Source organism: Myotis nattereri (genome assembly GCF_964212035.1).
Source record: "Myotis nattereri genome assembly, chromosome: 8".
Lineage (NCBI taxonomy): Eukaryota > Metazoa > Chordata > Mammalia > Chiroptera > Vespertilionidae > Myotis > Myotis nattereri.
The window spans coordinates 7,454,908-7,598,057 of record NC_138083.1 but is presented as its reverse complement, the minus strand read 5'-3'; the positions used below and the strand labels follow the sequence as shown (position 1 = coordinate 7,598,057).

Sequence of the window (143,150 nt, the reverse complement as noted above, 5' to 3'; positions counted from 1 at the left end):
GTTACCGGTAGAGAGGACTCTACACATCCACCAGGGGGTGACTGCTGTTGCTGGGCCCCGTCCTGGACTCTCACAGGCAGTCACACACACAGGCGTGCTCACACTCACACACATTCATACCCACACTCACACTTGCCCTCAGCTCACGCACGTATTCCCACACATTTACTCACACACTCACCCTCACACACGCTCCGTCCAGAACCAGCACCTCACTCAGGCCGACCCCACCAAGGCGGGCAGGTGTCTGCTCCCCTCCAGCCTGGCCTGGGCCCTGCCGCGGCGTCTGGCCCTGGCTTGACTGGTGACCACAGATCCTCAGACCTGCCACAAGGGCCAGGAGGGTGGATGAGGGCCAGGGACTGGTCAGTGTCTGTCACTCATTTAATCCTCACAGGACCCCCAGGAGAGAGGGAGGGACTGTTACAGTCCTCCTTTCAGGGAAGGAAACTGAGGCACATAGAAGTTACAGGACTTGCTCACTGATAAGAATCAGTGTCTCTGAGTCACAGCAACAACACAGCACAGAACACAGCACAGCACACAGCACACAGCACAGCACACAGCACAGAACACAGCACAGAACACAGCACAGAACACAGCACAGCACAGCACACCACACAGCACAGAACACAGCACAGAACACAGCACAGCACAGAACACAGCACAGCACAGCACACAGCACAGCACACCACACAGCACAGAACACAGCACAGCACAGCACACCACACAGCACAGCACACAGCACACAGCACAGCACAGCACACAGCACAGCACAGCACACAGCACAGCACACCACACAGCACACCACACAGCACACCACACAGCACAGCACACAGCACACAGCACAGCACAGAACACAGCACAGCACACCACACAGCACACCACACAGCACACCACACAGCACAGCACACAGCACACAGCACAGCACAGAACACAGCACAGCACACCACACAGCACACCACACAGCACACCACACAGCACACCACACAGCACACCACACAGCACACAGCACAGCACAGAACACAGCACAGCACACCACAAAGCACACCACACAGCACACCACACAGCACACCACACAGCACAGCACACAGCACACAGCACAGCACAGCACACAGCACAGCACACCACACAGCACACCACACAGCACAGCACACAGCACACAGCACAGAACACAGCACAGCACACCACACAGCACAGCACACAGCACACCGCACAGCACAGCACACCACACAGCACAGCACACCACACAGCACAGCACAGCACAGCACACAGCACAGCACACAGCACAGCACACAGCACAGCACACAGCACAGAACACAGCACAGCACAGCACACAGCACACAGCACACCACACAGCACAGAACACAGCACAGCACACAGCACAGCACACAGCACACCACACAGCACAGAACACAGCACAGAACACAGCACAGCACACAGCACACCACACAGCACACCACACAGCACAGAACACAGCACAGCACACAGCACACCACACAGCACACCACACAGCACAGCACAGCACACAGCACACCACACAGCACAGCACACAGCACAGCACACAGCACAGAACACAGCACAGCACACAGCACACCACACAGCACACCACACAGCACAGCACAGCACACAGCACAGCACACAGCACAGAACACAGCACAGCACACCACACAGCACACAGCACACAGCACAGCACACAGCACAGAACACAGCACAGCACACCACACAGCACACAGCACACCACACAGCACAGCACAGCACACAGCACAGAACACAGCACAGCACACCACACAGCACACAGCACAGAACACAGCACAGAACACAGCACAGCACACAGCACAGCACAGCACACAGCACAGAACACAGCACAGCACACCACACAGCACACAGCACACAGCACAGCACACAGCACAGCACACAGCACAGCACACAGCACACCACACAGCACAGCACAGCACACAGCACAGAACACAGCACACAGCACACAGCACAGCACAGCACACAGCACACCACACAGCACACAGCACACCACACAGCACACCACACAGCACACAGCACAGAACACAGCACAGCACACAGCACAGCACACAGCACACAGCACAGCACACAGCACAGAACACAGCACAGCACACAGCACAGCACACAGCACACAGCACAGCACACAGCACAGCACAGCACACAGCACACCACACAGCACACCACACAGCACAGCACACCACACAGCACAGCACAGCACACAGCACAGCACACAGCACAGCACAACACACCGCACAGAACACCACACAGCACAGCACACAGCACACAGCACAGAACACAGCACAGCACACAGCACACCACACAGCACAGCACACCACACCACACAGAACACCACACAGCACAGAACACCACACAGCACAGCACACAACACAGCACACCACACAGCACAGCACAGAACACCACACAGCACAACACACAGCACACCACACAGCACAGCACAGCACACAGCACAGAACACCACACAGCACAACACACCACACAGCACAGAACACCACACAGCACAACACACCACACAGCACAAAACACCACACAGCACAACACAGCACACCACACAGCACAACACAGCACACCACACAGCACAACACACAGCACACCACACAACACACCACACAGCACAGAACACCACACAGCACAAAACACCACACAGCACAACACACCACACAGCACAACACACCACACAGCACAACACACCACACAGCACAAAACACCACACAGCACAACACAACACACCACACAGCACAGCACACCACACAGCACAACACAGCACACCACACAACACACCACACAACACACCACACAGCACAGAAAACCACACAGCACAACACACCACACAGCACACCACACAGCACAACACACAACACACCACACAGCACAGCACACCACACAGCACAGAACACCACACAGCACAACACAGCACACCACACAACACACCACACAGCACAGAACACCACACAGCACAACACACCACACAGCACAGCACACCACACAGCACAGCACACAGCACAGCACACAGCACAGCACACCACACAGGGGAGCTGCCCAGCACCCAGTGCCCCGGCACCGAGCATGTGGCCGTATCCTCTCCCTCAGTCGCTGTGTCTGTGGAGTCGCTCAGGCTGCTGTCATGAATTCCCGGGAACTGGTGCCTTCAGCCCATGGACTGATTGTCCCAGTCAGCTCTGGAGGTGAGAATGGACTGGTGTCCCTGGGATCTGGAGGTGAGAATGGACTGGTGTCCCGGGTGGGGGATCTGGAGGTGAGAATGGACTGGTGTCCCGGGTGGGGGATCTGGAGGTGAGAATGGACTGGTGTCCCGGGTGGGGGATCTGGAGGTGAGAATGGACTGGTGTCCCGGGTGGGGGATCTGGCGGTGAGAATGGACTGGTGTCCCTGGGATCTAGAGATGAGAATGGACTGGTGTCCCGGGTGGGGTCTGGAGGTGAGAATGGACTGGTGTCCCGGGTGGGGGATCTGGAGGTGAGAATGGACTGGTGTCCCGGGTGGGGGATCTGGAGGTGAGAATGGACTGGTGTCCCGGGTGGGGGATCTGGAGGTGAGAATGGACTAGTGTCCCTGGGATCTGGAGGTGAGAATGGACTGGTGTCCCGGGTGGGGTCTGGAGGTGAGAATGGACTGGTGTCCCTGGGATCTGGAGGTGAGAATGGACTGGTGTCCCGGGTGGTGTCTGGAGGTGAGAATGGACTGGTGTCCCTGGGATCTGGAGGTGAGAATGGACTAGTGTCCCTGGGATCTGGAGGTGAGAATGGACTGGTGTCCCGGGTGGGGGATCTGGAGGTGAGAATGGACTGGTGTCCCTGGGATCTGGAGGTGAGAATGGACTGGTGTCCCGGGTGGGGGATCTGGCGGTGAGAATGGACTGGTGTCCCTGGGATCTAGAGATGAGAATGGACTGGTGTCCCGGGTGGGGTCTGGAGGTGAGAATGGACTGGTGTCCCGGGTGGGGGATCTGGAGGTGAGAATGGACTGGTGTCCCGGGTGGGGGATCTGGAGGTGAGAATGGACTGGTGTCCCTGGGATCTGGAGCTGAGAATGGACTGGTGTCCCGGATGGGGTCTGGAGGTGAGAATGGACTGGTGTCCCGGGTGGGGTCTGGAGCTGAGAATGGACTGGTGTCCCGGGTGGGGGGTCTGGAGCTGAGAATGGACTGGTGTCCCGGGTGGGGGGTCTGGAGCTGAGAATGGACTGGTGTCCCGGGTGGGGTCTGGAGGTGAGAATGGACTGGTGTCCCGGGTGGGGGATCTGGAGGTGAGAATGGACTGGTGTCCCGGGTGGGGGATCTGGAGGTGAGAATGGACTGGTGTCCCTGGGATCTGGAGCTGAGAATGGACTGGTGTCCCGGATGGGGTCTGGAGGTGAGAATGGACTGGTGTCCCGGGTGGGGTCTGGAGCTGAGAATGGACTGGTGTCCCGGGTGGGGGGTCTGGAGCTGAGAATGGACTGGTGTCCCGGGTGGGGGGTCTGGAGCTGAGAATGGACTGGTGTCCCGGGTGGGGTCTGGAGGTGAGAATGGACTGGTGTCCCGGGTGGGGATCTGGAGCTGAGAATGGACTGGTGTCCCGGGTGGGGTCTGGAGGTGAGAATGGACTGGTGTCCCGGGTGGGGTCTGGAGGTGAGAATGGACTGGTGTCCCGGGTGGGGTCTGGAGGTGAGAATGGACTGGTGTCCCGGGTGGGGGATCTGGAGGTGAGAATGGACTGGTGTCCCGGGTCGGGGGTCTGGAGCTGAGAATGGACTGGTGTCCCGGGTGGGGGATCTGGAGCTGAGAATGGACTGGTGTCCCGGGTGGGGTCTGGAGGTGAGAATGGACTGGTGTCCCGGGTGGGGGATCTGGAGCTGAGAATGGACTGGTGTCCCGGGTGGGGGGTCTGGAGCTGAGAATGGACTGGTGTCCCGGGTGGGGATCTGGAGCTGAGAATGGACTGGTGTCCCGGGTGGGGATCTGGAGCTGAGAATGGACTGGTGTCCCTGGGATCTGGAGGTGCTGAGCTCTCTGCCCCTGTGCCCCTTGCTCCCAGCCTCACTGTCTACTGTCTTCATCACCTTCCTCTCTCTGTCTCTGTTACCTCTGTGCCCCATCTCTGCTGTGGCATCTCTCCGTGTCTCTGTCCCTGTGCTGTCTGTCCTGGGCACTTCTCTGTCCCTTCGTCCCTGTCTATTCCTCCATGCATGTTGCTGTGTGCCTGAGTTGCCACCTCTCAGCGTCTCTCTGTCCCCGTGTCTGTCTGTCTCTGTGCCGTCTCCCACTTGGTCCCACCTTTCGCGTCTCCACGCGTGTTTCCGTGTCCCTGCAGCCAGGCTGCCGGCGCCAGCCAGTGCAGAGCAGGCAGCGCCGGGCGACCTGAAGTCCCTCGTGCCGTGGCCTCTCCGGTTTCCCTTCAATGTGGACCGCGTCCAGGGTCTCGGTGGAGGATGGAGGGGCCCATGGTGGTCCGAGGACACTGGCTGGAGTCACCTGACAGGACTCCCCACGGAAGGGCTCAGGCCTGACCCCTGAGGCAGCCCCGCCCCGCTTCCCTGCTTCCGCCTGCTCCTCACCGTCCACCCCCTGTGGCCCCGTGACCCCACCTTCTGTGGAAGTTCCCGCCCGTCCTTCCCTTCTGCTGATTTGGGGTAGGGGCATGGCGGCCTGGAAGCAGGGACTGTAAAATCATGCCCTGGAATTTGTTGGAAACAGAAAAGCCCCCCATAAAGTCTCCCTCATATTCGATTTCACGAGCCAGTCATCTGGGTAACTGCGGGGAGCATCCCCCGCATCCCCAGGCCCACGCTGCCAGGTGGCCGGAGGGGACACCAGGGCAGGAGGGCGCGTTTCCTCTGCTTGAGGACACCACGCGCTAAGTGAACACGCGTCACCCCGATGACTATCTGCAGGAGGGTGGCCCTCCCCACTGGGGCCCCGCGAGTGATCAGGGAGACAGGAGGCAGAGACCCCAGGTCTCTGTTGACTGTGAGCCTCCACCACAGACCCCATCAGCCCTCACAGAGCTCCATCCGCACCCTGATCTGGGCTGCAGCCCTCATTTTCCTCCACAAAACTTCCTCCTGCTCCAGGTTCCCTCACCAGAATAAAAGTCCCCATTGCTCAGATCAAGTGGCAGCTCCTGGTGGTGAGGGCCGGACCTCTGGGGGGTGAGCAGGAGCTGGAATTGAGCAAAACAAATTCATTCTTCAAAGTAGTGTTTCTGGAGTGTTGTCCGGGAGGCAAGGTGTGTAAGCCTGGGCCCAGCTCTCCTCACTGGGAAGGTGGAGAGGCTCCCTGTCTCCTGGGCAGCAGGTAGGATGAACTAATTATTCATGATGATCAAAATCAGCTGCCGGTCAGGCCGCGGTTCAGCCTCAGCTCCACCCCTTGCTGGATGGGGGTCTGATGGTCAATTTATGTGTCAACTCAGCGAAGGCCCCGCCGCCAGTTATCCAATCAACCACGCTTCTAGGTTCTGTGAGTGAGGGGGTGTTTTACAGAAGAGATTCAAGTCCCCAATCAGCAAAGGAGGGTCCAGAGGATCTGGTGGGCCTGGTCCCATCAGTTGAAAGGCCCGAAGAGCAGGGCTTTCCTGAAGAAATCCCACCTGTGGACAGGAGCTTCGGCCACTGCCCGAGTTCCAGCCCCTCCTGCCCTCCTGCCCCATGGATTCCGGGCTGCCCACCCCACCCCACGGCCGCCTAAGCCAAGCCCTTGCAATAAACCCTTATTAGGTGTCTCCTCCTGGTTCTGCTGCTCTGATTGGACCCTGACAGATACGGGGTTCTGGGCAAGTGTTTCAAGCTGCAAAATGGGACTAAGAACCTCTTATAAAATGATAAAGATGAGAGCCATGGAGAAGGACAGGCTAGAGACTGGGCTATGACCCCTCCCTCCCACCCACCCCCACCTCTACATCTCCCCTCCCCCCCGGCCTGCAGCACCTGCCTTTAAACCTCGAGCCAAGGACTTGACATTTCTCCAAAGAAGACCTACAGGTGTCCAACATGCACATGAAAAGGTGCTCCACATCATTAGGGAAATGCAAATCGAAGCCACAAAATCCTACCCAGTAGGATGGCTCTCGTTTTTTGAAAACTGGAAAATGACAAGGGTTGCAAGGATGTGGAGAACTGGGAACTTGTGCATTGCTGGTGGGGATGTAAAATGGTGCAGCTGAGACCCAGTCTGGTGGGTCTCAAAAAGTTAAACAGAGAACCGCCCATGACCTAGCCATTCCCCTTCAGGGCACACCCGGAAAGCATTGAAAACAGGTACGCGGGTGCAGAGCAGCACTGCTCACAGCAGCCAGCAGGTGGAGGAAGCAGCCAAATGTCCAAGAACCGGTGAGCGGATACACACCGGTGGTAAACGCCGGGAGAATTACTCAGCCGTGAACAGGAAGGCGCTCTGCCACCTGCTGCCACATGGGCCAGCCTCCAAAATATGCTGCTCAGTGGAAGGAACCAGGTGCACAATGTCCAGCAAAGGGGAAACCATGGAGACTGGAGGCAGATTGGTGGCTGCCAGGGCCTGGGAGGAGGGGGGGATGGGCAGTTACTGCTTCCCGGGCACAGTGTCCTTTTGGGGAGATGACATGTTTTGGAACGAGATGGGGAGGTGGTTGCACAATGTTGTGAATTTACTGTCACCGACTTGTCCGCTGTAAAATGTTTAATGTGATGTGATGTGAATTTCACCTCAGTACAAAAGTATTGTATCTTGTGACCTTCAGGAAAAGGCCAAGGGCATCACAGAGGCACCAGCATTGCCATCATTAGGCCGGCAACACCTTGAAGTCAGCCTTGAGCAGAGAACGGGGCCCCCTCCTCCTGCACGTCTGTCCTGCACAGGAGGCGCGAACAAACAGGCGTTGTTTGTGGCAATCTGTTACGCAGCGTTGCAAACAAATAAAAAAGGGGATTCTTTCATGTAGCCATTGAGCTGGGAGGGAGCTCACAGGAGACCCAGCAACCCCACTTTCCCCAGAAATCTCCCCTCTCCCCACCCCTCACCTCCGCCCGTCCCTGTATATCCAGAAGCCTCTCCCCGCTGCCCTGCCCTACCTCAACTCCTGGCCGCTGCTCTAATTCCCCTCCTTCCCCTACAATACCTGCTCAACAAATATGCCACGTGACCGGGAGCTCTCCCGGCAAGAGATGGAAAACAAGGCCAACCGAAGCTCTCCAGTGAAGGCCCGGTCAGAGCTGGAAATACCAGGCGGAGCTGGCACGGGGAACGGCAGCGCCTTGCCAACGCCGTTGAATGAGGTTCTTTAGCCTGGAACAAAGCCCTCCCTTTGAGGACTGACTGCCAACAGGGAGCGCTTTGTTGGGAGCGGAATTTGAGATGCCCGCTGGGATGGGCAGGGGAGAAAGGTGACACCTGCAGGAGCGCCCTGTGTAAATCCTGGACCACAAGAACCAGCATTTCCCCCCTTGTTGGCAAATATGGGCGCGTATCGCGCTGACACGCCGCAGCGTCCATCTGATGCGCGGCCCGGGCCCTGGTCTCGAGTTTCCGGCAGGCGATCCCTGCACAGATACGCTCAGACATCCGTGGTCCTGCCAGGGGAACGGCCCTTCTCACTCGTCAGCCCTTTATGTTGTTAGAAGAAGGAAAAGCAAATCCCAGTGTTGTTTCCTGAGGCGGAAAACTCAGAGGTGGGAAGGAAGCGTGGGTGACTCCAACGCGGGCGAGAGCTTGTTTATAACACGCCCTGTGCCTCTCACTCCCTCTTTAGGGCCCGGGTCCCATCTTACTCGGAATAAACTCCATCGTCCTACTCTTGGGCCCTCGTTGTCATGTTCCAACTTCCTGGCTGCGTCTCTGACCCACCTCCTGCCCTCTGGGCCCAGCCAGGCGGAGCCTAGAACACAGCAGGCACGTTCCCGCCCCAGGGCCTTTGCACAGCTGTTCTCTCCACCCGGGGTGTGTTTCTCCAAATATCCGCCTGACCGAGCCTATTCTTCTAGCTCGTGCTCAAGAATGTCATCTCCTCAGAGGGGCCTCCCTGGCACGTCTCGCTTCTCTATGTCACAGGTTGGATGCTTAATCTTCTCCCAGCCTTGGGAGTCGAAGCCCACACTTTGATTCCCACCACCCCTGGCTTCGCTGGAGGATCAGGCCAGCAGAGGGACAATGACAGAGCAGGGTGGGCCCAGCCACGGCCCCTGCCCTCCCGGGCTCCGGCTGGGCCTGTCCCGGACCCCGGGCTGCGAGGCAGGGTGTGAGGGTCAGCAGGCGAGGATGGGGAGCTGACTGTTCCTGCGTCTTCAGCCTGCGCTTGCCAAGAGGTCCAGGTGGTGTCGGGCGCTGGCAGGCGCCCCGTGGCTGACCTCCCTCGCTATGATTTTAGGGCCGCTCCGTTTGTCAGCTCGGCGGCGGCATTTCAAAGCTCCCAGGCGTGGGCTCTGAGCTGTGGTCCCTCCTCGGTGATCTCAGCCCAGGGAAGGGAGTCATGACACAGCTAATCCAAAACAGCTGGGACCCGAGGAGCCGCTGACAGCAACGGCCAGTGCGGGCGACTGTACTCAGTCCTGCGACTGCACTGGGTCCCCTCAACTGTACTGGGTCCCCGTGACTGTACTGGGTCCCCTCGGTTGTCCTGGGTCCCCTCAGTTGTACTGGGTCCCCGCAGCTGTACTGGGTCCCCTCCGCTGTACTGGGTCCCATGGCTGTACTGGGTCTTGAGTGCACAGCCAGGGGAGCACTTGACATCTGCTTTCTCCTCTTTTGTAAACTCATTTTTCATGGTAATGAGTCTATCTCTATCTTGTATGTAAAGTGCTTCTCCAAGGACTGTTGGAAGAGCTGGGAAGGATACTGATTCAGGTATGGCTTGATCCAGGGGCTCTGACAATGTCATCCTTTCTGTCTAGTGTATTTTCCTCCACCTGTCAGTGCTGCTTTCCTTTCACATTCTCATGCAGACTCTCCCCTGGAATGGCAGGGTGGCTGCCAGCACCCCAGGCTTCATGCTGTCCCCCCAAAGTCCCCAACAGGAAGAGTGCTTTTCTTTACCCCAGAGCTAATCCAGAAGGGCCCATCTTGGCTCTGATTGGATAAACCTGGGTTACATGCTCATCCCTGAACCAATCCCTGTAGCCAAAGGGGTGGATAGAATTCCCTGATTGGCTGAGCCTGTGTCATGGGACCACACCTGGATGTGGACTGAAGCTGGGGTAAGAGTTGTTTCCCAAAGAAAATCCCAGAGTTGTTTCCAGACGGAGGGGAACAGATGCTGGACAGGGAAACATCTTAAAATCCATGGCAGAGTCGGAATTACACTTTGTGCAATCAACCATCACAGAGGTTTGCCTTCTGCAAATGTGTGTTCCTATGCGGGACCAGAGATGCCCCACTGGGCACCAAAGCCAGCCAGGAATTGCCTGCAGGGACAATCCCACATGCTCAGATTTCTTCCATCTCTCTACTGCAATATTTTCATCTCAACAATCATCTCCCCGTTCCTCCCCAGCCCTCAGGGGAGCGTCCAGGCTTGCTTCCTCGGAGCAGGTGGTATACGAGGCCTTTCTAAGAGGCCCCTGAAAGCTGCACTCACCCTCAGAAGAACCTGGGAGGCACCTGAGTAACTTCTACTGAAGAAGATGGTTACAGGTTGTAGGTGCTTCCTCCGGCTGCTGTAACAAATTACCACAAACGAGTGGCTTAAAACATAACTTATTTCCATGCAGTCCTGGAGGTCAGAAAAGGGGTCTCCTTGGACTAAAATTAAGGTGTTAGCATTCTGTTTCTCTCTGGAGGCTCCAGGGAGCATGGGTTTCCTGCCTCCTCCAACCTCTAGGGACTGCCCACACTCCTTGGCTCATGGCCCCTTCCTCCGCTTTCAATGCCAGCTGCAGAGCATCTTCCAATTTCCATCCTGCCTCTGACCCTTCTGCCAGCCTCCTAGAAGACCCTGTGGTTGCATGGAGCCTGCCCAGGGAATCCAGGACAGCCTTGCCATCTCAAGGTCCTTAGTCACATCTGCAAAGATGTGAGGTCACACCTTCATGGGATTAGGCCGTTATTCCACCTACCCCAAGGGTCATTCCATGCACTCCCCTGCCGCCTGCTCCTTTATCCAGACCATCCAGTGAAAATTTGCTTTAGGTTACAAACTGGGGCTTGCAGTGGGTCGGAACATGCGCACACACACACACACACACACACACACACACACACTCCTTGCCTTCTCTAGCTTGCCTACAGTGTGGCACACACACAAATTCGTTCATTCATTCAATGAACACGTATGAAGCATCTACTATGTGCTAGGCACTGAACTTACCACGAGGGTGTGATGGAGACAAAGACACACAGGGCCCCCCCTGTGGAGGTTACCGTCCAATATGGGACATGAGCATCAAACCAAGTAAGTGCTCACCAGCTCGTTCATTAATCCACGCAGCCTGTACTTACTAAATGCCTGAAATACCCTGGCCCTGAAGGAGACAGGCCCCGTCCCTGTCCCCATGGAGGGTGCACTCTGAGGTGGCAGACAGACAAGTAAACAAGCAAGGACAAAGGCGGGTGGGATGGGAAGAGGGACCAGTCCAGATGGGGGTGTTGACCAAAGGAAAGGGGAGAGGGGCTGCCTGTCGGTTACACACTGCGGCGTGACAAACCACCCAACGCAGACACTTCTCGCAGCACCCTCATCATTCCCAGGGTGTGGAGGCCACTGCAGGGTGCTGCTGACTTGGGGTGGTCTCCACTGATGAGGCTGGGGATGCGAGGACCTGCCCAGGTCCCCCTCTTCTGTGGGACGCTTCTAGCATCACCCCACGTCTGACCATGGGGGAAACTCCCCCGCTGGCGAGGTCTTTGGGCAACAGCCCTGGGTTCCCCTCTCCTTCCAGCCCTGGTCACCTTTGCAGGGCAAACCTGCCTCCAGGAGCCGAGAACAGACAGCCACAGCCCCACCAGCTCCAGCCTCCCCTGCGCCCGAGGCTTCTGGCCCCTGGTGCCCGCTTGCTGCCAACTCAAAGGGACCAGAGGGCTCCTGGGCTCTCCTCTGACCTTCCACCCACAGCCGCCCCCCCTCGCAGAGCTGGGTCCTGAGCAGGCCGGCCAGGGAGGATCTCTCTAGATTTGCAGTAAAATCCGACCTTTGGTTCAACCCGGCTTAATGAGTACGTGAGCTGACAAGGCCCTGCGGTCAGTCCCCAGAGCTGCTTGGGGCGAGGCCTTTGGCCGACCGTGGGGCCAGCCCCTCCCCGTGATCTCAGTGTCCCTCCCAGTCCCCACAGAACCTCGGGGCCACTGGGGGGCGGCAGTTTGGGAAACAGACTTCGGGTCTCTGGCGCGGGAGGTGGAAATGCTGAGCTGGGAGAGGCCCAGGGCGGCGGGCGTCTGAGGGGCCCGAGGGCCATTCCGATGCACATGACACTGTGGCTCCTCACAGGCCGCTCCAGTGCCGCCACCTGGGCCCCACCTGCCACTCCCGGCTCTGGGATGTAAGTGCCTGCTGCTCACCCACGGAAAGGTGCTGGGGGCGGAAGGGCACACGAAGGAGGACCGGGAATATTCGCTGTAACTGACAGCAGGCTGGGCCACCCCGCAGGCTGGGAGAGCCTCGCCCGCAGCAGCGAGAAAGCTGTGTTCTGGTTCCAATTCTGGTTCCAGAAACTAGGGGACACGCCCTGGAAACGAGGACTCATCTCCTCTATCAGCAGCGGCCTCGACTGTGCCCGGGGCCACCCACCTCGAGGGCGGCGGGTGGCCGCACAGCACAGGCAGCACCCACCGCAGCCCCACGGGGCACCGGCCGGACCCTCCGCCCGTGTCATCTCCTCTCCTCGTCACCGCAGCCTCCCGGGCCCGCAGAGGAGGAGCTGGGCCCCGAAAGGCACGCCGCCGCCGGCTCCAAGGCTGCGACTCCCACCCTGGTGCTGCGCCTGGCACAAGGGGCAAGTGGGGGTGGGCTTTGAGGGGCGGGGGTCCTCCGCTCCCACAAACAGCCCCTCCCCCGACCGAGAAAAAAAACGTTCAGAAAACGGCAGCTTCCATTGAGGGGACCCTTGGGACCAAAGCAAGTCCCAGAAAGAACAGGACGGCCCCTGAGACAGCTTCCAGGTGGCCGCGCTCTGGGCCGGCGCCCTCCGCCCCACCGTGGTAACAATGTGCCAAGAGCTTGACTTCCTACGTGCCAGGCGTGGAGCATTCCAGCTGCGTGAGGCCACATTCCCTCCGCTCAACCGTGGCAGCGAGGCAGCGTTTTCAACTCCCATTTTACAGAAGGGGAAACTGAGGTCAGGAGAAAACAGGCCTGGCGGCAGCCCAGACACCCAGCCCTGGGCCCTCTGCGTGGCGGCGCCCATGAGAACTCTCCAGGTGCAGCTCGGCGTTTCGCCCGCCCACTTGGAGCTGCCGAGGTAGAGTCTCAGCTGGGCTCCGAGGAGCCTGGAGCCAGGCTGCCGGGTCCCTCCCACCAGCACTGGAGCCCTCGTTTCCTGAGATCCCCCCTGGACGTGATGGAGGCATTGTGAGGGCTTAACGGGACCATGAATGGGAAGCGCTCAGAACTGGGCTTGGCTCAGGTAACCGCTCGACAGGTGATGATGAGTCTCTGGCCTGGTCCAGGCTCCCTGCAGGGGACAGTGTGCGGGAAATCCTGGAGGCCAAACAGAACACAGCCTCCTCCCGAAGTGCAAGCTGCAGGGGGTGGGGAAGGAGGGGGGGCTGGGCAGGAGCTGGAAGGCAGGCCAGGCCCCCCACTCCCTGGGCCCTGCAGAGGACTGTATCTCAGGGGGACCATGGGTCCCTTGAAGGTTTGTTCAGGGGCCTGACGGGGACACATTTGCACCTGCTCATCTGGCGAGGCTGGAGGCAGGGAGGCTGAGGGAGATGGCTGGGGTCACCCAGGGGAGAGGGGTGGTGGCAGGAGCAGGCTGTGCAGGGGACTTGGAGATGGGCGGCCAGACCCCAGGTGTCTCTTGGAGGAGCCAGGAGCCCTGGCTGAGCCGGGAGTGAGGAGGGAAACGGGAGGCAGATGATGGAGTCTTTGACGGCAGGCATGGTGAGGGGTCCAGCGGCACCACCGCCCTGCCACCCCACCACCCTCGGCCTGCCCTGCGCCCCCTCCCGCCGCCTCCACGAATGCCCTGGTGAGGAGCTGCATGTGTTCAGTTAACGGCCTCCCAGAGCGGGAGCTCCTGAGCCAGGGCCTCTGCAGTGAAGGCCTGGACTCTGCTTCCTAAAAACCTGGGGGGGAGGCGGGCAGGGCTGGGGGATGCTCCCAGCTGCACCAGGGCCAGCGAAATGAGCTGGGGGAGTGCCTCAGCATCCTGTCTTCAAAATGGGGAGTTGGATGAAAGGCACTTGGTATCTGGGACATATAAGGGCTCTGAGCACCTGAACTCTACCGTTGTTGCTGTTGGCGGTGGTGCTGGCAGTGGCCGTCCCACAACCCAAATTATGGTTCAAAGCCACCACCTGACCACCTCTTCCCAGGCGGTGCAAGTTCCAGTTCTCAGGGAAGAGACTCTGATTGGCCAGCTTGGGTCAGTGCCCACCCTTGACCAATCAGCAGGCACCAGAGGTGGGAGGAGGTCCATGGTGTGAGCATAGCTCCTGGGAGCCAGCTGTGACCAGGAAGGCAGTGGAGGGAGGGGATCCCCAAACCCGGGGAGGGGGAGGGGGGTTGCTCAGAAGCCCCACAGGCTTCTGCTGTATCTTTGTTGCTAAATATAAAATATTCCTCTCTGATGGTAAGAATTATACACGTACACTGCAAAAACAGGCGAATCAAATACTAAAAGGTATAAACGCGATTTTAAATTGCTTCTATTGGCCACCTATTTGGTAGCTCTGTCTCTGCTTATCTACACTTTCTGTATTCTATGTGGACATATAAGTGCATTTGTTGTACAAAACTGACCTGCCTTCCCACTCACAGCATCGTGGACGACTGTGTAAACACAGACCTAAGACAGGCGCGACCTCCTGGACTCAGCAACGTCGTCCTGTCCCACCAAACGCGGCACCAGATTTCGGCGAGGCCGCTGTCCTGTGACTCAGCTGCTTTTTAAAGATGCTCCCGTTGTGGGTGCCTGTGGCGTCTCAGGTTGGATTACTCCGGGCCCCATATACTGAATGCTCCTTGTGCTGTTTTGGGAGCAGGACCTGCTGTTTGCAGGGCTCTTTAACCCTGCACCGGGGGGGGGGGTGACTCTGAAAGGCAAAGACCAGCCGAGGGGAGAAGCCATTCCAGCCTTTGACGAGGAGAGCCTGGGGTTTCGACCCCTTCGCTTCCAGCCAGAATCCCACCACGCAGGTGCCTCGGCGGGTCCCCGCTCCTGACATGGGAGCTCTGGGAAGCTGAATGGTCATCCCTTCTCCAGGACGGGACTGTGGAGGGAAGAGCAGGCACTAATTCTCCAGTTGGTGGCTCCCTCTCAGACTGCCTCCCATCGCTCCCTCGGTGTGCACAGGGCTCTCCCTGCGGAACCTCCCAGGCCTCTCCCTGCCTGCTGCCCTGAATGACTCCCCTGTGAGGGCGACCCGGCCTGTGGAGGCCCGAGGTCCAAGGTGCAGAGGCCGGCTGTGGGGACCAGGACGCGCAGGGAGGTGCCTCCCCTCCATCGGGGCTCCATCACTCCCGGGGAAGAGGTTCCCACGCCTGGGAGGGCACACCCTTCACCCTGAGCTGTGCGGGAGCTCGGAAGGCAAGGCGATGGGAACGAAAGCTGGCCAGGGGGAGCAGCGCCTGCGGACACCCGCTCTGGGCCCGGGCTGCTGCTGCCTTGGGTGCGGCCAGGAACTCCCTGGCTGCTGGAGGAGGCGGGGGGGGGGGGGGGGGGGGGGGCGGGGGGGGAGCCTCAATTAGATGGAGGGCTGTGTACTCTGGATGCCTTTGGAGCTTGGGGGAGAGGTGACTGTGGGACCTGAGCTGGGCAGGACTTGGGGAGAAGAATTTGGAGCTGGGAGTTGGGGAGCTGCCAGGGCGGAAGGGGTGGAGGCCAAGACGGGCAGGGCTGGGCCAGGAAAGGCGGGCTCTGGCCATCAAACTGCGGTACCGACCCCATTTCAACTTCAGACCCTGACATCGCTGGGCAACACCTGGGAGAGGGGGCACTGGGCGATCCCCAATTAAATAGAAACATGTACGTTTATTCAAAATGAGCAAAATTTGCATCCTGGCTGGAAACTCCTACAGTCCTGGACTAGCCCCACATGAACCGGAGACGAAGGTCACTCCCCAGGGGGTGCACATGTGCTGCACCTGCACTGCAGGGTCGGGTTGGAGCCCCTCATGCCAGCGAGGGCAGCACCTCTCTCCCGGGGTGCGGGACTCCCTCCCCCGCATGCTCCTCAGGGGTCCCGCGTCCACATTTCTGGAGGCCTGGCAAGCCGCGTGCTGGAGGTGGAGGCACGGGGGGCTGCAGGTCCCATCTGCAGGTCCCATCTGCAGGCAGGCTCCCCTCAGATGGATGACAGCCTGTCCTCCTCGGGCACAGCAGTGTCACCCCCACATCTTCCTCCCACAGGCCTAGGCTCCAGGCTCTCCGCGTCTGCCCTGATCTCAGGAACCTCTGAGCACCCACTGGAGACCCAGGAGGAGCCGGCCTCTCCTGCCCCTGCTCAGAGCCAGGGGCTCGCCAGGCAGAGGTGGCTCACCTGAGAAGCAGCCACTTCTTGACTCACATTTCACTAGGACTCACCCCGTGGGACATCTCCCCACCTGCCGCCTGGAAAATGCAGCTCAAGGCTCCTCTGCCCTTGAACCCCACCCCAGCCGTCTCCAGGCCTCTGATGTTCCTTTTCTAAACTGGGGGCTTCCTTGGAAGTCCTCCCCGAAGGCCACACCAAGCCCCTGCTGGGACCGCCTGCGGCCCACACCTCTCACGGCTCTTCCCCACCCTCGAGACCGCACTTTCCTCTCCTCCGGACAGGAGCAGGGCCCCGTTCACGCACAGCCTGCTCCTCACCCTCCACTCCTGCCAGGGTGAGAGATCTAAAGAAAGTAGGTTGCAGAAGAGCAACCTGAAATTCATTCCCTTGAAGCCTTTGTGTGCTTCTTGGAGAGGCGGAGTGTGGGCGGCTTCAGAGCTCAGTGCCCTGGCCTCCAGGCCAGCCCCCCTCTCCAAGTCAGGGGTCTGGCGTGAGGATTCACGGTGTATTCAATGGAACATACTAGGGTCAGCACCCGACACAAAGTATGTGCTTATTAAATGGTCGGACTTTTTAATCCTTACCCATGGCTATGTTTTTTATTGATTTGAGAAAGAGAGAAAGACAGAGAGAGAGAGAGAGAGAGAGAGAGAGAGAGAGAGAGAGAGAGAGAGATATGAGAAACATTGGTGGGTGGCCTCCTGTACATGCCCCAACCTGGGATTGAACCTGCAACCAGGTATGTGCCCTGACCAGGAATCGAATCGAAACCTTTTGGAGTGTGGGATGATGCGCCAGTCAACTGAGCCACCCGGCCAGAGCAAATGGTAGGTTGTTTTTTTTTAAAAAAAGTCCTCATTGTTGTGAGGGTAAGACTTATGGGTATGGAAATATTTGTGCCCCAGCTGCACCCTTACCTCCCACATTAATTCAAAATGATACATTTGCCAGATGTTTGGGAAAGTGGAAGAATGGGACAAGACTCATTTTCTCAGTGGATAGAGCATCAGCCTGCAGACTGAAGGGTCCTGGGTTTGATTTGGTCAAGGGCACATGCCTGGGTTGCGGGCTCAATCCCCAGTGTGGGGCATGGAGGAGGCAGCAGATCAATGATTCTCTCTCATCATTGATGTTTCTATCTCTTTCTCCCTCTCCCTCTCCCTTCCTCTCTGAAATCAATAAATTATATATATATAATTTATATAGTATATATAATTATATAGTATATATATAATTTATATAGTATATATATATATAATTTATTTGTATATATATATATATATATATATATATATATATATATATATATATACAAGAGACAGGACCGGAGAGGTGAGAAAAAAGAGTTACCACTTACCAGAAAGGCCAGCGACCGGCAGAATGAAGATCATGGGAGCGAGGGACTGTGACAGGTTGGGCGGTGGGTAGGTGAGGGGCTCCAGACCAGCCGAGGGCACCAGGGGATTGGGAGGCCGACAAGGGAAAGAACTGGAGAAATGAGGTCATGGCTGTGAAGTAAATGCTCACTGATGTTCCTTTTGAGATGCTGCTGAAGGTCGGAATTCCTTGAAGAACTTCTGGTCCCTGGACTGTGTTTCTTTACGGGAGACTCTGCTCTGAGGTGGCCTGTGGGACCCAGATGTCATTAGGGCTACAGCGCTGATTCCTTTTGGGGCACAGGGGCAGAGGGCCCTTTGAGGTGCCTCCAATGATGGGGTCTGTCTTGCGGATGTTCAGGGAAGCAAGATGCTCAGCGGTCACCTCCAGAGGCAGCCTCCCAGGAGGAATCCCTACTTGGGGGTTCCAGGTGAACCCCCAAGTGCTGGGTACAGTTTCCCACGTGGAACGGGGCTTTGCCCTGTCCCTGCTCTGCAGCGTCACCATTGCAGTCAGCCAAGGGCTTTCTCGTTTGCATGTTCCTTGTTGGAGCTTCCTGAGATAAGCTGGGTGCTTGGCCATCACCAGCAGCACTGCCTATCTCTGCTGGACACAGGTGTCCCGGCTGGGCCATCGGGCTTCTTTGAGAAAGTCACCTAGGCCTCAGGGGGTGCCATCATGTGCCACTGGGATCGCCCCTTCAGGGCCACCAGGTATTGATGGCTGATCGTCCTCAGTTGAGTCCCTCTCCAGGAAATGCCTTTGGCCTCCGACAGCTACAACCCCCACGGCCAGGCCCCTCCTTGGGTGGCCTGCTGCAATCGCTGGCCGGACAGAAGGTAGAAATCCAGGCCCATTGCCCTCATTCATGACCACTTTGTAGGGCAGCCCAGCTCAGACCTCCCAGGGGTCAGTGGAGGCCTCTGCTGTGACTGGCCCACGGCCCACCTCCCCCCACATACCTGTTCACCCCAAACACTCCCAGTGGGCTTCCTGTACAGTATTTCGTCCCAGGTCTGCTTCCTCAGGGCCTGCTCCCTGACAATCCCCACGCCAGTCAGTGAGAGAGGATGGGGTCTAGGGTTGCCAGACTTAGTGTGAATTTAACCAACATTAATCAACAACCAATAATGTCTTAGTGAAAATATGTTGCACGTAATAGTTGGGATATGTTCAGACTTTAACACGATTTGTTGTAGATCTGAAGGCCCAGTCTGACTGGCTGCGTTATGTGTTCTCTGGCAGCCAGTAGGGCCGTGGAGTATGGGATATGGGGCCCAGGTCCGATGGGTCGGGGGCCATGTCACACATCAGAGCGGCACAGACTGATGTCCTACAAGCGAGTCAGCTTGGGTTTCTCTCGGGAGAAATGTAATGACTCAATGTGATCTTACATTTGCTTAAAGGAATAATAAAAAGTAACACCCGCCTTACACTGAGGGCGACTCTGCCCTGGACCACTTACTACGCATTTTAAAGCTGTTAACCATCTCTCAACTCACTCAACCTTCACAACAATCTTTTGATCTTAATGTATCAGATCAAGTCCACTGTAAATGACAGAAAACAGAAGCTTTCAGTGGTTCAAAGAAAATTCAAAGATAAGCAGTGCAAGGCTGGGATTAGTGGGCCCCCACCCCTTCCCTCTTCTAACACGTGTGGCCTCCATTCCCAGGGCACCTCCATGGCCCAAGGTGGCTGCTGGAGCGCCAGCCAACACACAATATTCCACCAGCAAGAAGGAAGAAGAAACAGAAAAGGGCTCACTTCCTCCCTAAGGGCACTTTCTAGAAGTTGCACAAGCATATCCGTTTATGCCCCTTTTAACAGCACGTAGTCATGTGGCTTTGGTATTTTTGAAAAAGCTGCAAAATAGAGTTTTCATTCCAGCTGGGTACAGGTCCAGGTAAGAATCAAGATTCTTGCTAGGGGAGAAGGGGAGAAGCATAGGGAGAGATCATTAGCAGATTTTGCCACGAATAGGTACTATTATTATCCTTATTTATGGGTGAATTTGAGGCTCAGGAAGATTCAATAACTTATCCAAGGTCATTCAACTTACAGCCTGTCCCAGAGCTGTGCCTGAAATAACCACTATCATAAAATTCGATTTAGACTTCATAGATGTCCACTATGTCAGTAGGACCTGATCATGGGCAAACCCTGTTTTTAAAAATCTGACTCTTAAACAAACCATGGGCATTCACATATCAGAACTTTGTGAAACACTCTAAAGGTTGCAGCCAATGCAGAAAAAAAGTAGGCAAAAGATGTTTCAATGGCACACAGACGAGAGAGAGAGAGAGAGAGAGAGAGAGAGAGAGAGAGAGAGAGAGAGGGAGAGAGAGGAGACCAGCTTTCACACAAAGGAGAGAAAGCCAGTCCAGGACCCAGAATCCGTTTCATTGGGATGATCCAAAGAGGGAAACAAGGGATCAGGGAGCTGCAGTGGCTGTGGGGGTGGGGAGGGAACGCTCCCAACCAGGAAGAGTAAAAGGGGGAGCCCTCAGGCGCGAGTGAACGTTAAGTGGGCTCTGCGGGTTTAAGAAATACAATTCTTTGAAGTTGGATCTCAGGGAAATGGTCTTGGGAATGAGAAAATCCTCCAAGAGAAACATTATTCGTGTTCCACGGTTGTAAAAGTGACTAGTCCTCCCCCGTCCCCAAGTGGGGAAGGGAAATTTGAAACCTGTCATTTAGAAGCTGGCCTACAAGTGGGAGGGCCTGGCTCCCAGGCCCCTGCCTGGGGCCTGCTTCAGGCAGGTCTGCAAGCTGAGTAGCTCTCACTGTTGGGAGAACCTGTCTGACATCCCACCACCTGGGGGGCCTTCCTCCTGCTGGGATTAGGTAGCTTCCAAAATCGTGGTTTCATCGAAAGCAAAAAATAAAGTGTCAAATTAGCCGATGGGCTACAAAATGAAGCCGTGTTCAGAACTTCGTAGCCTGAGGGCATCCTCAGGGCTGCATGTGAGAAAGACCAGAGATGCTGAGGCGGGTCCTCGGAACCCGTTTGGCAGGCTCTGTTGGAAGGGAAAGTGGGGAAGGGGATTCCTGCTCTCCAGCAAAGACCCAACACCTTCCTGGCACTATCTTCCTGGCAGCACTCACATCCACATCAGCACACAGAGCCACACACAGTCACAGGGTGTGTGATCCCACTCATGTGAAGTGTCCAGATGAGGCCAGTCCGCACAGACAGGAAGCAGACCGGGGGCTGGGCAGGTGGAGGGGTTGGCCTGCCTGCTCCCGGGGCCGGTTTCCTTTGGGGGTGATGGAAATGTCTGGAACTTGATAGAGGTGATGTTTGCTCACCGTTGTTAATTTACTAAATGCCAACGAATCACACGCTTTAAAATGGTTCATTTATGTTACATGAATTTTGTCTCCATTTTTTGAAACCTCATCCAAGGACATGCTTAGAGAGAGGAAGGGAGAGAGAAACATTGATGTGAGAGAAACGTTAATCCATTACCTTCCCTGCCCCAACCAGGTGTCAAACCCAGAACCCAGGCATATGCCCTGACCAGGGATGGAACTGGTAACCTTTCAGTGACTGGATGACACTCCACCAGCTGAGTCACCACGGCCAGGCTCCACCCCCACTTTTATAAAGTACATCACCTCCCAGTGCAGAAACGTCAGGGCTATTTTGAGGCCGGGATGCTCCAAAGTAGCCCTGAGATGAAATGGGACGTCCCTGGTGCTTTGCTTGCATGCAAAAGACCTCCCTGTGCCAACCCAGGCGTCCATGGCACAGTCAGGGCCTAGACCAGTGATGGTGAACCTTTTGAGCTCGGCGTGTCAGCATTTTGAAAAACCCTAACTTAACTCTGGTGCCGTGTCACATATAGAAATTTTTTGATATTTGCAACCATAGTAAAACAAAGATTTATATTTTTGGTATTTATTTTATATATTTAAATGCCATTTAACAAAGAAAAATCAACCAAAAAAATGAGTTCGCGTGTCACCTCTGACACGCGTGTCATAGGTTCGCCATCACTGGCTTAGACAGTCGCTGTCCGATGCGGTGATGCTCACCCCCGCCCCCTCCGGCCCGCGCGGCCTTCGTTCCCCGGCTGCTGGAGGACTCAGTGGCCTCACCTCTCACAGAGCCTCTCTGGGACTTGCGCTTGGTTGAAGGCAGTCACAGCTCCATGCCCCCAGCTCAGGACGCTGCCGCGCGTGTCCCCTGCGCAGGTGGTGGGGCTCGCAGGCCAGCCCTTGCTCCGGGCAGGACCCTCCGCAGGAGCATCCCGGCTGCAGAGCCCCCTGGGCCCACCGGAGTCCCTGCTGCTCCACATCACCAGGGGGTCCGCATCCCATCTGCCGCCCTCGCTCCCTGTGCATGGTCTCCCAGGGCCTCCCCCAGGCAGATCGCCCGCTCAGAAACCTAAGACTTCCTGCAAGTTTGAGGGAGGCCATCACGGCCTAGAGCAGGTGCTCCTGGGGTGTTTGTACCTCACCCAGGGCACAGGTGGCGATGTCTGCGGACATTTTGGCTGTCACAGCCCGGAAGTGGATGCTGCGGTCACATCTGGTGGGTAGAGGCCAGGGATGCCACTAAACACCTCCAATGCATGGGACTGTCCCCCAGAGAACCACCGGCCCCCGAGTCGGAACCCCTGCTCTGGAAGAACAGCTCCACGCTGCACAGTCCTTGTCTGGGTGCGCCGTGCTCTGACCTCAGGGTGCCTGGCGGGGTGGCTGCTCAGGAAACACGTGGGGATGAGGAAGGCCATCGGAAGGGCGGTGCTCCCCGGCTCCTTCCCTGGCTGACCACCCTTCCCAAAATAAACCCGGCCCCTCCCACTGCCCTCGGACCCCACCGTTCTGTTTATTGGCTGCATCGCTTTGAATATTGTGCTGGAGGCAGATTCTGTGTGTCCTCTGCCCCCTGGCCCAGGAAGTCACGGCTACCGTGCAGTCGGCTCCACTCCTCTGCAGCCTGCAGCCTGCAGCCGCTGAGATGCACCCAGCACATACCAATCAATTACTGATCGACTGAATGAGTGAGCGGGCAGAACAACTTCTACCTTGGACTTGGGACACCCAGGGTCACCAGCGAATTTGGCATCGTGGAAATTTGGCATCATGGAAATTAGGGAATGGAGGAAGGGAGGGAGGGAGGGAGGGAGGGAGGAAGGAAGGAAGGAAGGAAGGAAGGAAGGAAGGAAGGAAGGAAGGGAGGAAGGAAAAAAGGAGGGAAGGAAGGAAGGAAGGAAGGAAGGAAGGAAGGAAGGAAGGAAGAAGGAAGGAAAGAAGGGAGGGAAGGAGGGAGAAAGGAGGGAGGGAAGGAAGGAAGGAAGGAAGGGAAGGAAGGAGGGAAGGGAGGAAGAAAGAAGGGAAGGGAGGAAGGGAGGAGGGCCGCCCAGCTGGGTGCTCATGGTCTTTGGGTAACAAGAGCTTGTGAGAGGAACTTCCAGGGGGCCCAGGGGCTCTTTCTCTGCAGTCCTGGGAAGCTGTGCCGAGCAGGCGGGAGCAGGAGGACCAGGATTTTGTCCTGGGAGGTTCAAGGCGGGGCACACACAGGGCACGCCCACAGGGAGATGTCAGCTCCACACCCATCAAGGACTCTTAATGACACCAGCACAAGGAAGACTGGTGCCAACCTTTACCCCAAAGGCGTTGTTATTCCCTCAAACACTCTCTCCTGGTCATCCCCCTAGAGCAGGACAAGGGCCATTGGGTACTTACGGCGTCATTCGCGGACCATACAAAATTATCAGCTTAGAAATGAGCCTGCTATATTTGGGCAAACATTGAACTAACTCACCCTCATGCCTTGGCAGGGCCAGACGGAACGATTTCTCGGCCCTATCCGCCCAGGGCCGGACATTCCCAGCCCTGCCTTAGGCCACACGTATTCCAGGCCTGAGGAGAGCTGTGAGCTTCGTGGGGTCACTTTCACTCCCACCTGGAAAAGCAAAGGCATTACACTGTGCTTGGCAAATCTCTGTGCACATGTCCCCTTCCGACCAGGGACGAGCAGTTCCCGGAGCCACGGGCCCTTCCCTGCAAGGACCTGCCGGCTGCTTCCTCCCCGTGAGTGCAGCCCCTCTCCCAGGGGCTGGGCTTGGAGCCATGCAGGCTGCACTCACAGGGGCAGAGGAGCAGGTGGGCGGGGCACACTCCCTCAGCTGGGGCGGGAGAGAACCTCCGTGGCATTCTGAGTGGCTAGGAACTTTCAGGAACCGGTAAGATACAGACATTGCAGGTCTCCCTGTGACGGAGGTGAGCAGGAGATGCACGTGGAACAGCACGGCTCAAGCCTTCAAGGGCCATGTCTGCACCGTGTAAACGGATGTTAATACCCTGTATTCACTGACCTGGAAAACTGTCTATGTCCAAAGGGAGGTGGTGGAGGGATTCATGAAGACCACTCCAGCAAGTGCTGCCAGGCCCCCCGAACCCCCTGGTCTTCACACTTCCTGGGAACGAAACCCCAGCAGCTCCCACGCCGGCACCTGCCTACACTCCCCAGGTGCGCCGAGGAGCAGCTGGCTTCAGTTTGGGGTGTCTGGGTTCCCGGTGGGCTGAACCAGGACTGGCACACGCAGGCCCAGGGCCCAATCTGACCCATTGTCTGTTTGTGTCAATGAAGTTTTATTGGAACGTAGCCACGCCTGTTTGTTTACACGCTGTCCACAGCTGCAAAGGCAGGAGGGAGGCAAACATATTCATAGCCTGGCCCCTGGCAGAGAACACGTGTCAACGCCTGCTCCTGCCCACCCTGACTTTCCTACCGGCTCCAGATTCTAACTCTCCACCCACCAGACTCACTGCCACTATCGTGAGGCTGCACGCGCACGAACAGGGATAAAGTGGGCTTTATGAGAGGAAACCAGACCCTAGAGTGGGCCAGCGAGCTGTTTCCCGCAAGCCACAGCATCCGTCAGAGGTCCCTTTAGGGTGCCGAGGGCTGTGTCGGCGCCCGGATCACACACCCTGAGCCCATTCATTCCTCTCAACTTTTCCTCTTCCTCCCACCAGCCCCGCCCCCCCCCAGGCACACACCCCCCCAGCACTTCTTACAACCCCTCACCCCGTGTCACCGAGAGGCCACCAGAAGAGAAGTCTCCGGGTTTGGGTTCCCCGTGGAAATGTGCTCTGACCGACCGCACCCAGCGCTGCGGCTGCAGCAGGAACCCCACGCTTGTCTATTAATCACAGGAGGAGGCTGCAACTTGAGCCCCACGCTCCAGAAATGAATGGAAAAAGTGCAACCTGACCACAAAAGTATTATTTTATAAATAAGGCCCTTCAGTAGTGGTTAATTGGATGCACATTTTGCAAGGTTTGGGGAACATTAAAACTGTCATACTCCAGTCGACTGGCTGGCTTCGCGTTACAGCCCTGGCCGTTTTCTGTGCAATGTCAGGCCCCAGGTTGCAAATTCGAGCTCAGAGACTTTATTTTTCCCCAAAGGATGTCACTTCTCCACCCCCACCCTTTAAAAAAAAAAAAGAGCGATATTGATTTAGGGTATGTTTAACAGCTCCATAAATCACTCAACATCCTTGAATCTCATCAAAATTCTGCCAGAAATGATTTCACTAAAGCAGATGGCCTGTTTGGGGAGCTCATTTGGCATGCTTTTATTCCCACCAAATTTCGATGAGCTCCTACTGTGTGTCAGCCTACACCTAGGCCTGGAAGGAGCCGAGGGAAGCTGTGGACGTACGCGTCTACATCCCAGAGGAAGCCAGAGCTGCAACAGCTGGAAACAGAAGATGCTCAGATACAGGAAACCAGCCACGGAGATTGCGAGACGCAGGACAAGCGCCCATTCGGTCTAAGGCAGTTTGAAATCACAAATTTCTCACGGAGACAGAAGAGCAAATCCAGGACAAGCTTTGAGTGGCATGTCCTGCTGTGCCTGTGGAGGGTAGGGGGCGACAGTGAAGGGACTGAGTGGCATCTTCAGAGAGAGGGTTGGAAGGAAGGGTGGCAGGTTGGAGAGACCAGAAACCTCATACTCATTAGCTCATCCATTCTTCAAAATGACCCCACAAGGTGGGTTCAATTATTATACCCATTTCACGGATGAGAAAATCAAGTCTCTTGGGTATCTCAACCTTTTCCACCAAAATGCTCCTGAGCATAGAATAAAAGGAGCATATGAAGTAGGGATTTGGGAAGTGGGAGCTTCCCAAATCCATCTGCTGCAAAAGCAAAATTTCTTTGAAGTTCCGGGATTTTTAATGTTGATATGTTTTTTACACTCTGCTCTATACCTCAGTTGGTTTTAATATAAACATGATGTTTTTAATGGTCTATCAGTGAAATTCCACCAACTTTCCCGCCCCCCCCCCAAAAAAAAACTTCTAATAAAATGAACATTCCCCAAGGATGTACCTCATTTCTTCTGGGGCTTGACTCCTTCACCCACTGATTTGTTCTAGAGGCTAAACATGATCTGGTTTAGGAGGCTCAGCCAGTGAGCACGGCTTTTAAACTGGTGACCTTTTGGCCTGTGTAGTATTTTTAAGTACACACACACACACACACACACACACACACACACACTCTTCCAGCTTCTATTGAAAATGGTCCCAAAGTAGCCATTGTGCGGCTCTGAGTAGTGGCGGCCCCTGCAGGCTAGGCATGGGTTCTGCAGTTTGCCACAGTCCCCACCACTCCTTACTGTCTTTTTAAAAAATGCCCTCACTCCAGGATATGTTTTTTCATTGATTCTACAGAGAGGGAGGGAGAGAGAGAAACCTCGATTGGATGACTCACACAAGCACCCCAACTGGATATTGAACCCGCCCTGACCGGGAATCGAACCTGCACCCCTTCAATGCACGGGACAATGCTCCAACCACTGAGCAACACCAGCCGGCGCTCCTCGTGTCTTCTACCTGACTGTGCCGCTGACTTATATTCCCATTTGGAGCCTGGGCACATGGAGCATGTGTCCTTGCCTGGAAGATTGCTGTCTGGCATACGGTGTGCTGAGAAGCCATGGGCTCCTCCCTGGAAAGGCAGGGGCCACAACCCAAAGAAAGAAAAGTCCATTCACAAAACAGCCTGCAGTCATGGCAACAGGCAGGGGAGGCAAAGCTCAGCGATGCTCAATGAAGCCTTTTTATTTTCCACTCTGCCTCTGATGCTGCTTGGAGTGATGGATGAGAGAGGCTCATTTCCTTTGGTTGAGAAAAAAAATAATCCACCAGAACACACAAGAAAAAGGCAGTGTTCCATAAAACGTATGACGCAATGGTGCGCGGACCCCTCGGTGTGGGGCTGTTAATTGCTTCCTTCCCCGGGATGCTGTGCGCCCCCCTCTCGTGGACTGGGATGTGTTTGTCAAAAAAAGTAGCAACCGCCCATAAGTCTCCCAAACGGTACAATACATCACTTGAAAGCAAGCTAGGATCAACACGTTGTTAACTGTTTGATCTCGCAAGTCAGAATTAATGATAGGTATTTTGCACAAAGAGAAAAAAATGAATGTTAAAAGCCTATTGACGTTAACGAGAGACATCCCCGCGGCATCGGGGTTGAGCTGGAGGCGATTTCCTGTGGCACAGCTGTTCCACGTTTGCTAGACTGTGGGTGGGTGGCAGCCACTCGTAATCACAGCCAGATTGAGGGTGCGGAGCCGAGCGATGGGGGACAGGAGCCTCAGAGAGAAGCCCCGCTGACCAGCTGGGACAGGGGCTCTCCCTGACTGAGTCCGGAGTGAACTCATTCGGAGCCTTGGGGAGAGTTGGGATCAGTTTGTTCACCTGAAAAATGGACTTTATTCATCAGAGGCATTGACGCCCAGCCATCCGGTTCCCAAGCCCGCCCTCTCTAACAGTATGTGGTCCGCGCTGTAGGATTCTCTATTTTCTACGGGACACACTTTAATGACTTGCATCATTAATGGGGGGAAATGCCGCGCGTGACTTTTATTTTCCCTGAGCTGGTCTTCATGAAGAAAGGAGGCGCAGGCTGCTCCAGACTCCCCCCTTTCCTGCAGGTCCTTCCCCTGCAGTGTCCCCGTTTGGCCCTCACTTCTCTTTAGTCCTCGGGTGCCGCGTAAAGCGGGCTGGGGGTTCAGGGGGGGGCTTCTGCGGCTTCCCAGCCCCACCTGTGGGCCGCAGCGCACTGGCTGGAGCGGGGAGTTCAGGCTCAGGCGAGGCGGCCGTTCTAGAACCGAGCAGGCCTCGGCACGCACTTCCCGTAAACACCGTTGGTTCTTGTTACATGCCAGGCCCGACTCCGCGGGGCAGGTATTGTTTGTTTTTTATTAAGATAAAATCCGTAGAACAAAATTCACCACTTAAGCCATTTAAAAGTGTGCAACGCAGTGGCTTTTAATGCATTCATGATGCCGCACAACCAGCACCCCTATCTCTCAGAAACACCTACCCGCATGCCCATTAGGGGCCACTCCCCGCCCCTCCCCAGCCCGGGCAGCACGCGTGTGTTTCCTGTCTCTCTGGATTTGCCAGTTCTGGACATTTCCTGTAAACGGAATCGCACAGCATGTGGCCTTTCGTGCCTGGCTTCCTTCCCTGGGCATCACGGTGTTGAGGTTCCTCACGTTGCAGCGAGTGTCAGACGCCCTTCGTGTTTCCGGCCGAATACTATTCCGTCACGTGGATGGGCCACGCTGTGCTGCCCATCTGTTTCGCTGTTCGGGCTGTTTCCGCTCTGTGGCTGTGGTGACAAGGCTGCCACGAGCGCTCGTGCACGCGCTTTTGTTTGAACACTGTCAGTTCTCTCGGGTGTATTTTCCAGGAGGGCCATCCCTGGGTCACAAGGTAACTGTGTCGGGGCTTCCAGCCCACTTCACAGATGAGAAAACTGAGTCTCTGGGTGAACTTGCCCACAACCGCATTCCTGTTATACGTCTTTCCTCGGCTTAATTTTATTTCATTACAGAAGTAATGTGTGCTCCTGGCAGCGTGCCAAGCTGTTTTGTAAAGCGAGCATATTAAAACACGCACACGCGGTCATGGCTCACATGCTTTAAGCAGCTCTTACCTCTGGGTTATTTTCATCAGTTCATGCAGGGGTGGCCCAACACACCAACCAAGCGACACGCAGGCTCCATCCGCCTGGAAAGGGGGGCTGGTCCTCGCGGCCTAGGGCTGCGCGGCTCCCCAGACAGCAGTGTGGGGCTCTGAGGGCGGGGCTGAGCATCCGGGGAGGCTAAGTGCCCTCGGCAGGTGCCGAGGCTTGGCCAGCGGTGATGGCGGCCCTGAGCCAAGGACATCAGCTTCCAGGCTAAGGCAACACCATCTGGCTTATGTTTAATTCTCAGGAAAACTGCCTTTTGCCTCTCATTTTTTATTTATTTTTATGTTGTTTATTTTACTGATTTCAGAGAGAAGCGGGGAAAGGGAGAGAAAATCGATTGGCTGCCTCCTGCACGCCCCCTACTGGGGATCAAGCCTGTAACCTGGGCATGTGCCTTCACTGGGAATTGAACCAGTGACCTCCTGAGGGTGCACAGGTGACCTGGACCACCGGAGCCACGCCGGCCAGGACTCTTCCCAGTTTTTAGATGAGGAAACTGCGGCCCAGAGGTGAGCTGACTTGCTGTCAGCAAGGAAGTGGCTGACTGGGGTGTCCACGCAGCTCTTTCCGGCCTCAGAGAGGTTTATTTACCACATACTCTTTGCTTCCATATCCATATCCATTTAATCCACAATAATCCTATGAGCAGATATTTTCCTTATCCCCATTTTGTAGATAGGGAGACTGAGGTTTAGGGACTTGGAGTGATGGAACTGAGATCATTTGGCTAAAAGTGGAGCTGGGCTAGAACTGATTTAATTCTCACAACAACCCTTTGATCTACGTACTGTTTGTATTCCCTTTTCATAGATGTGGAGACTGAGGCACAGAGAGGCTAAGTGACTTGCCCAAGGTCACACAGCTCCCAATTGCCAAGGCTGGAATTTGCAATCCAAGCCATTTATAAAACTCCAGTAGTTCAGTTTAAAAAGTAAGTCACAAATCAGCCCAGAGGCCCATGTTTGTTTTAAATTTATATATAATACTACATTTCCTGAGTGTTGACTATGTCTGGGTGCTTGCAACATAAGTTGAATTTAATCTTCAAGCAGCCCTGTGAGGCCACCAGTGCCCTAGACATATTCAGAGTGGAAGATCCTGAGGGGTATGGTCACGCAGCTGGGAGTGTGGGCTGGGCTCAAACCAGACAGTTGGGTGTCCAGAACGCACCCATGCGGACCACCCATGGTCGCCCAGCCCTCTTGTGGGATCTCTGGTGCTTCCACCACCGGCCCCATGAAATGGAGAGAGGGCCAGTGATCTGCGATCTGTGGATGCCTGGGTGTGAGCCTCGGTTGTCCCTAGAGACTCATGTCCCCCTTCCTGCCCCACATTTGCAGGGTGCTTTCCAAAATATGTAACACACAGTCCCGCTGTGGGGATGCTGCCCATTAGATGCTGGCTTGTGGGCAGTGAGGAGCGTGTGGGGCACTGGGTGGGGCACTGGGGGGTTCTCTGTTCTTCCCCTGGAGAGCAGGCTGGTGCCGGGACCTCAGGAGCTGCCTCCAAGCCCTGACTCCCAGCCCCTCTGAAGGCAGAGGCTGGAGCGGGAGGGCAGAACCTGGAAGATGTTGGGATCAGGGCGGCTGTGGAGGACAGCAGAGGGGACAGGGCGGGTGGGGGCAGGACGGCAGGGGGAGGAGGAGGAGGCTCTGATCCACCCTCCATGTGCAGGCCAGATGCAGGACGGGAAGCAGGAACCACATCAAAGTGGTGGGCTCCCAGGCCGGAGTGGGAGGGGACCCAGGGCATGTACAGCGCCGTGATAAAAACCCAGGCCCCAGAGCCACTGCCTTCGCAGGCACGGGGCCTGGGCCAGGGAGGGTGGTGGAGGCGGTGCTGAGCGGCCCAGGTCTGGGGTGGCACTAAGAACGTGTGTTCCCTGAGTCTCAGAGCAGAGAACTTGGGGCGTCAGCCAGCGGGGCCATGGCAGGGTCGCAGCTCCAGCGGCAGGCCCTGCGGTTGGAGCATGGGCTCTGGACCCAGTGGGCCTGGGTTCAAATCCCAGCTCAACCAGTCACAAGAGTTATAATCTTTTGCAAGTTCTTAAGCCTCCCCAGGCCTCAGCTTCCTCATCTATCATTAGAGTAATGGTGCCTACCTTCAGGTTGGAAGGATCGAATGTGTTTAGCAGGACGCATGGCACATAGTGAGCATCCTGGGAGTTTGCGCCCCAGAGCGCCCGCGCTGCTCTGGACAGAGCTGGTGGGTAAGGACCCTCGCCTCTCTGAAGTGCCAGCTCCACACTGTCCCCAGGGTCCCCACCAAGATGGGCTCAGAGCTGTCCCTCTGGGAGCTGCCTTGCTCCTGTCCCAGCACTGCTAGCCGTGCAGGTCCCGAGCCTCCATTTCTCACCTGTAAAGTGTGTGACGGCAGCCATGCCCGTGTTCCTTCTGCAGGGCCAGGGTCTAGCGCAGCCCTGCACATAGCAACCAGGAGCCAAATGTTAGCTGTTGCTACTACAGTCGATGAGACTGGGGTGACGTTCCGGGTGAGAGAGCGGGGTGTACACAGCGTCCTCACCTGTTGCATGCTTCCTGAACAAAGCCAACGCTTCCACTGTGCACGGGGCCGGCACATCGTCTGTAAGAGGGGCGGCTGGCCAGGCTCAGTGATGAGCAGCAGGGTGTGTGCTATGGAAGTGCTTTGCTAATAAAAAGACAAAGAACCCAATTAAAACACAGGCAGCCCAGGCCCTGAAGGGGTTGCAGGTTCGGTTCCCGGTCAAGGACATGTACCTGGGTTGCAGGTTCAATCCTTAGTCCTGGTCTGGGCGGGTGAAGGGTGCAACTAATCGATGTCTCTCTCACATCGATGTCTCTCTCTCTCTCTCTCTCTCTCTCTCTCTCTCTCTCTCTCTCTTCTACCTCCCCCCCCCCTCCTTTCCACTCTCTCTAAAAATCAATGGGAAAAAAAATCCTTTGGTGAGGATTAACAACAACAAAAACCACAGGCAAACATTCTGAATAGATCTTTCTCCAAAAAGATGTATGAGTGGCCAATAAGCACATGAGAAGATGCCTAACATCATTACTCATCGAAAAAATGCAAAATCAAATGAGACAGCACTCTGTACCCATTGCAATGGCCTGAATAAAAACGGGGGAGTATGACAAGTGTTGGTGAGGACGCGGAGAAATCAGAACCACGTAGGCTGCTGTGAGGAATGTAAAATGGTGCCCCCACTTGGAAAAGTCTGGCCAGTCCTCAAGAGCTAAAACATGCAGTTGCTATAGGACCCAGGGATTCTACTCAGTGTGTATCCAAGAGAAACGAAAAGCTATGTTTACACAAAACTTGTCCATGAATATTTAGAGCAGCATTACTCACAGTAGCCCAAAGCGGAAGCAACCCAATGCCCATCGACTGATGAATGAATAAACAGTCTATCCAGGCAGTGAAATATTATTCAGCCATGAAAAGGAGTGAAGTAGTGTCTCATGCTACAGCCTGGGTGGACCTCAAAAACACGATACTGAATGAAAGAAGCCAGACATAGACCACAGATTATATGATTCGACTTAGAGGCCCGATGCACGAAATTCATGCATGGGTAAGGGTCCCTAGGCCTGGCCTGCAATCAGGGCCGATCTGTGGGGCAACTGGCGGGCGACTGGGGGCCCAGGCTGGCACCTGCCTTGGCCGGCCTGGTGCCGCCCACTTGCCAGCCCCACCACCCCCACCCCCACCCCCACCACCTCCGGTCGCCTCCCTCTGCCAGCCTGGGGCCTGCAGGCTGGGGCAGCTCCTGCATTGAGCGTCTGCCCCTGGTGGTCGGTGCACATCATAGTGACCTGTCGTTCCACCAGCTGTTCCACTGTTTGGTTGATTTGCATATTAGGCTTTTATTATATAGGATGCCCAGAATGGTAAAACTCATGGACTCACAAAGTAGGTTGGTGGTTCCCAGGGGCTGGAGGTGGGTGGGGAATGCCTACTGATGAGGCCGAGTTTTCTTTGGGGGGTGATGGAAATGTTCTAAAAGTGGCTGTGGTGTCCTGGCTGGCGTGGCTCTGTTGGCGGAGCATCCTCCCATGCACCCAAAGGTCGCCGGTTCAATTCCCAATCAGGGCACCTGCCCGCGGTTGTGGGTTTGGACCCCAGTCAGGGTGTGTATGGGAGGCAACTGGTCAATGTTTCTCTCTCTCTCTCTCTCTCTCTCTCTCTCTCTCTCTCTCAACTCAGTGAAATATATGTTTTTAAAAATGGTTGCACAACTCTGGGAACATGCAGAACACACTGAATTGTATCCCTTAGGTGCTTGAGTTGTTATGGATGTTACCTTTTTGCAAAGGGGCTTTGCAAATTCCAAAGTGCTCAACAGAGGCTATGGTGATGGCCACAGCACAGTGCCCCACCACCACACACAGGCGTGCACACTCACGTGCTTACACTCACAGGCACATTCATGCACACACATGCTCACACTCATACTCATGAACGCACACGCTTACGCTCACAGGCACATTCATGCATGCTCAGGCTCACAGGCACAGGCACTTTCATGGACATGCTAATACACACACACACACACACACACACACACACACACACACACACATGGTCCTGCCCTGCTGGCTTCTCCCTGTTTATTCTTCATCTTTGGGAAAACACAACCTCTGCCAAGTCCTCTGGGGAGAGGCCCCGAGTAAACACACTGGCCGGGGAGCCCTCCCTCGTGCCGTGCACGCCGTCCTGCCTTCCACAGAACAGGTCAGAGCAGCCCTGGTGGGACAGCGTACGCCGTGGCCCCTCGGGCCCTCCCCCGACAGGGACAGCTTTCTGGCCTGGCCAGGAGCTGAAGGCGGCCGATGACCAAGGGCCCGGACAGCGGTGCCCTGATGGGGGCTTTTCAGAGCAGCCAACATTCAAACAAAGTTGTGGGACCAACGTGGGGCCATCTCTTCTCCCCGCTCTCGCTCCCTCTCGCTCCCTTTCTCTCTCCCCCTCAGTGTGTGTGTGTGTGTGTGTGTGTGTGTGTGTGTGTGTGTGTATCCCTCTCTGACCCTCTGGTCTCTCTGCACCTCTCCTCATTTCTCCCTTTATCTTCTTGTTTACCACTTCATGGCCGCAACACAGTGGCCGCACCTCCAGACATCACGCCCGCGTTCCAGACAGGGGGGCATGCAGAGGAACATTAACCAACACCCCAAAGTACTTTCCCAGGTATTTGTGACAGACACAAATCGATAAATGTTTGAACGCTCCTTCTCCTGCCCAACCACCCAGGATCACCGCCGCGGAAGGATGTGACAGTCGCCTGTTCTCCCTTTGTCCATGCTCTGAAAGCACCGGGTTGCTCCCGGGATTTTGTGAAATAGAAGTGGGAGGATTGATGGAGTAGAGGGATTGGTGAGCAGGAGGGAGAGAGGGGGGGACTGGCTCAGCCTGTAAGCTTCCACGGAACTTGCACTGACCCCCCCATATCAGTGTTTTAGTTCATTCATTCGTTCATCATTCATTCATTCTCTTGCTCCCCATTGATTTCCTCCCTCATTTCAACAAGAACAAGGGGCTCATCAGGGGCAGGACCGTGTGTGTGTGTGTGTGTGTGTGTGTGTGTGTGTGTGTGTGGTGACTGCTTGTACTTGTCTCCCCCCGAGATAGTGAGGTCCCCAAGTCCCTGGAGGACCGGGATCACGCAGGCGCTGCACCTGGAGACACCAGGGAAAGACCTGGCTGGGAAGAGCTGGGTTTATCTGGATCTCTGGACCAGAGCGAATAGAGATAAGGAACATTCCCGATCGCCTTCCTCCACGACCCCAGATGTGGGACTCTCTGTGAGACCATGTGACCCTGGTTGGGCTCCCCTCACGGTCAGGCCCACAGAACCTGACAGACTTCCCTTCAGCACCTGTGTCCCGCGGTGCTAGGAGCCTCGCCTGGAGGGATGGCGGCAGGTGGAGAAGCTGCCAGGAGGCGGCCACCCACGTGAGGGTGGGGATCCTTCCCCCTGATAGTCAGGTGGGTCCCTTGAAAAATGGCAAAACAAGCCTGATGATTAAATCAGCAGCACGAGCACAGCTGCGAGCTCATCCTGTTCCCTGTTATCACAACGCGCTGAGCACATGCTATTTCTTTTTATTCTTCGCAACAGCCCTGTGAAGTACGTGCTATCATTATACCCATTTTACTGATAAGGAAATTGAGGCTCAGGGAGGCCAAATGACACAGGCAACAAGTGAGTGGAGCTGGGACCTCCCTGCGGGGCCAGCATCCGGTCCAGCTCCTCCGGTGCTGCCCCCTCCCCCTGCCCTCCGGCGACTGCCTCGTCCTGGGCTCCCCTCCCTGTTGGTGTAGATTAATTTACTGACATGTGAGTGACTGCGGAGCTCAGTGCACCCTAAAAACAGGTGTCTTTTTATATTAGGGCTCGTTCATCCAGATGCCGCCTAATTGGTGGAACGTGGAGGAAGGTCACCCAAATCCAAGGGCACCTCCCTTATGCCCATTCCCGGGGCGGGCAGGGGTGCCGAGGGAGGCCTGCTGGCTCCCTCCCGCCCACAAACCCGGCTGCAGCAGAGGCGGTGAGAACATCACCTGCAGCCCCGCCCGGGCAGGGAGCAAGTCCTTCCAGGCTCTTCCATGAGGGCCGTTCATGTCCAGCCCTAACGAGCCGCCTGCTCCCTGCACGTCCAGGTCTTGTTTGGACTGGAACCATTTAAAATGCTTTCTTATAATTACAGAGGTTGTGCAGGCGGGGGCTGCGGCCGGGGAGGCCGTCGGCCACGCATGTCTCTGCTGCAGCCGGCAATTTCGGAAATGACAGTCATGCACACCGTTTATCCTCGGGGTTTCCAGAAATACGGGGCTTTCCAGACGCTCGGAACGCCTGTGCCCAGAGCGACTGGGTCTGCATCCTCGCGAGGCTGCGGGGACGCGCTCCCGGGCCATCCGCACTCAGATGGGTCAGACAGTCCATGGCGAAGGAGACAGAGTGGGCAGGACAGGGGTTTCCTGGGACGCAGGACTTCCGTTTTAAAACCGAGAAAGTCCTGGACAAACCAGGACGAGACGCGTCGGCCCCCTATTCCTGGGGACCTAGGGAGTGGAAGGTGGCGTTTTTCTTTGCTCCATCTGGACATGCCTGTGAAAAGGCAATGAACGAAGTTTTTAAAGGAAAAAGCCCCAGAACAATAGGAATAGAGGAGTGGACACCAGCAGGTGAAGGCGGGTGAAGGCCCCACAGGCGGGAGCCGGGAAACGAAGTGGATGGGACAATCGCTGAGCCCAGTGAAAGGGGGCCTTTGAGAAGCATGGATGTGGGGGCCACACAGGCCTGGAAAATAGGCTCCCTACCCCACCCCCTGAGGCCCCCAGAGCTGGGGATGCCAGTCGTGAGGACAGGACGCCTCCGTCCAAGGCCTCACCCTCCGTCCCTGGTAAACGCCTGCATGGCCAAGCCAGAAACCAGAGCAACAGGCAGTGAGGACAAGGCAGAGAGAAGACACACAGAAGGAAAAACAACAACAAAAGTGCGGTGAGTAGCCTCACAGCGATAAGAGACTACACTTGTGAAGTGAGAAGAAATGCGACGTTTTAAAATAAAGAGGAGCCTTCCAGAAGCAAGAATGTGCCCTTATAAAACTGTAACGAGAGAGTCAGTAGCATCGAGATAAAGGTGAAAAAATATCCCTAAACTTGGCATAAAAACCTGCAGATGAAAAACTAGAAGGGAGAGATAAGAAAATTAGAGGTTCCATCCTGGGTCACCTCTTCCAACTGGCAGGCTTTTTCGAAAGAGGAAATCGAACGGAAGGAGAAGTTAGCATAGCATTCAACAACTTACAGAAACTGGAGTTGAAAAAGACTCGCCAAGTGTTCAGAGAGAGAGAAGGGGGGAAGGTCGTACACTTGTGAGCAGGAATCAGAACTTCTTAACCGCAATAGTGGGACTACGGCAGCTCTGGGAGCCCGAGCCAAGCCTGGGGAGCCGCCAAGCCTTGGCAGGAGCATGACTCTCAACTCAGATTCTGTACTGGGCTGACCAGTGAAGGCTGGAGATAGAATCATGATGTTCTCGGGCATTAGAAGGTTCACACAGTTGCCTCCTGTGTAGCTCATCCCAGGCAGCTCCCGGAGACCTGCCACACAACCACATAACCCATGACAGAGGAAGGCGTGGGGTCCAGGAATGGTGACCCACAACCTCCAGGAGGGTGTGAGGGGACTGCCCAAGGCGCAGCAGGCCTGGAAGCCACTGAGAAGGAAGTGGGAGGAATAACTTAAACACCAAACCAAAACAAACCTAGAAAAGCATCCACGGGATTACCTAATATGTTTACGATGAGAAAAAATTTAGGGCTTTTTTGGAGAATTGAACAAAGACAATGGTGAATACGGGGAAAATGAAGCAGAGTATTTTCTAAAGGCAATCACAAACTCCAGGAAAAACGAAAGGTCAGACAAGAAAGGAAATGATGCCACAGTAGATACCGCCTGATGGAGAGGTGACTGGTCCTTCATGGGCATCATATCTAAACACTAAGCAATAATCCCAGCACAGATCAGGACCCGTGGATTCAGAGCTGCTGGGAGGACACGTCTGCATATGGAGGCAGGGTAAGGTTTCCAGCCCTCACTTCCTGTAGGAGAGGACCAGGAATAGTGTCTAAAATGGGGAATCAAGAAAGAATAATCGGGGCATGTGATTTTGAAATAGAAGAAAGAGCTAAAAAGGTAAAAGGAAAAGTGGTTTACTTCTAGACCAGTGGTTCTCAACCTTCTGGCCCTTTAAATACAGTTCCTCATGTTGTGACCCAATCATAAAATTATTTTTGTTGCTACTTCATAACTGTAATGTTGCTACTGTTATGAATCGTCATGTAAATATCTGATATGCAGGATGGTCTTAGGCGACCCCTGTGAAAGGGTCGTTCAACCGCCAAAGGGGTCGCGACCCACAGGTTGAGAACCGCTGTTCTAGAGGCACTAGTGCCCAGATTAAAGCGCCCATCAAGTGCCCAGTACAATACATTTCAAATGACAGAAACCGACCTGGACGTGGATGGAGGGTCGGCCCAGTGCTGGAGAGAAAGTGAGCACCTGCTTTCTACCATGAGTCTTGTATTACTTACTATTTGCCTCTGAACAATAAAGACGGAAGCTAAATCGTAACAAAAGGACAGTTTTCTATGGGGGTCGGGGGGATAATGAAAGGAATTCGTTAGTATAATAATAAAAGGGATCCATGGCCTGTGTTCATTACAGCTGGATTCAGCAGCTCAAGTGATGTCACCGAGGGCGAGGGCGGCCCAGGTGTCCCGGGACTTACTCAGCGTCTGCACAGAAATGTGCGCGTGCCGAGGAAACCCGTCGGTCTCGGGCAAACCAGACGGTTGGTCCCTAGCAAGGTGCCAGTTCTTTTCTCTCTGGCCCGCCCCCCAGAGTCAGCATCGTCCTCAGATCCCCACCAGCCCTGGAACATGTGCGTGGTGTCCCAGCCCAGGCGACCGCCACCACTCACCTCCCTGAGCCTCTGAAAAATCTCTCCCTCCAATTTTATTTTTAATCTTCCTCTTTTCCATGCATTTCAGTTTTTTGCTAAGTCTCCCACAAGACCTTTTTTGGGAAGCAGCCCATCTATATATAAATCCTAAATACATCCATACATCGCCGTCCTCTCCACAGCTGCCCCGGCGTTGGCGGCTTGGTGGAGAGCTGCCGGCCAGGTGAGCCAGGCCCCACTGAGCGGAGCGAGGGAATTCCTCACCTGAACCTTTAGGCGGCTCGGCCGGCTGGAGTGGCCAGTGAGCAAGGCAATTGCTACGTCCTCTCTCAGGCTGTGCTCGGTAGGTGACCAATGAGCTCACTTGATTTTGTTTTCATTCATCCACATACAGGTTTGGGCAAGAGGCTGTTTGCCTGGTTCCCATTCAGGTTCTCAAGTGGTGGGCGCCCCCTGGGTGGTGTTCAAAGCCTGGGGCAGAGGCCAAGACACAGGAGACGATCGCCGGTCTGTGGCAGTGGAGTCATTCTGGTCTCCCCTAACTTGGGGAGGGGGAGCACCCTCGTGGGCGAAATAGCGCCAGGGATAGGAGCAAGGGTGGAGTGGGGGGAACCGGGGCCCTGCTCCTAACCAGTCACCCTCTCTGGCCAAATTCCCGTCCCCTGGGCCCTCGCTACGCCTGCCGGAGCCTCTGTGTGGGTGGGGAGAGGTGGCCTCTGGGTACACGTGGCCCTCACAGAGCTTAGGTGCCGATCACACCATCTCCCTTCCAGGATGATGGAAACTCCCAGAGCTACACCCAGCCCTCGGGGCAGCCATGCAGGGACCAGCAACAGGCCAAGAGCTTTCCTCTTGTCTGTCTGGTCCTGACCTTGTCCCCAGATACTTTTGTGTGGTTGTGGATCCTCCTCAAAAAAAATTAAATTAAATTACAAAATGGAATAACTCCTCAGAATACACAAGAGAAAAAATAGACAGACAGTATCAAGGCTGGGAGGACGCAGGGCAAATGACCTTTCTCAGAAGGTGAGGATATAGGTTGGACCGCCTCACAGAACAGTTCGGCAGCTCACCAATCCTGTGCCCTGGGCCATGCTGCCCGGCCCACGGAGTGGAGCCCACAGGGCCACCTTCGTGTGTCCACCAGGACACGTGCATGGACGTGCATGGCAGCGTTTCCTCATAGACAGGAAGTGGAAACCACCGAATGCCCGTCGACGGAGAATGGACTAACACAGTTGCTACATTTACATAATGGAGTGTTTACAACAATGAAAACGAGTGAAGTACAATGAAACCCATGAGGAGGGAACCTCACAAACATAATGCGAGGAATAGTGGCCACACCCACAAGAACTGTCATACTGTTTTGGTTGCATAACTTTCTAAAACAGACAACAATCTACAGCAAGCATGTCAAACTCAAAGGCTAACACGGGCCAAATAAATAAGGTTTCAGTTTATGTGGGCCGAAAAAAACAAAAGCTTCGATTTTCATAGAAATGTAGGTTTATTTCAATAGAGACATGCTGAATCCAAAGGGCTGAAATAAACGAGTAATCATTAACATAAAATAATAGAACATTTTAACAAAATTAATATTTTTTCTTGAACATTAACTTACCAGACACTGAATAACTGCACAAATTAATAAGCGTCACTCAAATAAACCTATTTTTCTTGTTCTCCGAAAGCGAACTGTTTCCTCTTGTGCACACCAAACAAGTCAGTCCAAGACTAATGACGTAGCCATCGGCTGCTAAAATATTTGCTGCTGGTATTAGTGGAGAGAAATGGTGCGCCTGCACGTCAGGCGCGTAAGGGAAATGAATGCAACACGATTATAGTCATCAGTCATTAGTGAACGTAGTTCGTTATTAATAACTAGAGGCCCGGTGCACAAAATTCATGCACTGGGGCGGGGGTGTCCCCTCAACCTGGCCTGTGCCCTCTCACAGTCAGACATCCTTAGTGTTGCATGGAGGCAGGAGAGGCTCCCACCACTGCCGCTGTGCTTGCCAGCATGAGCCCGGATTCTGGCTGAGCAGCACTCCCCCTGTGGAAATGCACTGGCCACCAGGGGGCAGCTCCTGCGTCGAGCGTCTGCCCCCTGGTGGTCAGTGCACATCATAGGGACTGGTCGTTCTGCTGTTTGGTCGATTTGCATATTATCCTTTTATTATATAGGATTATGTATAATAGGATATTGTGAAGATTAAGTTACAAAATTTTTATTAAAACGTTTCTTACATACTGTTATATTGGCTGGGCCGAGAGTTTGACATGCTTACTCTACAGAGTGAGGCTTCCAGGCCAAGGTCACCCTGGGGCAGGGTGATGGCTGGAAAGGGGCGCAGGGGACTGTGATGCTGTTTGTGGATTTGTCCAGGTGCAGAGACCATCACTCTGAATGGCCACTTGCCGAGTGTGCGCCTTCCTGCCACCGCTCAGAGCTCAATAGAAAATGGGGAAGGGCCACACAGTCCTGATCCTGTTTCCCTGGTTCTGGGGGCCTTGGGGGCTGGGCTGACGGTGATTCCCCTTGTCGTCCTGTCCCAGCTGAAACGTCACCTTCTCGGAGGTGCCATGTCTGGAGAGCCATCCTTAAGCAGCCCTGGCAGCGCTATGCCCTCGGCGACTCCCCCATGTCCCTGGCTGCTGTCGCTGCTACTGCCATGTTCTCTGCTTCGCGCATGTCGCTTGCCTGCTTGGTTCCACAGCTGGTTGTGTCCTCCCTGTCTGGCGGGAGGCGAGAGGCGGGAGACGGGAGAGCGGGACTCATCCGTCTTTTTTCCTGCCCGTGTCCTGCTTCCAGCACAGCACCGGGCACAGACGGAGAGTGAGTCCGAGTGTGGAGAGGCCCAGGCAGACATTTACCTGCAGGACACGGGAGGGTGCACGTGTGTGGTGTTTCCATCAGGGAGGCCCAGGTGGGGCTTCTGGGCAGTTCGTCACCTTTCCCTGTTGGCGTTCCTAATTTCCAAATCCGGGAGGAGGAATAATCAATGTCACAGCCAGGGCGGCATTGGGATGGTGAGCCATAGGCAGGTGACAAAGGCTTGGGCAGGACATTCAAGGTGAGCGCCTCATAGCCCGCGGCAGGGATGAGAGGTCTCGGCTGGCAAAGCCGGAAAGCCATATGTGGTGAGTCCGCCGGCTGTGCACACAGTGTCAGGGGGTGTCCAGGACCAGGCACGCCAGCTCCGCCCCCGACACCACACCTGCCCATCGGCCTCGAGCCGAGTGACTATTTATACCCGGAGGTCACCAGGCTGATGGGAAGCAAAGACCCTGTGGTGGCCACCCCGTCTGGCCCAGGCTTTGCGAGTACCACCAGCGTTATCAGCAGGCCCGCTGCAAAGATAAGGACCCTCCGCTGGGCCCCACTAATGGTGTTTTTTTAGGGACCACTCAGAAGGACCGGATGGGATGGGCCCCGGCCATCTGTCAGCCTTTCCCTCATCGACGCACTCAACAAGGGGCGAACGAAAGCCAGGGCTTGCTTGGGGGGCTGGAGAGGCGCCATTGAGCCGGAAAACCGCCCTCCCCAAGGGCGGCTGGGAAGGAGGGTGCTCAGAGCAATGACTATTTCCAGCCCCTCAGGGCACCTCTGGGTGACCACCCACCACAGGCGAGCTGTGGTGCCAGGTAAGGGGCCAGGCCGTGGCGCTGCAACTCTGGGCTGGGCTGAGTGGGCAAGACAACTTCTGCTAAAACCTCCTAAAATGGAGAGATCCTGGGTCTGGATCCGCTCAGAAAGGGTCAGGGCTAAAGTATGCCATTTCTCTGCTGGCCTTAGCAACTGAAACCATTTTATTCAGCATTTCTATAACTTAATTAGGACGTGCACCATCGAGGGGCACCTACGAGGGCCTGGGCCTCTGGGCAAAGGGCAGCCAGCGTCTGCAGCATCGCCCGCCGCCACCTTCACCCCCACCCAACGCACAGCCTTCTCCTGGGAATCAGCATGTTGCTAGGTGGCGTGCTTGTGGCATCGAATGATGACATGAGTTTGGGAAAGAGAGCAGGATGCAAGGCCAGCTCCTCGTTCCCATCTCCCCCAGCCGCCCCTTCCCCAGAGTGGAGGGCGTAGAGCTGCCGGGCTCGGTGAGAGGCAGCAGCCACGCACTGCTGCGCTGGAGGCGTCCTGGGCACCTAGGAAAACGTGGTCTGGTGACCCCGACCCCCCACTGCTGCCCAGCTGCCAAGGCTCTGCCCAGAGGAGCCAACAGAGCCCGCTCTGCCCTTGACTGAAGGGGGGAGGCACAGGGGTGAAGCCTCTCCAAGGTCGTCAGCTACTGGGGCCGGGCCTGTTAATAACAGTAATGACCCTTATTCATCAAACTCGTCCAGGAAGCTCTGCCGTGTGCCAGGCCCTGGGCTGGGCACTGGGGACACCCACAGTGACCCACGCAGACCAAACCCCTGCTCCCCGGAGGGTGAGAAGACAACAGCCACACCATTAAGTAAAACATTCCGCTTTTTGGGTGGCAATGAGCATCATGGAGAGAGAAGCAGAGGGACGAGGATAGGAAGGGCCAGGTGGAGACCGCCGTGGCCAACAGGGGCCCGGGGTGTGGGGACAGGACCTGACGTGGCTGAGGGAGGGCTCTCTTGGCCGGGGCAGAGCAGAGGCGCTGAGGAAGGAGGCCCCGGCGGGGGGGGGGGGGGGGGGGCGACGGTGTGAACCGCGAGGAGGGGTGCCGCTGGAGCAGCGTGTGGGGGAGGAGAGGGCTGGGGTGCAGGAGGATGGGTGAGAGCGCCTGCCCCGTTGGCTTGAGCTCAGTCCAATTTGGGGGTTCTCTACTGAGAGCAATGTGCCCCCAGGGGACACGTGGCAAGGTCTGGGGACACAGGTGGTTCGAGGGGCGCTACTGGCATCGAGTGGGTAGAGGCTGGGGGGCTATACGCCCTACATGGCATAGGGCACCTCTCGCATGGAGATGTATCTGGCCCCAAATGTCAGTGTCCTGTCTGAGAAACCCTCTGGCTGAGCAGCCTTTGCTGGTCCCAGGTCTCCTGCTGGCCCTGACTGGGGTACCTTCGTCTCCTCCTGGGCCCTGACTGGGGTACCTCCATCTCCTCCTGAGCCCTGACTGGGGTACCTCCGTCTCCTCCTGGGCCCTGTGCCACCTCCTCCCAGCTCCACGTGGTCCCACTTCCCTGACTCCTCACCTGCTCACCTGCTCTGCCTGTGGTTGGATGTGCACCCAAGGTCACGGCGTGTGTTCCGCGCCCAGAACCCATCTGCAGAGCGCAGGTGCCCACAGTGCATGTGTTGAAGGGTGACTGTGGCACAGGCCCACTCGGACCCTGGGCCTGGCACAAAAGTCCTTGCTCTGTCCACTGGGCACAGGCCCCAGTGGACTTGAGGGGCTCAGAGCAAAATGAAGTCATGGGGCTTGTTTGAAAGGTTCAGAATCTGGGGCTGCAGCAGCAGGCGTTCACCCAGACCCAGGCTGCTCAGAGCCGGGCCCTGAGTGGTACTCGGCCGCCTGGGAAGCTGGCCACACCCGGGGCTTGTCTGCTTAGTCCTGCAGCCTCGTCCTGGTGCTGGTGTTGTGACGTGACCCGAAACCATGCCTCAGGGCTCAGGCACTTAGCATAGGCTGAGCTCCCAGCCTTGTATGGTGGAGTGGTGCATGAGACGGGGTGGGGACTTGCTTGGTGGGGTGGGTGTCTGAGACGGGGGCGGGGCTTTGCATGGTGGGGTGGGTGCATGAGACGGGGACAGGTGGCAAGACCCAGAGCCAGTGGAGGAAGCGCTGTGTTCTCAGCCCAGGTGCACTTTGCCTCTGTCCAAACAGCTGTCACAACTCCAAAGGCTTGGGAGAGGTCTGTGTTTTCCCTCTTCTATTTTTATTTCCTCACATCTAAGACCAAGAGAGGCTGGTGCCAGAGTCCTGAAGGGGTCTGAGCCAGGAGGAACCGGTCCACAGGCGAGGAGAAGATGTCTGCACGAGGTAACCCTGAGGATCCTCAGAGGATGGGTGTGTTCCTGCCTGCGCACAGGGCTGGGGCCGGGACACAGGGTCCGCTCTCCCTCAGGTACCCCCCACTGTGTAGTGCAGCTTAGCTACTATGCAAGCAGAATCCGAAGATGACCCCAAGACTCCTGCCCAATATACAATCTTCACTCCCACAGGGGAAGGGATCTCACAGATGCAATGAAGGCCCCCAATCAATGGACTTTGAGCTCATCCAAGGGAGATTAGCCTGGGTGGGCCTGCCCTAATCAGGTGAGCCTTAAAAGGAGGAGGCGAGTCTCCTGGCTCTGAAGAATCAAGCTGCCATGTGTGAGAGGACCACGTGGAAAGGATGTGAGCATGTCCTCTAGAAGCTGACAGAGCCCGGGGCTGACAGCCAGCAAGGAAGTGGGGACCTCAGTCCTACATCTGCGAGGAATGAGATTTGGCCAACAACCTGAATGGGCTTGAAAGACAATGCAGTTGCTGACACCTTGATGTCAGCCCTCTGAGCTCATGAGCAGAGAACCGAGCTACACCTTACCCCTACTGCTGACCCGCATGGGTGAAGGGTAATGAATAGCTGGTGATTCAAGCCAGCCAGTTCGTGGTGATTGTTATGCAGTCATAGAAAACTAATACACATAGCTAATTGCTAACCTCTTCCCTTTCACAAATTCCACAAAGCAATAGGACCCTGGCTGCTGATTTTTGGCTACGTACATGGCCACCCAGAATAAAGACTGCTGTTCCCAGGCTCCCCTGCATCTAGGTGTGGCCATATGACTGTGTTTGCTAGTGAGGCGTGGATATTGTGTGGCTACCCTTTGGGATGGCTGCTTAAAGGGCACATACAGGGTGGACTATAGATATGATGGCTGGGGCTCCAGCAGCCACGTTGGATCATGAGGCGAAGGTGGGAAGGGACTAGATCCCAAATGGCACCGCTGAGCTGCCACCCTGATCTTGGATGGCTGACCTTCAGACTTCTTTTAAGGGAGAGAAAATAAACTTTTATTCTGTGTAAGCGCAGGCTTCGGGTTCAAATGTCAAATCCCAGGATCCAGCAGTGATTAGCTGGGGGTGTTGAGTAATTTCTTTACCTCTTTGTCCCTCTCAGCATGACAGGCAGTGACGTCAGGCCCTGTGGTGGGAGCAGCATTACCTGATGCAGGTGCTCTGTGAGCAGGATTGGGAGCAGCAGCAACGGAAAATGCCCTAAGATGGAAATGAGCAGGAGAGATAGAAACCAGGAGAAGGGAAGGGGAGGGCAAAAGATGAGGCCCTCTGTGGCGCTGCAGCCACACACACACAACAGCCTGTGGGAGCCTGACTGGGTGTAAAATGGGGGAAATGAGCCAGGGATGAACGAAAGGTTTGTCATCAGCTCTTCCTGAAGTGTGTGGCTCTCTCAACCTCTTACTTTCCTACTCTTCATAGAGACCAATAAATAGGTATCTACAATTTTTAACACAGCAACTGACATGTGCATCTTTGGGAGAGGGGTAATAGGGAGTAGTGGAGACTGTGGCAACAACTGCTCTTTGCCTCCAGCCAAGAGCTTCAACACAGGGAGGAGAAAGGCCAGACCTGCCAATTTCTCAAGGAGAAGCCAGAATTCGGGATTTTTTTTCCTCACCCCAATTTTCTGATTTCCTAAAACATGTTGGAAATGAACTCACTTAAAAAAAAAAAAAAGTATAAACACCATGCAGGGAATGAGACACGTCTGCAGGCCACATCTGGCCCCTGGTCTGCAACTTTGGTCTTGAGCCTGGAAACAGACCAAGAGCTCAAATGAGCATCAGGACAATGACAGGGGTTGGGCAATCACAGGGCCTGGAACTTGTTAAAAGCTGCCGCTTGTTTGCGGCACCAGGGAAGAGACAGCAGCCTGGCCGAGTGATGGCCGGGAGTCCAGTACCCATCGGGCGACCTGAGCGTGCACTTCAAAGCGAAAAGGAACCCAGGAGGCTGTCCCACGCGTGTGGCTGCTCTGCGGGCTGGGGCAGTGGCCCCTGGCCGCTTCACAGGCCTGAGGTGGGCCGCCCACAGCTGGGGCCTGGAGCCCCCAAACCACCGGACCATGCGGGCTCTGCAGCCTGTGCTGCTCAAAACTTTTGGGTGTACGCGCCCCTCCCACCTTTTTTTTCCCTTTCTTTCTTGTGCCTCTATTTTATTGGGATGACTAAACCTTTCAACTATGTTAGCAGTAAACACAGCTAATTTACCCCCTGCCTCTTTGAAACAGCTGCTGACAGCTGTGCTACATGTAACTCAGGGAAGGATCTTTGTAGTCGAGCCTACCAAGTTCACATTTGTTGTTGGGCTCCATCTCTCCTGCCCAGCGCCCCACACAGCTGCACCAAATATTGGGGAGTGCCCCTTCCTCCCCGGGCCTGGAGGATAAACAGTGTGTGAATGGCGGAGGCCAGGCAGAGAGCTCCTAGCAGACCAAGGGGACGCCAGTGACCAGAGTTGAGAGAAAAAAAACCAACACACACAGACATACACAGGCCCAGGAACCAGAACCGAAGGTCTCCTTTTATTGCAAAGTCAAAACGCTTTTTATTTTGCCTATTTACACAGAATTTTCGCTGAGGACTGCTCTACGCAACAGCTGAAGGTACATTGGTCCGACCGTTAATAAATAGTCTTAAATAAGAAAACAAGTAGGTTGGAGGGAAGCAAGCTCATCGTCCCAAACAAGCGGCTGGAAGAGGGTCTGAAAGGAGCTTCTGATGGACATAAATAATTTGTTCTGTAACAACTATTTACACGTTTCAATGTACAAACGATGCGAACCAGAGGTGAGAAAACTTGCACCAAGAGGGGGTCACACAAAACCCCCCATATCTGCCAACAGATGAAATAAATGTAACAGGAACAGCGACTCTTCCCTGTGGACCAGCCAGAGTGAAGGCTGCAGCCCAAGCTACTGAAGAAGAAAAAGCAAAAGAAAGTGAAAAACAAAAGTTTTCCCCAAGTTTCCAGAAACAAACTTAATCACGACAGAGGAACAGTCCCACCAGAGCCTGTCCCAGGGCCTTCTGGGTAACGCTGGTCTTTGTGCACAGAGAGCCTGTGCTCCCCAGCCCTGGGCTGCAGCGGGAGGCGGTGCACACTGTTTAGGGGGCCCCCCTGGCCAAGGCGAGAAAGGCTCTCACCAGGAGCCATCCCAATCAGGACACTCGGTGAGGACGTCACTCTCCGAGGCTCTAGGTCCTTCCCCTGGAGATCTGGCCCTGCTCACCCTACGCCCAGCAGAGCTTCCGCTGGGCTTCCAGGAGCCCTCAGCAGGGGTCTGCCCATGAGAAGAGGGGCCCATGGCCCAGACTGAACCCGGGCTTCAAAAGCGGCGGTCATTGCACGACAGACAAGCCTACTTGGGGGATGGGGAGTAGCCTTATGGAGGGCTAGGCTTCCTGGGGGCTTCTTTAAACAGGGCCACGCTGGCCAGCGTTCAGGGTCAAGCCGCCGGCTCTGTGCTCACGCTGCCGTCCTCCACGCTGCGCCACACGGATGTCCCAGCCGGGGAACTGGACGAGCACTTGCGAACATCTGGCAGGGCCATCGCAGGGCCACCACACGCCCAGCTGAATGACGACACGCATTTTTCCTTCGAGATCAGCACGCCCTTTCCTCTGAGCAGAATTTGCGCTTCCCCCTCCCAGCCAAATCTTGGGTTTGGGCAAGTCTACGTAAGGCTGGGTCTCTGGAAACCTCAGATGAAATCCAAGCGGAATGGAGAGGGGCCTCCCCGCCCTCCGCCAGCCACAGCCTCTGTTTATGAAATCAGGGGAAACCAAGAAATGCGGACAGAGTGTTTAGGAAAATATATCTGTAACATCCTAACCATTTTCATTCATTCGTTTTATTGGGACATGTATTACAGGCACTTCCGCGTCATTCCTTCAGCACAGACACGACACGCCCACCCTTCCCTGCGCCCCTTCCTCCCACCCTGGGTCCTGGGTGAGGGGCGCTCCTAACTGCCCCGGGAACGAGTCAGTGCAGGGCCGTGGCCGGGCAGTTTTTCTTTATAGAATTTTTTTCCTGTTAGGTTTTACTTGCAGCAGCTTATAGGATCTTGTCCATAGGATGACAACGAAAAACTGATCAAAAGCCATTTGCCTCTCAAATCCTTAACGCTCCTACGCCATTAACGTTGGGGAGGGGGACGGGAAGGCCTCGCACAAGGCGGCCGGCCCCCTGGCTCCTTGTCACGGTGGGCCGGGGACCTGGTGGTGAGTCGCAGGATCCAGAAAAGGTGGCCCCAGAGGGCCTGCCTTCCAGGAGGCTAGTGGCAGCCACAGGCCCGGACAACCATGTTCCTATATTTCTTCAGGATGACGTTGGAGCTGTCGTCGAAGTAGAGCACCGAGATGGCGTTCAGCTGGGTGGGGGCGCAGCAGGGCTTGGGCACTGTGTCCGGGTTGATGAAGTGGACCTGCAACGCACAGCGAGACGTGGGCCGTGGTGAGAAGGGGCCGGGCCCTGCTCTCTGGCCTCCTATGTGTGTCAGGGGCACGCGCCGCCTGGGCAAAATGACTCACTGAGCATGCCCGGTTCTGAGCACATTCTGCGTCACTAACTTGGTTCTGTAATCATCCCGGCTTCACAGATGAGGGACCCACGTGCCCGAACAGAGGCTTGCGCAGCACACGAGGGAAGTCAGTGGCCAGGTCGGACACGTGGGGCCAGATCGCCCTCTCTTGCAGGGCTATCCTGTGCACTGTGGGCCTTTAGCAGCACCCCTGGGCTCGAAGGTCAGCGGCACCCACATGTCGCTAGACATTAAATATCCCTGGGGGGCAAAACCGCCCCAAGTTGAGAACCACTGAGCTGGACCAGGCTCAGCCCACAGGCCAAATCCTGCCCAGCCGACTGGTTTTGTGACTAAAGTTTTATTGGCACCCATCCCCGCCCATTCATTTATGTAGCCCCACTCTCAGATGAGGGCAGAGTGGAGCAATGGCAACTATGACTCTCAAAGTAAAAAACATTTACCATCTGGCACTTTTCAGGAAAAGGTTGCTGACCTCTGAGCTAGATCTGTCCTATTCAAGAGTCACACCTGTCATTTTAAAAGTTCTCGCAGCCACATTTAAAAAGACGGGAAAGAGCCGAAACCGGTTTGGCTCAGTGGATAGAGCCTTGGCCTGCGGACTGAAGGGTCCCGGGTTTGATTCCGGTCAAGGGCATGTACCTGGGTTGTGGGTACTTCCCCAGTGGGGGATGTGCAGGAGGCAGCTGATCGATGTTTCTCTCTCATCGATGTTTCTAACTCTCTATCTCTCTCCCTTCCTCTCTGTAAAAAATCAATAAAATATATAAAAAAAAATAAATAAAAAATAAATAAAAAGACGGGAAAGAAACAGGTAAAGTTAATTTAAATGACATATTTAATTTAACCTGGTATTTCAAAAATATTATTACTTCAAGATATACTTAACATTAAAAAGTCACTAATGAGATGTTTTACTTTTTTTTGTACCAAGTCTTCAAAACCCCCTGCCCTAACCGGTTTGGCTCAGCGGATAGAGCGTCGGCCTGTGGACTCAAGGGTCTCAGGTTCGATTCCGGTCAAGAGCATGTACCTTGGTTGCGGGCACATACCCAGTGGGGCGTGTGCAGGAGGCAGCTGATCGGTGTTTCTCTCTCATCGATGTTTCCAACTCTCTATCCCTCTCCCTTCCTCTCTGTAAAAAATCAATAAAATATATTAAAAAAAAAAAAGAAAAAGAAAAAAAAAAAAACCCTGACTGGGCGCATGTCAAGTGCTCAAGAGCTGCATGTAAAATAGGACTGCACTGCGTGGTGCAGGGCTAGGCCACACTGGACTATTTTGCTTCTTGAGCAATAAAAGTAAGAGGCAAGGAATTTGGGCAAACACTTGGGTGGACGGACATCAACAAGAAAGCAGGCCATCCAGAAGGTGGGACTGACGAGGCCGGCCAGTCACTCAGGCTTACGGCCCCTCGCACTCAGGGCTTCTGTGTCCTTACACAGGACAAGGTCAGGGGGTAAACAAACTCAAACGCCTACATTTCCACAGGAGTGTCACTGATGAGTGAATGAGGCCAGGAGTGAGACAATACGGAGTAGTGAGGACTGGGGAAAACTGAACACCTCTCTTCTCAGGCCACAAACTGACTGCAGCAACCAAAGCAGCGCAGTCAGATATGCCAACAGTCGGGACAGGCTGGAGATTCGGTTCTGTTTGTTTTTAGGGGAAATTCCAGGTTTCCGACACACCACGAGTGCCCAGTGCCAGCACTGTGGATGACTGCTCACAGCCTTAAAATCTGAACCTTCCCCCATCTTTTCCACCCGGGAATCACTTTAAAGCAAATCCCCGATGTCAGCTCGCTCCCTCTGTTTCTCCCTAGGGTTCCTGGATGACAAGGATTCGCCCCCTTTGAAAACATGACCCTCATTTCAGAATAATCGGAGGGTCCATCTGAGCCTGAGGTCTCTGATGAAGCGAGGGCTGAGTGGGTGGTCACAGGCCATAAAGGCAGGGCCGGAGGGGAGCGGTGTGGCCCCTGCCAGCCTGGGACACTCCCATCACCTCTGGGTCCTCGGAGCAGGACCTCTGGGAACGGGGGAGCAGGTCCAGGCCACAGAGTAGGCTGGGGGCCTGTTCATCTCCAGCGCAGGGACTTTCAATCCTAAACGGGAGCTGGATTTTGCTGTTGGGGGAGGGGTCCTGGGCAAGCAATGCTGGACAAAGAGGCTGTCCCCCTAAGGACAGAGCCTGGTCCCAGCGAAAGGGGTGGGACAAGGGAAGAGGGAGGCCAACACTAAACAAAAGAGGCACAAAGCCCCATAACAGACAGAGCTGTGGGAGAGGGATGGGCCTGGGTAGTGAGCTGCCTGTCATCAGGAGCATTCAAGCCAGGGAGGGGGAGCAGTTGTCAGGAAAGGCCCAGACAATGTTCAGGGCAGGGAGCTAGACAACCAAGGTCCTTGAGCCCCTGATTCCAAGCTAACGAACAGTCCCTAACTCATTGCGATTGCTGTTGGTTTGGTAGCAAAAGTAACGTGTAATCTGTGTCATCGGTGCTGGGCGCCTTGTTAAGAATCTCATTATCACTGCATCCTCCATGACCCCATGGAAGGTCAGCCTGAAAGCAGCCTTGGCTCCCCAGCCCATCTCATTATCCTAATCTCCTGGTGGGCCATCTTCCTGCCACGTCCGCCCTCTGGCCTTTGCTCATTTGCTTCCTGGTTGTTCCCCCCCCTGGAGAACGAGGCCCTGCTGGCCCCGCGGGGTCCCCAGCTCCCCCTGCAGGGGCCACAGATAGTAGACCCTCAACAATAGTAAATTCCCTGAGTGACTGCGAAGTTCAAGGCCAGGAGGTGGATGTGAGCTGTGGGAGGGGACAAACTCTCAGCCATGACCCAGGGGAAGAGGCACTGTGGGGGGACCAGGCACTGTGGGGGGACTGGGCACTGTGGGGAAGACCGGGCACTGTGGGGGGACTGGGCATTGTGGGGGGGACCGGGCACTGTGGGGGGACCGGGCACTGTGGGGGGGATCGGGCACTGTGGGAGGACAGGGCACTATGGGGGGACCGGGCACTGTGGGGGGACCGGGAATTGTGGGGGGGATCGGGCACTGTGGGAGGACCGGGCACTGTGGGGGGACCGGGCATTGTGGGGGGACCGGGCACTGTGGGGGGACCGGGCACTGTGGGGGGACCGGGCACTGTGGGGGGGATCGGGCACTGTGGGGGGACCGGGCACTGTGGGGGGACCGGGCATTGTGGGGGGGATCGGGCACTGTGGTAGGACTGGGCACTGTGGGGGGACCGGGCACTGTGGGAGGACCGGGCACTATGGGGGGGACCGGGCACTATGGGGGGACCGGGCACTGTGGGAGGACCGGGCACTATGGGGGGGACCGGGCACTATGGGGGGACCGGGCACTGTGGGGGGACCGGGCACTATGGGGGGACCGGGCACTGTGGGGGGGACCAGGCACTGTGGGGGACCGGGCACTGTGGGGTACCGGGCACTATGGGGGGACCGGGCACTATGGGGGGGACCGGGCACTATGGGGGGGACCGGGCACTGTGGGGGGACCAGGCACTATGGGGGGGACCGGGCACTATGGGGGGGACCGGGCACTGTGGGGGGACCGGGCACTATGGGGGGGACCGGGCACTGTGGGGGGACCGGGCACTATGGGGGGGACCGGGCACTGTGGGGGGACCGGGCACTATGGGGGGACCGGGCACTGTGGGAGGACCGGGCACTATGGGGGGGACCGGGCACTGTGGGGGACCGGGCACTATGGGGGGACCGGGCACTATTGGGGGGACTAGGGACTGTGGAGCACCAGGACAGCAGCCCCCAGACAGAGGTGGGGCCACAGCCACCTCTCCACCAGGCACAGGGACTGTTGCCCACTGTACCTTTAGGAACTCACAAAACTGTTCTAATTTCTTTTGAAATTAGGAGAAGTAAGTCAACGTGAGGGTCAAAGATTAAACATATCTTTATGTCAACACAGAATTCTTAACCTTGTTTTACAGGGAACGGGGCCCTTGAAAGTCATGGTGTGGCCTTGGGCAGAGACCTGCTCGCGCCCCAGCCTAGCGCAGCCCAGGAGGACCTGGCGCCCCGCTGCCCCCGCCCACCCGCTGGGGTGCAGGCCACTCACCAGGGTCTGCACGATGGCATGGTTGGTGGCGTTCATGTAGGAGTTCAGAGGGAAGGCGCACTCCCCCTCGCAGTAGTAGGCGGCGTAGCCCTCGGGCGCGATGATCCAGTCCTGCGGGGAGAGGAGAGCGTGGGGCCACGAGGGCCGTGTCCAGGGCCCGTGGAAACGTGGGCAGGTCAAAACCCTCCCCCTGTGGGCCAGACTGCGGGGCTCCCAAGTCAAAGACACCCTGAGCAGCTGTGACTCATCCCCTGCCCTTCACCTCCCTCCATCCGCCTGGCTCCGGGGGGTGGGGGGGTGGGGGGGTGGGGCAGCCATGTTCCTATAGCACAACCCCACCCCTGGCAGAGCTCGCTGGGTCAGGGACAGGTGCTGGACCCGGGCGGGGCCCATCGGTCTCTGCCTGGGAATGTGAGTCTCGGGAGGGGAGGGAGGGCAGCTGGGTCTGGCACCCTGAGCAGCCAGCACAGGAGGAAATGGGCAGAATGGGGGGGGGGGGGTCCAGCGTCCAAAGTGCTAGGGCTGCCGTTCCAGCTTGAGTCATAGCCACGTTTCCACTCTTGGGTTTCCTGAGGCCCCCCATACCCTCCCCTAAATCCTCTGCCCTGGTTGGACACTTGAAACCAGGGCCTTACTCGATGCAGAAGAGAAACACGATCGGGGAGCCCGGGGCCACCCCTTACCTGCCAGCCCAGGTCGCGGAAGCTGACGTACAGCTCGTGCTTCTTGCAGGCCTGCCTCTGGTCGGTGCTGCTGTTCTCTGCGGGCGAGCAGAACGCGGGGGGAACGGCAGCGCACGCGTTAGGCGGGTGTGGCGCTGGAGGGGGGCTTTTCTGACATAAACGCAGCTGGAGGACCCATGGCCTGCAAACTCACTCCCACCCCCGGCCAACAGTCCCGCACGGAGGTGCCAAGCTCTCCTGCTCTCACAGTCCAAGCTCACAGCACCCTCTGGATCCTTCCGACAACTCTGGTGTCTTGTATACCCAGGTGGGGTTTAGATGCTCACATCTGCCCGGGTTCCATAAAGGAGTCAAAGCCCATCCATGCCCGACAGGAGGCTGCTGCAGGAGGCTGCCCGAGGGCCCTGCTTCCACCAGCCTCGCCACGGAGGCCAGCCAGAGGGTAAAGACAGGGCCTGGGACAAAGCCCCCATCACCACCCCCACCAGGAAGAAACAAGAGGCAGGAAGTCAAACCACACTGATCTTCCAGCAAAAGCCTCTGAGGTTTCTCTGAGGATGGAATGATGCACTGGGGCTTTCCAGGAGTGCGTGAGCTTTGCAGGCATGTGGGTACGGATTCAGGACTGGTAAACACATCGAGATCCGTCTCTCTGTCTGATCCACACTCTCTCGCTCACACACGTGCACACACAGCTGCCTGTCCACACTAGCTCCATGAGCTGCTCGTGGCCTTGGTCTGTCGGGCCTTGGGTTTCAACATGAAGCCAAATATCACTGCTTTGCTTTAAGACGGGGTTGGAAAGTGGCACCCAGGCTGCTACTTGTCCTTCCTCTGCTCACGGCAGACATGGCTCATCAGTCGTGGCACTTTCTTCTCCTGGAGCCCTCCTATGGCTTCACACCCAAGCAGCTGGCAATGTTGGTGCAGAAAGGGAAGAAAAGGGACGCTCAAGAAGTAGGCCCCAGCCCCCCTGCCCTTCCAGTCCTGCCCCTCCCACCCCAACAGCCAGCAGGAGCAGGAGGCAGGCTGCTTCTTCCACCGCCAGGAGCCCCCGCCTGAGCAGCTAACGAGTTAGAACTGGTGCTGGGGCTCAGCTCCCACCCCCGCGGGTCAGCTGCCGAAAGGGGCTAATTACCAGGGAGCTGGGTCCAAACGTGGGTGGGGAGAAGGGTGTGGAGGGAAGGGAGCGACCCCAGTCTCTCATCCCCAAACCATAGCCTGTGAAGAGCAGCGCAAGGCCTGGGGGCGGGCTAGCCTGCAGGAAAGAGCTTCCGGCCGGCCGGCAGGGCAGCAGGCAGCACGCTGGAGCACGTCTCCTTCCAGCGCACAGGGGGCTGCCTGCCGGGAGAGGCCAACTTGCGTGGCCCTGCAGGAGGACTCCCAGCAGGCACAAGAGGCGAAGCACCCCAGGACATGTGCACACACACTCACACACTCGCACACCCACACACAGATTCTGGTTTACTAAGCCTGCGGTGGGGCCCAGGTCTCAGTATTTCTTTTCTTATCAAACTTCCAGGCAGAGTTTAGCTGAACTTCCGACAGGGCCAAGAAATCCACAGGAAGGAGACAGGTTCCAGGCAAGAAAGAATAGCTGCATGTGAGGTAGTGAGAGCCCCGTCCTGGGGGTTATGTAAGTAGAGACCTGACGGGGATGTGGTGGGGGAAACGGAGTATGGAGGACTTTGAGGTACCAGAGTCCCTGGGGCAGACCATGGTTGGCTTTCACCGTGGACCCCGAGCCCCCAAGAGCATGGCCTGGGGGTTTCCAACACAAATTCAGGGGGTCCGCTGGCTTTTAATGTGGGGGATCACAGACTCCTTTGAGAAGAGGATGGATGCACCTAGCAGAACACAAGCCCTGCAAAGCCCTGTGCACAAACTCGGGAGCCACCACACCCAGCACGGTCCATCTGGGCCTGTGGGCTCAGAAAGCCTGTGCCTAAAACCTTCGCCAGCCACAGCACCCGTACTGCCCTTCGCCCTCGAAAAGGAAACTGAACAGAAAGTCCAAAATCAGCTGGGTGAGGCAAAACCAGCTGTTGACGAGATAAGGCTGACTTGGGGATGTGGCTGCTTTGTGTATTCTGAACACCCATGTGCCCCTGTGCTTCCTGGGACCAACCCCAGGCCCAGGAGCAGGACCGCTGAGCTCAGCTAGGAGCTCCGTTCCGACAGGGCCGCCCACAGACACCAGAGGGGAGACCTGCACTTAACAAATACACAAATTCGTTAGGAGTTTCAAATATTTTTCACTTTAAGAAATAGCCCTAACCGGTTTGGCTCAGTGAATAGAGCGTTGGCCTGCGGACTGAAGGGTCCCAGGTTCAATTCCGGTCACGGGCATGTACCTTGGTTGCAGGCACATCCCCAGTAGGGGGTGTGCAGGAGGCGGCTGATCAATGTTTCTCTCTCATGGATGTTTCTAGCTCTCTATCCCTCTCCTTCCTCTCTGTAAAAAAGAATCAATAAAATATATATTTTTTTAAAAAGAAATAAAATTAAAGATGCAGCAAAGTCCTCCACTGTTCATCCTCCCGGCTCCCCGGGCAGCAGCCTCCCTGGGAAGAGGGTGTGGCATCTCCCCACAGGTTTCAGAGCTTCCCTTCACGCACTGTTACCACTGTTTTGTCTGTTTGGGAACGTGCACGGCTGGCCTCTTGTTATACTCGAGTCTGGCACTTGCATTTGAGTGCCACCGTGAGGTGGACAGCCAAGGGGTGAGCTGTCAGGAGGGCTGGGGGCTGTTTCCTGCAGCACTGGCTCCACAACCACCGGTGGAACACGTGGCTCCCGAGTGGCTCCTCGCTGGGCCCCGTGTGTGGGTCCCGGGGTCTGTGCGGGCCCTCCCGCCCCCGGCGTACCTGCGACGTTGGCCATCCGCAGGGCCTCCTGGTTCTTGGGCGTCTTGGAGCGGTTCTGGCCGCGCTGCCGGCTCCCCGTGGAGCGGGCGCTGCGAAGGTGGACCTCGGTGGCCTTGAAGAAGGCCACCATGAAGGGCTGCTTGTTCTGGGGCCCGTGCCGCCCGATCAGGCCCGCCAACTTGGGGTTGATGCTCTGCCCTAGATCGGAAGCAGCCAAACGCATAGGAGACGGTTACAGGAGAGGTGGTTGGGGGGCTGCATGCATGCCTCACAGTTCACTCACGCATTTGCATCGTCCACCGGCCTCTGTTATTCAGCGCTGGCTCTGTGCCAGGCTGTGTTGGGAGCGGAGAGCACAGGGAGGAACCACGCCGAGAAAACTGTCCCCTGGGCAGGCAACCTGGTGGGGCAGGTGGGCAGGTATCCCAGGGTAAAAGCTGAAGCGGGAGGGGGCACAGCCGGGCGAGAGGAAGCTCCACTCACATTTCCTTGGGCACAGCAGGTTACGTGATCCATCTAATCTCAAGAGGTGGGGCAATCCTGCTCAGGGCCAGGGAAGGTGGGGATGGTTGCAAGCCGCCCTCATGTCTACCACCCTGTGCACGGAGGGGCCATCTGAGCACAGACCGGGTAGCAGGGAGGAGGAGAGCCATGAGGATATTTGGGGAGAGGACATTCCAGGCAGAGGGCACTGCCAAGGCAAATGCCCGGAGGCGGGAGCCAGGTGGATGTGTTCAGGAGACTGGCCGCCGGGCTGGAGCAGAGCCTGGGGGTGAGGGGGCAGTCAGGAGGAAAGTGGTGGGGACCGTAAGGCACCAGCGAGCACTCTGCCTTACTCTGTTTACTGTGTTGAATAGTGTCCCCCCAAGTTCATGTCCCAGAACCTCAGGAGGTGACCTTTGGAAATAGCGTCTGTGCCTATGAAATCGGTTAAGATAAGGTCATACTGGATTAGGAAGGGCTCTAAGCCGATGACTGGTGTCCTGAGAAGGCCACGTGGAGGCACACACACACACACACACACACACACACGATGGCCTAAGGACACTGAGCAGCGCCGGAGCCACCAGGAGCGGGGGGCACGGTAGGACCCTTCCCTGGGCCTGGGGAGGGAGCACAGCCCTGGGCACCTTGACTTTGGACTTTGAGCTCCGGCTGGAGAGACTAAAGTCCTGTTGTCCTAAGCCCCCAGTTTGTGGTGTTTTGTTACTGAAGCCCCAGGAGCCTCATGATCTGCATGAAGCGGAAACCACAGGGATGGACAGCTGAGCAGTGGACAACTTGAGTTGTTTGCAAAAGACGGCCCGGGCTGCCCCTGGAGATTGCACTGTGGGGCCGAGGACAGAAGCCAGAGACCAGGGGGAGGTGGGCCGGGGCAGGTCTTCAGGAGTGCATTTTTAAATCCACTTTTAGAATTTATTTTATTTGTAATGTCTTGTTTAGAAATAATTACTGACTCACAGGAAGTTGCACAAAAAAAAAAAAAAAAGACTTCAGGGAAACCCCATGTACCTTTCACCCAGTTCACCAAAGGGTCACGTCACTAGAATAAAACGCCTCGACCGGGAACGGCCCAGCCTGGTCTGCCCGGAGAGGGAAACCGAGGGAAGTGCTGAGGGAGCGGATATAAAAGGTCAGAAGACACGGGCCTTCCTCGCTCTGGGCCTGAGCACCTGGGAGAAGGGAGGGGCCATTTACTGAGGGGGGGAAAACAAGGTGGGGCAGGGGAGACAGAGAACAGGGAGGGTGGAAGGTGGCGGCAGAACATCACAGCTTGGGTTTGGCTCCTGATCTGGGGGAGACACAGACTGGGGACCAAGACCCGCCCCGGCCTAGTGCCAGCCTCCCTGAGTTCAAGCCCCGGCCCTGGCACTCCACACAGCCGCTCCTCAGAGCAGAGCTCTGCACCTCGAAGGCGCCTGGTAAACGCTGACTCGGGGCTGCGGCCAGGCGGCGGGGAGACTGGACGAGCTCCCTGGGGAGAGCGTGTAGCTGGACACGCCATGTGCGGGCTGCGTCCAGGTGCCCATCTCCGCCACTGAGAGATCAGGGCCCGGGGCAGAGGCTGCGCGGGAGTGCCGGGAGGAAGAATCTGGGAGCACATGGACAGGAGGAAAGGCACCAGGAGGGTATGGGATCCCGGGGACCAGCGGGAGGAAGCGGATGGAGCAGTCGCCATGTCCTGTGCTCTGCCGGTGGGTGGGGGTGATGGGAAAACGGGCGCTCTCTCGGCTCTGGCAACCATGAAGCCACTGGCCAACATGTATATAGTGTCATGCCGGTGGTGATGGCGTTCCAAAGAAAGAAAACGCAAGAGGCGGACAAAGAGAGCCGAACCCAGAGACCGAACGCCCCATCGAGGACCCCGGCATGGAAGCGAGGGGCAAACCCTGACCAGCTCTGGCTGCGCAACCACAACAGACATGACACCGCGTTGGGTGCGGGGTCCGAGGCCAGAGCAACCCTTGCTCTGGGAATCCTGGCCCATCCGCATCTGGAATTAACTTCACCTGGAGCCCTCCAGACTGCGAAGGCAGGAAACCGCCTCCCAAGGACCAGGCCAGCACCAGGGGTTTGCTTTGGTTTTTTAACAACGAGGGCGTTTCAAAGACCAAGCTCCCCATCCGCCACTATTTCCCCCTAAATTAACCCCTTTAACGTTCACTCTCCTGCATTCTTTAGCGGGGTTTCTCGGAGTTCACCATCTATAATTGGAGCAGTTCTGTAAAAGGAGCCATTAAAGCCAAGCTCCTAGGATTTGCGTTCCCCCCTGGAAGGTTTTTAAGGGCAAAATAAAAATGCCTGGAAACACGACGTGGCCCCTACATTTCCCGCGATGGCGGACGGTGGGCTGGCCTCCTCCTGGGCCCTCAGGACAGCCAGGGCCAGGGAAATGGGCGATGGAGCAGAAAGAGGAGGGTCTCTGGGGGCTCTGCACCCGCACCTGCCGCGGACCGGCCTGCGTGGGCCATGCTGGCCTGTATGCTGGGCCCAGATATGGTCACCAAACGGGCCACTGGGGACACAGGGGCTTCTCCACCCGGCACGAGGGTTGGAGCTGAATGTGCCCTTTGGGGACTGCGTGGGTATTGTAGGGTGTATAGGAGCATCACCGGCTGCTCCCAAAACACATTCCAGTGCCCTTGGGAGGCAAAACGTCCCAGGTAGAGAGCCGGGGCCATGCATACACCCTCCCCGACCGTCATGCCGACAAGTCACTGCAGTCGAGCCTTTAGCTGCAAACCGGAGAGGCCCTGGGGGGCATTATCAGACAAGATAATTAAATTCAGGGGTGGCATGGAGTAGCGACCAGCCACCGATACAAGGCATGCATCTCTTTACAAGTATTCCTGCGTGGTGTCCGGGCCAGCGATGCTATGCGCCCTGGGGTCCCACTGGGAAGGAGACCCACGGAGGAAGGGCCCCACAGATCAGTCCTGAGGGGGAGGCCCAACGTGAGCCAGCGTGACTATAGTGGGAGGGAAGACGGAACATGAGGTTAGGTTCATCCGTAAAGTTCATTTTATGTCAATGCCCGCGGGAGGGGCAGGAGAGCATGTCAGGGGCGAAGACCTGTGGGTCGGCTGGGAAGGAGCTCATTTTCATTTCATGAAGTTACATACACAGGCTCCACTTCGCATGTGCAAGTGTTCGGTTCGAGTATTTGTATTTAAATGCCTGGGGCAAGTCAAACTGCATAGGGAGCCAAGCTGAATGAATCGGCAGAGAGACTGAGGTCGCTGAATAAATGAAAAAAAAGAAAAGAAAAAAAAAGACATACATTTTATTTTAGCATAGGTGTGTATCTTTAGGAAAGTTGAAAGAGGCTTATATTGTAACCAATGGTTAATAGATTAAAAACAACAAACAAACAAAAACTGCCCGGCTGGTGTGCCCAGTGGTTGAGCGTTGACCCATGACCCATGAACCAGGTGGTCAAGGTTTGATTCCTGGCCAGGGCGCATGCCTGTTGTTGTTGGGGACGTGCAGGAGGCAGCCCATCAATGATTCTCTCTCATCATTGATGTTTTTATCTCTCTCTCCCTCTTCCCTTTTCTCAGAAAATCATTAACATCTCTTTTTAAAACCCTGGAGATTTCTCCAAGAATAGAGTTGTCAGATTTTGCAAATAACAATACAGATGCCCTGCTAATTTTGAATCTCAGATAAGTGAATCACGCCTGCAATATGGGGGACATACTTATATGAAGCAGTTATCAGTTGTTTACCTGGCATTCGAGTTTAACGGGGCTTTTATCTGCCAAGAGGACGGAAAGGTTTACCAGCTGTATGACTAGAGCTGACCTCCTGCACGAGGAGGAAAGTGATGGAGAGCTGTCTGGCCCACTGACTGGCCGGTAAGAGGGCCCAGAGCAATGAATTAGCTGGTTTCTTCTTTGGTAGATGGTTTGCCTCTCTCTGGTGTTTTGCTTGGTGTGTGTGTGTGTGTGTGTGTGTGTGTGTGTTTTAAATTTTAGTTTTAACTTATAGTAGTATTGACCCTTTTTATACACAGGTCTGTCAGGGTTTTTTCTTTTAATGCTCACCCAAAGATATGTTTTTATTGATTATTTAGAGAGAGGAAGGAGAGAGAGGGAGAAACTTTGATTAGTTCCCTCTGACATGCACCCTGACCTGGAATTGAACCTTTTTTTACTCCAACCAACTAACCCACCCGGCCAGGGCCAGACGACACACCAACCCATGTATGGATCCCTGCAATCACCACTTCTATCGGGGTACAGAGTAGCCCAGCAGCCCCCAAAGTACTCCCTCCTGCTGCCTCTATCTCAGTGTGAGGAACCGGAGGTCGAGATCGCTCTGCTCCCCAGGGCATCTGTTTTCCGCAGCCTGGGGCAGGTGCTTCTGGCACTGCGGGGTGGAGGGGGGGGTGCTGCTCTCTGCCCTGCAGTGCACAGGACGGCACCACGACAGAGAAAGACGATCCAAAATGTCAGCAGTGCCGAGGCGGACAAACTGCCTGTCACGCCCTCCCCCCACTCCGGCCTGACCTGCTCTCTCCCCCTAGCTCTGCGTCTCCCAGGCTTTTCATGCACCTGGACTCCCGGTTTTTTGCGTTGGTTTCCTTCCGTCTGGGTGTCCTTGAGGTTCCCCCGCGAGGTTGCAGGTGTCGGCGCTCACGCCTTCGCTGCCGAGCGGATCCCCCCGCGTGGACGCTGAGGTTGCTGGTCCCTCCCGGGAGCGGGACAGCAGGGCGCTCCACGCATGTCGGGAGGAGCATCCAGCACAGGATTGCTCGTGGCCTACGTTTCCATTTCTGCGACGGAAGCAGAGTGACGTCTGTTGTGGGGTCCACGTCCCAGTCTGCACACTCAGGTGCCCATCTGCTCCGGGACCATCACACCTGCTGCCTGGAGAGCCAGGGGGGCTGTCTGCACAGGCTCTGCTCCCACTCGGAGCTGCGTGGAGAGGACCCAGCCTGGGAGCCCCAGTGAGGCAGAGGCCGTGGGTGCAGCCCCACGCGCTACTCAGCCCTTGGCCCTGGTCCTCCTCCACCCCAGGAGGTGGCCCATCAGCCCCTTCCCAGCCTCACTGGCAGCCCCGTCTAGGATGGCTGCTGCAGACTCCTTGGAAATGTCTTCCGCCCTAAACAGAAGAGAGCGCCCTTTATCCAGCCACCTGCTTCCTTCCTGCATGCTCAGGCGTGGAGGCAGCCGTCTTGCCAACTGTGATGTGATGAGACTCCGGCCCCAACGCCAGCACACGCAACATGCGAGATCAAGAAGAAAGTCTTCCCTGCCGTTGATGCTCTGGCCCAGGGTCCAGACACTGCAGCCCCGGGCCCATCGGCCCACCGGCTGTTCTCTGGACTGCAGCCGGTCTCACTGGACCGCAGCCGGGCATCCATCCACTCTTGTCTGTCTGCGTTCACACGGCATCGCAGGGCTGAGGATCCGCGACAGAAAAGGTCTGACCTGCCGAGCCCAGCACGCTGACTAGCTGGTACGGACAGTGTTTGCTGACCCCCTGCTCCACTTGCTTCCAGACTTGTCAAGAAAACCCGCATGTCCCCACAAGGGGAGCCACCCCACTGCCTATGCATCACCATGACAGTATTCCTGGTGGAGCTGCTTCCCTCCGTCACCGGTTCCCAACAGATAAGAAACAACCATTTGAGAGCATTTGCTCTGAGCCCGGCGCTGTGCTGAGCCCATCCCGTGGGCAGGACTCTTGATCCCGTATTTACAGATGAGTCAAGTGAGGTCACAGCACGAAGCCATCTACCCTGGATCCGCCACCAAGGAGGCAGAGACAGGGTCCACACCCTGGTCCAGCTGACCGGAGCCTGAGCACTTAATCTCAACCTGCCGCCGAGGCCAGCAGGTGTCTCGGGAAACACAGAGGAAGGATCAGCTGGGCCTGGATGGGCACCTGCGGGGCCTCCGGGGTAGGAAGGCTCTGAGGCACCGGAAGTAAGGCCTCCCAAGAGGTGAGCCAGGTGGGAGGGGGCGCAGGGACGCAGGCCTGTGAGCTGGGAACAGGGACCAGTGGCAAGAGCAGAATCAGCAGGCCTAACCCAGCAGGCTCCAGGCACAAATGGGGCCTCTCGGGAACGGAGGGGACACAACCGCCCACAGACAGGGCGGCATCTTGGTTTTCTTGTGGCATCTTGGTTTTCCAGGCCCAAGGCCATCAGCTGCCCTGAGGAGGCCCACAGCGTAAGAATGTTCCTCGTTAATGGTGCAAAACACATTAATTCCAGCCACTTCTCCTGATGGACCAAGGCCCTACTGACAAGCAAGTTCATCGTTAACACTTGTGACATCTGCTTGGCCTCGATTGCCCAATCCCGTCCCCACCACCGCTGCCCGCTCCGCCCAAACCCATCCCAGCCTCTGGGCCATCAGGCCTCGTCTTTCCTCTCTCGCTCCAGCTGCTGGACAAACAGGATGTGAGGCAATCTCCAGGGAACAGGCACCACGGAGGCAGCTGCGCTGGGGGCGGGTTGCTCGCCAACCTGGCTTTGCAGGGCTTATCCTCCGCGGCCGCTGCGGGCAAATGGCTCGCCTCCCAGGCCGTCCGCAGCCGCTGCGGCTTGAGCATCAAGCATATGCCCTCAGTCCCTTAAATGACTGGCAATCCCATCCGATGCCATCTGGGAGGATCAGAGAGAGGCACATGTGCCCCACGCCTGGAGCGAGGAGCCAAAGGCTCTTTGCACACGGACACCGGGACACCCACATAGCTGATGCCAGGAGGCAGGGGTGGGCAGGGCGGGACCAAAAGTGGCCTCCTGGCCCTGGAGCTCAGGGCGGGGCGGGCAGCAGCTGGAGGACCACCAGGAGGAAGTGTGAGTCCGGGCAACAAGGCTATCAGATCATCCTCCGGGATCAGAGAGGTAAGGCTAGCCCACACTGCCCTCCTGAGCCCCCAAGTTATTTCTTCTGTGGCTGAGGGAGGAGGGGAACCCCACAAACTAGGAGAGGATGCTGGAGTCCTCCTCTTGGCTGCCAATGACCAGATGCTTCCACATCTGTAAGGAGGAAGAGACCCAGCCCACGGCGGTCTTCATCTCCCGGTGGGTTTGGGACGGAAGGCAGCCGGGGAAGCCCAGTGTCCTGACCTGGCAAGCAGCCAGAAGCCCTCCTGCAGCGTCCTCAGACTCCGGGCTGGTCTTCACGGCCTGGGCCCCGACCTCCAGCAGACGGTGCCTTCACACTCGGCTTCTTCCTATCAGGACGCGAGCCACACGACAGCGCAAGGCTTGCTCTGTCCCCCGCAGCCCGTGCCGGTCACAGTCCCTGACACAGCCTCCTTCCTGTGCAGGCGAGGAGCTGCTGACTGCAGGAGGCTGGTGTGCACGGGCAGGTGCTGGGCAGGGAAGCTCAGCAGGGATGCGGGGCCCAGGGCCAGTGTGTCCTTCAGGCGCAGTGCCCGGGCCCACGGCACTTTTAGGGGCCCTGAAAATGTTTTAATGTCTCTTAAAAATCAGAAGACAAAACATGAGCCGTTTAGGGTCAGAGAGAATGTTTTCGTTTTTAATCCAGCCAGGATTGTGTTTGTCTTTATACCAACATGGTCATAAAACATGATTTTTAATATTTTTTGTGGAAGGGGGAGCCCACGAAAGTCAGGTGCAGCCCCGGCCACCTCTGTGTCGTGGGCGCCTTCAGTCTGTCCTACAGGGAGCCCACTGTCGCCTGGGCTCTCTTTCCAACTCCCTTCTCCCAGGAGAGGGGAGGTGCCGAGAACAGCCGGGCGGAGGCCAGGATGCTGCAGGGTCCTGGGTTCTGTCTGCTCAGCCCAGCGTGTGCCCAGCGAGGGCACACTGACCACACAGGCCCCCTAGTCCGGTCCCCGGTGACTACATTCCTCAGAAGGCTCTTCAGCAAAGAGCGAGTCAGATGCCACGGTGACATACAGGCGTACCTAGAGCTGAGTGACTTTGGTCAAGCTGCTCGGCCTTCTTGGCCTTGGTTTCTCCTCTGTCAGATGCCGGCAATAACGTGGGCAGGGTCACTGTGAGAATTAAACATACCACCACCAACAGTAGTATCTAGGTCGAGGAGGGCAATGGGGGAAAAGGGGACACCTACCATCATTTCAACAATAAAGACAAATTTAAAAAATAATAATACCTAACACGAGCACAGACAGGGTGCCAGGCCCAGGGCTCAGCACGCAGCATGAATTCACTCTTGTCTTCCTCCCAACCGTTAGGAAGCCCCTGGAACCGATGGAGGAACCAGGCGCCGAGAGGCTGTGCCGCCGCTGGTCCTGCGAGGAGCGGGGCCTGGGGCCTGGCCTGCGTTGAGGGCTCGGCTGCCCCAGCCCCGCCTGAACGTCCTCTTCGCAGGGCCCAGCTGCCCACCCCAGTGGGGCCACATGTGTCAGAGCCCCTCCACTCAGCGTGCCCCTCCTCCTCTCCTCTCCCACCCACCCGTTTGGGGGGCGCAGCCTGTGTGCTGGGAATGGGCATTACCCTCTCCCCCCTCCCCATCCCCCCATAAAAGGGGAAGACAAGCAGACACAGCCTCCTTCCTGCAGGGTCCCATCCTGGAGGTGAGCGGACGCTCCGAGTTGGCTCTCCATGAGCCACAGGTGCCCGGGAGTTTGTGGGCTTCTTCCCCCCCCACACGTGTCTCCCCCCACCCCCACGCCCACTGCCAGAGCGGGGCCCAGCTGCACCGTTCCTAGGGGTGACTAACAAGACGGCCATGGCTGGAGGAAGAGGGAACAGGCACAGGCTGCCTGGGTGGTCCGAGGCCGCATGTGGTGGCCATGGGCTCACCTCGTGCCAAACATGAGGCTTCTGAGAAAAGGTTTGTGATGTTGGGCCTCCTTAGGATGGAAACAAGCTCGCCCGCCTCATGGTCACTAACATGCCCATTGTACGGGTGGGGAAACTGAGGCCCTGATAGGTGGTGGGGCTCTATTCTAGCCGCTGCCTAGTGGCTGCAGGATGCTGTCAAGGTCTGGACAAGGATTAGATGCTATCCCCCTGACTCAGTGCCCCGTCTCCTCCGGTCCCTGATGGGGGACTGGGAGCTGGGCATGGGTGCCACCACCCAGGGACTCAGCCTGTCCAGGTGCTGTCCCAGGCAGCGGTGCTCTTGGAGTTATGTTAATGCTGGTGAGAGGTCCCAGGGCAGGGACCAGGCTGTCTCTACAGGCCATTCAGGCTGGCACACAGTAGGTGGGCACCAGGCTGCCCAACAAATGAACTCCAGAATCCACAGTCTCCCGAGAAGACCCTGCTGGTCTGACCCAGTGTAGACATCTAACAGGAAAAGGCTTAGACCCACATTGTAAAGGAAGCCAATCGGCCGGGTAGCATCTTATTAATGAGGGAACCCCAAAACACAGGGCACAACTTTCCCACAGTGTTATTGCCGACCCAGGCCCCAAGTTACCCAAGGAGCTTGTGAGAAAAGGCAGATTCCCACCCTCGGGGATTGGCCACCGGGGGGCCTGGGGGGAGCCCAGGAATCTGTATATTCATGGTGCCCGCCTAGTGCTGGGCAAAGTCCATGCCGGGGGTAAAAGAACCTCCCAGCCAGGCGCCTGTGGTCTTTGAAATGCTGGGCTCACGTGCTTCTTATCTCACTCCCAAAAGATCCAGAAATTCACATGTCTAATTGGCCAAACTGGCCCATTGGTAAACTCTGCCCCTTCCCTGACCCAGGCAACCACACTAAGCGGCCAGGTCCCAGGGCAACGGCACCCATGCCCACCCCTGAGTGCCCATCTTGGGGGAAGGAGACAGGGCACCAGGGCATTTCATCCTTGCTGACGGCAGGCAGCATCTTGTGACCACTAGGCTACATTCCCCGGATGGAGAGGGGCCCTGGGCAGCTGCTGGGATGGAGAGCCTGCCACATCTTAGGGCGTCAGTCTCCGCACTGCCATGGGGTGGTGATGGCAGCACCCAGCCCCCTGGGGAACGGCGAGGATGACTGGAGACAATGAGTGGCATAAAGCACTTGCTTGGTGCTGAGCAGAGGCGCGACCACAGGTTGAGCAATGAAGCTCTGCACCTGCATGAGCTCACCTAATCCTCCACAACCACCTGGGCGGCGGAAACTCTTATGAACCCCGCTTTCCAGATGAGGGACATGGAGTGACTCACCCGGGTCACGTGGTAGAAACAGCAGAGCTGGGATTTGAACCTGGGGAGTCTACCAGCTCTGGAGCCCACACTCTGACCATCAGCTGTGCCGCCTCGACAGTGCGGAGCCTCTTCCACAGCCAACGGGGGAGCAGGGCTGGGGGCACGGGCCACAGAGACCCTGGCTCGGGGAGAAAGAGGATGGCACCCCTGACACTAGGGGAACTGAACTGAATGTCACTCAGGAGAAAAACCAAACCTAGACGCTCATGAACCACTGGGGTGCAGCTGGAAGGTCCCGCCAATCTCCACAGTCCAGGGACATGCTCACCCTGAAGAGAGAAAGCAAGTCTACCTTTGCCTCACTTTACCTCGTCCCCAGTAAGCGCCACAGAGGCTTGGAAGGAGAAAGCGAAGTTGAATGATTTCATTGCCCAAGAAGTGCGGCATTCCTCTGTGCTGTATTCCCCGGCAGGAGGTGCACAATGGACATCAGCAGAGTAAGAGCTCTGATAAGTTGTGCAGGGAAATCTGTTTTGTTCAGATCCCAGCTCTGCTGTTTCTACCACGTGAGCCCAGGTGAGTCACTCCATGTCCCTCATCTGGAAGGTCCACACTTCCCTGACTGTGATCCTCAGCAGGGGTTGGAAACTTTTTCTGTTATATTTCTGAAAATAAATATTTTCAGCTTTCTGTGCCGTAGACTCTCTGTTCTAACGACTCTACTCTGCTGTGTGAGCACAGAAGCGACCCCAGACTGCACACAAACCAAGGTGTGTCTGTGTGCTAACAAAGCGTGGCTCATGGACACTGCGGTAGAAGTCTCACGTAATGTTACATAAATGTCACCAAATAGCCTTCTTTTGATTTTTCTCAACCATTTAAAAAGGCGGGGGCTACTCTTAGCTCACGGGCCACACAGAAACAAGCCACAGGCTGCACCTGACCCAGCGGACCGTGAGCTAACCCCATGCAAAAGGATGGAAAACCCAGTGCCTGGGAGGACCCACTTTTACGTGTCGGGTGTGGACAGTGGGAGGAGGGCCGGAAAGGTCGGGGACCATCAGTAGAAGGAAGAGCCTGGAAACAAAACAGGAGTGAGTGGTCCTAAACTCTGTGGCCCCTCCCTGGGCTCATGGCCTTAGGAGAGGGACTGGTTTCCTGAAGCTGAGGCAGAGGGGGCAGCTCCGGGCCCAAGTGGTGGCCTAGGGATTGATAAAGGACACCCTTATCAAGTTCAGCTACGTTGTCTAAATCCACTCAGCAATACCCAGCATTCACCACAGTCAGAAGAAAAGCTACGAATTGGGAAGCCATTTGCAGCTCAAACCACAAAGGGCCAAACGACTCTAAAACATAAAGAGGAGAAAGACCAAGGCCTGATAAACACAGTGGGCAGAGGGTGTGAGCAGGGCACTTCAGAGGGAGGGCCAGGCACACGGCAGAGGGAAGGCCAGGCACATGGCAGAGGATGGCTAAGCAAACTCCAGGATTCCCGTACGTCATCCGTCGGATTAGCAGGGAGGGAGGAGTCTGAGAACTTGTGCTGACAAAGACGGGGAACCGCTGCTGGGGTGCCGATGGAATGACCCATGAAGGGCAAATTAACACTCTCTCTCAAATCCACACCCAGGGTCACTGTCAGGCACTGGTCCTCGAGCTGCATTCACTCGGGGGACCATGGCGTTTACACTGAGGTTTTCCACTGCAGCCCCGTTTGTCGGAGCAAAAGACCAGAAAACACCCAGACATCCCTCCCAGGGGGCTGGGCAAGACTTTCGGTAGCAGTGACAACAGTGATAACACCAGCTCTCATCCTGGGTGTGTCCTGGGAGCCAGGTCCTGTTCTCAGCCCTCCATACTCACCGCCCCGCCCAGGGACCAGCAGCCCCCATGGTCTGGGGGCCGGTTGGAAATGCAGGTTCCCAGGTCCGCCCCGCTGCTGAATGAGAGTGTGCATTGTAACGAGAGGCCCAGGGTTCCGATGCATGTGAAGGCACATCTTAAAACCCTTTCTACATGAACTCAATTAATCTGGGAACAATCCAGTGGCCCAGGCCCTCCCGTTACCGGCACGCTGGGGGGAGGAGCTGAGGCTCTGAAGCAGTCACGCGTGTGAGAGGCAGAGACACACTCACGCCACATACACACAAACACACCACCGCCTTCGAAAACCGAGGGAGCTCTCCGGTCACTGGAAGGACCAACCTCCAAGAGAAGTTGTGAAACGGGCAAGGTGAAGACACTGAGCACTGCCACGTTTAGCGGGAGGAAAATGGAAAAGGAGAGCAGAATCCACGTGTAATTCTTAGGTACCCGGGCAGCATCTCTGGAGAGAGATCCAATCGCAGGAGAGCAGCAGGGGCCTCTGGGAGGGGAACTGGGCGGTGGGGGAGGCAGCCCAGGGGACGCTTCACTGCGCACACACCTGCAACCTCTGAAGTCTGAGCCATGGGCACGTATTACCTATTTTACAATAAATGGTTTTGGTTTTTCTTAAAACTGGTGCAGGAAGAAGCTGCAACACCCCAAAACCATCTCCACTTAATAAGAAATACACTGTGGCCTGGCTGACGTGGCTCAGGGGTTGAGCGCCAACCTATGAACCAGAAGGTCACGGTTCAATTCCCAGTTGGGGCACATGCCCTGGCTATGGGCTCGATCCCCACTGGGGGACATGCAGGAGGCAGCCGATTAATGATTCTCTCTCATCATTGATGTTTCTCTCTTTCTCTCTCCCTTCTCTGAAATCAATAAAAATTTATCAAAAAAAAAGAAACACACTTTGGAGGAAGAAGAAATGGGCACTGTTAGGCCCACCCTAGCTCCCCACATGCCTTCCTGTCTGCCACCTTGGAGAACAAGTAGGGGGAGGGGGCAGTGAAAGGTGCTGGGGGACGGGCAGGCCAACAGCGGGTCCTCCGAGTGTCTATGACCAGGGTTAGGGTTTCTTGGAAGGGGCTTAATGCCTTGCACCACCTCGGGCAGTGGTCCTTACCAGGGCCAACTGTGCTCAGCAGGGGACATTTGGAAAAGTCTGGAGACATTTTTGGATGTCACAACTGGGAGGGGCTATGAGCATTGGGTGGGTAGGGCCAGGCGTTGCAGACGAGGTGCTCAGCCAGCTCCCGGGGCGCTTGTCAAGGTGCCGGTCCGGATGCAGCGGCCCTGGGCCGGGCCGGGAGTCTGTGGCTCCGACCCTGCTGCTGTGGCCCGCACTCAGAGCAGAGCCTGGCCCAGCCCGGCAGCAGCCGCTGTGTGCTCATCTCGCGCACAGGGGCTAGCAGCTGCTTCCTGTCGGGACGGACCGGCTGGACACTGAGGACTGGGGGGGAGGGGGCAGCGAAGCTCCCTTGAGGACAAGCACGGGCTTGGCGGAGAGCCTCCGTCAGTCCCGCCGTACGGGCTGCATCAGGCCCACCCGGGCGGTGGCTGCGACTCACCATCCAAGGTCTCCACGGAGAGCTGCAGGCCCAGGTTGTGCCGAGGGTTGACCACCCAGTGGTTGCTGGTGGCCGTGATGTCGAACACCAGCCAGCCCTCCTCCGACGCCCAGAGGGTGCGGCTGTCAAGCAGGAACAGGTCGGACTCCCTGCGAGAGAGGAGGAGACGCAGGCTCAGCCGCCCGGTGGCCCAGCCAGACACCGATGGGGAAGAGGACTGTGTGGGGAGGGGGAGGCGGGAGGACGTCTGTTGTGTCCCGAAAGCGGGTGCATCAGACCGAGGTCCATGCATAGAGACCCCTTCGTAGCCGTGGTGGGAAAAGGGGGTGCGAGAGAGGTGTGAAGAGAGGCCCACAGGAGACAGGGTGCTGGGAGCCAAGCTCGCCCTTCACAGTTGTTAGAGGGATGCCAGTGGGGCAGCCCAGCAAGGCAGAAATGACACCACCCATGTCGCTGGGTGTCTCAGGGACAACATGAAGGTCACATTTGCTGGGTGACTTCCCCTTTGCCAGGCACTGTCCCGAGGGTTTTACACACATTGTCTCATCCAGTTCTCCCAACCCTGAGTCCTAGGGACATTATCAACTCCACTGAACACATGGTTAACACCATGACTCGCCCAGGTCACTTAGCCAGGAAGTCGCCAAGTTGAGGCTCGAGCCCAGGCAATCGGACACCAGTAGACACTCCTCATTTCCCGGCGACGCAGCATCTTCAGGAGCCACCAGGTGTTAGGAGGTGAGGCCCTTTCATTCTCTCTTCCTCATGTTGCAGTAGCCAAATGGGTAAGATCACAATGGCCTTGTAGGGGACGGAGGATGGATGTGTGGACGGATAGATGGGTGGGTGGGTGGATGGATTTTACATTCCTAGACAGTAAGATTCGAGTATGTAAAGTATCATCTCTTTTTAATTATAAAGATTCAAAGTTTCAATGTTTTGAGTCGTTTGAGGGACGTCAACAACTCCATGAGAGAAGAAAACCAGTCTGAACCAAAACAATTCCCCGCCTACGGCAGGCTCCCGGGGCCCTGTGGGAACCCCCGCACCAAAGCACGGAAGTCACAGGCCTGGGTGGCAATTGTGCTAGAGAATTGCTCTTTGTAGGAAAATGTGACCAGCTATCGGGATGGGCCCTTATGGCGAGGAGAACAAATGGTGACTTAAGGGACGGAACTGGGCCTTCGATGAGTGCAGGCCTCGCCAAGCGACAGCTTCTCCTGTTGCTGGCAGGACCCCGAGGGCCTGTGCTGCCGGCCAGCGCTGACTCACCCTGACGCCATGGGAGCGCTCAGCTCCCTCCTCCGGCCACACTCTGCACTTTGTCCCAGGTACACTGGGAAGAGCCTGACTTCGGGTGGGGACAGAAGAGCCTGTGCAGGTGGGAAGAGTGAGACACTAGCCCAGGCTCTGCTGGTGGAGGGAAGGCCAGCCATGAGTCAGCCCACAGGAGCACGACCACATGCAACAGCTGGGCAGCCGAGTCCGGGTGGACAGGTGGGAAGTGGGAATTCCTCGCTGCCACCTGGAGCATCTCATTAGAACACAGTGGCTCTCGCACGCAGGAGGACCGACAAGCCCTTTGAGACACAGTTATGTACCTTGAACATATGGCCTCCCCGCCCCAGCCCCGCCGAGAGCACAGGTGGGAGAGGCTTGGGTGAAGGGCCCCGAGGAAACCAGGTGCGTCCTCTCTCTCTCCCGCTGCGGAAACTCTAGGGGCCTTCCTTGCTCCGGCCTCGGTCCCTCCCCAACAGTAAGATTATTGTTCCCATTTTACAAATGAGCAAAGTGAGGCTCCGAGGCAGAGCCTACAGCCCACATTGATAGACCGTATCATTGACCTCACACTCGAGCCCTGAAGCCATCACCTCACCTGGGGACAAGAGGCTCAGGACACTGTGAGTCCCACATGGTGCATGTCATTATCACATACTGCATGGGGAAGATGGAGGTGGTGGGGAGTGGAGAAGGCAAGTGGGTCAGGCCAGCTAACTCCTGAGCCTGTTTCCTCCCCCGTCAAGTGAGGGTCACACCACCGTCTTCAGAGACTGGTGAGAGCCCAGTGAAGACCAGCGTGGGACAAGCTGCCAAGATCCTGGGGCACCTCTACCGTTACTACCAGTCATTCCCCGAGAGACTCAGGGAATTCTGGGGGCTCTCTCTGCCTTGGCCCAGGCGTTAAGTGACTTCGAAAGATCCATACAGACCATACGGCCATTCGAGGATGGTCACTTGACTCCAACACTCATCAGACAAGTGCATCCGCATGTTCACAGTTGCAGAGCTTCTGCAAGTGCGACCACTAACAGTTCCTCCTACCACCACACCTCAGGCAGCTCTACCACAAGTGGGTGCCGTTTGCCCCTCCTCTGCGGTCTGGGCTGCCCATACAGGACCAGTGGAAGGGAGGCCCGCCAGGTCCAGGGCTGGAATGGAAGAGGCTTAGCAGCTCTCTCTGGGAAGCCGGCCGCTAGATCAAGAAATCTGACTATCCTGCTGAAGAGACAGGTCCTAGGAGGGGGAGGGGGTCGGAGGCCGTGGAGGAGGAAGGTCTAGGAGAGGAACCGGCCCCTGGATGGGATGCCACTGTGGGCGTCCCAGCCCAGCCAAGCTCCCCGCTTCGTCAGTGACGCAGCAGACACTACAGAGTAGAACCGCCCGGCTGAGCTCTGCCCGAATTCCTGAGCAATAAAATAACTGTTGTTTCAGCCACTGTGTTGTGGGTGGTTTGTCCCCGGCGGAGGTGGAACCCAAGCAACAGTCCCACTGTTTATAACAGGAAAACAGAAAACCATCTCCACAGCGGGGCTGTCCAAACATACGCACGTACACATAGCTGAATCAAGGGGAGAAACGTGCAACTAAGAAAACAGGGTTATAAAGCAGCATGTGTAGTATGTACATTTCCGGGAAAATACAAAACGCTAAAATTGGTGGAAAGGGCACTGAAAATTTGAGTCATCCAACATACATTACAAAATTGGAATAGGAATCAAAGACCTTTCCCATCCCTACACTCCAGATGGTTTTATACTGTATTTTTTTTTTTTTTTACCAAATTTACCAAATCAGCAACAGATAATTTCTTCGTATGTAAATTGATCAAGAAAATGGAAGAGGGCAAATTGCAAAGCTAGTATCATAATACTAGCATGCTATTGATTCCAAAAATGGGTAAAGCCAAAGTGAACAGACATTTCTCCAAAGACATACAAATGGCCAGTGAACACATGAAAAGATAATCAACACCTTAGGGAAATGCAAACGAAAACCACAATAAGATAAGAACTTCATACCCACTAGCATGGCTAAAACCAAAAACACAGATAATAGTAAGTGTTGGCAAGGATGGGGAGAAACTGGAACCCTCATACCCTGTGGGTAGGAAAATAAAATGGTGCAGCTACTTTGGAAACAGTACAGCAGTTTTTCAAAAGGTAAAACATAGAGTTACAATATGACTCAGTAATTTTACTACCCAAGAGAAGTAAAAATCCTATTCGTGAATATTCATAGCAGCGTTATTCAGAATAGCCCAACAACTCAAATACCCACCACCTGATGAATGAATAAACAAAATATGGCAAATCCCTAAGATGGACTATCGTTTAGTTACAACAAGGAACAAGCACGGACACATCCTGCAACCTGCATGAACTCTGAAATCTTAGTAAAGAAGTCAGACCACAAAGGACCACATGTTGTATGATGCCATGACACAAGTGTCCAGAGAGGCAGATCCACACAAAGATGAGTAGTTGCTGACAGGGAAGAGGGACATGGGGGAGGGTGGCTGTTAATGGGTGTAGAGTTCCCTTTGGAGGTGATGGAAACATTCTAACTTTGAATAGCGGTATTTGCTGCACAACTCTGAACATACTAAAAACTACTGAATTGTATACTTTACAAGTATATATCTCGATAAAGCTATACATTTTTTAAAATGGACAAAGACAACATACAGAGTCCAAAATATAGAGCCTGATGTCATTATATTAATAACTAGAGGCCTGGTGCACGAAATTTGTGCACAGGGGGCGGGGGGGGGGGGCCTAAGCCCAGCCTGTACCCTCTCCAATCCGGGAACCCTCAGAGGATGTCTGACTGCTGGTTTAGGCCTGATCCCGGGGATAGGGCCTAAACCAGCAGTTGGACATCCCTCTCACAATCAGGGACCACTGGCTCCTAACTGCTCACCTGCCTGCCTGCCTGATCGCCCCTAATTGCGTCCCCTACCGACCTGGTTGCCTCCAACTGCCCCCCCCTGCTGGCCTGGTCACCCCTAACTGCCCCCCCCCACTGACCTGGTCATCCCTTACTGCCCCCCCTGCTGGCCTGGTCGCCCCAACCACCCATCTCTGCTGGCCTGGTTGCCCCTAACTGCCCCCCTGCCAACCTGGTCACCCCTTACTGCCCCCCCATGCCAGCCTGGTCACCCCCAACTCCCCCCCCCACCAGCCTGGTTGCCCCTAACTGCCCCCACGGCCAGCCTGGTCGCCCCATGCAGCCTGCTGTTCGGTCATCTGTCCGGTTGTTTTGGTCGTGACGGCCCCTGGTTTTTTATATATTTTTTATATATTAGAATATTTTAATAAGTTTTAATTAAACTCTTTAGGGAGAGAGGAAGGGAGAGGGACAGAGAGATAGAAACATCGATGAGAGAGAGACATCATCAATTGGCTGTCTCCTGCATGCCCCCTACTGGGGATTGAGCCTGCAAGCTGGGCATGTACCCTGACCAGGAATGGAACCAGTGACCTCTTGGTTCATAAGTTGACGCTCAACCACTGAGCCACACCAGCTGGGTGCACTAATAATATTTTTTAAGTTTTACACATCTATACATGAAAAGCCTACATGCCCTAACTATAGAGTTTCAGCAACAATTCACTCTATTCAACATTGTCTCAATTAGCGAGCACAGTTCTATTTCTGCAAAAAGCAAGATCCATTTGGGAGCAACATATTTCCATGTTCTGCTGGGTCTGTGGAACAAACCTGGGCAAGTGGGAGTCCTGGCTCTTGCCCCTCCTCCAGGCTGACAGAGGCAGTGAGCAGGGATACACACTTGGCGTTCCTGCCTTCTTCAAACAGCAGGGAGACCCAGAAGGTCCACTTCTTCCTGCCTGAAACCCAGGTTCCCCCAAGCCCTGCTCTCTGTGAGGCACGAACCACTGGTGACCCCCACTCTGTGGGGCGGGGGATGTTCATATTTAACCACCAGCTTGGGGATAGAGTGCTGCTGGGGCTTGCGGGCTCCTCCTCCCAGAGACACCCAGGAGGACCGCGGGGAGGAGGAGGAGCCACACACACCCCAGAGCTATTTCCATCAGCGTCTCTCAGCCCACCTTCCCCTGGAAAGTTCTACCACGATGGAAAGTGGGTATTTTTAAATCTCCAGTGTGGGAAGGTGGAAAGTCCTTTCTTTCCCTCCCTCTGGCTCTTTAGAGACTATTTAGAGGCTGTGATCTCAGGGCCTGACTCCCCTGGCAGTCAGATCCCCACATGGGAGGCAGGATGGCACCCCTTGGACACACCCAGCTCAGGGAATCCACCCCTGAAACTGGTGGAGGGGGGCTGAGACTCAGGGAAGTGGGGGGTTCCCGGGGCTGAGACTCCGGGAAGTGGGGGGTTCCCTGGGCTCAGACTTCCGGATGTGGGGGGTTCCCTGGGCTGAGACTCCCAGAAGTGGGGGGTTCCCTGGGCTGAGACTCCCAGAAGTGGGGGGTTCCGCTGGCCTGGGGCACTCCAGGCAAGAGCAGGAGCCACAAGAAACACAATCCACCTGGGCCACCCAGTGCGCACTGCCTCACACCTGGGACAGTCCCTGTAGTGTCAGGACCAGGTTTCATTCTTCCTCCCTCTTATGCTGCACAACTGTGGGGATGACCCCTTTGACCGGCCAGTGGGTCCCAGTGGTCCAGGCCTTCACAGCCAGGCAGGACCTTGAAAGTCTGCCCTAGCTGCTTCTCGGCTCAAACACCGGCCGCTGGTGGCTGTGTGAGAATCTGGCCTCCATCGAGGGTGGGGCGATGGAAGCATTTTCTGTCACAGCCCCCACCTGGCGTGACTCCCCCTGCGCCTTCAGACATAGCCTGTCACCTGGGGAGCAGACGCAAGCCGGGCTTTGGAAGGGCCACATTCAGAGTCACCCAAGGTCCCTTCAGGAGGCGTGGCTACTGGCGGGGCCTCGGCACCACGTGGTCCAGGCACCACGTCCCGGGCACCTGCCCTGCAGCAAGCCTTGGGTGACACTCTCTCACCTAACCCTTCTCCCTCAACGAGCTGCATACCCTCACAAGCTCCACTTTACCGATGAGACCATCGAGGCTGAGGAGTTCAGGAAGCATCCTCTGTCAGTGAGCAGGATGCCCAGAGGGAAAGTGACATGAGGCTATGGAGCCACCTGACACCTGGGTGGCCCCAGCCAGGAAGTCTCCCCAGGGAGAATCCAACAGAATGGGACCGGCCCAGTGCCCAGAGGCCTCCATCAAAGAGAGGGACATGCACTTCAGCTTCCGTGGCAGAATAATAAGCCCACCCCAAGATGTCCGTTCTACTCCCAGAACCAGGAGTCCACTGCTTCCCAGGGCAAAGGGCCTTGGAGAGGTGATTCAGGTAAGGCTTCTGAGACAGAAGATGCTCCCCTCATGGTGATTGGAGGACTCTCCCTCCCTACTGCTCGGACCCCTCACCCCCTCCCTCACCTGTGGTTCTCTGGCAAACCACCGGCTGGACACTTCAAAGCCCTACGTGCTGTGAACTGCGGCCGGGCCTGGAGGACATGCCTCAGAAAGCGAGAGAGCAATGGAGAAGCCAGAGCGCTCCCAGGCTACCATGATGTCATGGAGGACACAGGCGTGCTGCTGCTAAGGATGAGTCAGGCCGGGAAGCCAGCTCCACGCACCTGGAGTCAGACCAGCATGCAAACACCAGCCCTGCAGGGAAGCCGGGAAGGGGATCAAAGGAGACACGAGGAAGTGGGGTGTGGCAGCTGTGAGGCTTCAGGTCCAGGGGGGGGCCCCTCCTGAGCCCCAGGCTGGAGAGGACCCAGCCTTGGTCCCAGTACCCCACCTCGGGCTTCAGGGAGTGCCCTGCCTTTGTACCAAGTCCCCAGACAGTCCCTGGCGCCCCGGGGGCGGGAGATGAAGTCAGGGAGGTCGGAGCTGTTTTTAAACACACTTCAGGACTGCACATCCAGGAAGACTGAAATTAAGTCATTTGGGAGAAAGGTGGAAAAATACACACAGGAGCGTGGTACCCTCCTCCCACAGCCGGAGCACGAGTCACCAGCCCACGGCCTCCCCACTCCATGGCCCCGTCTCTGTCTGTCTCTCTCCCTCCTCCCTTCTACCACCAGCACCAGGCATTCACAGGAGGGTCAAGTCAAGTACACTCCTGTCCAGAGCCCAGGGAGCCCCATGTGGTCAAAGTCGGGAAGCAGGTCAGCATCCATAAGGTCTCGGTTTCAGGTTCCTCGTCTGAAGGGTTTGGAGTTGATAAAGGTCTCAAAACTGCCTCCCATTAACAGGCTATCCAACAGAGGAAAAGGAGAGGGTCAAAAATAAAAATGAAGAGGCTCTGACTTCAATGAGGTTGGAAAGTGCCACATGATATTGCTCCGCAGAGATTCATAACGCACAGTAGCTCTTTAAAGACCCTGAGAAGTCCTGCTGCCAAGGAATGTCTACTCCGGCAACGGCATGCGATAAAGAGGCTCTTGAACTTGTGTGTACATGTGCAGCACACGGGCTGGAGGTGGAGGGAGGAGGAACACAGCGAGAAATGGGAGGTTCTCCCCCACCAGGGAGGCACCTACCAGCAGGAGGAAACAATCAGGAGGTCTGAGTGAAGCACAAGATCCTCTTTGTGATGAAGTCCCCAGGGTGGCCCTTGGTTCACACTCTGGGTGGTCAGGGATGTGGGAGATGTGGGCATCACACCACCAGGCTCTGGGTCCTGGGGACGTTACAGTACAATCCCAGCGGAGCGATCCCGGGCAAGCCGAGCTCCCCTTAAGGTTGTTTGTAAGTGGAGGTGCGGTGAGGACTGTGGGTTAAATGGGATGCTGCAGTCAAGGTGCCAACACAGAGCCAGAGGCTCCAGGCTCCGCGTAGGAACAGACCTCGCTGTCTGTGAGCCTTCTCCCTGGAGCCAAGCTGCCCCCGCTCTCCACTAAGACTCTCTCAACCACATCGTTCCGATCTCGTTCCAGATACAACATCTTACAGCAGGCCGGGCTCGCTGAAGCCCCCGATGCCTGGGAGGGCGGTGCTATGGTCCCATCACTGAGGTGCAGGGGAGCCTACAAATGTCTCCCCTGTGGAAGGAGAGCTGCCCCCCTGCCTGCCTCATGCTCTACATCCCCAGCAGCCTCACAGGTTTCCAGAACCTCAAATCCAAACAGATAACTGCCCTGGCTTAATCCTCATTTCTCTTAGGATAAAAAGCCCAATCCCTAACGTCTTCCACAAAAAGGGAGACTGCAGAACGAAGGTCCAAACTGGAAACTTCTGCGAGAGAAAGGAGGCACAATTATAACTCCAGATGTGCACATGGGGTGCACAGGCATCCTGCCTATACGGCCTGGCGGTCGGTCCCCCTGACGCTGCCTCTCACTCCCCTCTCCTCCCACCTGGCCCCCAGTGCTCCGGCTTCCTGTCAGGCTGGCAGCTGTCCCCCTCCGGCCTGCCACAGGCCTTCCACACGCGTTCCCGCTGCCTTTTACCTCCAGCGCACCTGTTCATCCTTCAGCTTCCAGGAAGCGTCCACCGACGCCCCGATGGCGAATCCTCATTAGACGCCCTCTAAGGCCCTCCTTTCTAGCGTTCAGGCTGGTGTTTAAATTTGCTTCACGGTTCTCTGGGTTTTCCGCTCACCCCACCGGATTTTCAGCGCCTCGGGGGCAAGACCCAGTCCTGCTTTGCTCGCTGCTGTTGTAGCCCAGCACCTAGCAAACAGCACAGCCCACAGCGGCGGCCAGGTATACGCTGACCGGATGTGCTGGTGTCCTCAGAGTATTCCGACCAGCCAAGGGGGCTTTCTGGTGTCACTTTCTGTAGCTTGTGTTAGTAAAAGGGGAAGAATGACTGTTTTTCCAACTTACTCAGTGTCTCCAGAAATGGATTTGCCTCCAATTCCCGGGGCCTCAGCCCACTGCCCACCCTGAGCCCACTGGCCACAGACACGGGTCAGCTCCCAGGCACACCCACAAACCGCCTCCCACGGGCCTGCCTGTGCAATCATCACCCCCAGGAGACCCCCAGTCGGAAGCTGCTGGATGCTTGGGGTTCGCCTCGGCCATTTCCGGCCATGCCTTCCTCAGGGCCAGCTCCTCCATCGGCCCATGTCCGGAGGAACCAAGAGGACACAACCAGCTGGGGAAGAGAGCCAACCTCGGGTTTACTTTTGAACCAACTCTTGTTCCCTTGCTTACAATTCCAGGGTTTGGCCCCAGAATTTCCGGAAACTGGAGATCATCATTCTCTTCCACCTCCCAAGGGACGAGAGGTGAGTCACGCTGGAGATGGCAGTGCTGGGACAGACCTGCCGTGACACAGAAAGGCCTCTGGGGACCCCGGAAAGCCAGGCCTGTGGGAGCACCCACAGCTCTGAGACGGCGGAATCCCAGGCAGCTGGGCAGCTGTGTGGCCGGCGGTGGAGGTGGGCGGTGGTGCCCGGGACGGGAGACTCATCTTCCCAGACGCTCCCTGGTGCCCCACTTCCTCCTCCTCCAGCTCCCGACCAAAATAGAAGGAGGTAAACTCGCCCCTTCGTGCACATTCAAGGAATAAACAAACCAACACAAGCACAGTTATCCTGCTGGGTCATCTTTCCCACCTTTTTTTTTTTTTAAAGAACCACAGGCCGTTTTAAGATTCCAAACCAGAGGCAGAAGAGTGGAGTGTGCGGGCAGACGGGGCGAGGAAATGAACTTCACAGTGGAGCCTGCAGGCAGAAGCGTGTGTCGCGATGACCGGATTCAAGATTTCCAAGAGCAAAGGGCAGAGCCGAGCAACTCGACGCAGAGTGACAGGGCGTCTAAGAGCCGTTCTGACTGGGGGCCCTTAAACCCAAGAGTGGCGGCCAGGAAGGGGGCTGAGGACACGGCCCACTCAGTGAGCTGTGCCAAGTGCCACGCGTGCCTCAGGCCACTGACTCAGGTGGACACTCGTCTTCCACCACATTTCGGGGACCGCCAGGAACAGATTGTGAGTGAAGGACTTGAATGCAAGTACTTTGTCTGAGAAGTGACCCCAAGAACCACCAGACAGAGGGAGAGCTGGAAAAAAGACAAAACAGGACGCTGTAGGACCAGGGCCCACACCACGGGCCCCCTCTGCCGCATGGCACAGCTCAGCGGGCTGCTTCCCGGGACACACGGACAGTGCAGGAACCTCACCGGGTGACCTGTGGGTGGTGCCTGCAGAAGACTCAGCGATGAGGCGAAGCGGGTCCCTCCATGCTCAAGAATCACGACTCCGGGCCTCACAGAGCCCTCCCCTAGGGGTCAGGGCCCATGCATGGGTAACATCTAAGGACGCGGTTCCTGGGGGCTCCTCTTTCTCACTCAGCCCATATGCAAAGCTCACTCCCACTCCCCCGGCCTCCCTCCCACTCCCCGGCCTCCCTCCCACTCCCCAGCCTCCCTCCCACACCCCGGCCTCCCTCCCACTCCCCGGCCTCCCTCCCACTCCCCTGAACTGTGGGCCTCGCCTCAGACACAAAGGTCGAGCCCACATCCAACTCACAACATCGCGGGGAAAGAGAAGCCTCCGCTGGGCCCAAGTATCTTAAAGAGCCCCAACCAGACGCCGAGGAAGAGCCAGAGAAAAGGTCCTGTCCCTCCACAGGCACTTACATCCAGGATCCACTCAAGAAGCCCACCGCCCCGACCACAGGACCCCCAGGAGCCCGCGAGCAGGTGCAGGGCTGGGTGGAGTGATGGTTTAGCAGGTGGAGAGCGGTGAGCAGTCCAACAGGAAGAAGACTGGAAGGTGAACCTGGTCAGGGCCAGCAGCCTCCACAGGGGCTCGTCCAGAAGTGCACATCTCAATCCTCCCACCTGGCGCCCAGGTGCCAGCCCCCCTTCACCTGTGAGCATCCAGGGATGGACACCCCTTCCTCCACCCAGTGCTTCTCAACCAGGGGCGGTTTCGACAATGTCTGGAGGCATCTTGAGTTGTCAACACTGGCTGTTAGCTTGTGGGTGGAGGCCAGGGATGCTGCTAAACACCCTACAGGGCACAGGCGCGGTCCCTACCCTAAATGTCGGGACCCCTGCTTAAATGCGGGTGGATGGGGAGGTAGACACATGTCAGCTCCTTGACTCCTGGCTGGAGCAAGGGGTGCAACTCTGTCTCCAGCCACTGCAGAAGGAGGGAGCCTACAGCACTCCCGGGGACTCTGCGCAGCATGGCCCGCTTGCCTGGCTGCCTGCCTCTCCCGGCACACTTCCCCATGCTCTGACCTGATCGGGAAACATTTCCTGATCATTCAGTTTCACACACAAGCCTCGTCCCAGGGTCATCTTCAGGGAAACCCGACCTGAGACCAGCAACGTCACCCAACTAGCAGCGCTGCCTCGTGCCATGGAGCTCATTAGGGTTCAGCCGGGTCCAGGTTTGGCAGGAAGGAGTGCTGCAATCCATTAGCAATGCCTGCCTCGGGTCCCAGATGGGCTGTGAGGGCTTGCGTGCTGGAATGCGGGCCAGGTGTCAGCTTTCCGCCTGCCATCCTTGGATGGGCAACATGGAAAGCCCTGGGTATTGTGGAGGGGGCTCCCCAGAGGGCTGGTGGGAGGGAGACAAAGGAAGCAGGTGTTTGGAAGAGCCTGGAGCATTTGCCCTGAGGCCTCCTTCTGCCCTGAACATGAAATAACCGAAGACTTCCTCAACCATGGTTGACTCTTGTAAAACATTACCTCCTGGTGAGCCTGCACCCCCATCTGTGCTGAGTCCATAGTCCAGCAGGCACTTTCCTTCCCAGCTACAGATGACCGCTCATGACCAAATTGAAAAATATTAATTCTCTTTGTCTCCTGCCAAAAAGGCTAAAGCAATTACAGGCCCTGATATGAAACACAGATGTTAATACATTTGGAAAAATAGGCTCCTATAGGCGAGCAGAGATCCAAGTATGAAGTGCTTTTGGGAGTAAAGCCCCGGATCAAGTTATACGACCGGCCCCCGAGACTGACGCCTGCTCCCACGTCCACTCCGGGGCCGGGAGCCCGGGGCCACGCGCACACACACAGCATGTCCTTTCAGACCAGCACCAGCCCAGCCTCGGGCACCCACTGGCACGCCAGCTCTAAATGACATAATTATAATCACCACAGGGAAAGTGCCCTGAGATCGAAAAGTCATATAATTACAGGCAGTTTTCACTTTTTGGAAATCGGGCTCAGATGCTGGAGAAAGACTGCAAACAAGGCACTCACAGGTTTCAGCTCGGGACGAGAGAACACAAGGAAGTTTGCTGGGATGGACCGGCCCAGGCTGGAGGTGCGTGGAGGGCGAGAGGCAGGGCCGAGCGCTCGTGGGCCGGCACTCGCTCAGCCGATGGGTATGTGCTGGGCATGTCCCACGCCCTGCACGGTGCTGGGCATGGACGTGCCTCCATGCAGATGGTCTATCAAGTCAGGAAGCCCATGCCCGAGAAGGCCGGCTCCTTTCACCCATGCACGCCCCTGTGTTTTGCTCCGTGCCTTCTATATGCCAGGCTCTAGGGACAAAAGATGCGTCGGCACCGCTGGGGCCAGCAGGGCAGGTCTTCTGTCTTCTCTGCCTCAGGTTCCTTGGGTGGAAAGTACATTTCCTCACGATTACGGATCCTGGATTGCCATGAAGGGAAAGGAAAATGTGAGCCCCCGGCCCAGGGAGAGAAGCAGAAGGGACAGGGGTAGCGGCTGCTCCCTTTCCTTGGACCTAACGTGGTGGTGTGCCCACTGCCTTGTGTGGTGGGTGAAGGAGCTCCCTCGGGGCTGAGGGAAGGACTGAGGGTGCCTGCGGCATAGTAAGCGCTCACTACACTCACCTTAGCCATCATTGGTGCTCCCGGAGGCAGCCCTTGCGTCGCCCAGTTAAGGGAGGCATTGCCAAAAAAAGAGGGGGCAAAGGTTACATGGTGAATTGGGGAGGCGACAGCCAAATCGATGGAGAGGTAAAAGGAGCAGCCCTTTCCACAAGGCAGGTCTGCAAGGGGACCACCTTGCCCATCACAGTAAGTGTCAAGTCCACGTGGAGGGATGGGGACAGAACAGACACAGAGGAAGTGACTCGGAGCTGCTCCTCGGGGTCATCCAGTTCCCCCCTCTCCCAGAAAGACATGCGGCCCCCCATCCGTTCTCTGTGGGGAGTCGCAGCTGCCCCCCCCCCCAGCATGTCCACCACTCCCGAGAAGGGGGGCAGGACAGGCGTCTCCAACCCCATCAGAGGGGGGCGGTGACTCTTCCGAGGCCCCAGATCCTCAAAGGGACAGACTGAGCAGGAAACACGCCCACACTGGGGAGTTTTAAAAACCCTCAGTGCCTCAGGGCAAACGTAGCACCAGGACCGTTCCATCTGAATTCTAAAGGTGGGGCCCCAGCTCCCCAAGTTTCATCTATTACCTGACTGCTCTGCGCCCGTGACCTCATCCACAAAATGGGAGAAAACGGACTTCTCAGGTGACTGTGAGAATGCGACATAGCCTACCACCTGCCGGAGCCAGCCCGGCCCATCGGGAACACTCTACAAATGAGGTCTGTCCCCACTGACTCCGCCCACCGCTCACAGTCTCCCTGAGAAGCCAGGTTTGGGATGGATTATGGAAGGAAATGACAGGTACAAAGGTCAAAACACCCACCGAGGCTCACCAGATGGCCTCGGGCCACAGGACAGGGAGCCGGGGGCCAGTTGGCTCCAGGATGCCGAGGGCAGGCCGGCTGCCGTGACCAGCACCGACTGGACTGGCGCAGCGTCCCCATCTCTGCCAGGCCGAGCCACAGACACAGGCTTCTCCCAGAGCGTTGCCCCTGGACAGGCGGGAGGACCCCATGGGGAACCCAAAGAGGTGAATGGCCCTGGCCTCCTGCTCAAGCCGCGCCCCGCTGGGGTCTGGAGCGCACCTGGAGAAAGGTGACAAGGACGAGCGCGGAGGCTCCCTGACCAGGCTGCTCCTGGCCGTGCTCCCCTCTGACCTCCAGACGGTCCGGTGCGGCCTGGCAGCCGGCTGCTCCCACCTTGCCCTTGACCAGGCTACTGGGGAGCTGAACCGGAAACTCCTGAGAAAGGGGCTCCAAACCCGAGCTCACGCCCGGGGCTGAGGTGTAGTGGTGAGAGACGGAAGCCGGGAGACATGGGACCAGGCACGTAGGCCTTCAGGAGCAGCAAGAAGGCTCCAGAAGCCTCTGGAAGCCTCCAGCACCAGAGCCCGCAGGGATCTGCACCCTCAGCCAGCTACTTTCCTGTGCCATCCAGGCTCAGGGCCTGGACCTCACTTGGGGCTCAGTCGCCTTTAAAAGTTCGGGCAAGAGGCCACCGAGAGGCTGTATCAGGAGTCTCTCTGCTTCCGTCTCACGGGCATGGATGGCTCCCAGAGGAGAGGGGAGGGCTCTTAGCCACCTGCCCACAGCCCTGGCCACACAGGAAATCACCGGTGCCCAGCCCCTCGCCAGCCTCAGCAAGTTCGGGCCGTAAAAGCCCACGAGAGTCTCGTGTGTGGCCAAGGCTGAGCCCACAGCTTGGATGCACGCGCCCTGCCCGAGCCCCAGGCGAGGACATCAGTACAAGCAGGAAGCACCATGTCGCTGTCTCGGCCAAGACTGTGAGCCCAGAATCTGAGACCCGAGGTCCAGTCCAACTCTGCCACTTCCTCGCCGCCCGACCTCAGGTGAGTTACGTCCCTCTCCGAGCAGTCTCCACACCTGCGAGTGGGGAAGACAATCTCCGTAGGATCACGTACAAGGTACACACCACGGTGAGCGTCCATCACGACAAATGATAAAACTGGAGCAGGCGTGGGATGTGCTCTGGAGCGTGACCGTGTCCCCCTGCCCAGAGGGGCTCATGGCGACTGAAGTCAGAAAAAGTCAGTCTTGTTACCAAGCCCTTCACCATACCCAGCCCGATGAAACCAGGAGGACCTGAGGACTGCCACCCTGGAGCCACCCTGGGGTGCGGGACTGCAATGCTCACCAGCACTCACACAACTTCTCCTTGGACTTCACCATAAGGACATCCCTGGGGGAGGTCAGAAATGCCGGGGCTCAGGGGCACCCCAGCCAGCTGACCCTGAACTGCATCCTCACCTGGTCCCGGGGAGCTGTGCAGCTGAGCTGAGCTGCTAAGGGGCAAGGATGCCACTGGGCCGGGTCGGGGGGCCACGTCCTTCTCAGAGGAAAAGCTGAGACCTGAGGCAAGTGCATGAGTGCCTGGACAGGTGGGGGCACTGCCAGGGACACGGTGACACCTCCTCCTTGTGGGGAGCTGAGAGCTGGGGCGCCCTGGGGAGGATGCTGGGGGGCACAGGGCTTGCCTCCTCCCTCCTCACTGTCTGGAGGCTGCCTCGGCTGAAGGGAGCTGGCAAGCCGCCCTCTTCAGCCCACCGCAGGGACAGCTCTCTTCCTCCGAGTACTCAGGCTTGGCCCTGGAGACTAGCTGAGGTCACCCTCCTGGTAGCCAAAGTCCCTGAGACGGACCAAGGGACATTTTCATCCAGCTGCCAACATCATAAAGACCCAGGCAGTGCCCTTTGAACGGGTTGTGTTGCCCTGACTGGCCTGCGCCCCCTCCTTCCCACCCCCCCACCCCCCAGGTCTCACACACAGTGCCCACATCCCCTACAGACAGAGCTGCACTTCAAGGAGTAAGCCTGGGGCCTGAGGGGGCGGGGGGATGGGAAATGCTCAGTTTAGTTTCCATGAATGAAACCTGTTGTAAACTAGTTTGAACTAGTGCAACCCCCACCCCAAACACCCTCACCTTTAGCTGGAACTGGACTCTGAGCCAACGGGGCTCCAGCGGGTCGGGCCCTGGGCTTGGGAGTCCAGAAAAGGAGGGCAAGGCTCAGACGCCCTGGCCCCCACTGCTCCCAGCATGTGCGGCCAAGGCCACTGACCCAGCCCTGCCGCTCAGCCCCACTCGGCCAACAGTCTGCCAGGGGCGGTCCAGCCTGCCTTTCCAGCTGCCGGGGCCACGCTGCAAGCAGGCCCGAGGCCCGGGGAAGGCCTCCAGCTTGGCTCAGGCTCGGAACTTAATCTGGATTCCTCCCGATCAAGAGGCCTCAGTGGAAAGTGGCTGTCACAAGGGGAGGGACGCCGAGGCCGACCCAAGCCTGCTCATCTCCGGCACCCGGGGCTGTCCTGGAGCTCAGGCCGAGGCTGGCCAGAGAGCCAGATGTCCCGGCTCCGCACAGCTGGGCGGCCGGCAGCAGGGAGGCCACGGCTCCTTGGAAGGAGCAGGCTGGCCACACAGCAGGGCAGCCGGGTAGGATCCTCTCAGGGAATCAGGTCAGCCACAGGCCTTCAGCCTAAAGAAAATGCCTGCCCCAGATTGAGGAAATGCCAACCGAGGCCCCACCCCCGCACCAGCTCAGGCTTGTATCCCCATGAAGACTGAACACTCAAAGATTCAGCAGAGGGAAAGCCACACCCGGAGCTCCGCATCTTCCTAAGAAGGCTCTGCATTCCCTCCGATGATGGTGCGGGGAGGGTGGGGGGTGGTGGTGATGGTGGCGATAGTGATGGTGAGGATGGTGAGGATGGTGATGGCGGTGATAGTGATGGTGAGGATGGTGAGGATGGTGATAGTGATGGTGAGGATGGTGAGGATGGTGATGGTGGCGATAGTGATGGTGATGGTGAGGATGGTGATGGTGATAGTGATGGTGATGGTGAGGATGGTGATGGTGATAGTGATGGTGATGGCGGTGATAGTGATGGTGAGGATGGTGATGGTGGTGATAGTGATGGTGAGGATGGTGAGGATGGTGATGGTGGCAATAGTGATGGTGATGGTGAGGATGGTGATGGTGATAGTGATGGTGATGGTGAGGATGGTGATGGCGGTGATAGTGATGGTGAGGATGGTGATGGCGGTGATAGTGATGGTGAGGATGGTGATGCTGGTGATAGTGATGGTGAGGATGGTGATGGTGGCGATAGTGATGGTGAGGATGGTGATGGTGGCGATAGTGATGGTGAGGATGGTGATGGTGGCGATAGTGATGGTGAGGATGGTGATGGTGGCGATAGTGATGGTGAGGATGGTGGTGAGGATGGTGATGGGGTGATAGTGATGGTGAGGATGGTGATGGTGGTGATAGTGATGGTGAGGATGGTGATGGGGTGATAGTGATGGTGATGGTGAGGATGGTGACGGTGAGGATGATGGTGATAGTGATGGTGAGGATGGTGACGGTGAGGATGATGGTGATAGTGATGGTGAGGATGGTGATGGTGGTGATGGTGATGGTGGTGATAGTGATGGTGAGGATGGTGATGGTGGTGATAGTGATGGTGAGGATGGTGATGGTGGTGATAGTGATGGTGAGGATGGTGATGGTGGTGATAGTGATGGTGAGGATGGTGATGGGGTGATAGTGATGGTGATGGTGAGGATGGTGACGGTGAGGATGATGGTGATAGTGATGGTGAGGATGGTGACGGTGAGGATGATGGTGATAGTGATGGTGAGGATGGTGATGGTGGTGATGATGATGGTGACGATACAAATATTAAAACTTTACTGAGCATTTACTATGTTATAAGTAAGCATGTTAACCTCCTTTATCCTCACAACTCTGAGAGGTAAATGCTATCATGAGTCCCATTGTATCGAGGAGGAAACAAGCTCCCAGAGGTAAGACTCCCAAGACCACATGGGTATATAGTGTTGGGGTTCAAATCCACACTCTTCATAGCTGGTCATCCCACCTGGGGAATCACATAATAGGATTGTTTTGCTTCCGCATTAACTTCTGGAGAATGAGAGACTAGATTGCTTCTTTCCGGTGCAGAAAGGAAAGTTAGAAATCTACAGAGAGCAGCCCCTCCCTCCCCTCCCACCGCCTCACTCCCCCACCTGCCCTCCTTCATACTCTGCACCTGTCACGTCACTTCCTCTGCTCCACCGTGAGCTCTTGAGAGCAGAGACTGGGGTCTGCTGACTTCGGCCTGCACGCGGCACACAGCCGGTGCGCAAACCTTCGCCGGCAAGGGACTTGGCCTCCCAGCAAGCCACAGCTCTCAGAGGCAGGAGCCCAAAGCCAGGCGGGGCATCCCAGAGATCACCTGTGGCCACGCTGCTTGTGGGGGGCAACCTGCAACACCTGCCCTGGCTGGCTGCCAGGGAGCCTCGGGCAGCTGCCCCGCCCATCCCTCTTCCAACCACAGCGAGTCAGGCCCTCTCCTCTCCCCGGGGCCTTCCTCCCACCCTGTGGGTCTAAGGCCGGGTCGAGGAGACCGCCACCTCACACCATGATGGGACCGCAGTGCCAGCAGGTTGACACAGGCAGAAGGATGAGCAGCTGCCGGCAGCCTTTGCACAAGTGGGCTGATGGGGTGCTACTGACAAACAGCCTCCCGGCACCTGCCTCACCCCAGTGAGTGTGTCTTCATGAGAAGAGTCAAGCGTGTTCTTGTTCAAGAGCCCTGGGAGATCCGTCAGAGAACAGCAAACACACGCCACCCCGAGAAGGAATTCAGTGCTGCTTCTCGTGCCTGGCCCTGGAGCCAGGGCACGGCCGACCGGGGGGCACAGGGGCACCTGGGTACTTTAGGGAGACTCGGGGGTGACCGCCTCTGCTGCACCACGCCCACGTCCTGTATCTTAGGGCACTGCATTCGAACAGGGGCTCTAAATGCAAATTTAATCCACACTGAGATACCATTGGTCCATCAGACCGACAAAGATCAAACAGTTTAATAAGAGACCATGTTGGTGAGTATAGGGGGAAACAGGCCTTCCCTATGTGGCTTCTGGGAATATAAACTGATAGAGCCTCCATGGCAGCAATTAAAACCCATCAGGGTCCCTGTGTGGGGGCTCCCTTAGGAGGCTGGTGTGCATATGAAATGAGGTGACGAGTGCAAGACATCAGAAGCATCAGTTTGGTTTTCTCAGAAGACTACCTCCAAAAGGGAGATGCTTAGCAAATGAGGTGGTAATGGTCCCTAAGTCCCTGATGTGATAACAGTCCCCATTCCAACTGAAGATGCTAGGCTGCCCATCGAAGGAGCTGCCCACCCACCTTCCTTGCACTGATTACCAAGGAACAGTATGTGGGGAGGTGGGTAAAAGTCTGAGACCCGAGACACCCAGAAACCCAGCCAGAGGGTAGTCTGCAACCCTGGCTCGGCACCTCGGGGCGGCAGAGTGGACTTGCCAGACATCCCAGCCCGTTCTCTCAGCCGTCTTACCTCCCAGAAGAGCTGGAAACTAAAGGGTCTCAAGAAACTAAAGTCTTTCAACACCAGCGTTCGGCCCCTAGCCTCCTGAACATTGGAAGGCTGAGAGTTCTCTGCCTGTTTATTTGGGGTTTGGGGGTGTCTGTCCCCTAAGATGATTACAAATGGCCACTTTGGTTGGTCACCTGACCTCACGTGCTGCGTTTCAGAGTGACAAATGGGAGAGAGGTAGACCTTCAAAAACGTTTCTTCCTCTTCTCCATCCCCCACCTTCCAGGCCCCTAAACACAGGCCAGACCCAGACCACCCCGAAATACCCACTTGGGGTCACACAACCTCAGGCTCACTGGCCATCCCCTGTTCCTAACAGGATTCTCGGATGGTGATAGTTTTAAGAAACAGTGACATTTAAACAGAACAACATACACCCTCTTTAAAAAACAGACCCAGCCCAGGCCCTGCCCATGGTGGAAGCAGCCAGGACTGACCCTGCGGACCTGGCCCCACCCTCTGGCCGCCACTACTTCCTCTGCAGGTGCAGGAAGCTCGCGTCCCTCCCCGGCGTCAGCGCAGCACCCACCTGCCCAAGTGCTCCTGCAGCACCTGGTAAACGCTGATCCGAAACGTCTGGTTGTCGAAGCGCTCCCGGATGTAGTCCTTGTAGATCCGGAACTCGGCTGCAGTCACGGCCTCCCCTTCCGGGATCTTGGAGAGGTCAAACCGGAACTCTCGATGGTGGTAGCGCGGGTGGAAAAACTCCTTGTCGTGTTCCACTGGGAAGGGAATAACACACACGGGCACCAGCAGCTCGTTAGTAACTGGCCGCACGCTCCTGGCTCAGCGGCCAGCATCTGGCTAAGCCCATTGCGAGCGACCCCGGTGGTGTCGGCTCAGCCCACGCCACCTGCTGCGGGCTGAAGTCCCCTTGGGAAGCAAGGGCAGTGACTCTGCATCCACCTGCCGGGGAGAGGTGGCAGTGACCACAGCGGTCCTAGCAGCCCTGAGGCTCAGGTTCCCGGAGAGCAGGTCTGGGTGTGCATCCAAGCTCAGCTACTAACTAGCTGAATGGCCTGGACGAAGTACCAAGTACCTTCAGTTTCTCCATCTAAAAAAATGGGGAGAATAATCCTCTTTCTTTTGTTGTTGTCGGAGGTAAGTGATCTAATTCACTAAGTAGCTTAACATCTGGTAGGGCCAGACGACTGCGAGCTGTTATTAGTCAACATCGACCTCACTGTGCCTCTCCGGGTCCCTCAGCACCTGGTGCTCAGCCTGGCTGCACGTGAGAACCACTGTGGGAGCTTTGAAAAAACAGGGGTGCCCTGGCCCACAGCTGGGCTGGTAAACGTTTCCTAACAGGCTCTCTGGGACCCCGTCTGTAGTGCTGGCCAATTTCCATCTCGCAGACCTCAGCTTCCCCAGTGGGGCGGGGAGATGGCATACTGGCTCCAGCAGCCGCTGCTCTCTCCCCTCTGAACCAACAGCAGGGTGTCGCTGGGGGCGGGTTCAGAGCCCGGTACTTTGTAAAGCACCCAGACGTTTTTCACAGCAGCCAGGTTTACAACCACCGACTTAGACTTCTAAGGGATGGCATGACCAGGGGCTTTGGAAAATGACTTCAGGACAAAATAAAGTGAAGGACCACAGCGCTTCTCCCTGACACGGGCAGTGAGACCAGACCAGGAGAGCATGCCCCCTTTGCAGGGGATAAACACCGAGATGGTATAAGCCCAAGGGCTGGTCCTGGGGGTGCACCGCGGTTCCTGGGGGCCCTGCATCCTCTGGGCCCAAGTGGAGCAGGGACGGAGCTGGGAGTAACAAGTTCGGGAAGATGCAGAACGACCACAGGCCAGGCTCCGGAGGGTTTGCAGCATCTGTCATCTCCTGGGGACAGTCCCCGCTGCACCTCCCGTAGGGGTGGGGAACAGCGTGGCAGAGAGGAGAAGCAGGACCAGGGTGCTGCAGCTCAGTGGGCCCGAGAGCTGCCGGGCCGGGCTCGGGCTGCCGCAACTAAGGACGGGATGCTTGATGAAGGAGGCACCCGCACCAGCAGCCCCAGGGCTCCATTGAGAAGACACTGGGGTGAGGGCAGGGGCACTGGGGAATGAGCCACCCCTCGGGCTGCTCCCTCCTGGGCTGAGGGGGCAGGTGACATCTCGAGGCAGGGGATTCCGGCCAGGCACAGAGTGGCCCCGCGTCTGGACCGCAGCCTCTGGGACCCCAGGCTCCAAGGGAGAGCTGGCCGGAGGGAAGGGCTCTCCAGAACCCATGGCAGCTGTCCTTAGCCACCCCCCACCCCCACCCGCCCCTTCACACTCACAGGAGCACCTCTCTTCTACCCGGTCCAAGAAAAAGGCAAGGCTGAAACTGATGGCAAAACATGGCCACAGGGCCCAGCCAGCGTGGCTCAGTGGTTGAGCATGGACCTATGAACCAGGAGGTCACGGTTCGATTCCCAGTCAGGGCACATGCCTGGGTTGTGGGCCTGATCCCCAGTAGGGGGTGTGCAGAAGGCAGCCGATCAATAATTCTCTCATCATTGATGTTTCCATCTCTCTCTCCCTCTTCCTTCCTCTCTGAAATCGGGGGTGAGGGGGAAAATATATATATATATATATAGCCATGGCCATGGGGACTCTGATCTATGAAGGCGGAGAGGGTGGGAGGGGTCTTTTGTGGCAGCTTCCGGGAAGCTAGGAGGGGGCCAGGACGTGGGGTTGGGAGGCGGGGGGGGGAGGGGGCATGGCAAGCAGCCTCCCCTCTGTCGCTGTGGAATGCCCTGGGCCAGTCCTCTGCCACCCCTCAGGCTCATGCACCCCTGCACGTGGGTAGGGGATGCACCTGATTGCCCACGAGGTATTGAGTTGTCTGTGCAGAGTCAGAGCCGGGACTCAAAGCCAGGTGCACCCCCACCGGAGGCCGTGGCCGCGCATCCCTGTGGCAGTGCTGACAGCTGGGAAGGGAGCTGCTCTGCTGGTGTCAGAACCTTTTCATCGTATCACAGCGCACAGTCTGTACGCTGGCCAGATGTGAACCCACCCAGGGAAGCTTCTCCCAGATCAAGAAACAGCCGTGACTAGCGCCCCTCCTCGGCCCCTCTCCAGCCACAGGGGTAACACGGTACCTTCTCCTGCGCCTGGCTCCTCCCCTCCCCAGGGTTACTGTGATGCATCCTCATCTCTGTGGACGCTCACGCACCCTCACTGCTGTGACCAGCCCACAGCCTGACTGTCCCAAGGCCATGTCCCTTCTACCACTCACAGGCGCCTGGGGATCTGCAATCCGGGCTCGGAGAGCAGTGCTGCTAGGAGCCCTCGGGCACCTGCATTTGGGCGAGTCTGGGTGGGCACACAGGAAGTGGACTGTGCGTGTTCAGCTTGGTCACTGGCACGCTGTTCTCCCGGAGGGCCGTATGAGCGTGCCTAAGGGTGCCCGAGGAGCAGCAGCCTGGCTAGGAAGTCATGGGCAGAGGCAGGGGACACTGGGGGCCTCCTCACTGCTTTTCTGCAGGGGCTGGGAAGGAGGGGGGTGAGGCCACACCCCCTGGAGTGAATCCTGTGCCCTCAGTAAGCAGTCAGGTGCATCCACACAGCCCCCACCCTGGGCCCCTGTGAGGGAGCTCCCAGGGAACGCACCTCACAGTGCCCCAGGCGCCCAATCCAAAGTCAAAGACCATCCCTTAGCTAAATGGGAAGGACGCCCACGGTCATCCTCTTGCCGGACCTCCATGAGCAGCATTCGACACTGGCCCTTCCTGCTCCCTGAACTTGCCTTCCTGTGGCTCCCTGCACTGTGACCGCTCAGGTGCCCCACCCACCACTCTGGCCACCCCTGGACTCGCCCTCAGACATTCCCGATTACGGAGTTAGCGTGGTCCTGAGGAATATCAGGTCAGCATTCCACAGGCCGGTCCCCGCCCCCATGCTGACAGATGGCACAGATAACGCCTCCGTTTCCAGCCGCCTCCCCCAGCAGAGCCCACCCTCCAACGGCCAGAAAGGCCCACGGTGCTGCGACATTCAGCAGAGGAGCCCAGCACGATGCCCGGAACACAGTCAGACTCCCACACCCCCGTTTCCCTGCTCCCAGTGCCGGGATAGACCACACCCCAACAGCTCCTATCAGCAGGCCGTGACCAACCGAGCAGAGAATGGGGGTTTGGGAGCCCTGGTCAGTTTACAATAATGATGGATGAAGAACCCAGAAGTGAACAAGAGAAAGCGTGTTTACGAGTGCCTGCTCTGTGATGGTCTCACACAGAGGAGCCTGTGCCAGTCCGGTAGACCCCGTGAGGCGGGATGGATCCCATTTTACAGATGAGGAAACTGAAGCTCAGGGAGTCAAGTAATTTGCCCAAGGTCACAAGTTAGGTGAGTGGCTGAACTCCAAAATCCACACTCTTGACCTTGACATTCTCTGCAGCCAGGTGGCCTGAGTTCCCCTCTCAGCTGTGCCACTTACCAGCTGTGTGGCTAAGCCAGCACATTCCCCTCTGTGTGTGCCCCCTTCCTCCAAGGTAATAATAATAATGACCCTTTCTCGCACCCCTGTTGGGAGGCCACAGGGACCAGCACTTACAACAGAAAATGCCTGGCAATTTGTGCTGGCCGTGTCACAGAGCCTCTAAACAATGAGCTGAGAGAACAGCCATCAGTGCAGAAGAAGCAGTGTGTGTGTGTGTGGGGGGGGGGGGGTGGGGGGGTGGGGGGGGGTATTTACATAGTTCGGCCAAGATAACTTTATCTGGGGGAAAAGTGCAATAGAGCAAACAATACAGACACGTTTAATAAGCATGACATCGACACAGGTACAATTACTAAAGCCACATACCCAGTGAAGAAGGAAAACATTGATACATAATTAATCATAAATATAAAGTTCACTGTAGCAGGTGTATATGTAACTTTTTTAACATATATGATTAAATGTATCTTAACTGTTAAGACACTGAAGATATCAGACAGTTAAGATAATAAGGTTACACCCTAACCAGTTTGGCTCAGTGGCTAGAGCGTTGGCCTGTGGACTGAAGGGTCCCAGGTTCGATTCCGGTTGGGGGCATGTACATTGGTTGCAGGCACATCTCCATTGGGGGGTGTACAGAGGGCAGCCGATCCATATTTCTAACTCTCTATCCCTCTCCCTTCCTCTCTGTAAAAAATCAATAAAACATATTTTTTTTAAAAAAAGATAATAAGGTTATAAAGCTTCTTTTTAAAAAATGGCAAAGGAATCAAGTATCCAAGTAAACTTCTTGCAACACTTGCAGGCTCTTCGGTTTTGGCTTTCAGAGTGAATTTCCTTCTTTGATTATTTTAAGACGAGAGGCATGAGCCACGTTGCCACTCTGTTCTTCCTAAAACCCACATCATATGTTCTGAAATAATGTTGTGATTTATCAAAGAAAGAATGGTCATTTTTTAAAAAAAGAGCAGCGAATAAGTCAACGTCCAACCCAAATACCAAGTCACGTCTTCCCGAGGTTTCGGCTTTACGTGGGAGCCCCGCCATAGCATGACTCCACAGCAGTTCTTTCTGGGATCGACAATTTAATTGGCACCACTACGGTCTAGATGGGAGCTTGTATGCACTTTTAGGCAGAAAACACATCCTTACACCAGCTTTTTAAAGCTTAGGTGATTACCCAAGACCTGCACTTTACAACCAGTGTCTGGCATTGCTGTCTCCTGTGCCCACAGAGGAACTTTTTGTGTATCACTGGGCATTCTAAGAAAACCCGAGCCTGGAAACCCAGCTTTGCCCTGCTGCCCTTTACATTCCAGCCCCCCGCCGGCTACGGGAGCTCACAGGCTTTCACCAAGACTTTCATCTTGAAAAGATCAAAAGGGCTCAAATCCCTGAGACCAAACGGTAAGTCCAAAGAAAGTAGATTCCAGAAAACACCATCCTGACAGCAACCAGCCTCATGACTGTCCCTAAAGCAGATCCTAGAGTCCTTTCATAAAAGCCTGAAACAAGAACCCTAAAGCTGGCCGTGGAGGGGGATTCTGCGTAGCAGGGTGTCAATAAAGCAGAGGGGCCGGTGGGACAGGAAGCCCCGCGTCGGGTGTCGGCTCTCAGGACCCCCTGACACTCAGGGATGACCTCTGTGCCACATGCAAGTCCAGCCTGCTCCCCAGTTCTTCTGACTGTGAGTACGTGGGCATCCTTCAAACAAGTCCCCTTAAGCTGGAGTTGGGTCGCTGCCCTTGCAACCAAGGCAGCTCTGAGCAAAGCAATCACGAGCCCAGTTATTCTCACGCCAGGAAGAGGATGGGCAGTGGTTATCTCCAGGTGACCACTGGCCATGAAAGCTGCTGTATTTAGATTGGTATAATTTCCGAGTACAGATGACCCCTAAGCCCCTAGGAACAGGGACAATGACTATCTCCCTCCTGAACCCCAGTGCCCAGCACAGCCTGGCAGTCAGTAAGACTCCGTAGGTCTAGTGGACTGAATACATTATTCTTGGCATAATTCCCGTCTGGTCTATAAGCAAGCGATTATATTCATAATATACATCCAGTGAAGCACACAAATCAGAGGTGGTCATGAAGTTCGGTGAACTTTCTGGACGTAAAGACAGCCAGAACAGGACATAGCATTTCATCACCAGCAGCCCCTCCTCCCCAGGGGTGACAGCCACCCTAACACCCAGCACCCAGGCTCACTTGGCCTGCTTGGCACTTCCCCTTCTGCATCTGCATCTGCTGCCTCCGCTCACCTGCGCCTCCATCCCCCATGTGGCTGCTTGTGGTGGTAGCTCACTCATTTCCACTGCTGAGTAGGAACTCATTGTGCAAAAAGGCCTCCATTTATTTTGTGATGGACGTTTGGGTAGTTTCGAGTTAGGGACACTACAGGTTGTGCTATGATGGGCATTCATGCACGCGCTTTTTGGCGAACACATTTCTACTGGGTAAACTCCAAGAAGCGGATTGCTGGGTCAGAGGGCTGAGTGCTCAGCTTTAGTATTTGCCTCTCACTGTCTCCATGGCAAGAATCTGGGGGAAACAGGCTACGGAGCCAAGTGAAACATCATCCTAAAGAGACAGTTGGCTTTCGTTGGTTTTAGTATATCCTGGTGCCTTTGTCTAGGTACCTGGTATGAGGTAGGTGGGAATTCTTCCCAGGAAAGGTGTGGAATGGAAGAATGTTCAGGAAGTTAAGGAAGAATTGAGGTTGGCCAACCCCAGAGAACAAGAAGGGCATGGCCGACAGAGGGAACAGCATGCTTGGAGGCCTGAGAGACAGCGTGTTGAATGGTAAGAAGTCTGCTGGGAGTAACAAGAAACAGGCAAGTTAGTTCCTCTTCGAGAAGGTTCTTGGATGCCACGCTAAGGAGTCAATCATTGACCCCCCTCAATCATGATTGGTTTGGTTCATTGCTGTGCTGGATGGAGCCTTGATCAAAACTAGTTTAGTGAGAGGACTGGCAATACTGTGAGAACAGAGGTGAGAACATAGACAGGGAGCTCAGAGGAGGGTCTGGGCTAGCAATGATGCATGTCCAACATGCATATCCTCTCTCACTTCCTGCACCCAAGATAGGCACCATTAAACAATCACAACATTCTTTGCTTCCACCTGGTACTGGGGCAGCCACTACGAATCCTGGCTGCCTGAGAAAATGGCATGCTTTTCATCCCTGCTCCGGACTACAGAGAGACGGAATGGACAGGAAATGAAGCTAGGGGGATGGACAGAAGACAACACTGATCAGATGTACGCATCTGAAGGGCGAGGACTAGGCCAGGGACGTACCCTGCTAGCTGGAATGCCTAGTAGGCAGTAATGCCCCCAGTAGGTGTAAATATTGTAGGGACAGTTCTGCAGGGCAAGTAGGGGGGAAGAAAATATGGGTAGTTGCAGAAGGTTAGACTTGAGTGACCTGTGAGCAACCCAAGTAAAAAACTGAACACTTGAGAAGAGAAAGGTCAGAAACCCTGGCACGAAAGTTCAAGTTTGAGGCTACGGAACTGGGCTTACCGTCAAGTTTTATGGAAAAACATGCACAATGAGAAAGACAAGCACAGCCATGGCCTGACCTCGAGGGCTGCATGGGAGGCGGAGAACACGCCACCGGAAGAACTTGGCCGGGGAAGGAGCAGGACTGCGGACAGCAAAGTAAGATGACCAGATGGCGGCCAGATCCAGACATAAAGGGCCGGGAGACCAGTCACTGGATTGGTCATCGGCAGCTCGCAGACCTCAGGCAGTAGCCCCCCTGGGGACCTCCGGGCAGAAAAGACACCTGAAGAGCAAGATGCGGCCACTTGTGGACAAGAGGCCTGGAGTGTAGAAGAGGAACGACCAGCACACAGAGCCGCTCTTCTGGCCGCGGCGAGGGAGAGTCGATAAATGGTTAAATAACCAGCTGCATCGCCCAGCAGCTCCTTCCAAAACTGTGTGGTTTTCAGAAAAGGCCTGGTTAACCTCCGGACATGTGGTCTGCCCCCAAAGATGCCACTAAGCTATGAGATGGCACCAAGTGTTTGATGAGCACAGGCACGCTTTCCAGGTAAGAACTGCAAGTCCAGCATTAGCGCTCGGCTCCTCACTCAGAGTCTGGGCTCCGTGAGCTCAGCCTGGACCGAGGCCCCGGCTGTGGCTGGGACACTCCCTGAATCCCTTCCGTGAGAACGAGGCTCTGGGAACCAGGAGAACCACCGGAGCCCACAGCACAACCAGGAGCTACACATGAGTTCTGAAGGACCCTTGACTGCCTGGACCCCCAACCCCCATTTCACTCCGACTCTTCCCACCCAGACTCCTCCCTTTTTCCTACAGGAACACAATTCATCCAGAAGGTTCTGGCGCTCGCAGGAATTCACAGGAGCTGATGTCTCAAGGCTGCTGGGGAGGTGATGTTCGGCCCGAGGCTCTGGGATGTGAAATTGGATGATGGCTCTTCACTCACAGGTTTAGGCGGCAAGAGGAAGGAGTGTGAAAGGCGGCCAGGCCCGCCATAAAGTAGGCGCTCTCGGAACAGAGCAGACATAGCTCCTCGCAGAGGAAATGTCTCCACGACACAACGTGGATGCGCTGTGTGCACAGTAGCTCCTGCAGGAGGGGCGTCGGCCCCGAGCCCAGAGAAGGGAGCGTCGCATACAAGTCTAAAATGATAGAGTGGCTGCCAAGCAAATACTTCACGTCTCCTTGCACCCTGGGTACTCCATCAACGGGTATTTCTGGAGCGCCCCATGGTGGGTGTGGGGGGACCCCCAGCTGTTCTGCTATAGGACAGAAGCTGGTGAAAAGCCCAGTTAGATGGCAGCAGTTCCCTATCTAACCCCCAAACCAAATCAACTGTCTTAACCATTCTTAAGCATTCAGTTCAGTAGCGTCACGTACATTCACGGTGTGGTGCAACCAATATCCAGAACTCTTACTCTTGCAAAACTGAAAGTCTGTCCCCATTAAACAAGTCCCCATTCCCCATCACCCCAGCCCCAGGAACCATCATTCTCCTGTCCATCTCTATGGGGTTGATTACTCTAAATGCCTCATGTAAATGGAATCATACAATATCTGTTCTTTTGTGGCTGACTTATTTCTTTCAGCATAATGTCTTCAAGGTTCACCCAGGTGGTAGCATGTGTCAGAATTCCTTTCCAAAGCTGAACACTATTCCATTTGTGGATGGACCATGCTTCGTCCATCCAGCCATCCAGCCATGGACCCATGGACCCTGGGGTGGCTTCCACCTATTGGCTACTGTGAATAGCGCTATGAACATGGGTGTGCAAATATCTCATTGAAACCCTACTTTTAATTCTTTTGGATATAGATCAGTTGTTCTCAACCTTCCTAATGCCGTGACCCTTTAATACAGTTCCTCATGTTGTGGTGACCCCCAACCATAAAATTATTTTCGTTGCTACTTCATAACTGTAATTTTGCTACTGTTATGAATCGTAATGTAAATATCTGATATGCAGGATGTATTTTGATTGTTACAAATTGAACATAATTAAAGCATAGTGATTAATCACAAAAACAATATGTAGTTATATATGTATTTTCCGATGGTCTTAGGCAACCCCTGTGAAAGGGTCGTTTGACCCCCAAAGGGTCGCGACCCACAGGTTGAGAACCACTGATATAGCTCCAGTGGAATTGCTAGGTTATGTGGTCATTCTATTTTTAATTTTTTGAGGAACTATCACACTGTTTTCCATGGAGGCGGCTTCATTTTATATGCCCCCCAACAGCACACAAGTGCTCTGCACCCTGACCTACACTTGTTATTCTCTCATGTTTTCTTCTGATAGCAGCCATCCGAATGGGTGAGAGGTGGACAGCCCCCACGTCAGAAGCCTTCCCAGGGGCCTGGAAGCCATAGCCCATGTCACACACATCATCTCATCTAATCTTTATAACTCCCCACTAAGAGGTAGCACACACATCGTGTCCATTTTGCAGATGAGAACATTGAGACGAGGAGAGATAAAGTCACTTGCCCGCGACCATACAGCTGCTCTGAATACCTGTATGGTTTGCAGCTCCTGGCCACACTCTCTCCCTCAAACTGGGAACCACCTTGACCTTGTAGCTATAAAGACAATTAAATAAGGATAGCTCTGAAGTATACCAAACCTTGGCACACACAACATAGTCACAACACTTTTTAAATCTTCACCTGAGGGTATGTTTTTACTGATTTGAGAAAGAGAGGAAGGGAGAGGGAGAGAGAGAAACATCGATCTGAGAAACATTGATCAGCTGCCTCCTGCACATGCCCGACTGAGGATTGAAGCCCCAACTTGGGTATGCGCCCTGACCAGAAATCAAACCCACAACCCTGGACGTATGGGACAAAACTCAGCCAACTGAGCCACACGGGCCAGGGCTGTGGTCACAACATTAATCTCCTTAAAAACCGAACCCAGAGACTGCAGACTGCATCGCCCTCACGTCCCTCTCTGGTGTAACTGTTGCTCTGGCCCAACGCCAGAGTCACCCTTGCGCGAGGCTGACAGCTTGAAGATTCTGTAGCATTAGCCCACCTCCCCATCACACCTCCCCATCCCCCCAAATCGGGGGGCAGGGCTCTGCCTGGCGGAGGGCACACAAGAGGCATTGTCTCCCCGGCCCCTGAACTGCCGCTTCAACTCTCGAACTTTCCACCAAATGCTTGGGCAGCCAGCAGGACCACCTGGAGTCCCAGCGAGAGGGTCTTCAGAGACACGGCGTCCTTGTCAGAGGCGGGGGCTGAGTCCTGAGACGCAGGTGCGTAGGCAGACCCCTGGCAGCCGGGCTTTTTGTCCTCGGCTTTGCAGGCCGCACAGACGGGGGAGGGGCAGAGAGCATTACTGTACCGCAAGATTAAACACTTCAGTGTCAACATGTGTGCAGTATTGCTCGAACAATGTTATCATTGTGAACGGAACGGACCAAAGGGTTTAGCGATGGGGTGGGGAGAGGGAGGAAAGATGGGTTTAATTATCTCCAGGGCTGAAGCCAGTTGTTTGCCTAAAAAGACCCAGACGCTCGCAGAGCTGAAAAGAAAAATAGGCTGTAAGTGTATGTCAATGTTTCCGACATAAACGGAGGGTGCCACCCTTCACCCATGGGCGCCCCATCTGCTCAGAGGGAGGAACTCTGCCCCCAGGGATCTCTGGGTCCCAATCCCATCCTTGGCTAATTGAAGATGAGGGAAAAGAATGAAACTAGTTACTATTTTCAGCTAAACTAGCAATTGTCAACCAGGGGCAATTTTTCCTCCCCTCTCCCACCAGGGGACATGGGATAATGCCTGAATTCATTTCATGTGTGCTCCTGCCTGCTGTGGGCAGAGGCCAGAGACGCTGCTAACTGCCTGCACTGCACAGGACAGCACCACTGTCAGCCACACCGAGATGGGAATCCCTGAGCTCACAGACAAACCTCAAGGGAGTCAGAAACCCTCTCAGCTAGCGGGGAAGGACCACAGCTCACTGGCCTTCAGTTTTTCCTCCTATAACAAAGGGATGGGTTGACTAGGTCTGAAGTCCCCTTTCTCTTCTATTAGGCTGTACCCTATAAAGTTACCAAGATCCTACCAATTCTGACCTACAGATGGTTCAACCAAATATTTCTAAATTTGAATCCTACATCTGTGCTGTCCACCACGCCAGCCACTAACCACATGTGTCTCCTGAGCACTGGAAATGTGGCCGGTGTGGCTGGGAACTCGACATCCACGTCTATTTCAGCGTAATTAATTTAAAGCGAAGGGGCTGCATGTGGCCAGTGGCTCCCGTCCTGGACAGCAGACATGGAACACTTTCTGCATCACAGAAAGCCCTGCCTTTCAGCCCCGCTCTACGACGTCAACGCACTGACATGAAGAAATGCACTGACATAAAGATGACAGAAAAGCCTTATTGCCAACGAGCCTCTCGAAGATGTTCTCAGACACCGACGAGCAGCTTTTTCCTCTGAGAGAGAAAGTCCACAGGAGAAAGGAGAAGCTCACTCCGGACTGTGCCCAGGGTGGACACTGCTGGCTCTGTGGCTCTGGGTTCTGACTGTGACACAGGCATGAGGCGCCCTGCTCAGTCACAGGGCCATGTCGGAGCTGGCCACTGGGGGAGTGACATCACGCTGGGTAATCATCAGACCCGACAAGGTCAGGAGCGCAGGGCGGGGCTTTGCTCTCGGTCAGGCCACCGTGGCCCCTTCCCAGGGCTGAGCCGGGCACAGCTCAGAGGTCATAGCCCCTTTCATTTCCTTCCTAGAACGTAATGCTCTCATTATTTTGGTGATTGGGCCGTTGACCTGTGTATTAACTGTCTTCTAGGTTTTAACTCCAAGAGAGTAAGACCTGAACGAGGGCACAAACACAGGCTGGGGTGTGGGTCCCCACTCGACTGCCCCTGGTGCTAACGAGTTGCTCTCATCTCTAAACAAGAGGAGGAAGATAACAATGCTGACTTTGGTGGGTTGTCTCCCCGCATTTCCAATTCAGGAGGGTGGGGCCAGTCCAGAACCCCACCTTGAGAATGCCAGCATCGAGGAGGCCTGGGGCGTGCTGGTACACAGAAGGTCCAGAATGATGGTGACTACTGCTGTGTTCTCCACCACACAATCGACCACACTCCCCTTGCCTGGCACCGGGCAGGTTCTCAAGCACCTTAGTGAAGAGACTTTGGAAACATACCCTACAGGCTCCCTCAGGAAGACAAAACTCCGTCTTGGCCTCACTCAGCTCCAGAAGCAGTAACGACTGGGCAGAGAGGGACGGGGCAGGGGGGAGGGGGGAGTGGGGGGGGGGGGGTAGGACCTACAGCCTGGGTTTGAACACAGGCTCTGCCAATTACCACCAGTGACTCAGGACAAGGTAACCCACCTCTGGGAGGTTCAGGCCCCTCCCCCAATAAAATGGGGGCATTAATAGGCCCCAGGCAACTGGGCTATTGTGAGGATTTAAGGAGACAGAGGTTAGCACTCATGGGGCCCTGGGAGCAGCCAGGGGGTGGGGAGAAGGACAGGAGGGTGCCTGCCCAGACCTCCCCCCAAAGCAGCCAGAGCGGCCTCGGTCAGCTGGGCAGGCGCAGCTGGTTTAAGGTACTTTAGAGGCAAATCAAATCAAATGAGAATTTATAATCCTTCCTGGGGTCTGGGTTCCATCAACCTAAACTCATTAGGCCTTGGCGGTGCAGGTGCAGCAAAGGAGGAGGCTGTTCTGCATTTCCTTCATGTCGGGCTCCTGTCTCCCTTTCAAAGTAAGAGTCTCCAAGAGCCTCGTTCATTTCACATTCACATTTTAACAACCTGCACTTCAAACTCCCAAGGTCAACTACCAAAACACCCTCAAAATTGCACTGTTGTCCTTCGAACCTGCTTCTGGTAGAGGAAGCAGAATCCGAGATCAAGCCAGCGATTTGTTTTGAAATTACATTCTGGGTCCCCTGCTGAATGTCACTAGTAGAGTTGCAAGCAGGCTTCTGGTTCTAAATGAGGTCATCTTTCTGAATCATTGGAAGTGATTAGTGATTTAAGAGAATTCCTGTACAGGGAAACTTACATAAAGTTGAAAACAGGCGAGACTGATCTATGCCATTAGAAGATGGGACAATGGCCCTTAGGTGAGGTGGTGAGGGGGTTCTGGGAGCTGGTCATGCTCTGTTTCTTGATCTAGGCACTGGTTACCCAGATGTGTGCACTTTGCAAAAATCCATAACTATTCTTTATTCGTGCATGGCTTGTACATACATTGCGCTTTAATAAACAGTTTTATTAACGATGAATCTTGGTTGGCTTTCTCCATGTCCAGTCCTACCCAAGGCATCTTTGTCGCCACAGTTCCTCTTTCATAGCAGGTGCAATCCCTTTGGGGGAGAGGCGCCACCACCTTATCAATTTTAAGACATCTTGGGTTCAGAAACACTGACAGTCAAAGAAATGGGATGTTGTGCTCAAAGCACATAGTTGTCAAACCTTTAGAAGGCTTCTGCTGCCCTCATTAGAGGCTGTTTACTCACCTGCTCCAAACCCATTCTCACTGAGGAGCAGTTCAGGATCAAGTCTAAGAGGGAGGGATCACTAAACCTCCAAATTCAAATACACTCTCTGGCCAGCTACTCTGGGCCAGCTACTCACATCTCTGTGCTCCATCTTCTGGTCTGTAAAATAGGGGGGGAGGGCGGGGAGTGTGATAATAGCCCTCAACTGAATGGTTGTCATGGAAATTATTATTATCCTATCTAATAAAAGAGAAACATGGTAATTAGCATACGACTGCTACCCTTCCCATTGGCTAGTCAGGGTGATACGCAAATTAACTGCCAGCCAAGATGGCGGCCGGCAGCCAGGAAGCTGGAAGCGAACATGAGGCTTGCTTGCTTCAGTGACGGAGGACTCCAACGTTCCCCGCCTGCCGCTGCCGGCCTCTGAGCTGCAACTCTAAGCAACTATGTTACAAATATAGAAGCTAAAAAAACCCCAGAAACCTGCTTTAGTCGCCAGGCTTCAGCCAGCCGGACTGCAACATTGTTTCAAATACAGAAGGTAAACAAAGGCCAGAAACCTGCTTTCAGCAGCGGAGGCCTAAGAGCTGGAGCCTCAGAGCTAAAGCTGGCCCAGAATAAAAAATAAAAAAAATAAAAAAAGGAGCAGTTGGGAGCTTCAGTCACCTGCCAGCCTGAAAACAGCCCTCAGCCCCTCACCCAGACTGGCCAGGCACCCCAGTGGGGACCCCCACCCTGAAGGGTGTGTGACCAGCTGCAAACAGCCATCATCCCCTCATCCAGGCTGGCCAGGCACCCCAGTGGGGACCCCCAACCATGCACCAGGCCTCTATCCTATATAGTAAAAGGGTAATATGCCTCCCAGCACCGGGATCAGCGTGGCAGGGGGCAGCGCCCAAACCCCCTGATCGCCCTGCGGCTCTGTGTGTGACAGGGTGCGGCGCCCCAACCCCCCCACCCACGGGCCCTGCTCTGTGTGTGACAGGGCGTGGCGCCGCAACCTGCCCATCGACCCTGCCTTGAGTGTGACAGGGGGCGGTGCCCCAACCCCCCCAATCAGCCCTACCCTGAGTGTGACTGAGGGTGGCATCGCAACCTCCCGATCCGCCCTGCTCTGTGCATGACAGGGGGCAGTGCCCCAACTCCCCAATTGGCCCTGCTCTGAGCCCGATCAGGGGCTGCACCTAGGGATTGGGCCTGCCCTCTGCCACCCAGGAGCAGGCCTAAGCCAGCAGGTCGTTATCTCCCAAGGGGTCCCAGACTGTGAGAGGGCACAGGCCGGGCTGAGGGACTCCCCCCTCCCCCCCGAGTGCACAAATTTTTGTGCACCGGGCCTCTAGTTCTATATAATAAAAGGCTAATATGCAAATCAACCGAACGGCAGAATAACCGTTTGCTATGATGCGCAGTGAGCCCTATGGGGCAGATGCTCAACGCCGGAGCTGCCCCTTGGTGGTCAGTGCGCTCCCACAGGGAGAGCGCTGCTCAGCCAGAAGCCGGGCTCATGGCTGGTGAGCGCAGCAGCGGTGGCAGGACAGCGCTAAGGATGTTTCAGGGAGCAGGCCTAAGCTGGCAGTTGGACATCCCCCGAGGGCTCCCGGACTATGAGAGGATGCAGGCCGTGCTGAGGGGAACCCCCCAAAGTGCACAAATTTCATGCACTGGGCCTCTAGTTATCGTTATAATGGCTAACATAACTATAATTGAATAGTAAGTATAGCCCCTCCACCCAACCCAGCTACCAGGGGCTGGAGGCTGACTTCCAGCAACCTTGTTTATGTAGCATGATCTCCCTTCGACCCAGCTGACTCACGAGTGAGTGTGTGATTTGAGCTGCCTAAGAGTCTCTCTCCAGGAACTCTAGTTGGGCACAGTAGCTCAACCATGTCATCAAAAACTCAAGTTTCTTCTACCTTTTTGCTCTGTTATTGTCCGCACATTGACATTTAACCCTTAGGCTTACTGCCTCATGGTCCCAAGATGTCTGCCATGGCTCCAAACATCACAGAACCAGTCAAGGCAGGAAAGGGGGAAAGGATAGAGAGTTCTGTTTGCTCAGCTGTCACTCACCAGGAAGCAACATATTTTTCAGAACCACCTCCCACCCGCTTCTACCCCTAGCAGACTCCCTCTCGTGTCTCACTGGTTGGAACAGCAGCTGTGGTCATCGCAACCTGCTAGGGAAGCTGGGAAAGCGAGTCTGTGGCCAGCCAGCCAGTGTAACTAAGTGGGTGTGGACGGCCACCTTTCTCCCAACAGGCAGGGCAGCGGAGGAACCAGCGAAGCGAGAGCTAAGAGGGAAGCTGTCAGTACAGAGTTGAGGGATGTGGGGAGAATAACGTGGATTCCCTAAGGACCGTCTAGTTGCTGATGAGTCCTTTCCCAAGGCTTGGGATGCATTGATTCCCTTTTGTTTTTCCTCCTTAAACTAGTTTGAACATATTTCTTTTGCCTACAACCAAAGAATTCTGCTACATGTACTTTGGTTCACAGCAAACTCACACTGCCCAGAAACAACCACTGAGAACAGCTTCTTCCCTCCGCCCCCACCCCCACCCCCCACCACCCGACCCCACCATCTCTTCCAACCAGTGGGCCTAAGGAGAAGCAGACGCTCCCACTTGAGTGTCTCTTGCAAACAGGCCTAGGTAACCCACGTGCCCAGGACCGCTCACTGGGAAAGTGCTCCCAGCTGTCAGTGCACCTGCAAGGCACAACCAGGGCAGGCCTTTCCGCCAAGCAGCTCGCCACCCTTGGCGAGCAATGACACAGATTCTTAAAATGCCTTGAGTATGTTGATGTGTTCATCCTCTACCCATGGGGAACCAGGAGCCACCTGTCCCCCAAGCAGAAGTCAGATCAAGTCCCACCCGGGCCGCGGCTTTCTCCCAGGGGACAATGAATCCTGACCTGCTCGGGTCATTTCCAAGAACTTCTGCCTCTTATCTACGGCAATCAGGAGGGTTCTATAGATAAAATATAGTTTGTTTTCAGCAAACAACTGGCCCTTGGCTGGAGTCCCAATGCTTCAAAGTTAGGGTTAAAGTTGTAACTTCTTACAGAATTGAGCTTAAAGAGGAACTAAAGTCTCTGCGTGGACTGCAGAGGGCACGCCACCGACCTCCTCACATATTCACAGTGGCACACTTCTCTGGGCACTTTGGAAACTGGAATAGGGACTCTGTTTATCTGGGCGTATAGTTGAGCCAAATCACATGTGCAAATAACTTCTATAAATCCAGCGACAGACCACGTAGAGAACAACAACAAAGAGAGAGAGGAACAATGTACCGTCTGAATGTGGCTGCCCAGCAACCACTTCCAGCACACTTTCCCTCACCCACCTCCCACTGCTGTGGCCATAGGACAGTTCCAAACCTTCCCATCTTTCCTTGCAGCAAGACCTGGCCTTGTGCACCAGTTTGGAACTTAAGGAGAAGTCTTCTAAAGAACTTCTAGGAAACCAAGAGATAGTCAAGCATAGAGAGTTCATTGGACCCTTCCCCTTTCTCCTGCCTTAATTGTGAGACTGTATGAGGAAGTGATGTCTGGGGCTGTGGCAGCCACCTTGCAACCATGAGGAATTTCAGCATGATGGAGGGAAGATGGAAAGGTCATGGATACCTGGATGGTATCACTGGGCTGCTAACCCAAGCTGGGAATCACCTCCCTGAAGACTTGCTGTGGGAGAGAATGACACGTTTTTAGTGCTTAGGCAGGTGTTCTGTGACTGAGAACAAGTTCTAAATGAGGCGTCATTTCTCTCCACAGAAGCGGGGAGCAGGCCTTAGGAGGTATATATCTAGCAGCATCTCCTGTCCCTGAGGGTGGTGCTAGTGCTTAAAGATAAATGTTTTGGTATAATATGGGCCCTAAATGTAAGCCAATTATTTAATCTCACATGCAGTGGAAGCAGCAGTAATCTGCCCCAATGCTGGAAGAGAAACCAGCTGCAAGGACTTACCATCAGAGACAGGAAGTGTCTATGCCCAACAGGACAGCATCCTAAGGGATGTCAAAGGCAATTTTCACTGTCCCCATTTTCTGTCCTACCCCCACAGAAGGGACAACTGCACATCACACTTTTTTTTTTTCAAGTGCCCAGGCCTCTTGTCAAAATCTATCATAGGAGCTGAGTAAATAACATAAACGTAATTCTTTAATGCAAAGCCACTTAGGAAAATGGGTAGGCCCAAAACGGACTGAGGAGGGACTTACGGGCATCCCCAGTTATTTGCAACTGGCACACTATCGGGACATCAGGCAAGAGTCATTGTCACGATCACAGAAGGGCCTAGAGAAGACTCTGCAGTCAGGTGGGGCCTCAAAGGGAACCTCCCTTTACGAGATCTCCCTACCATTATCTCATTAATCCCAGCTGCCCTGACCACTCCACGTTAGAGGGAAATGAGGCCTTTGGGAGATACTCCTGGGTTGAGATGAGGTCATGAGGGTGGACCATGCAGGATGGAATTAGTGCCCTTTTAAGAAGAGGAGGAGATTAGAGCCCCCCTCTCTCTCTCCCATGTGAGGATACATGCAAGAAGGTGTCTGCAAGCCAGGGAGAGAAATGGAACTGGCTGCTGGGACCCAGATCTTGGACTTCCAGCCCCCAGAAGGGCGAGGAATAGATGTCTGTTGGTTAGCCCACCTTAGCGAGGGTATTTTGTTACGGCAGCCTGAGCCGACCGACCAAGGCCCAGAGCATTTAGGTACCTGCAGTGACTTGCCTGAGGTCACGCACCAGTGACCTGGGCCTCAAAGCTAGACCTGATATCCACAAAACTGGGCAAGTGGCATGTCATCCCTGGGTCTCTGTTTCCTCACACATAAAAACAAATGTGGGAATCACGCTATTTGATGAATGACTGGCATGGGTGGGTCCTCGACTAACATGAGGAAATGTCAGTTGTCCATATGAAAACAGTGTGGGCGGGGGGGAGGGGGACGGCGGGCGGGCAGGGCTTCAGAAATGCTACCCTACGAGGTCTGACCATCAGAGTTCTGGAAAGAGGGAGACAGAGAACAAGTCACTGTGACTGACGGATTGTTTTTAAAAGTAGGCCAGCCCACAGTCAAGTGTCTGAATCTGCGGGTTGTCTGTGCTCTAATCTGGCAGGCACACAGAAGTCCTGACGGTTGGCTGTTTCCTTAAACCAGCCGTGGGCAAACTACGGCCCGCGGGCCGGATCCGGCCCGTTTGAAATGAATAAAACTATTGAAATAAAAGACCGTACCCTTTTATGTAATGATGTTTACTGTGAATTTATATTAGTTCACACAAACACTCCATCCATGCTTTTGTCCCGGCCCTCCGGTCCAGGTTAAGAACCCATTGTGGCCCTCGAGTCAAAACGTTTGCCCACCCCTGCCTTAAACCCTGCGTTGTTGAGCACGGATGCTTGGCAGCATGCGGCAGCATTCTAGAAGGGCAGGATTCATAATAAGAAAACAAGCTTCCTCCTTTGTCACGAGCCCAGTCAACACAGCCGGGCTTCCCACGTCAGCAGGGCTATCAGCCTGGCCCAAATCCCTGCTCTGGTCCCGGAGTAAGGGGCAGTGCGTCCCACCCCCCACCCCAGGATGCCAACAGCTGCACTGGGGACCCACCTGGGCAGGCCAGCTTCAGTGGCCCACGTTTCGGCCTGGCAAGTGACAGTGTCTCTGCCAGCAGCCTGATGCCCTGCGGGCACTGTGCTCAGCTCTCCTCCTGCCTCTGCACAGGGGATCCTCCCAGAAGCCCAGGAGGCAGGCACGGAAATGAACCTGGGGGAGGAAATGGCACCCAGAGCTCACCAACCTGCCCCAGGCCACGAAGCTGACAAGGAGCAGAGGTGGGATGTAGACTCACATGGTCTGACCCGAGCCAGTCTTAACTACCACCTGACATGTTTCAGGAGAATGTTTTGCAAACACAACATGGGTGGGGGCTGCTGGGACGAAGCCAGTTGAGGAAGAGCCAGCCGTGCAAAGTGCTCCATGGCGTCTACGGGGTCCATAGCACACGCCCCATGTTACAGGCGCAGAGATGTCTCAGAGGAGGTTTCTGTTTAAATCAGGTTCCTCAGACTGGAAGCTTGTGTGGACATGCAGGAGGACAGAGGGCATGTGCCTGTCCCTGCAGAGGGGCAAAGGGGGCAGATGAAGCCCCTTCCCCAGGTAGAGGGCTTAGGCCGCCGAAAGCGGGGGTCGGCCAACCTCGATGCTGGGCCACATACGGAATATTCTAGCCTTTGGGACAACTCACCTGTCCTTGACCTGTGAAAGCGCCCAGAGACTACACAAACGATGCACGTGTTCCATAAAGCTTTGCAGAACCTGAAACTGGCATTTCATCTCCTTTTCACATGTTATGAAATGTATTTCTTTTGATTATCTGCCATCCTTAAAAAGATGTAAAAACACTCTCTCTCACACAGGCTGTACAGAAACAGACAGCAGGCTGGACCGGCCCGAGCTCCCCGGCTCTAAGCAGCTTCTCTGCCCACCCATCCCCTTCACCCCAACAAGTTACCTGCCCAGAGAGGGGAGCAGGTAAGAGAGGGTTTTTTCCCCTATTTCCTCCTGAGGGAGGTTGGGGGAGGATAAAAAAGAGGGCCCAGTTTTCAGAGTGTGTTTCGTAGTCTTTTGGCGTCCTGGGGCGAACGGCGCTGTAGAAATGCTTTGATTCCCAGGAGATGATGCCGATCTTTAGATTTGCCTCCATTTTTGTCTCCAGGGAGTTTCCAAGGCAGGAAGAGCTCTGTTCCCAGAAGAGGGCTCACGTTTTGATCGCAATCTCGCTTCCTCTCAACCGGAAAACAACCCCTCAGTCTACAAACGCTGCTTTCTCCGCTTGCCGCCATGGGCCAGTGGGTCTGAGCAAAGGCTCTCAAATCAGTTTCCGAGTTGGAGAGAAGTTACCCTACACCAGTGGTTTTCCACGAGGGGCTGCGGGGGAGATCGGGCGCCCAGGGCGACATTTGGCCCTGTCTGGCAGCTTGAGGGAGGGCGCCACTGGCATCTGGTGGGCAGAGGCCAGGATGCGGCTTACCATCCCCAAATACACAGGAAGGCCCTAAAAGGGGCACTTCAAGCTCTAGGGTGTGAGTCACAAGACACCCAGAGACTTCTGGACCCCCTCCCCCCAATATACTGTATTAAGACAACGAGGTGCTCAGGGTTTGACTAGGTATATGCAAGTAGCTTCATTTATTGTTTCCTCCTAAAGGAAATGACCAACCGGGGCCTCTACCCTATAAACATTTACTAGCCCTGGAAGGTTTGGAGGCCCCACTGCCATTTTTAAGGGCTTCTCTCTCAACAAATGTTAGGTCAAATCCGGCAGAAAATGGAACCTGAGAAGGGGGAAGATGGTGGGGGGCATTTTACGAAGTTCAGGACCAAGAGGAAAACTGAAAGGCCTACAGCGACCCCCGGCCCCCTTTCATGCCCATAAACCCATGACTGCTTTGTACGGGCTTCTTCTGAACAGACGTGGGGTTTTAAAGGTCTCAGGGCGCTGTGGAGCGGGCTGGCCGGCTGGGGACTGGTATGTGGCTGGCCTTTGGGGTACAGCACCCTGAACACACTCTAGGACCGGCACTGGGATCCCAGCCCAGAAGCAGGGCACCGGCAGCCACCTCCCCCCAGCAGGAGGGTGTCTGGTTCGTGAGGGACTTGGGGAAATGTCATCACAAAGAACAGAGAAAACTGTCACAAACAGCCCGTACCACAGCTAAGAGCGGACCAAAGTTCCTAAGAGTGGGTGCTTTTATCCTTTCTTCTAAATACACCTTATTTTAGAATAACTTCAGATTTACAGAAAAACTGCAAAGATAGTACAGAGTTCACTCTCGCCCAGTTCTCCCCAGCGTACCCTGGGGAGCCTTGCCAAAGCTAAGATATTAACCCCGGCGCGTCACTATGAACCAAATCTGGATTTTTTAGGATTGCCCCAGCTTTCCACTGATGTTCTTGTCCAGGCTCCTACCCTGCACTTCCCAGGGGCTTCTTGTTGTTAGAGAGAACTTGACAGGAACAGTCGGAGTTTATTTCAAATGTCTCCCCCACCCCATCCCTTTCCTGCCTCCTGCAGGCAGCTGGGGTGAGTCCTGCTGCACATGTTTCCATGGGTTCATCTGTATGAACCCACACACCATACCCAGTATTATGTGGGGCCCCGTGTGTGTGTGTGTGTGTGTGTGTGTGTGTGTGTGTGTGTTCAGACCCTAAACATCCTTCTGCAAATTGCTTTCTCCCTGGACACTCTGAGTCTATGTTAATACATTAAAAAAAAGTCCTTGCATTCCCTTCCAGTTTATTACAAAGGGAGAAGTGAATTTACTACAAATTTATTTCTCCAATCCCCTGACTGTTGGCGAGTTTGTGCTCTTACAAACAACATGCAGTCCTTATTCTGGTACAGGTGGCACAGTGTCTTGAGGTCTGGCTGTTAAAATACCCATCTCTGGCTGCCTCTGGAATTTCCCCGTGTGGGAGCCCCAGTCCATGGCACTCGGGGCCCTCTGTCCTGACCATGATGTTCAAGCCCCAGAGACCGAGGAGAGGGCGGTTATCAGAAGCAGGCGGTCGACGGAACGGGAGGGTCTGAGCTGCTCATCCTTCTCTTACTCTGCAGAGCTCCAAACCACAAAGTTGAGATCAAGGGCTCAGCGTCTGTTTGGGTCTCAAGACTACTCTCCTATGGCCCCACCCCATTCGCATACCCCCCGGGGCAGGAGGAGAGAGCGAAGCCTTTCTTCTTTCAGCAAGAGCTGGGGTCAAAGGCCAACCCACCCACTTTACCACTGGGACTTACTCCCTCGAGGCATTCAGATAATGAAGGAGTCTCTGCATTCAGGCTCTAGATTCAGCCCTGCACGTCCTGCCTGGACCAGGAGCACCTCTGAGCCCCAGGAAGAAGCTCAGCCCTCCCATTCAGGGCGAGGCTTTGGCCACATTCGCGCCAGCCGGGCCCAGCACCTCTCCAGCCCGGACCAGAGTCCGGCTCCGTAGTCCTCTGGGTAGTGAACCCCGCGAACTAAAGCTAAAGCTTGCTTTTGCTGAAAGACAAATCCTCAAGAGGTGAGTCATTTTACAAGTGCGACTGGAGAGAAGTGGTTATTCTTGCTGAACCACGTGAATACCTCAGTGAGCGGAAGCTTCTACAAACAATGGTCTCCAAAATGGGGTGCAGGCACTTGGGAGGGCAAGAGGGACCTATCGGGATACAGGGGGGGACACATTACAACTACAACCAAGCAGATTTCAACAACTGACGGACATCAGGGAGGAGGGAAATGCACTAGCTGAGCCTCAACAACAATCTGCATACCTGGAGGATGAGATTAAAGATAAGGATCTTCTCTCGGTAACGCAGCCAACAACTCACTTGTTCATGTCCACATCTTTACCCAGTGAGGCAGCCTTCGCCTGTGATGGGTGCTGGTCACTAGTGCCATTTCCCAGGCTCTTTCTGGTGCTCCCCTCTCCAAGCAAGGGGTGGAACTGTAACCTCCTACTCACCTTGGGTCAGGTTTGACCATGTGACTAGCTCTGACCAATGAAATGAGAGCACAAGTGTTGGGTCACTTGCTGGTGGAGATTTTAAAACCCCAGGCACAACTCACGTAATCTTTTTCCTCTGGCACAGTATAGTGACATTCAAAAGAGTGACAGCTCCACCAACCTGGGAAGCTTGGAGCCATGACTTAATATAAGAGAACAATAAACCTAGTAAGTTTTAAACTCCTGAGATGGTGGGGTTCTTTATTATGACATAATACATCTATTTATGTTGACTAGACAAATGAAGGATTAAAATGATCAAAACTTGGGGCCAGACCTTTAGCTCACTGATCCCAAACTGCTGAACCATGAAGATCCAATTACATCACGCTGAAAATTTTAGTGATAGCAAAATTAGTTAAATTTGTCTCATTAACCAAAATCAAAATATTTGTGTTCATGATCAGTTAGTTAAAATGTATATTAGGTAACATGAGAATTTTGGATTGCTGGGTAAAAGGGGAAAAATGGTGATGGATGGAGATTTGACTTGGGGTGGTGAACACACAATTACAGTGTATACGTGAGGTGTTGTAGAATTATGTATAATTTTGTTAAGTAGGGTCACCCCAATAAATTCAATTAAAAAGTAATTTTGGATTGTTTTTACCCTTAGTGCCTCCTAGTTAAATTTCTGTTTCAATCTTTGTTTTATATAGTACAAGCTATCCTAAACCAATAGTTACATGATTTATTCCTATTTAGGGTATGCAGTTAAAAATTTATTAGTGGGGACCTGGCTGGGTAACTCAGTTGGTTAGAATATCATCCAGATAAGCCAAGGTTTTGAGTTCAATCTCTAGTCAGGACACATACAAGAATCAACCAATAAATGCATGAATAAGTATAACAACAGATTGATGTTTCTCTCTCTCTCTCTCTCTCTCTCTCTCTCTCTCTCTCTCTCTTTCTCTCTCTCTCTCTCTCTACCCCCCTCCTCTCACTCTCTACAATCAATAAAAAAAATTTTAAGTAAATTATATTTTAAAAAGTAAATTGTATTTTAAAAAATTTATTAGTGGGGAGGCAAGTTAAAAATATTTAGCAAATGTTTCTTAGAACATTTTCACCTCATTCACACACACACACACACACACACACACACACACGCAGCCACTGTTTGGGCCTCTCCTCTCCATGAGAATCTGCGAGGCAGTGCTAGGGCAGGCGCGTAACAATGTCTGTAAAAACAGTCAAGAAAAAAGCCCTTTATCAAAGGCCAAAACACAAGTCATGGAAACCACAGAGTAACTCGCCTGCCTTTGTGTGTGTGTTAAACTGCTGGGCAGATGAGCACGGGGACCATTAAAGGACCATCGGAGGCCGCCTGTCATGCTACATGCTTAGATTTTTTTTATTTTTTTTAACTACATGAAAGCAAGACAGAGGCTGGTGTTACAAGACAGTACAGGCCTAACCCCAATGCTTAAAAACATGCAAGTCCTCGATTTTGGAAACAGTGCAATTTTTTATTCACAGCCAAATTTAATTAAGCCTGACAACAAAAGATGGAAACTTGAAAGCTACTCTGGGGAGATAAAGATGTGAAAGAATAACACGTGACCTCAAAGATGCAGGGAAACCTAATACTCGCTCAGTCAGCTTTTCAAACAGTATAGAAGGAGCTGGAGGGAATTTATGGGGAGCCTGGAGTGAGAAAGGCCACCCCTCGTCTAGGGCCCTAGAGGAGGGAGGGCTCTGCATCCTCTGGTCTCCAGAGGCTTCTAAAGGCACTGAACCCACACAGGGCTTTGTCGCAGCCTGACCGCAGCTGGGGGAGGGGCAGCCTTGCACCTGCTGCCATAAAAAGTGGGGAAGTTGTGCTGTTCCGTTAATGAATGCTTTGGGCTTGTCACTCCCTTGAAGGAAAAGACAATTTGTACTTTGACCATTTTCCAGAAAGGGGTGGGAAGAAATACTTCAGTAATGTGGTTTTTTGAAATTAAAGCTTTTTATTTTGGAATAATTTTTGATTTAGAGAAACGTTGCAAGACAGTACAAAGAGTTCCTTTATGGTCAGCACTCATTCAAGTTTCGGTTTCCCAAGCAGTAAAAATGTTAAATAGCCGTCGATGCTAAAATGGAGAGAAAGACCTAGCATTACATTCTCCTTATCCTCGTATAAGTTTGATGTGCTCAGTCAGATCTCACTGGTCCCTGGAAGAGGAGGGAAGCGCGCGTTCATTTGGGGCCATCCTCTTGACATCTTTAGGATAACATGGGTGGCTTGCTCTCGGTATTTGTTATAAGATTTAGTACTTAAAAAGTGAAATTTGGCCCTAGCTGGTTGGTTCAATGGATAGAGCGTCGGCCTGTGGATTGAAGGGTCCCGGGTTCCATTCTGATCAAGGGCACACATACCTCAGTTGCAGACTCGATCCCCAGCCCTGGTCGGGGCGCATGCAGGAGGCAACCAATCAATCAATGTGTCTCCCTCACATCTACATTTCTCTCATTGTGTCTCTCCCTCTCCCTTATACTCCCTCTGAAAGTCAATGGGAAAATATCCTCGGGTGAGGATTAACAAAAACAAACAAACAAAAAACAAGGACACAAACTCAGAGATGTTAAGTAACTTGCTCAAGGTCACACAGGCAACATGCAACCCGAGTGGAAACAGACACATGGGTTTAAGCTGCGTCGAAAGAGAACCACTGCGGATGCCGTGCCATTCCCCCTTGCCAAGTCACACCCTCGGCTGTCACCGAGAACTCCCGTTACACGGCAGGAAAGCCCCCCAACCCCCACTCCATATATCATACGGAATTAGCTGCAAAGTGTCAGGAAACTTGGCCAGGCAGCCCCAAGCATCAGCAAGGGCTGGAAGCCTTCACTGTGAAGCCCTTTATAGAAAGCCGCAGTTGGCAGCCCCGCGCCGGCATGGGAACAAATTAACATTGGCATTCCAAACACAGGAAAGGAAGGAAATTGGAAACACAGTTTAGACTTGGCCAGCCCTTTGAAATACTGTACCATGCTACCGACATCAATTAATGAAAAGCAGGGTTGTGCTGAGAGGCTCTGGTTTGGAAATGCATTAACACACGTTAACATGTTTGTACAGGAACCGGATTATAAGCACCCTGGCTCCAAAACAATAAAGCAATTACCCTAAAACTGGTGCTCTCTGAGTTGTCATTAATTCAATCCACTCCACGCGGATCAGCAAAGGCTTTGCGCGGCTCCCCACAATGCCTTCCAACGCAAATGTTGAAAGGACGGCATCGCACATGCTACTCGGGGTTTCACATAAGTGAGTGTCAAACTCCCTGCGCTCCCCACGTCCCCCCAATCATCAACACGCCCGCTGGGGAGCGGATAGCATGGGCTCAGCCCTGGTATTCACCCGCGCTGCCATTTTCCACTGGGTCCGCGCAATTTTTCACTGGTGAAGGTTAGCTATGAAATATCTGCTCCATATTAAGAAATACCGAGTCACATATTTGTCCGATATTATTTGTCAAATGCCATTTGCTGCAAAACCCAGAATGTGGAGCTGAGCACACAGAATGTGGTACTGGGCGGTTCACGTAATCCCCGCAGTCGGGCGCGGGATGGTGTGCGGTGCGGGAGCCCTTCCTGTAACCTGTTCCTGCAAGTGGGGAGCCAGGCATCTGGAGCTGGCATATAAAGGAAGCCCCGTGCCCTGAGCTGCCCTGCCAGGGACCCCGCGGGCCGGGAGGACAGACTCCGAACCACCGGAGAGGCGAGGGCCCGCTGCCCCATTTTGCAAGAACGTTTAAGGGAAAAGATTTTAGATACAGCGCGAGTGACTCTCAGCGTGTCTGTCTGACAATGAAAGAGTCGGCTAGTTTCTTGAAAGACTAGCATCCTCAGGCACTTCACCCGCAGCCATAGCCACCTGCATCCGGCATCCAGGCTCTAAGCCGCCCTCCCTGATGTCACCCACCGCCCTGCTCCCTGGCCCTCTGACCTCACCCCACAACTCCGTGCTGATCTGGGATCCATCAAGTCGAGGCAATCTGGGTGTGTAAAGCTAAATGTGTTATCATTTTCACCACACATTAACAGTTTCTATGTAAATATTGGTATTTCCTCACCCCATGAAGGCGAGAGGAGGCAAATGACACCGGCACGTTTGGTTTAAACTAATTAAAAGCAGAGGGTCAGGCAATTCAATATATTGATTTTACCAGTGGGACTTAGATCTTTTATAATAAGTGTACACAGCTGCAGGGCTCTCCCACCACCACACTTTAAAGGCTAATCCTCACATTCCTTCTGACAATACATGACAGGTCCCACACATCCCTGCCTGTGCCCTAACCCCGGTGACACTGCCAGAATGCATTAAGCAGAAGCGTGGCAGCGACTCGCCACAAAAACAGCCCCCAGCCAGGTCCGAAGAGTGATTGTGAAAAAGTGAACATGGCGAGACATGTGGTGCAAAGGACTCTCCATTCAAAATACGCAGCTGGTTAAACGGATGGGCAGGCTGGGGAAGGGTGGGAGCTGGGGAGTGTCAGGACACTCTGATTCTTGCCATGGGCCAAAAATGACCTTACCCAATAGGGGGAGAAAATTAAAGTAATAGGGGTGATCAATCAACTCAGATGGACTCTCCCTGGAATGAAGTCATCACTTGTCTCTGAGTTCACGGCCATGTGATGCGCGCTCACGGCGCAGGCATGCCGGTGGTCAGGGCCCGAGCGCCAGCTGTGTTTATCTCAGCGGAGGCTGAGCGCCTGCTCCCCGACAGAAGGCCCCGAGCTGGGGCTCGCAGGAGCTGCATCCCAGAAGCAGTTTCTTCTCTCCGTGCACTCAGAGCATCGTCCCTGGGCTGCCCGGGAATCCGTTTGTATCTAGGGCCACCTCCTTTACCCCTTCCACGGGCCACTCCCCGACCGAATGACAAGCCTGGAATAAAAACTAAAAATAGCCACCCAAGCTGGCATCCAGGGCTCTGCCTTAACCTGCTTCGGTTCCAGAAGAGAAATACAAAGATCAAAAAAAGTTCAAATCTGGGTCACATATATCCTAGGGAGAAGGGAGGGGTTGGGGAAAGATTTTTGATTTATAGAAGCAGGAAAATGAGGTTTAAAAGAAGTGATTTTGAAAGGGTTACTAAAAACACAGCTGTTGGTGCACTCCTCGAGTGAAGACTCTCTGCAGAAAGAAAGAATGAAGGAAGGGAAAGCCTGGGTGACATCTATATTAACCTCTGGCTGCTTCCCAGTGAGGGCCGGAGCTCCGAGTGCTGGAATGTGGAACAGCCCCTTCCAAATCTTAACACAAGCCAGGTTACAGCTGCACCGCCTGCAGCCTGCTCCCTTCCCGGAGCACTCCCTGAAGGAAATTTTTAAACTGTAACAGAATCTTTTTCTAATACTCTACAGTGGTAGGGCCTGTTCTTAAGGGGCAAAAGGAGAGATCTTAATGCCAAACACTTGTCAACAAAAAGGATAGCCAGATGGTACAAAGGAAAAGTCAAACAGCAAGGCCTCTTGCTGCTCTTCGGCTGCATTCACAAAAAGCCACTTTTATACATGGGGTCCAATAATGATAGGTTTCCAACTTTCTCTCTCTCTTTTTTTTTTTAACTTAGCTTCAAAGATTAAACGAAGTTGGTTGTTGCTTCATAGGCTGGAACCAGAGATAAACATGCATTGCACACCCCTCATGCCAGCCGGCTTCTTTAGAAGATTCCAGAAAGAAAGGGGCTGGGGGAGGGGCCAAGATATCTGGGGATTTGTCTAGAGAGTTCACATTGCCTGGGGACTATTTAAGAGAGGGTAGCCTGTTTTGAATTCCAAAAATTAAGTCTACACAGAGGGGCTGGGGGCTTGTTAATCCAAACCAGTTTACAAATCTCGCCTTTGAACTTAAGGGGCCCAGGTTGGGAAGATGGGAGTCTCAGGCTCAACCAGCATCGCACTGGGCTTTATTGTTCAGGCTGGTCTTTGTCATAAGGTGCGGTCTGAAGTCCTCATTCTTAGCACCTGGTTTTGTCATAAATTCTCCTCTAGTTCCCTCTCTAGTTTAGATCCCAATCAGCCTGGCAAAGAGCTTGAATTCCGAGGACTTATAGGAACAAAAGCCAGTTTGGCTACAGAGAGAAGGAAGAACAAATGCACCAGGTCTGCAAAAGCCTTCAGAACCCAGGCAGAGGTCTCCGGGGCCCTGCAGGGCAGCGAGGGATCAGTGCAGGGAGGAGGGTGGTGAAGGGCCAGCCTCCCCTCACCGTCTCCACCAAGGGCCTCCCAAGCCCCCAGGTCCCCTGCATGGTAGCCAGCAGAGGTTTGATATGGATGTGACATTTTCTCACTCTGAGGTGAAGTGTGAGACTAAACACACCTTTAGAAAACTCTGTAGGTTACCGATCAATATGATTTGCAATCGAAGGGAAATCATGTGCTTTCTCAGCAAACTCAGCTTCCTGGCACGTTTCCTACATGCTGCCCCCTCCACCCTCACCCCCACCCCCAACCCCACTACCACCCCCAAGCGGCTCCTGGGGAGGAATTCCAGGACCACAACAGAATGGAAGGGCAGTTTATTCCTGTGCTGAGCAGAAATAGGTCAACCTTAGAAGCGTGGACAGAAGAGTCTTGCCAAACTGCAGTCCGGGTCTTCACCCAACTAATGTCCTCAAGTTTTAGGGACAGAGAGAGAAAGAAAACAAGGTCAGTGCGCCCTGTTAAAAAGCGACGCTGCCATCTAATCTGGAGTGATGTTCCCGAAAGCAGGACCTGAGAAAGACAGGACTGTCCCACAAACCCCAAAGCCGCCCGGCGATTAGGAGGCTCAGACAAGCCGGTCTTTGTCCTTTCAAGATGAAAGAAATGGGACTAAGGGGGTTGAAAGGTGTGTGTACGAGCAGAGGAGGAAAACCACCCCGGCCTGGCCTTCCCAAACAAGCTCCAGCACGCTCCCACCTTCAAGGGGAGCGAACAGCCCTGCCCCAAGATCCCCAGGGGCACCCAGTTGGCAACCTAGTCCTTCTCCAATGGGGGGGGTGGGGTGCCCAGGTCTGGCCCTGCTAACTGAGTTCTTTTTGCATGGCATTTGCAAAGCCAGGCTTACAAATACCTTTTTAATGACCTTAGCCAGGCTCTGAAGGCAGCCGCTGGGACCTGGGAGTCACGGGTACCCAACAGAACACAGAATGGGATGCCATAAATCCCAGCCAGAGCAAGGAGCCTGGTTAACCCCAACCTCAGAACAGCTACAGAGCTCTGCTTTCATTTACTTATTTACTTGTATTTGGAATTTCTTCTTTAGTTTCTGGTGTAGGTCATAAATACACATTTTTTAAAAATCACACAGACACAAGTGCAGACAATGAAAGATCAAACCTCAGCTCATACTCCCTAAGCCCCAGCCCCAGTCCTGCCCACCCCCCCCCCCCCCCAGTAAAATCCATTACTAGTTCCTGGCGTCTTCTTCCAGTGGGAAGGGATGATATACAAGCACATTATGTAACCCCACTGATCTGCACCTTGCTTTTTTCCACCTCATACATCTTGGAGGTTGTCTTAAATTAGGACATATGCAGCTGCCGCATTCTAACAGGATGCCTAATAGAATTTAAACTTTCTTGAAATTATTTTGGCATCCAAACCTCCCACCCCTTGCTGGCCGAGACTCGTTTCACTATTTGACTTTTGGCTGTTATTTAGGACAGACAATGGTATTCCGGGAACCCCGGGGACCTTATCTAAAGGGGGAAGCATTAAGGTTGAACCGGGCTTTCCTGAGCCCTCCATCCACGCCCCCAGTGCCCGGCGGGGGGCTTGAGTATCATTATTTCCATGTTGACACAGCGCCCCTGGGCGTGAGTTTGCTGTCTTGACTCGGTTCGGATTTTCACAGCAAGTTACACGTGTAGAATGAAAGCGGCTCAGGAAACAGCGCTCTCGGGGCGTGTTATCTCGGAAACCAAATATTTGATCATCAGCCCTACAGAGCGCTGCCGGGGGTGAGTTTGAGCAAGTCTGGGGAGTGTGCGTGCACAGATGGAGGAGGCGGCGCCCCGCCGCAGCCTCAGCTCCAGCCTCGGGTCTCCCGGGCCCTAGGGCTCCAGTCCGGAGCCGGGTCCCCCAGCCGCCCCGGGCAGCGTCTGCTCGGAGATCCCGCGCCATCCAATCGCCAAAAGCCGTGGTTTGCACACCACATGTGATAAACGCTGAAAATGGATTCTGCCCGCCCGGGACCTATCATTAAATATTTAAAATAGAAAGCTCGCAATGGCAACGTTTCTTCCCCAGCTCCAGCCAGAACTGAAAGCGAGGGAGCGCCTGGCGGCGGGGAGAAGGGCCCCGAGGCGCTCAGGGCGCGCAGCGTGCTAGGGCGGGCGCACCGCGAGCGGACAGGTAGGGTAGGACTTGCCAAGGCGAGGAAGGGGGCGCGACGCCCGCGATGCCAGGGCCAGGCAGGGCTGAAAGGGGCCCAGAGAGGGCGGGAGGGCAGCTTCGCCGAGCAGGGCCCTTTAAATCCAGGTAGCGCGGGACGCGCCGGCCCGGCACAGCTCACATGACCGAGCCCCGCGCTTTGAACTGCGCCGCGGCCCGCCTGGCGCCTCCAGCCCCAGAGGTACGGCCGCCAACTTAACCCGGAGGGGCCTTCGGACCAGTCCGTCTCTCCCCCAAAACTCCCACAGGCCAAAAGAGCCTGGCTCGCCCCACCTGGCGCGCACAGCGTGGGGTCCACAAGGACGCTGGGGTAGGAGAACCTTGGCCAGGAACTACGATTTGCAAAAGGCCAAGAGTGGAAAGATGGGTGGGGTGGATGTAAGAAGTGACCCCCTCTCCTCCCAGTCCCAAAACGCCTTCTGACCGTCCTGCTCTCACTCACCTAGGTTGACGAAGCTCATGACCATGTCGGCATCGGTGAGGAAGTGGCTATCTTGCAGGCTGGCTAGCGGGGGGCCCTGTGTGCTGAAGACCGCCTTGTAGGGATAGGAGAAGCCCTGGCCGTCGGGCCCGCCGCCCTCCTCCACCGCCATGGCATTGTATAGGTCCAGCATGAACATGGGCGCCGAGTTGTGCTTGCCCTGAAGGTGGGGGCGCGGACGATGGGGCAAGCCCAAGATGGAGAGGATCTCGCGCTGCATCTCCCGCCGCTCCTGGCTGCGGAGGCTCCGGTGGATGAAGCTGGAGTGCACCTCGTTGTCCAGGCTGAAGTCGGCCAGGGCGGAGCGCAGCAAGAACAGGGGCGCCCAGAGCGCCACGAAGCTGTGAGGCGCCGCGGCGCGCAGCGAGCGCACGTGCATCGCGCCGGCTCTACGCGCGACCGGGGCTCCGGGCACCCGGCACCGGGGCCCGCGCCGCCCCAGGTGGCGGAGGGGAGCAGGCGGCGGTCCACGCCGCTCGGTCACTTGCAGCAGACGGGTCCCGCGGCGCCCGCGCCGGACATGGCCCCTCCCCGCCCCCCTGTTCTCTGCCCGGATCCCCTCCCCCGGCTCGGTGCTGGCCCTGGGGCCCCTCGCCCCGCACTCGCCCGGGCGCACCGAACGGCTTGGAAACCGGCTCGAGCGAGGAGCGAGCAAGGAGGCGGGCGCGGGTGGGAGGAGCAGCCAGCAACCCTAGGAGCCGGGTGAGTGAGCGCCGGGGAGGCGGCAGGCGAGCGCTCCTTTTCCCGCTCCTCTTGCGCTCTAGCCCTCGGGCGGTGGCGAACCACCCTCTTTCCAACTCCAGCGCCGAGAGCAGGGGCCCCAGGTCGCTCTCCAGGGCCTGCGTACCCTTGATCGCTCGAGAAGCCGCCTCGGGAGCCCCAGAGTGGTACGCGCTGGGGCCTGAGAGGAGGAGGAGGTGGAGGAGGACGGGCTTCCAGGGGCCCCTCCCGCGCCCGCGGCCTCCCACCTGCCCTCGGCCCCGCCCTCCCCCCCAGCTGCGCCCAATGGGTTCATTCATTCCTTCTGGAGCGCTCTACAAATATTTACTGAGTGCCCCCGGGGTGCCCAGCGCCCGGCCCGGCGCCACGGGGGTGCGGAGGAAAGAATCCAGGCTGGCCCTCCCCGCTCCGCACTGGCAGTCTGAGCGGGACCGTGGGATTCAGACCATGGTGGAAGCAGCTAGGGGAGTGTGGATGGTGGGCTGGTCTGTGAAGGCTCCCCGGAGGGATCCGCCAGCCCCTTAGATGCTCTGTCCCATGTACTCCACTCTGACCCCTCAGGTGTCTGTCTCTCCAACTGGTCACCTTTATCTTTGCCCTTGCCATTCCCTCTGCCTAGAATTCCCTCCTACCCTGATTCCTCCCCCACTACCTTCATCAGTACTTAGCTGGCCCTCCTCCAGGTGCCACTCAGGTGCCACTTCCTCCCAGAGACCAGCACAGATAGCTAAGGTCACTGCCCTGCTCATTCCCACACACTTGTTTTATTTTCTTTAACTCCTCCCACCATCTGGAATGACTGAGTTATTCATGCTTTCTTTATTGTCTTGCCTCCCCGACTGGAAATGAATCACTCTGGGGGCCCAGGCGGGTGCTGTTCTTGGTGGCCATGCACCCACAGTACCTTGAACTTAGGGCCCGGCAGCCACTGTCGCTGCACATTCATTTGTTAAATGAATAAGTGAAATTGTGTGAGCTGGAGAATTCCTCCCCCTTTGGGCTCTGTTTGCTTCTAGCCCTACCTCAGCCTGAGACCCGGTACCCGGCCCACCACTGTCCAACCTTCCCCTCAGCCCCTGCCTGGTATCCAGTTTGCATCGAGTTCACCTCTGAGGGTCTGTGCCTGGATCTCACTGGTCTCCCTTCTTCCCTCCCCTCATTTGTTCATCCCACAAACACTACAGTGAGCCACCCACTGAGAGGCAGGTTCCCACGGGAACAGGCTCCCCAGACAACTCAGAACCTGCCATGGGACCTTAAGTGAATTGATGCTCTTCAGAGCCTTGGTTTCTTGATCAATAAATATGGGATCAAAATACAGACAGTCCTCCGGTTACGTCGGACTCAATGTACGGTTACGTTGCCATCTCCCATTTATTTATTTTTTTAAAAAATGTTCTGTCATTTCGACGTATGTACATATGTGCTTTGTTTTTTATTATTTATTTACCACACATAAAGGTCAGGAATTGTTATCTTCCTTTTAATATTTTTAATGTTTCACTTCATTACTGCTGTTCATGTACTCTATGTGAGTGACGTAGGTGCTTATATAGGTGGGTTCCAACTTACGGTGAAAATCGTGTTAGGTTGCACCGTAGGAGTGTAGGAGTGGATCTCCGACGTAAGAGGGAGGACCTACTATGTATGTAAGTCTTTGCCCAGAGTGGCAGTGAGAAATGTGGGGCAAAGCTCAGCTTGCCTCCTTCCCTCCTGGGGCTGCCCCAGAGGCAAACCTACAAACCAGTGGTGTCCATGTGAGGGACAGAATGTCAGCTCAGGGCATTTGGGATGAAGGGTGAAGGGCTGAATTTGGGGATGGGGTTTCCTTTGGGAGGGTGTCCGGCTAAGCCTCACCTTGGGCAGCAGAAAGCTCCAAGACCTGGTACAAAGGAACCTGGTCTTGTCTCTTTTCTGGAGCAGAGGTGCTTCTGCCAGGAATCCCTTTGGGACTTTGGGAAAAGATGGCAGCCTGCCGGCCCACATGGGTGGACATAGGAGAGGCCAGAGCCAGGCAAAGAGAAGAGTAGGCAAGGCTGCAGGTCCTAGCCATTCATATCCCACAGGCAGGCCTGCTGCACAGGCCCACCCAGGCTGAGACAGAAGGAACCCTGAATCCAACGCCCAGGGCTGAGCTTCTGCCCACCTGTCAGTCAAAGCACCCTGAAAGGCGCCCTCCACCTGCCCTTCATCCAGCACTCTTTCCCTCAGCAGTTCGTTGAGCACTTCCTGGGTGTCAGGCAGGGTGGACTTCATGAGTTTGCAACCCGTGTAGGTGCCCAGGCCCCCACAATCAGAAGGGCTCCACACTGGGCTTAATGCTCTGCTGTTGCCATGTTACAATTCTCTATAACCTATGAACAAAGCCCCCCTCCCCCCCCCCCGGCCTTTTCATTTTGTACTGGACCCTGGAAGTCATGCGGACCGTCCCGGTGCCAGGCACAGTGCTGGGCTGGAGAGCGCAGCAGTGAGTCCACACAGTGGCCTCCGTCACGGAGCTGGCTTTTAGGCCAGGGGAGACAAAGCAAGAACCTAAGTACAGTTTGGGGTAGGGCAGGAGGCTGTGCTTGTCCGTGGATTCTCTCAGGGAAGGGGGCGGTGTGCTTAACTGCTGGAGCCCGGGGGAGTGGGGCACGCGGGAGGGTCAAGGGTAGGCAGTGTGGACGATGAGGCCTACTGAGGCAGGCGGAAGAGTGCCGGCTGCGTGCGGGGTTCATTGGAGAGTGTGCAACCCAGACCATTTCAGCCTGTGGTAAGTGACAGGATGAAATAAACAAGGTGACACGGTAGGAGGCGGGAACAGGATCTCCTGGAAGAGTTGCCGTTGACCCGAGTCCCAGGAAGATGAGAAAGAGAAAGGTTTCCCCGGGAAGGCATCCCAAGCAGCCTGACCAGCAGGTGCAGAGCCCTGCAGAGCAAGCAGCAGAAACCAGGCCACCGAGCTGCTGGTACCTCCCAGGGCTGGCCTTCCAGGGGCAAAGCTGACGCCACTGCCTGGCCACCTCCAATGCCAGCTGGGATGAAGGTGCTTGCTTCTTTCAAAGTCTAAAATGCTACGCTTCTGCAGCAGCCTTCTCTGCTTTTAATCCACTATCAAATCTTTTGGGGAGATTTTAACCAGCAATTGAGGCTGGGGTGACGGTGCCACGTACTGTTACTACCAATTTGCATATGACAGCCGATGGGTCAGCATCTGTCCTGTCCCCCTTCAACCCTGTGAAGGCCCTGAAGGAAGGATTATAGTCTCCCCTCTGTGCATCTCACCTGAGCACACATGAGCCTGGAACACAGAAGTGCTCAATAAGTACCTGCTGAATGAATAGTAATAAGCACAGCCAGTACCTAAGAGCATGGTGGACTGAGGGCTGACTGTGCAGGTGCCAGGCTAAGGCATCTCCCAGTCCCCTTGCCCCACCATCCTTCCTCTGAGAAGCCATCTTTTCTCACACAAGATGAAGAGACAACATGCTCTCCATACCTGAGATAAGGTTTCCTCTGAACTCCCACAGCCCCCTATTTAGCCTTATCTTTCCTGTGACCCATGCTGGGGAAGGGGTGGGCTCTTTATTTTCCCTTCTTTCCCTTCCAAAGGAGTCCCCAAGAAATCACCAACCCCTCAGTGAATGCTTGCTGAATGAATGAATGCAAACGTGCAGGCAGGAAATATCTGGCTGGGATTACATCAGATGCTGCTCTGAGAGCTGAGGCCATAGCAAAGGCTTCACAATTGTTTAGAGAAAGTCTTGGGTGGGAGACAGCAGCCTTCCCACCTGTTTCACACTCCAGCCATGCCACTTGCAATTGCGGGCCTCAGTTCCATCTGTATAATTGGTGGGGGCGGGGGCAGGTAATACTGCCTGTCTCCTAGGATTGTCGTGAGGATTCAGAACTTAATTCAATACGCGTAAGGGACTGTATAAGGGCCTGGGGCACAGAGAAAGCACTTGATAAACGTTAGCCAGCATCAGTAAGAAAAGGAAAATATGTTCACAGGAAAGTCTCCTAAGGTTAAGAATAACAACAAATGTTTCATACGGTCTGCTTTTTGGCCAAGCGGAGAAAAGCATATTTATCCTGACTCTGGGAGATCCAGCTTGAGCGAGCGGGCAGAGCAGGCAAGTGGAATGAGAGGTGAAAGGAAAATCCTTACATTCCGTCCTCTCATTGTTCCCCAGCAGCTCCCACCACCCCATGCCATCCAGGGCCCAGGAGCTCCCCGGGGCCTATCCCATTTCCCCCAGCAGCCAGTCTCCCACCCACCCACTCACCCCCAGTTGTGGTTCCCCAAGCATAGGCACCCAGCGCTGGACTCCTGGGCTGTAACCAGATCTGCCCCAGTCTGCTCCACACCTGGGGCCCGCTCCCCTGGATGAAAGATGGCCTGGAAATGTGAGGGGCGTTATTGTGTCTGGCCCGCCCCGGGCGAGTGTCCACACCCCTCTCTCGCTGGCCTCCCAGCACTGGGCAAGGAGTTTTCATTTCATACATCATCAGTCACATCTTGCCTAAGCGATTTTGACCAAGTCAGCATATGTCTCAAAGGCAATAAAAAGAAGAAAAGAATTCTGCTGACACACACATTCAGCAGGAGGCAGGGGCCTCATCTTCATCGGCAGAACTCTTATACCATCTGCCCGGAGGAAGCTCAGCTGGCCTGGGGCTCCCCACAGGCACCCCGTGGGCTGCCCCTCTGTCCACCCCCCTGGCCAAGGCCTGCTGACCTGGGCCTCAGACCCCAGCAGGGAATAGGAAGCCAGCAGCCTCCTCACACACAGACTTTAAAACCCTTGTCTGCAAAGAGATCCACCCTGGAGAGGAAATGGTTTTAGCACACCTGTAATGAAATGGTGCTCTCCAGGCAAATCTTTCACTGTACTGCAGATGCAGGCTGCTTGCTCGCTCACTCTGGGGCTTTCTTTGCACAATTTTTTAAACAGAGGAGTAGGATACTAAACAGCTTCAATCAGTCTCAAGTACACGTGGCAGTAGCCACAGTTCCAAATGGAAAACACAGACACACACACACACACACACACACACACACACACACTCCAGAGCAAGCTGATGGCCAAGGCGGGATTTGCATGGCCCAGGCTGGGGAGAAGCTGCGGTTGTGTTTACTACTGTTCTTTCTTCCTGACTGGAGGAAATCTGGTTTGATTTTGAGCATTACTACTCTTGGTTCAGCTTTGGAGGGAGCCCTTTCCTCCTCCCCAGACATGAATGAGGGTGGCTGATGAGTCCAAAGCATTTCCTGTCCACTCGGCACCTGCCTAGCCCCGTGCAACCTTAGCCCACATCACCCTCCAGCGTGCAGGAGCCTGTTCTGCTTTTTGCGCCACAGAGAAGGGACCTGAGATTCAGAGAGTGACATGCTCAAAGCCACACAGCTCATCTCTGATGAAACCGTTATCCCAAGCCACATCCGTCCACACAGCCCAGGCTCTCAGCCATCTGGTGGTTTAGTAGCCTGGGAAAAGACCTTTTCCCATTTGTTTGATCCTAAGGCAATCCTTCTCCATCCTGACTATGCAGGTGAATTCCCAGGGAGCTGTCAAAATGCAGCTTTCCCCACAGCCGGTTGAGAGGGGTTTGCAATTCTGCACTTTGACCCAGGTCCAGAGGTGTGGATGCTGCTGGTCCAAGGACTGGCTGTGGAAGAGCAAGGCTCTACATTCCTGAAGTTACAACCAATTGATTGAGGCTCCAACTTATAGCTTAACTATCTGCCAGCTACTAGTCCAAGTGATGGTCCTGTAAAATATTCATTATTATTATCCCCAGTTTACAGATAAGGAACTTGAAACTCACATACGTGAGGGAACCTGCTCACAGCCACACTGCTGGAGACTGAGTGGTGAAATCAGAATTCTAATGCAGACTGTCTGGTCCAAGGGCCTGAGTCCATAAACCCAGGTGCACACCAAAAGAGAGGGTTTATCTTGGTCCTGTCTGTATTTCCCAGGGCCAGAAGAGGCCTGGCACACAGTGGGTACCTTATCAGTACTGATAAATCCCCAGAATACCTCTGAGCTCCTCTTTAATTCCTTCTTTATGCACTTAAAGTGTCTACAGGCACTGGCCAGATAACATACAGAGACACAGGACCCGAGACAGGAGGCCCAAGGAATAGCCTTCGTATTAATTCCACTAACGGGGACCTTGAACACTGACACAATGACAGGTGGGAGGGACATGAGGCCCAGATACGATATGGAAACGTAGGGACCGGGGTGTGGGGGCAGGAGGACCGGAAACCACCTTCCCATGGGTGCTGCCCTCCAGGAATTGGATGCCAATGTCACCAGACAGTTCTAATTTTCAAGAGAAGCTGGGAATCCGGGTTTGTGTGTGACAGCTTTCAATGTGTATTTGTTGGCAAATCACTCAGTTTGTTTTTTAACCATCAGACCAAAGAAAACCCATCTACCAGTCAGATTCTGTGAAACGGATTTACCCCGGCCTTACAGAGGGCTCTGTTGGGTTTGGAGGATACTTCGGCCTTCCCTGACCGGAACCAAAGAAGCCCCGAGGTTGGTGCCCTTCACACATTTCCATTTAATTCACTATGAAAGGATCACTGAGTGACAGGTTGAAAAGACCAGCCTCTGCCCCGCAAAATTGGACCCTAATTCTTCTCTTGCTTCCCTCATGTGTTAATGCCCTTAAAAAAATTATTCCTTGTTTTACTTTGGGTTTTATCTTTATTGTCTCCCCCTTAGGAAAACCTCATCAAATAGGTTAGTCCTGACTCATGTAAAAAAAAAATTGGGGGAAGTAGAACAGATTTAAGCTCATCTTACATAGGATGGGAAGACCGATAAGAGTTAGGTTAGCATGAATGAACACCTTCTGCTGTTGGGCACATTGCGGGGTATCTTGAATGGTCCAGCAGCCCTAATATGTCTCCCATTTTACAGATGAAGAGACGGAGGCGCTGAGGTCAAAGAACTTGGCCAAGACAACATCGCTAAGGGAGGAAATGCCAACCTTCAGAGCCTGGGCAACCTGATTCTGACTCCCTTGTTCCGTCCAGCCACACCTTTCCATAAAGCCTGCCCACAGCTTTTATTTCCAGAGCTCACATGATGACTGACCACTGAGTAAGGTTGCCAGAATTAGCAAATAAAAATACAGAACACCCAGTTAAATTCGAATTTCAGATAAACAATGACTAATTGTCCCCCACTTGGGACACGCTTATATTTAAAAATTAGTCATTGTTTATCTGAAATGCGAATTTAACTGGGCACCCTGTATTTTAATACCTGGCAATCCTACACTAAAGGGCTCTTCTGGGTGAAGCACTAATCATCACCTTGGTCCTAGGTTCTGCCTTGTAGTTAAAAGCCCACCTTAGAGCCTTTGCACTTGCTCTTCCACCTGCCTGGAAGGCTCATCTGCCGACATCCACATGACTCCCTCCAAATCTTTGCTCAAATGTTATTTCACCATTGAAGCCTTCTCTAGCCACCCTACCGAAATCTCAATGTCTCCCCTTTCCTACCCTCCTGGCCATGTTACCTTTTTCTCTCTAACACGTGCCACCACCTGAAATGTCACCTAGTTTCGTGTTTATTGTTCATTGTCTCGCCGCCCCACTGCAATGCAGGCATGGATCTTGATCTGCTTTGTTCACTACTGTAAATAGAGCCCAGAATAGTATCTAGTATGTAGTAGACACTCAACAAATACTTGCTGAGTGAACTCCCTGACAGACACCGTGGTTTCTGTCTGACTCAGAATCAGGAGCTGGGATTGTCACTGGCACCCTGTCATCGAGGTGCTGAGTGACGGCTCATCACATAGCCCCACCTCACTGGGGAGATCAGGTGGCATGACGGCCTTGACAGTTGGACACAGACTAGAATGGCCACCGTTCAAGTATTCAAGTGTGGTTTCCTTTTCTTCCTCAAGGACTCATGGCCCCAGACTACAAGTCCCAGGGACACAAACCCTAAAAGCCAGCTTTTCCCATTTTTATCTATTGCTTAGAGCAGCAGTTCTCAACCTGTGGGTCGCGACCCCTTTGGGGGTCGAACGACCCTTTCACAGAGGTCACCTAAGACCATCGGAAAACACATATATAATTACATATTGTTTTTGTGATTAATCACTATGTTTAATTATGTTCAATTTGTAACAATGAAATTGGGGGTCACCACAACATGAGGAACTGTATTAAAGGGCCGCAGCATTAGGAAGGTTGAGAACCACTGGCTTAGAGTGTGTGCAAGCTTCGATGTCAAGTACTTTTTCTGTGAAGGAAAACACACTCGCAGACATGATATCAACATAGCTAATACTCTAGGTCTCCAGGCAGGCTGTCTTCATGACCCCATTTAATCCTCATAGCTCATTTGAAGTCATTATCTTTATGCCCATTTTACAGATGAGGAAACTGAGGTTCAGAGAGATTAAGCAATTTTCCCAGGGTTACACTATGAGAAAGCAATGGAGTCAAATATGAACACAAACAGCCGGATGTCATTCTCCAAGCCCATTTCCTCACCTGTAAAACAGGTATAACAGTGGCGCTGCCTTGCTGGGATGTCACGTAAAGTACTTCATGGGCTTGGGCAGGACAGGTGATAAACATGGGTGCCTGCCATAGGCAACCTAGTCCCCTCCTGAGATGGAGATGATTATACTAGAGAAGGTCACCTGAAGGCCACCATTTCAAGCTGGTGAGAGTGACAATGACATGGCTTAGAGCAAGACAACTAGCCAGATTTATCACATTCTCCTGGTATCTGAAGTAGAAGATTCTGAGAAAATGAGGCTCACTGTGAGAAAATTGGAGTAAGGCTGGGTCAAGAGGTAGAAAGTGCAGCCAGCATGGCCATGATAGATGATGAGCAAGATGGTTATAAGGCAGCTGAAGGCCAGGGAGTCCAGTGTCACAGACTGTGCTCTACAAACCCTTGCATCACCATGCCCACCCTAGCCTTTGAGAGTGGTGGTCTTCGGAGTTGTGCGGTACACACCCTGAGAAGCTGTACCTGGCAAGCCTGGGCTTTTATTTATTCCTTGATTCATTCATATATATTTTCCTAGTTTCTACCATGTAGCAGTCTATCAGGCCTTGAGGAAGCAGCGGTGGAAAGACATTCCAAATCCCTTATGTTCTGGGTGTAGGAGACCAATGAGAAACAAGAATGAGTAACAAGTGCCACAGAGGAAAAGAAAGATAAGAGAGGCTGAGAGCAGCAGGTGGGGAAGAATCTCTGAAAAGATGACATCTGAGAAGCCAGGCATGTGACAAACACAGAAAGGTGTTCTTAGTGAAGGCATAGGTAAGTGCAAAGGCCCTGAGGTGAGTCCCAAGGGCACCTAGGCTACTCGACCTTCTAACTCCAGCTTTTCCCAAGGCCTGATGGTTCCCAGATCCCCAGCTGCAGATGTCTTTATGATACCATCCCATTTCTTGGGGAGGCTTGACGAGGTACCTAATTCTTATAGCCAATAAAACTCGGCCCAAATTTCCAACCTGGGCCCCTGTCCCTGAGCGGTCCAGACAATGGGTGTTGCTGGGTGCTGGTCCATTTCTCCTGGTCTGAAGCTCAGCGTCCTCATCAGTCAGACCCTTCCCCAGCCACCTCTAAAGAGTCTGCTCTCAGTAAACTATCTGCAGTTGCAAAACCAGGAAGCATAATGTTCCCAGACATCAAAGAGGTTGCAAAGATTGTGGTCACCTCAGTCCCAGACCTCTTCCTGTAGCTGCTGTTCAGATAGCAAGTCTGAGGTTTTTTGCCTTAAGGCTCCAATGAAGGGTAGAAGCTACCAACGCCTCAAGCCAACCTTCTCCCACCCCTCCTCCAATGCCATAATCTGTGGCTCCCCATGGCCCTCCACATCTTTGCACTATGGCCCTGGTTTTGTTTTTCTTTGGTAATATTCTTGATTCTCAAATGCCTCGTGGGAATTTGCTGGGGGTGGGAGGTGGGAACCACAAAAACAAAAGGATGATTTACAGGGGTTCAAAAGCCTCTTTATAACCAGAAAATTTAATTTGCAGACATTTGGTTCTTTCATTTCCATTTTTGAAGGAGAAGAAAAAAATCTACTGAGTGTGGCCACACTGTGGGTCCCCTTTCCCTGGAGGTTAGTTCAAGGCATCTGGGACTTGAGAAAGCCTTCTTGGCATCAATCAGTAAACAGGCCAAGCAGATAAAACCAGCCTGTGTTTAAAAAGCGGGTCTGTCTCCGAGGCAGAATTTTTATAGATAAAACAACAGAACGTGACTCAGAGAAGTCTTTTGTGAAACTGGCTCCATGTGGACACAGATCTGCCGCAGGAGCCGAGCCCTCCAGCAGACAGGAAGGGTTGGGGATCTGCGCTGTTCTCTCTGTCTGGTGTCAAGCAGCCTCCTCAAAGCCCCGTTTTCTAGATGAGTTTGATGTTGCAAATATCACCTCCACGCCTCTGCTGATCCAACTCCTGGAACGCCCTTTCTCTTTCTCCCTGGTCATTAAAATGTTTGCATGGAAAAAGGACTTCCTGGTCAAGTAGGTTTAAGAAATGATGAGCTCAAGAAAGTTAAACAGGTTTCTTCCCGGCAGGACTTCTCAGCCTCTAATTAGAGTTAAGTCAGGGGCCTCTGCAGTGCTAGCGATACAAGCCCAAGTCAGCATGGGAGTCCTCAGGCGGGGTCCGTCTGGGCAGTGCGGGGCCCGGGGCTCACAGGGTGACCTCTTCTCCATGGTTCTGGTGCTCTCTGTCTCCATCTTTCAATTTGGCATCTGTGGGAATGTTGGCTTCATTATTTCCTACCACCGACAGGCTTCTTCTGCAGGACAAGGGGACTCGGTGGCTGACTGCTCCAGACGCACAGTGACAGGGGGTGACCCTGAGGGAGATGGTGAACTTCTTCCTTCCACTCACGCCTGAGAGAGGACATCCAGCTCTTGGCTCACTTCTTGGACCAGGGATGGAACACCTGGATTTCCTGGACAGGCCACCTGCTCACCCTGAGTCAGCCTCACCTGAGACTCATGTTGTGGGGCAGGAGCAGTAGCTCCAAAACAGGGGATTGCTGTCAACAGAAAAAAGCGGGGGAGGGAATACAGAGTGGGCACACCAGCAGATGCCAGCACCAAGTCTGATCAAGCATCCAGCTGAGCTGGGGCTCTGCAGCCAGATGCCCTGGGAACCAGCACTTATCACTCCACCCTCCAAACTCCACCCTTGCTTGCTGTTGGCAGATCCTCAGCACTGGATGCCACGTGCCCATTGGTTTGGGAGGTCCCAGAGAGAATGCTCTGTACCACCGTTCTATGCTCTCTGTGTCGGGACTCTGCACAGTCAGTGCTCAATAAATCCCTGGTTGACAGAGGAGTTCGCAGAGCCCCACACGTCTTCCTGCACGTCTCCTCTCACAGCCTACCTGTGTCACTTCAGTGTCATCCCTGGTCTCCTCTCCAGCTCCTCACTAAAGGCTGCCTGCTGATGGGCAAGCACACCTGCCTTATTCACTCATGACAGCACCTGGCACGGAGTAGGAGGTGAGTCAGGAAATGATGTCATTTGCCAAAGGGTTTTGCTTGTGTCTTGGTTTGCTTTTCCCTGTCTTTGTTCCTACCCTTCATTCTAAACTCCTGTCTTCAAGAGGAAGGGTTCCTCCTGCTAGGTCCATCCTGTCTTCATGCCACAGGTATTTACTGAGCACAGCCACATGCCAGGCAGGCACTGTTCTGACAGTGGAGGGCATAGGAGCAAACAACATGGGCTTGTGGAGCTTCCGTACTAACAGGGCTGTCAGACAGCGGTTCAGAGAGACAAGGTGCTACTTCAGCCACTGTGATCAGGTAAGGCCCCTGGAGGCAGTGGGGAGGGGCTGCTCATGTCACTGGAGAAAGCATTCTAGGTCATGAGAACAGAAAGTGCGAAGGCCCCGAGGCAGGACCTGCTTGCTGTTTGAGGAGCAGCCTGAGGTCCCTGTGTTTGGAGCAGTAGAGAAGAGACGGAAAGTTAGAATCTTAGCTCAGAGATCCGATCAGCACCCATGTCACGGAGGGCTTTGAATGCCATTGTGGCAGAGACTCTATGATTCCCCTAAGATTCCCACCTCCTGATTTCACACCCATGTCATCCCTCCCCCTTAAGCATGGGAGAGACCTGTGACTTACTTCCAACCAATAGAATATGACGAAGGTGGCACAAAATTAACCATCACAGGGGTTAGAAGGCTCCACCCCCAAGCCTCTCCAAGGGTGTGGTGGCTGGATTTCAGGTCCCGGTACCAGGGCATGGGGATAAATAAGAGGTTATCTATGTCTTTCGGGGAAGAAGAGACAGCCACAATTATGGCAGTGTGAAAAAATACTATGGCAGGAAAGTATTAAGATGTTGCTCTTTTCACTTCTTTGCCCAGCCTCCTAATTGCTGGGAAAATAGGCATTAAAATTGATTCCATGCCAAAACATGTCACCTTGACACGCTACCCATCATCCAAGATGCCCAGGAAGGTTGGAGATTTCACTTCTGACATTTCTAACACTAAGTAATAATCACTTATTAGGTACTCAGTAGGTGCCCAGCCCTGGACTCAGTATTTAAATTGGTAGGATAGAGTTTGGCTATAATGTAACAGAAACTTACTCATAATAGCTTGACCAAAGCGGGGGTGGGGGATTGGGGGGACGGTGCAGGAAGTATGCAGGTAGGAAGTCCATGGCTAATGCAGCTTCTCAGAAAAGAATGCAAGCACCTTTCTCCTCTTAAGCTCCCTGCTCTGCTGTCCTTAGCCCGCAGTCTGCTTCCTCGCAGTTGCAGTGTGACTGCTCCAGCTCCAGGCATCACTGTCTCTTCTGGCAGGATGAAGGAAGAAAGAGGAAGCACAAGGTGAAACAATAGCCTTTCCTGGCTAATGTCAACACATCTCATCAGTCACCTTAGGCACCCTTAGCTGAAGGGAGGCTAATCAGTGGGAATTTTTTAACTGGAACAATGTTGATTCTAATACGAAGGAAGGAGGGGAGAATGGATCGCCACCAGCAGCATCTGCCTCAGCATATCTATCACAGGCTTAATTCAATTCATCTTGCCAACATCCTTGTGAGGCCCAGAGAGTTAGTATCCACTAGATCAGGGCTCAGCAACTTATGGCCACAGGCCACATTCGGTCAATCTAATTAATTAATAAGGTTTGCTTGGACACAGCAACAGCCACTTGTTCCCGGGTTACCTATGGCTGCTCTCATTCCGCAATGGCAGAGCCAAATGGCTATGACAGAGATCATAGAGTCTGCAGAGTCAAAAATATTTACAATCTGACTCTTCACAGCAAATGTTTCACCGACTCCTGCATTACATCTGTGCCGCGCGTGTGCGGAGGGTGGGCCAGCAGCAGCAGCAGCAGCGGCAGAATCTCAGGCCGCCAGGCAGGCTGAGCAGAACCTGCCACTGACTCACCAGGTGAGCGTGCACAACCCACAGAACCTTCTTGAGTTTCCATTTCCTCACCTAGAAAATGGCCAGAATCCTTTCTCTGCTTTCTCCCTCATGTTGCCTGGAAGAATCAAGGAGATAATCCGTGGAAAGTGCCATATAATTCCTTAAGAAATGGTAGCTAATCTCTAGTGTTGGTCTCCATGTCAGCCTCATGATCTACATTTCCCAGGTGGCACTTAAGAATTCCTCTGGGGATAAAGAAGACAGGCCCCTGGCGTCCCCTGGTTGCTGGGTACCAGGAGAGGAAAACTGGTGACATCAATCTGGGACTAAATTCTCCCTGGGGTTTTTATTTACTGTAACACAGTAATGCTTCTGTCTAATTGTTCCCATAGAGCTTTCTGGCTAGTTCTTGGGTGTTTGCCTGTGAGGATCCTCCTTGAGCCTCAGCAAGCGCATTTCCCCCCAACCTGTTCCTTTGACTGCTTTTGTTTAGATCTCCTCGGGAGTCTGAATGAAAATGGTCCCGAACTGCATTAGTCCCCACACAACAACAGTCCACAGCCCCATGGGCGCACCATTCTGGAAATCCGGCCGAGGAAGCCAGAGGTCAAACAAATGAGCTTCTGAACCTGGCCATCCCTAGAAATTTCATCTTTGCCAATACAGAAAAAAAAATTAAAAACTAGTTTTTAAAAAGCAAACATTTTAAAATAACTTCTTTTAGGTGGTCTATTCCAAAGAATCAATGGCACTGAACTCATTTGATGTCCCAGAAAGATTGCCATAACGTCCCTTCCTCCATGACACACAAACAGCTCTGCTTTGGGGTGATTATCTCTGTTTCTGGAAGGTTCTGGAGGTTCACCACAAATGCCCCTGCCTGTTTGGATCTTCTCAGCAGCAGAAAATCTCCAACCGCAAAGCTTCCAGGGCAGGCATTTAAAATCAACCCCAAGACACTCCCCTTTCACAGGGTTCTGCCTCCGAGTGCTTTTTCTTAGTCCAATTGCACACCTTTCCTCGCAGACGGGACCAGCACCCAGACCAGGAGCTCTTCTGAGGGGCTGTGTGTGCGTAAATACCATCACCTTGAGCGTGTGCGGGAAGAAGAGAGCTCCAGTTACCAGGGGCTTCGAAGGCTTTTAATGGGAAACATTTGTGCCAAAGAGAAGGGCCTCTCTCTGTGTTTTGCTTCAGCTGTAAATTATCTGCTCTAAGGATCCATCCAGAATCTCTGCGAGGGTGAGCTGTGCGGCCCGGGCCCAGGTTTGCTGCCGGTGCAGATAGATTTTCAGCTGCTACACCCAACCGGCAACCAGGGGGACAATAAGAACAGAACTTCTTTTGTTCGGATTAAACTGTTTTTAATGGTCCCTTCTAGGCCGGGCCTTCGTGGAAGTCTCAACAAGGCCACTCATTGAGACGTCCTTGAAAGAGCCAAGTGGAGCAGAGCATGGGGGAACCCTCGGGAGGGGCTGGCGGCCCTTTGCTCAGCCTTGGTGGTCCTGCCGCAAAGGAGAACGGGGCTATTTTATTTGTTGTCTGAGATAGAAAAGGGAGGTGTGGGCCAGAGCAGGACTGTCCCACAAATTTCCGTAATTAGCGCCTGCAAAGTGTTAGACACACACACACACACACACACACACACACACTCTCACACACACATGCACACACACGCACGCACGCATGCAGAGTAACATCCAACATCATCCTGAAGGGACAGGGGTTCCTAAAACCTGAAAACCCAGAAGCTGGTAAAGCAAATCCACTAAATGGAACGACGTGTGCTCCCCTGACCCGAGAACTTGGGCTGCATTAAGGGAGCCACATTTCTGGCCACTCTGCTTTTCATCTGGAAGTCTCGGGAGCCCCTTTGGTCCGTGCCAAATCTGGACGGGAGAAGGGAGAAACGGACTGAGATGTACCAACCAGTCACAGGGCACAACGTGCTGCCTGCCCACCACCCCGTCAGAAACCCGACGCCCACAGTCTTCATCCTCGGAGGGCCCCCCAGGTGGCACACGTAGGATGTTGTCCAGGTAACAACACGGATTAAGAGATAAGAAAACAAAAGCTGTAATTTTTCCCTTGGGGAAAGTCCCCCTTCCCCCACTTTTAACTGTACACATGCAAGTGAGATTTTTAAATGTGCTGATTTGTTCTTTTCTAAAGAACACACTTTGGTTCCCCCGTATTAGTGGAAGTCTACATCACGGGTTCTCAGCCAGGGGCTCTCCTGCCACCCTGGGAACATGTGTCAATATCCGAGGACATTTTTAGTTGTCACAACTTGCGAGGGGGGTGCTATTCATATCTGGAGGGTAGAGACCAAGGGTGCTGATCAACATCCTACAGCTCACAGAATACAACAGAGAAGGATCCGACCCAAATGTCCGTAGTGCCGAGGTTGAGAAACCTGGTAGAGTTCCCACCCATCGCAGATTGGAAGCAACTGGATGCTCGTTCAGTTGGAGGTTCGGAAAGATGGAGTTGCTTTCTGACTGGTGGAGGGAGGCACAGTTTCTCTCTTCGTGGTGCATTACAACAGCAAGAGGACTGCGGCTCTTTGAAGCAAGGGCTTTGGGTAGTCTTTATTTGGCACTAAATCATCTTAAATTGCATGGGAAATGGAATACAATTCAAGTTGTATTACTAATCAATCTTTCAGTGGAATAAATCATATGGAATGATATTCCATTAAATCTGTAAATAATTAAAGGTCATGCGGACTTCGTGGGGAAAACTGTGGACTTTCATCACGTCTCTCTCGTGCGCACCTCCTCCCAAAAAACACACCTGCTTCTATCACAGGGGACTGTCTGGAGGCAGAGCGTGCTTATGAGTTGACATATTGATTTATTAGTCATGTTTCTTTTCCCCCAAGAAGTAATGAGCAGGAGCTGAGAGAGAACTCTGAACAGAGAAGAAGAGGGTGGCACTTGGGATCCAAGTCCCAAGGTTTGAGTCTCGGCTCTGCCAGCTCTGTGACCTTGAGTAACCTGACTCCCTTCTCTGAACCCTGGGTTGTCTCATTTGGAAAAGGAAAATAATTAGAGTTCCTTTCTCCTAGGATTCTTACCAAGACTGAAATACAATCATGGGTGTAAACTGCTCTCTCACTCACTGCCTGGCCCTGGGAAGATGTTGGCTATCTTTATGGTCCAGCAATCAGGGGAAGGCAACACCCCATCACACTTCTGCTGCTACCACTGCCAGCCGCGCAAGCCTCAGCTGGCCCTGGTTACCTGAGCCTTGGGTGGCCCTGCGTGGCTGGGCAGCTGCCATCCGAGGCTTGCCTGTGCCTTGGGCCGGCCCTGGGCGGCTGGGGGGCTGAGGGGACTGGGGGGCTCCGGAGGCAGGTACACAGAGCAGCCAGCACACCTGACACCCCGGCAGGGCTGAGGGGACTGGGCGCCACCATCTTGTGGCTGTGGACAATGCCATCTTTGAGGGCATGATGTCAATTAGCATATTCCCTCCTTACTGGCTGTGGGCACCACCATCTTTGAGGGCGGGGCAGTCAATTAGCATATTCCCTCCTTATTGGCTGTGGGCACCACCATCTTTGAGGGCGGGGCAGTCAATTAGCATATTCCCTCTTTATTGGCTGTGGGTGCTGCCATCTTTGCAATGGTGTGAGAGTCAATTAGCATATTCCCTCTTTATCAGATAGGATGCTTTCATTTTCTTATCAGGCTGCACTTCTTCTTTTTTTTTTAAATATATTTTTATTGATTTTTTACAGAGAGGAAGGGAGAGAGATAGTTAGAAACATCGATGAGAGAGAAACATCGATCAGCTGCCTCCAGCACATCTCCTACTGGGGATGTGCCCGCAACCCAGGTACATGCCCTTGACCGGAATCGAACCTGGGACCTTTCAGTCTGCAGGCCGACGCTCTATCCACTGAGCCAAACTGGTTTTGGCCAGGTTGCACTTCTTTATGCATCCAGTAAACCAACTCCCTAAGAGTTGGACCCAGCCCTTAATCCCATTGGTAACTTTATCTTTGTAGAAGATCACAGCACAGCTGCTGCTCCACACCAGGGATGACCACATGGCCACCCAAGAATCAAAAGTCCCTTATGTTCTGCCCTTTCATCCTTTCTCTTCTCAAGTCACATGTTTCTATGAGCCAGGGCTGTTCTAATAAATCCCACTTCTGACACCAACTGTGATCTGTTTCTACTTCAAATTTGTGTGGGTTTTGTCCCACACTGATCAATTCTCCAACTCTCTGGATACCAATTTAATTCTGACACTAACTACCAGGAGCTAACAGAAACCCCATAGGTTAAGGGCTCCATCCCTAAATACTGCCCGACATTAGATGCCAATTGCAAGTCCTGGGCCTCTGGTACTTCTGAGCAACTAGCTGTTAATTGGGGGTTTCCATGATCCCCATGCTTCCTCAAGTTCAATAATCTGCTATGATGGCTCACAGAACTCTGGGGAAGAACTACTCACATTCACTGTTTTATTACAAAGGATATTATAAAAAATACAAATGAATAGCCAGATGAAGAGGTACATAGAAAAGGTACCTAAATGAGAAGCTTCTGTTTCTGTAAAGTTGGGGAGCCTCACCACCGCAGTAAGTGATGTGTTCACCAACCAAGAAGCTCCCTGCACATCATAATTCAGGGTTTTTTACAGAGGTTTCATCACATAGGTATGATCAATTATTATCTCAAGCTCCGGTCCTTTCCTTCACTAAGACTGGGGGATGGGACTGAAAGTTCCAAGCTTCTAATCAGGATTTGGTCTTTCCTACGACCTACCCCCATAATGAAACTACTTAGGAATCTGCCAAGAGTTGCCTCATTAGAAGAAAATAGTTTCCTATCACTCACAAAATTCCAAAGGATTTAGAAGCTCTGTGTCAGGAACCAGAGGCAAAGACCAAATATTAGAACAAAAGATGCTCCTATCACCCCTATTACTCAGGAAATTCCAAAGGTTTTAGGAGCTCTGTGCCAGGAATGGGGGATAAAGACCAAATATATATTTCTCCTTATATTACAGCCTTTCCACCCCCTTATCTTCCCTTCTGATAATACCATTATCTATAATACCTTTTACTCATCTGCTGTGTACTGTATTTTTCTTTCCATGGGAGCAGGGACTTTATCTCCCTTATCGCTATATTCCTAATGCCTAGAAGAGTGAATGGCTCATTTAAAACAAAACTAAGTAAGTACTTACTGAGTGAATGGATTAATTTAAATAATTGACTACTGATTAATTAACAGTGTAGAGTCTGAATTCTGAAGCCAGGCTGCCTGGGCTCAAATCCTGATGGCTGCACATTCTAGTTAAATGTGCTCAGGTATGTAAGTTTGGCCATGTGAGCATCCGTTTCCTTATCTACAAAAATAAGGGCAGTTTTGCAAGGATGTTATTGCAAGAATGAAGCAGTATCTACAGTACATGTCAACTTACACCCAGGGCCAGCATCCTGGAGACAGTGACTCCTTGTAGAATGAGTTAATGTCTTTTATTAGTACAACAATCACTCAATACACTTCCACATTCTTTCAACTGATTCAAGGAGAAGAACCTTATGGGATTACTAGTGTCCTGGTGCACAGATTCGTGCACAATGAAAGGAAATTAATTAGAAAAGTATTTTAATATCGACATTCACCCTTTCTCTATAATAGAAGTGTCAATCAAATTCAAGATCAACAACGACAGATCGAAACACATGCATGTGATTGGCACAAGCAAGAGCTTTATATGTATTGCACATGCACGAGTCAATTTAGCCTTTTATATATAGAGAATTAACTTGCTTAATTAGACCTGCTTTCTGATTTAGCTAAACCTTTTCCAGCCCAGTAAAGCACCCCAACTTCTCTTTCAGGTAATTGTCAGCAACACAGCAGTAAATATCAACATGAAGCAGATTATTATTGTAGATCACACAGGGAGAACAAAGGGTAAAATGTTTAACTGCAGCAGTGTTTGACTATATTCTGCGCAGTGAGAAAACCTAAAGTCATGTTCAAGGTCCACCATGTCTTAGTTTTTTTCAGTCGGGTCAAGTTTCTAAGCTTTCTAAATCTCCATTTTCCAGCTAATGAAAAGAAAATGGATTCCACTGAGT

General features: G+C 54.5%; 1 protein-coding gene across 1 annotated transcript; it reads right to left on the bottom strand.

The window, feature by feature from the left end:
- Nucleotides 1–46,968: 46,968 nt before the first annotated feature.
- Nucleotides 46,969–123,687, bottom strand: BMP7 (bone morphogenetic protein 7). The gene is made up of 7 exons (XM_081096926.1): nt 122,887–123,687; nt 90,651–90,843; nt 70,678–70,826; nt 56,665–56,862; nt 53,798–53,874; nt 53,115–53,225; nt 46,969–48,893 (listed from the first exon to the last, which is right to left on the bottom strand). Exons 1-7 carry the CDS (start codon nt 123,302–123,304, stop codon nt 48,744–48,746), a joined length of 1,296 nt encoding a protein of 431 aa, XP_080953052.1. The 5' UTR covers nt 123,305–123,687; the 3' UTR covers nt 46,969–48,743.
- Between the last annotated feature and the right edge of the window lie 19,463 nt (nt 123,688–143,150).

Excerpts from the sequence above, each read along its gene's own strand:
- BMP7 (XM_081096926.1), bottom strand. The coding sequence starts at position 123,304 with ATGCACGTGCGCTCGCTGCGCGCCGCGGCGCCTCACAGCTTCGTGGCG. Across the intron at positions 56,863-70,677 it reads CTCCGTGGAGACCTTGGATG|GGCAGAGCATCAACCCCAAG; the intron begins GTGAGTCGCAGC and ends CTTCCGATCTAG. Across the intron at positions 48,894-53,114 it reads ATGCCATCGTGCAGACCCTG|GTCCACTTCATCAACCCGGA; the intron begins GTGAGTGGCCTG and ends TGTGCGTTGCAG.